Source organism: Pseudochaenichthys georgianus, chromosome 14 (assembly GCF_902827115.2).
Source record: "Pseudochaenichthys georgianus chromosome 14, fPseGeo1.2, whole genome shotgun sequence".
Taxonomy (NCBI): Eukaryota; Metazoa; Chordata; class Actinopteri; order Perciformes; family Channichthyidae; genus Pseudochaenichthys; species Pseudochaenichthys georgianus.
Window position 1 is genome coordinate 29,660,320 of NC_047516.1, and position 144,179 is coordinate 29,804,498.

At 41.3% G+C, this 144,179-nt stretch overlaps 1 protein-coding gene and 1 long non-coding RNA gene across 2 annotated transcripts; one reads left to right on the top strand and one right to left on the bottom strand.

Moving 5' to 3' along the window:
- The first annotated feature begins 40,285 nt into the window (after positions 1–40,285).
- fgf11b (fibroblast growth factor 11b) lies at positions 40,286–97,810 on the top strand. Its single transcript, XM_034099967.2, is given in 7 exon segments — positions 40,286–40,674; positions 73,406–73,516; positions 74,746–74,849; positions 97,075–97,273; positions 97,375–97,400; positions 97,402–97,446; positions 97,448–97,810. Coding segments are annotated over 7 exon segments (744 nt in total). The 5' UTR covers positions 40,286–40,481; the 3' UTR covers positions 97,514–97,810.
- A 41,882-nt stretch (positions 97,811–139,692) lies between these two features.
- On the bottom strand, positions 139,693–140,469 carry LOC139435126 (uncharacterized). Its single transcript, XR_011644400.1, has 3 exons — positions 140,308–140,469; positions 139,858–139,918; positions 139,693–139,745 (listed from the first exon to the last, which is right to left on the bottom strand). It is a non-coding gene; the product is annotated as an uncharacterized lncRNA (long non-coding RNA).
- Positions 140,470–144,179: the final 3,710 nt, after the last annotated feature.

The window sequence follows — 144,179 nt, forward strand, 5'->3', positions numbered from 1 at the left end:
CAATCAACGAATTGTTTCAGTTCTACATCTCTCTAAACACTTTGGTCAACAGCTTGGAGATACAGAGATTATCTCACATTTCAGTTGATTACATGTAAAAGGGTAACTCGTGTTTTGTCACCCTGAGGGCTCCCCAATAAGATGTGAGCATTTCCTATTGCTGGGTAATGCTGTGAGGTTTATTCTTTGACAGTATGTTCGTAGAAAAGCAGTTTGTATGTATAGTGAATCACTTTTAACAGAATACAACCAAATAACTTCCGTCTTTCATGTACTGTATGGCCGCAACTAATGACTACGCACATTATCGATGTTTATTTGAGTCAATAATCAATAGTTTGTCTATAAATTGTCAGTAAATAGTGAACATGTTCACAGTTAGTCAAATCCAAAGTATGGTCTTTAAATGTCTAGTTGTTTCAGTCTAAAACCAAGAGATGTTCAGTTAATTATAAAAGCAGGAAATAACCATATTTGAGAGGCACAACAGCATTTCCTGACAATTCATCTTTTTTTTTTTTTTTTTTTTTAAATAGATCCACTCATAGTTGCCACTAACCTACCATCTTCACATTAACTCAGTCTTAGAAGCCTTCATGAACTTACATGTATTTCTGAATGAAAGAATAAGGCTATGTCCGAACCGATGAATGCCCTTGCTGTGTTTTTGAAGGGTGCCGCAGACGGAGGTCAGTTGCTCTCCTCGTACAGCAGGAGGTGCTGGTTGACTGCGCTCCGCTCTCACACATCTTCTCTAATCCTGTAGGGCTCTGTCAGCGGGAGATAGTCACGGTCTGTGAGTAAGACTATCAAGCAGGAGAGGGAAACCAGGATCGGAGAGGAAGATGGGAGGATACACGGGGACCGGCACGGCAAATGGTGCTTTAGTAAGGTGTTAAGATGAAAAGTGGGGGTATCGGTGCCTGGAAGTGGTGTGTGTGTGCATGGACGTGTGTTTGTGTTTAAGCTGGATCCTTAAGGACATGGTTTGGTTTATAGCAGAAGCACTTTACTTCTCAGTGGCTGCCTCTCTTCTTCTTCTTTACGTCCTCTTTCTCTGTGTTCCCTGACTGGCTTCAGACCAAGCGTTGTTCTAGTGCTACATCCTCTCCCGTCCCCCCTTTGCCTCTCCTCTACCCCTCTGTTTTCTTCTTATCACTCAGTCAAATACTTCCTTATCCTATTCTCTCCCCGAGGCCTTTGTCTCTTGGAGTAGCAGGTGAAATTAAAGGATATCATTTCCTACAATCAGCAGAATCTGGTCCACAGCACCACCCACCCCCCGTCCCCTCTTGCCCTTCCTTCTACCCCCCCCCCCCCCCCCTGCTTCTCACACAAATCCCCACCGTGGCCAGGGGGCAGAGGAACACCGGCAGTGGAAGGGAGAAAAACCCCCCTTCACTCTCCACATTGGGTCACTTTCATCTTATGGTGGCGGGGAAAGAACAAACCGACATGCAAAGGGAAAAGAGGCACTAATGAGGACGAAAAAGCAGATGAGTGGACCTTGATCCGGTGTGTGAGATGAAATGGAGAGAGCGTAAGGGGGAGGGTGGAGAAGGTGAGGGTCAAACTTGTGTGGAAAAAAAACGAAGGTAGTCAGTGAAGGGCAAAGAAGAGGAGGTGGTGAGCAGGAGGACAAACAAACATATAAGCACGTGCACACGCTGCTCGTCACACATTGAACCAATCTGCCATGGATAAGGAGATTATGCCTGAGTTTCCTGGAATGTTCTCTAATGTAGCCCCTCAACTACCAGCTGCCCCTCCCCCACCCTCACAGAACACTGTCTGTCTCTGTCTCCTCTCCAGGCTGCGGTTAGTGGACTCAGGCTCCGATGCCCCGGTCTTCCACAGTTCAGGTTATATAAGCACGGCCCCGTCCTCTCCTCCCGTTTGTCCCTGAAGATCCCAGTGAGCACAGCAGCCGGCCCGTCACTCAGAGGCTGCTTCCTCATGGTCTGACGCAGCCCTGAAAGACTTTCTGTCTGCAGTCCGCTGGCCTTCGCATGCAGACATGCAAACCCATCTGGAGGGGAGAGGGTGACAAAGATGCAAACTCACAATGTTGCATTTTGGGGCATTCTGACCATGATTTGTATCCCTGGCAGAGGCTCTAGTATGCATGCTCATCCATCTGAATAGAAATATAAAACACAAATATACATGTACTTGTATTAACTGTCAAGGCAACCTGAATCTAAATCAGTCGGTTTCAGAAAAAAAAGTTGAATTGTCACTTTTCTATTTTTATACATGACAAACCATGTGTCTTATTCCAACGCACTGACAATCTAAAACACAAATACGCCGATATCACAATTGTTGAAGACAGACAGAATCCTCCTGCTATCAGTGTTGGGAAAGTTCACTTTATACATGAACTAGTTCAGTTCACAGTTCACAAATTTTAAAATGAACTAGTTCAGTTCATAGTTCATAATTCAAAATGTTGAACTAAAGTTCATGGTTTCAAAAATGAACTAATTTATAGTTTATAGTTCTTTTTTCAATACGTTGCTGCGAGCTATTATTTGTCTCCTGTACGATGTTAATGGGATTTGGGTGGTAGTGGATCTGTTTTGGCTCTCTTTTTTATTCGCCACTCACACATACCGTGAAAGGCTAGTCGTGTGCTTATTCTCAATGTGCCGTTTAAGGTTTGTTGTCGACGTCGTCGATGTACGGACTTGCTTTTTCAAACCGGGCGGACACAGTTTACAGGCAAACGTTAGATTTTTCCGTCCGAGTCAGTACTGACTTTAACGTAAAACTATTTAAAATGATCATACGCCGACGTCGTAGAGCAGGGGTCTTCAACTAAAATTCAACGAGGTCCAGTTAGAGAAAATGTCCCCATGCAAAGGTCCGGAACATCAAAATGTCTAACTTGCTTCATGAATTAGTGTGATATATATTGAAGTGACCTGTAGCTTTATCAACATCTGTATGTAATCAACAGCTGACTGCCAATCAAATAAAGAAAGTACAATTCAAAAACAACAATATATATTGTCAATTAACATTAAATACTGTGGATATGTGTAATGTTCCTCTCGGGCTGCATTTACAAATAAACTAGAGAAAATAAATAAAATAGCTTTTGAAAATATATGCATCTTAAAAGTGCTTAATTTGAGATAAATACAATAAAGTGTAGCAGCAGCTTGAGTGTCCCTTTTTCTTTGTTAACCGTTTCACATCATGACTTAACAGTTTCAGCCGATTATAGAACAATATCAGTCTTTACACATCATAACAATTGAACCGTTTCAAAGTTTCTCTTTCTGTCCCTCTTATATTGCAGTCCCCCACTCACTTTTGTTAAATTCAGTGTGAGAATTGAGCTTGAGCTTGTCCTGCCAGGAGTTTGTAAATCTGGGCTGACATGGAGTCAAGTTGTACTTTTTACAGTATTACGGCTTCTACAGATGACGTTTTTTTATGGATTTTTTGTCAAAGCACTTAAGCTATTCATTGCTATCGGGATGTTAAGAGCATTCCATGGAATATAACAAAAAGTGTATCTCGAGCCGGTTTCTGAAACTTACCTACCCCACCTTTAAGTTAAAAATCAAGGGTTTTTATTATTATTTACAGCAGGGGTGGGGAACCTTTTTCCTTTCAATTTTTACAACATCCTCCGAGGGTCGTACAAATTATTGAACTCAACCTTTGCTTAAAATATTGAAGTTAAATGCATCAATCTGGTACACTTTGAGAGCAACATTAAGAGATCTATGGATACATCTCTCAACACCCATATGAAACAGAACTGTAAGCATATTTTTCTTTTTGGATATTTTACAAATCACTCCCCTTTTAAACTCTATTCTTGTTATTTTTAACAACTTTTTTGTTACTGTCATATAGTATTTTATACCTGTTTTTCATTTAGTCTCATTAATAACTATAATGATCATATCAAGGTGTGCCTTAACCTCACTGAGCTGAGGATATTTGAGCCTCTCAGGAGAGCTCTCTTCCACCTGGCTGTAGAAAAGCTCTTTAAATCCGTTAGCATAGCTAGCTAACCAGATGCTAACAACAACAGATCGCCACTGTGTTTACAACTAAAGACACAGCCACGCAAACACTGCGGCATGTGTACGGCTCCTTGTGGATTATTATCCTTATATGCAATATTTTAAGGGCTGGAGCGGCGTTCCGGTGCTCAGCACTCCTTTCAGACGAGACATATACCACGTGAAGACAGGTTACGCTCGTGTTGTGTTCAATGAACCTGTCCTTGGCCAGGAAAAACAGGAACTCGCTTGTTTAATTATTTTTGCGGTCTAGATTTCTTCTTCTTTTGTGAAGTGAGAAGTTGTCCGTCAGTCGAAAACTCTTCGGTTCTCCACGAATTACACAAGTCACCCAAATCAGCGTTAAAAAAGCGGGAGGCGCCGAAAAATCCCCTATTAATGTATTGATTATAGCTCGGGTCCGTATAGGTCGGCGTCTGGGTCCGGATCCGGACCGCGGTCCGCCTGTTGTCGACCCCTGCCGGAGAGTCTCTGAGCAAGTGCTGCTGCAGCTGCTCTCGGCTTCGTCCATACTAATTCATTCATTCATTCAATGCACGCCGGTTCCGCGGTTCCACATTGTTTGTTGTGAGGAGTCTGATATATTTATTATATTATATTTTAGTGCGACAGCCAGGGGTGACAGGCGCGTACGCGTCACAGGCAGTTTGCTGTTGCCAGATTGGGTGGTTTTCCGCATTATTTTGAAGCCTGTTTACGGTGTGTTTTTAACTGGGTTTTCGGCTGAAAGGCATATGAAATCTGGCACACTTTTGAACGCCGTTATAATACAGTGCTGAGAATGAACGCACTTTTGAACGCCGTTATACAGCGCTGAGAATGAACGCGTTCTCAATTACGTTCATCTAGCGGAAATACAGTACGTTCAGTTCACGTTCGCCCAAAATATGAACGCGTTCATGAACGATCGTTCATTGAACGCGTTCAGGTACATCACTGCCTGCTATGCCATTATAAAAAATAACATTTCTATATTACACGGCAAAAACACTTTCCCTAAAGGCAACAGGTACTTAAGGCTATACAACTAAACAACACCTCCTATGCTACAAATCAATATGCTAAATAAGTAGATTGCTTCTGTGAATGTATCATCCTGTTCTTTTGCGTCTAAATGCACTGATCGGAGATAAGTAGTTTTTTTCTGGTTCGTTTTTTTCTTTTTGGATATGTTTCCATTCTCATGTACTAGAAATGGTGGAATAAAGTCAAAATCCGTACTTGTTTGATCATAATATCTCTTTAGTGCTGCTTTAGCCAACGTCTAACGTCGACAGTGTAACTGACTGCTAAGCCAATCTGCTTGTTGTCCTAACATAGCTTGCAGCGTACTGCTACATTTTGGTTCAATATTGCGCATAAATAAAATGATAAGATAATGTAGTACATTTGTAGAAAATAAACAGACTATTATGGGACACCATTCACTTTCTCAAAGCAACTCCCCTGTCTTCATGTAGCATCTTAGCTATTGGACACCACATCTTAACAACAGTCACAAACATCCAGCTTTTGTTCACTGTGAACAAAGGACTTCCAGGAAAGGCTTTATCTTTTGACTATTGCTTTTCTTTCTTTCATGCAAACCAAAGAGATGTTTTGTTATCCTCTTGTTTACCACTCCACCCCCCCCCCTCATGTGAAGATCACCCTCTAACAGTGAGAAGGGACTACACACTGTAATTATTGGGAGAACACCTTGCTCTGAGGGGGGAAGGTGTTTTTCACCTCAGAACTTAGAGTTTCCTTTCCCCCGCCTAATGAAATCTATCCATCTTTCACTGCGCCCTTGTTTCTGCCCACTCGCAGGGCGCCTCACCCCCCTCCGCTAACACTCATGATGGTTTTTCTTTTGCTCTTCCACGTCTGTGTGTTGCTGATTAATCTCCATTAACACAGAGAGAGTATTAATAGTTTCTGGGGAGAAAATGAAAAGAGAGCACTGCTGGGGGTTTTAGGGGCAGATTACGTTGGTCAATGAATAGTTGATTTACATGTTGTCTCGTTGTTATTATTACTGTGTGAATACAAGCTGTTTGAATAAAGACCAATGTCCTGCATCATAGATGTATCCATTCATTACATTTACTTCTGCAAAAGCAGTGTTTATTTGGAACACTGAGAAAAAAACATTTAGCAAATCCTTTCTTTGCACAACGCCAACAAGGCTATTCGTGAACTAGAGTAGAGTTTGAAAGGCGGAGACCTCCACCAAGGTTCATTTACATTCTCCACCAATGGTCGCATTTCCAAAGTTGAGCAGTCATTATTTTAACTTTGGTGTTTATTAGCTCATAATGTGGAAACAAGAATGTTGGAGAAACCGGCTCGAGTGTGCTAGAATTTGAAAATACACAACCGGAAAAAAATCTGCCACTTCCTTACAGAGCCCCTCCTCCAACACACAGGAACGCGCACATGACCAATGAGGGCACGAGATAAGTTTGTGCACAGATGGAAGGCTGACAGGCAGGTAGGCCATCCAATGTTGTGCTTTTTACAGCGCCACGGCCTCCACAGATGACATTTTTTTATGTATTTATTGTCAAAGCATTTAATATATTCATTGCTATCGGGATGTTAAGAGCATTCCATGGAATATAACAAGTGTTTCTGAAATAAATTACCTTTAAGAGAATATATCTTATATTTCATTGCTCAGAGGGTTTAAAAAACAAGTTGATATCAGTTTCAGAGTATTAAAGGAGTTGTTTTTTGTATTTTCCATTCGATAATTCTGACACTATGAATGCAGAACAAATGCTTACGATGTTAAGATAAATTAAACCTTATTCTGGTATCCTCCAGATCAATCCAATCCAGAATATATGTATTTGTATTCACTGACCCATGACTCAGCTATCAACTCCCATTCAATTCGGCTAAGCTGGTGTAATGACGAAATGTAACCTCATCAGATTTACATGAATGAACTAGAAACGAAACACAAATTGGAAAGATAGATCAATGCAGTGACTTGGCCTCATATACAGGAATGAGAAATTGGAATGTTGCAATTGATACATTCTGTGTATATGGTTCTAAGTCCTGTCAGAAGCACTAATATGCAGTATGCATGAAAGTATCAAATGAAAAATTTTACCGTCCAAATGTATGCTGTAATGTAGTCCTATTTATTTCACTGAACACACATATGCACAAATATATTAATTGTTATCTTTATTACATTTAAAGGCGAGTCATCCATCAGTCAAAAATTAAGAAATGTTGCTTCTTTTCACATGTGAATTCTTAATTGAGTAAAATACAATTATATTAATTTCTATATTGAGTAAAATACAATTCTTATATTCATTTCTATATGGAGTCAAATACAATTCTTATATTAATTTCTATATTGAGTAAAATACAATTCTATATGGAGCATAACAGCAGTAGAGTAGTTTTAACTTTACACTGCATGGCGTTATCAACATGCAGAGTTAAATATAAACACTAAATAGAGTAAAAGTAACTCAGATTTGTTTTAAAACTCTATTTAGGTTGGAGCCAAATGTTACATTTGAGTACATTTTTTCCTCAATTTTAGTAAAATGTACTCCATAGAATTAAAGGTCACATGTCGTGAAATTCTCTCTGCAGACCCATTCTCACAGCGTTTATCAACCTTTTTCTTACTCAATATCAAACCACACTTATTGTTTTTACTTCGGCTGTGACTTTGTGTGTGCTCAGGGTGAGTTTGGCTGTGTTTCGCTGTGTATCGCTAAACAAGGAAATCACACCTCCACAGAGTTCAGCGCGATTCACAACGTCCCGACTGGTCCCGACCAATCGGAGCACACTGGGCTCACAGGGAGGGGGGGGGGGGCAAGAGCTGCAACGAGCCGTTTCGTGGAGAGAGTGAATACACATACTTTACAGAGATGCTGTATGCGAAACCAATGTGAGTTTGGAAAATTGCACAGTCTAAATCTATTCTAGTAGACCTCAACAATGGAATTATGATCAGTGGAAATGGCCGTGACATGGGACCTTTAAATGTGTATTATACGCTTTGGATGGATGGAAGGATGTGTGGATGGATGGATGGAAGGATGGATGGGTGGATGGATAGATACTTTATTGATCCCAAATATGAATGTAACATTAATGTGAAAGATAGCAGTTGATAAATAATGTCAATTTGAATTCCAATCTTATTTCATATCTGCAAACGTGGAATCACACACTGTAGCTCGAGGTAAGAATACGAGTTTTCTACGATAACCTGCTCCGAAGCTGATGGATGAAGAGTTTTCGGTTTTCACATTCTCTATCAACTTCCACTCTCCTCTCTGTTTGCGTCACTCTGCTCCTACATCGATCTTTCCCTCTTTCTGCTCTCTTCTCTGTACTATTCCCATTCTCTAACAGTCTATGATCCAACAGCTGCGGTTTCTTATCAAGAAATGGGTTGCACTAAGGTGAACAATGCATCATTTCATTTGGACAGGTACTGGTTTCATGCATTTCCCTGCCATCTGTTGAGAAAATAAAAGATCAACTAATATTAAAATGTCCATTAGCTCTAAATTGTGGGATCTTTGACTTGAATATCAACACAAAAGGGTACACAATGAGACACAGTGAATGATGCACAGACAGAGGAAAAAAGAAAGAAAGTCACTGAATGCTTGAGGGAGAAGAAAACAGAGTCCTAGTGGGGCGAGACAAATTATTCCTAAAGCCATGACGCACTAGATGGGCTGCAGTCCGAACACAAGGGCAGTAATTAGAGGAAGAAGCCTTCTCACAAGAATCACCCAACATGATCCAATAAAAGCAACAAAAAAAAGAATTAATAGTAAATGAAAACTCCAAGCACGTTAAAGACGCTACATGTTTGTACTCGTTTGTAAAACACAAACCAGCCTTTAATTCACTGTCCATTTGAATGGAGCCTGGACATCATCTCTTTAAGTACATTAAGTCCACTGGACAGTCTTTTGAGCGTAATGCATTTTATGGCTCCTCTTTCCAGCAATTTGTGTCTTTTTTTTATTTATCCTTTATTTATCCAGGAATGTCCCATTGAGATACAAGATCTCTTCTTCCAGGGAGTCCTGACCAACACGGCACACAACAAGTTTCAACATAAAACAAAGGCATTAAACAAAAAAAACATACAATTCAAATATAAATACAGAAGGCCATTTGTGCAGTGGCAAGAAGCATAATCACATCAGCAATAGCATCGGGTAAAACAGTTACATGTTTCATGAAGGGCTAATCGTAGCATACCTTTAAAAGCATGTACAGTAGGAAGTGCCTCTAGACAAAGTTTTACTTGCAGCGTATTCCATAAAAAGGGAGCATAGTGGGAGAATGCAGCTTTACCAAGCTCTGACTGCATCAAAGGAACATTTAAAAGCATCCCATTTGCTGCTCGTCTAGTATTAAAAAAGCAAGTATAAAATGACAGAAGTCTGGAGATATATAAGGGCAGCTTACCTAGCAATGACTTAAGGATAAAAATCAACATGTGTGATTGTCTTCTTTGGTACAGAGAGGACCATCCTAAGGACTGATACAAAGTGCAGTGGTGGGTGCGAGAGCCTGCACCTGTTACAAAACGTATAGCAGTATGGTACGCAGAGTCCAGCTTTTTAAGCAGGGAGGAAGAAGCATGCATATAGATCACATCGCCATAGTCTAATACAGACAGAAAGGAACTCTGCACAATTCTCTTCCTGGCTTCAGACGGGAAACATTTCCTTAAACGAAAGAAAAAGCCCAGTTTAGGTCTAAGTTTTCTCAGTAGGTTCCCAATATGAACATCAAAGGCCATCTTTTCATCAATCCATATGCCCAGATATTTGTAGGATGCTACTTTGTCAAGGCATGTCCCTTCCAGTGTAAGAATCGGAGGGACAGCTGTATTAGCTCGAGAGCGAGAGAAGGTCATGTACTTGGTCTTTTTTGCATTAAGGACCAGTCTTAGCCTTAGCAAGGAGTGTTGCAGTGTATTAAAAGCATCCTGTAGAAGCTCTATAGCCTGAGTTAAAGAGGAAGCCACTGTATAAACAACTGTATCATCGGCGTATAAATGAAACCGTGCTGGGTTTATCCCATTTCCTAGTTCATTTATAAAGATGGAGAATAAGACAGGGGCCAAAATAGAGCCTTGTGGAACACCTTTGTTTATAGTAAGAGTTTATAGTCTTGAGATTAATCTTAATTTATACTGCTTACTGCCAAAAGCTATGAGGTCTACTTGAGAGGCGGATTCAGTGGGCTATTAAACCACCATATTACAAGGATGTACATTTTTAGTGCTCACTTTTAAAGCAAGAGCTACAATATTTGCTGTTTCTCAAATAAAAGCTTCCTTATCACAGAAAGTAGGAGGAAATATAGATTGACCTCCAAAGAAGTAAACATCACCAACAGCTGTTTGAGCAAATGTCTCAACATGCCACTAGTTCAAGTGTTACAAACAGGACCTCCTCCCGTGTTTTGTCCGGTTGGAAATAGATATTTATTTTACTAATCCCATCCACATTATTATTATTGTATCCATTTCATTGAAAGTCCTGAATCCAGGCTCAGCTAACTTTTTATCTCTGATGTTAAAATACAGTAGATATTGTCTTCCATAGCCGATATCGTGTCATCACTGCATCAAGATGCTGTGTTAGCAAGCATTACAGTGCATTTATTTTATTTTGTTGAACTTTCAAAACTGTTGCTTTTACCCACTTAGTCATTGTATTCAGATACTAATGCTTGCCAACACAATTCTCTTTGTGAAATGTTTTTAAGTAAAAGCATCGAATAGTGACTGTATAGACCATATATAAACAAAACCAATCCCTGTATCCTCAACTTTACTTTAGTACTACTACTGTATTAATTGCCAGCAATCAAAAGTAAGCGAACAAAGAAAACAACCATTCACCTGCTTAACATCAAAGATATCACCAGAGGTGGGAGATGTACTTAAGTACAAGTAGAAATACTCCAGTGTGTGGGGGAAACTTCTGAAGCAATTGGAGTCAGGACTCAGAGAGACACGAGGAGAGCTGGAGCTTTGATGTCAAACACTGATGGTTTATTTGGAGCTTCTGCCGGAGAATTCACAAGACAGGTGGTGTGTCACGAGTTGACACAGCGGTTGCCATACCAATTCTGAAGAACTCTTCTGTAGCTCGAGGTTTTAACTAGTTCGGAGTGTAATAATCAACTTTCTTTATCAGTGAGACTAAACAATTATGGACCCTGAATCTAACTAGAGCTCTCGTCCATAGGAAAGAATGTGCGCCAGGGAACCTACGTCCCTGAACAGTAAACTACCTCATGGCGGCTTGTGCTCTGTCATAAGCTGGCAACAACAATGCGTCCAAGCTGCCCCTCCTTAAGAGAGATAGCAGCAATACCCAAGGCCGTAGACCTATGCCATGGGAAAGAGACAGTGAAAAGAGAAAATGATGAACTGGGTCGAAGGTTGAATATCTAAGCAAATTATTCCCTAACACAGTGTGAACATACTTTGTTAAAAGTATGGATGGCCTTGGATGGAAAATCTTACTTGATTAAAACTCCAAGACTCATCATGTCCCATGATAGTATCGTATATTTTCAATAACTGGATTATTATTATAATTGTGTTCATCACAGCTGGTAAAGGTGGATCAAATGTAATTACTTTATATACTGCTGCTGGATGTCTTATATGTCCTATATGAGCGATCTACTGCAGCCCTCCATCAGCAGCAGGTCTCTGAAATCCTGTGATCAGGGTTTGTTGGTTGTTGTTGTTTTTTGCTCCGGGCTCAAAGCAAAAGGAGACTGTGCTTTTGAGATTGTGATTGAGCTTCTGAACTTTGAAACTCTCTCCGATTGGATTTAGGATCTGTTGACATTGAAGACACGTAAGAAAGCAGCTCAAAACCAATTTTTTTAGTGTTGCTTTTGCTAACTATTGAAGTATCTTTTATTTGTTTGGCTTATTTGTATTCCATGTTTAGTTTTTTTCTGCTTTTAACATGCTTTTGTCTGTTTGTTGGGAACTATTAGCATTCCCCTCTTGCAATCTTTTATATGATACGTGACGCTTATGTGATGCTCACCGTAAAATGAAATCTTGAAAAGAAGAAAGAACATATAAGAGTACATAGGACTGACGCATCAGCAGTATACACAGAGAATTCAAGTGTCAATAAGAGTGTGTCAGGGGACCCACACCCACGCGTTGGTCTCATCTGTTAAGCCGACATAAATATCCACTTAGTGCAAGTGTGTGTACGTGTGTGTACGTGTGCGTGTGTGTGCGTGTGTGTGTGTGTGTGTGTGTGTGTGTGTGTGTGTGTGTGTGTGTGTGTGTGTGTGTGTGTGTGTGTGTGTGTGTGTGTGTGTGTGTGTGTGTGTGTGTGTGTGTGTGTGTGTGTGTGTGTGTGTGTGTGTGTGTGTGTGTGTACAAGGGGACATCTGCGCTCTGTATGCACTCACCACATCTGTGTGAGGGAGCAGCATCTGTGGGGATATTTTTTGCGGATCTAATGGCGGGAGTAAAAGGTATCATATTCATATTGTAATTGCAGGCAGTGTTTGGGATTCTGTTGAGAGACGGGCTTAATATGTGGTGACAGATGAGGGTTAGGGGTAAACAAGGCTGTCCTCCAAAGGAATTGAGAGGACAGAGTTGGTGGATTAAACTGCAGTTTTGGCTCAAAGGCACCTAGCCAGTGGCGGCATTGGATGCAAATCCGAGGGCTGATTACCGGAGGGAACAAGTATTAGACACCATACACTAGTTCCCTGCATGAACTCAAAAGCCTGATGTCACATTTCAGCCTAACATATTTATAATATGTGATTATCTTCAAATCATAATGAAAGTAAGAGTTGTAGCATACTGCCTGTTATGCCATCCACACAGCACAGGTGTTAATTGAGCTGCTTTTAAAACAATTTAGAACATGGCGCTGGGTCAGGGACTTGGTCTGCTGCCTCCCAGCATGAAGGGGCTGTTTCCTCCGAGGTGAAAATGTGACCACGACCGTGTTAATCTGTGTTAGCTTTTTGAAAGCCTGCCAAACTGCCCAGTGCATGCTGGGATAAGCTCTTACCCTTTGTGAGGTAGGGCATGCCACTGTCTCGTTTTAAACTAATTTTCTTACATTACGTAAAAAAAACTGAGTAGGGCCGGTGTACAGATATTCAAAACAGGTTTGGTATTCCACTAAACATTGGAGTATACCGGTTCATTTTACCACTGGGTGTTGCACTTATTTCTCTTAGCACTCTTTTGTACTACAATATGTACACGTTTCATGTGTGTTTTAATCAACCCGGTATCATGGCAAGACGTGAACATGTGACGATTTACCATGCTGGGAGACATGAAGATGTCACGATTTCGTCCCTTCAAACGTGACAGTTACACGGTATTGTTAACCAGTGGAGAAATACCCGGAAATGCCAAGCAAATGCTACCCCAACGGTCGGTTGTTATTGTCAATATATTTTTTAAAAACATGGTAGAAGGCCTCACAAAATACTTTAATGTAAATTAAAATGTAAATGTGAAGGAATGTGTGTATAACAAAATACATCCGTCATAAACCGGAAACAGGCGTAGGCAAGATCCTCAGCTCGATGATTGGATGGTTTAGCCGCAATGCACGCTGGGATTTGGTGTTTATGCGATGTGAAATCTGAAAACATTTTTTTTAAATAAAATAATACTTTATTCCCAGTGTGCTTGCTTTTCTCTTTGAAAGTCATCAAATAACGGCATTGTAATACACGGTTCAGCTGCATTAAATATTACATATCTGCCGTAGTTCTCTATTTATAGAGCCCTGATTAGAAGACTTCTAGATAAACAGGAATAACTGCCGCCAAAACTGAAAACGTGACGTGGATCATAAATATATAAGCAATTAAACAACATCTTACATTTCTTTTCACACAATACGTCTCCTTGAAGTATCAACACTAATTCGGCTGACTTTTATATTTGATCCAATTGGTAGATCGGCTGTATTTACACCATAACGGTGCACAGCTGATAAAGGGACACCTGGTGGTTAAAGCATGTTATTGAATGTTATTATTTGTATAAGTATTATTGAGCCCAATCTTTCACGTGACTGAAGTAATTCCATCTTTTGGACACTATGAAGATTTTCTTGGACGTGCACATCCTGGGAGATTGACACGTTTGGAGATTTTTTTTTTTTTTACGTAACCCTGCCAAGTCACCCTAAAAACACATACACTGTTTACTAAACAAACACGTGTACACCCCCTCCAACACATCTTCTTTCGATGATATGTGATCTTTATTTTAAAATAATCACACAATAATATAATTTACTTTATAATGTTACTTATTACTATAGCCAGTGGCGTACTGTAACTATCGACGGTGCAGCCGGTGCAGGGGCCCATCATATTTTTATTTGGGGCCCCAATGGCATTGACCAGTTCACGCTGTCTTCAAAGTAACCAGGCAATAGGGCATAGGGCGCCAGATCTGGGGGAGCGCTGCGCTGGCAGCTCTGGAAGGAGGAAAAACATTTTTGACCGTTGGTGCTCATCCTAATTTTCTGCCTTGATGTAACAATATTCATAATTAAGTAAAGGTAACACCCTTTTCACCCCGGTTACACTTTTCATTTGCCCTGTACGATGGGCGCTGTAAGTGATGAAAGTGGGGGATGTTGGCTTATCTGGCGCCCACAGCTCACAGCCAAAGTGTGAGTGAGCGTGGAGCGAGGTACCGGCGCTGTTGTTATTAGCATCTGGTGCTAGCTGCGCTAACGGATATAAGAAGAAGATGTTTCTACAACAAAGGTGGAGGGGAGCTCTCCTGTCAGACTGAGAGGCTGATAACTACAGCTCAGTGAGGTAAAGGACTCTCTCAGTGTTTAGATAGTTCACTTTAGTCTAAGTTATCTCAGTGGGTCTCAATCGTTTTGACCACAATTTATGTAAACACATGGCACTCCTTTATAATTATTGGGATTAATAGGTTTGAAATCATTCCAATGTATACTATAGGACAGTAAACCAAAAATATCGTTTAAAACTGGAGAGATAAAAAAAATGCATTACTAAATAAATGTTAACTAGGTAAAATAAGATATGAATGAACAACACAAATAAAATAAGTTACATTTATTTGTTATTGGCTATGGTAGGTTATTGGTTATGTTCTCATAAATCAAATCTTATTTGTTTATTAAAATGTAAACCGATCTTATTCATATGGGTGTTTTAGAGTTGTACCCCCAGATCTAGTCTCTAGTAATTGTGTGCTCAAAGTGCACCAGATTGAAGCATTTTACTTTCAAATGTTCAAACATTTCTTCCCGGGGGGCATACCCCCGGACCCCCCTAGAGGAGGTGATGTCCACTCCCCAATTCAAACATGTTCATACAATACTGAATACATTTGAAGCCTTGTTGATGTATATTACCTATGTCAATAAGTTTCAGTTTTTTAAGTGTATTTGTCTTTTGTAGAGATTTTTCATTTATTCTTTATATATTCTATAGGGGGGGGGGGCGCCAGCTAGAATCTCGCCTAGGGCATCAAATTGGCTAGAACCGGCCCTGCTTTCATATTATGTGATACCTTGCGTGACAAGCAAACTGTTTAGTCAACCTGTACTGTACTATAGCAGCAGCAAGTTCGGCAACATTATAAAAAATGTAATAGCTTGCATTTATAATGTAGAGCAAACCAAAGCACAAGAGCGGCACTCAAAAGAGAAAGGACAAGAGAGAGTGTATGTCCGTGCCATGCGTGTGTGAGCGCATCAGCGTGCGCTTATGTTTGGGGCGATGGCACCGGGGCCAATCACAACCTTGTTACGCCACTGACTATAGCAATACAAGTTGGATATAGCGCTGAGATTCTGTTGGCACAGGTTGCCTCTGTAGGCTTCTTTTTAATTTGCCAGAATATTTGCATAACATCTAACTGGTTTAAGCTTGTACACCGAACCGTACCCAACTCTATCAATGACTTGTTTAATAAAAATGATTGTGGCTGTTCTTCCATGGCCTCAATGGCTTTACCTTGGCTCCTCTGCAGACTCAGGATTGATTCACACACACACACACACACACACACACACACACACACACACACACACACACACACACACACACACACACACACACACACACACACACACACACACACACACACACACACACACACACACACACACACACACACACACACACACCATACCATAATGCACCTAAAGCCGGATTTAAAGTTGGCATATGTGAGATAAACAGACTGCTCTGACCAGTATATTAAATTTCCCCCACACTAAACCCGTGCAGAGAAATTCTCTGGTGCATGGATGGTGAGCAGCTGGAAAAAATTGCAAACTAAATAAAAACATGGCACTTATTTTCTGATAAATATTTTTAACTCATCACAAAACCAGGCAGGCCTACTGTAAGACCCACAAGAAAGCCCTTAGCGACACAATCGAACATAAATATAAAGTTCTACCTGAGATTTTCCCTTTCCACAGGGCAAATTTACTTTGCTGATTTGTAATAATAATAATAATTCCTTATATTTATTATAGCGCTTTTCCAGATGCTCAAAGCGCTTCACAAATACACATTACACATACATGCAATGGTCATGTACTGTGGACAATACCCACAGGAGCAAGTTCAGGTGAAGTGTCTTGCCCAAGGACAATTAGCGGCAATTATTCAGTTTCATCGTGCATATCATTTAAACTGTGTCGACTTGTGTACGCGTGTGACAGTGCATGTGGCGTTTCTTCATATCACAGCAGGTAATGAATTATCATATGCCAGCTTGTGTCTCCAGTATCTCTTGTGTCTGTGTGTTTTTCATGCAAAGGGAGTGTTAGATTGTCCAAAGCATGACAGCAAAATCAATACAACCAACCTGGAAGACAGAAAACGGGAGATGGATTGCGTCTAGAACGGCCATGATCACATCTTGTCAAGGGAAGGACGTAATCTGGCAACAAACTGCTGTTCACTTAGAATTTACGACTGCTGTTATATCATGTTACAACTCCAGTGTTGTCCACATGGACTCGTGCAATATATACTGTCATGGAAACATGGATAACAATGTCTTCCTCTTGCCCTGAGCATGGCCTTGTCATAACAACCATTTTTTCTGAAAAACAAACATACAGTAGGAGCTGTGGCTTTGCCCCTCACTGGGCCATATGCAGGGCATGGCCTGTGGTAAATTGATGATAACAAAGATCTGCATGGTCTGCTCATAATAGCAAAAGCAAGCCCCCAGCAAGAGTCTTGAGTGCAATATCCATTAATCCACTGCAGTTTCCCACTGGTTCAAAGGCTGTCTTGCAGCAGAGCTCTATAACATCAAAGAGTCTTCTCTCATGAAGGGAAGCAGTGAAATGTGGAACTCTCAGCTCAGCTATCTGACACGCTGCAGAGGAGTCTTTGGGATTCACCAAGAGATGCAATTAAGACTGGTTTGATTGGAATGACCTCTGTATTGAGGACCTGCTAAAAGTCAGGAGAAACGGACAGCTAGCTGCTTCTGCTTCTTGTGCTCTCATGATATCACCCGTCCTTTAAAGGCTCTTCTGTTTGGGATTATTTACTGTTTGATGTTTTAGCTATGTAGCCATCATGGTTGCAACCAAGACAAAGGAATGTCATATTTATAAACACATATGATAGTTGTGCATATTTTTCTCAGACCATTTGGGTTTTCCAAATTTCAACTTTATTTTACAATTGTATATTAATAACAATAGTATACTGTCATAAGTGGGAGGATTTTCTCCATTCTTTATTCCCATTTGAAATGTTTCCAATGATGAAATCCGCCATGTTAATCAGCAGAGAGATTCTGTAAGATAATGTTACTTATAACCCAATACGTTTCTGATTTCCACCAGTGTTCCTGAGAAATTGTGTTGTGCACATTGATCTTCAGCAGCCATGAAGCAGAGCTGCAATGACTTCAAAATGCTTCGTCAATTGAATTAGTCCAAAATAGACCTACAATCCAGGGAAATACTTATTAAAACCTGCAAAAACAGATTTTTTTTTGTCCATACTTTTGAACAAAGCATATCGTCGCCTTTTAAGTTGATATAGTGATCCTGTTGGCAAAGAGGCTTATTTACACATGGGGCATTTAGCTATAAAACATATTAAATGCAATGGCACTAACTCCATTCAAGCAGGGAAGTGTGCAAATAAATAAAGACCAAAGGTGCTTCTCAAAGCAATTCCAAATGTGGCATTTTGTATTACTTCTATTCAGAAGATTTGGTACTGTTTGCATGACCGAAAGAACGAGATCGCGGATACAAGCAGCCGAGATGGGTTTTCTCCGCAGGGTGGCTGGTGTCTCCCTTAGGGATAAGGTGAGAAGTTCGGTCATCCGGGAGGGACTCGGAGTTGAACCGCTCCTCCTTCGCGTCGAAAGGAGCCAGTTGAGGTGGTTCGGGCACCTAGTTAGGATGCCACCTGGGCGCCTCCCTAGGGAGGTGTTCCAGGCACGTCCAGCTGGGAGGAGACCAAGGGGTAGACCTAGGACCAGGCGGAGGGATTATATCTCTTCTGGGAGCGCCTTGGGATCCCCCAGTCAGAGCTGGTTGATGTCGCCAGTGAAAAGAAAGTTTGGGGCTCTCTGCTGGAACTACCCGACCACGGATAAGCGGGAGAAGATGGATGGATGGATGGATGGTACTGTTTGCATTACATTTAAATGTATAACTTAAGTTCATTGTGCGGGGAGTTTTTGAGGTTTATATAAATATAAATATTTGTTTCCCATACAAGTGCCATACAAGCCACATCTTTCTTGTGTAGTATCCTACTCTTTAATTGGGTAAAATTATGATTGGCTTTATATGGAAATACACAAGGATCTTTTATTGAGAGACATAGGAGTAGGCTATGGGATGCAATTTAGACTTGGGAGGACCATTTTAGTGACTGAACCTCTTTGAATCAAGTCTCCTCTCCCATTGTCTGTGGCATATTTTGGGTAAAAACACTGCTACATAATTATTAAATATCAATCAATCAATGTTTATTTATATAGCCCAATATCACAAATGTTACATTTGTCTCACTGGACTTCACAGTTTGTACAGAATATCAGTGACAATACGACACCCTCTGTCCTTAGACCCTCACATCGTACAAGGAAAAACTTCATCATGGTTATTTAGACACCTGATAACTTAGTTGTTGTGGACCTTAATTAATAAACTGTTGGCATCCGTTCTTCCAAATGATGAACTTCTTTTTCAAAGGTCGGCCACGCCCATTTTCCTCTTTGTTTTACTGTATCTCTTCCTGTCATTGACTGACCTTTATTGCTCTCCACATCTGTAAAGGTCATCATGGAAATTCCTCATCTTTCAATCTGTTAACAGCTCTCTGTCGAACCATAATCTTGCATTGGCCGTCTCCCTGTGAACACATTATGTCTCCGACTGTGATCCAACTAAAAATGCACATTGCGCTAAGCCTCACAACCGCTAATGCTTTTAAATAAATCTCTAAAGATATATTTAATGAAAGGAGAGAATTAAAGCACATTACAGGACTGTGGTTACTGTGTTTTGAAAACATAGTCAATAAACTGACTGGTGTTTCCTTTTTAAGGGAACACATATATCCATCCATCCATCTTCTCCCGCTTATCCGTGGTCGGGTCGCGGGGGTAGCAGTTCCAGCAGAGAGCCCCAAACTTTCTTTTCCCTGGCGACATCAACCAGCTCTGACTGGGGGATCCCAAGGCGCTCCCAGGCCAGCGAAGAGATATAATCCCTCCACCTGGTCCTAGGTCTACCCCTTGGTCTCTTCCCAGCTGGACGTGCCTGGAACACCTCCCTAGGGAGGCGCCCAGGTGGCATCCTAACTAGGTGCCCGAACCACCTCAACTGGCTTCTTTCGACGCGAAGGAGGAGCGGCTCAACTCCGAGTCCCTCCCTGATGACCGAACTTCTCACCTTATCTCTAAGGGAGACACCAGCCACCCGGCGGAGGAAACCCATCTCGGCCGCTTGTATCCGCGATCTCGTTCTTTCGGTCATGACCCATCCTTCATGACCATAGGTGAGGGTAGGAACGAAAATGGCCCGGTAGACAGAGAGCTTTGCCTTCCGGCTCAGCTCCCTTTTCGTCACAACGGTGCGGTAAAGCGACTGCAATACCGCTCCCGCTGCTCCGATTCTCCGGCCCATCTCACGCTCCATTGATCCCTCACTCGAGAACAAGACCCCGAGATACTTGAACTCCTTCACTTGGGGTAAGGACTCATTCCCTACTTGGAGTGGACAGTCCATCGGTTTCCTGCTGAGAACCATGGCCTCAGATTTGGAGGTGCTGATCCTCATCCCAGCCGCTTCACACTCGGTTGCGAACCGATCCAGTGAGTGCTGAAGGTCGCAGACCGATGAAGCCATCAGAACCACATCATCTGCAAAAAGCAGTGGTGCAATCCTTAGTCCACCGAACTGCAGACCCCCCCCCCCCCACGAATACGCCTCGAAATCCGATCCATGTATATTACAAACAGGATTGGTGACAAAGCGCAGCCCTGGCGGAGGCCAACCCTCACCGGAAATGGGTCCGACTTACTGCCGAGGACCCGGACACAGCTCTCGCTTTGGGAGTACAGAGATTGGATGGCCCTGAGTAGAGACCCCCTCACCCCATACTCCCGCAGCACCTCCCACAGTAACTCCCTGGGAACCCGGTCATACGCCTTCTCCAAGTCTACAAAACACATGTAGACCGGATAAGCGTACTCCCAGGCCCCCTCCAGGATCCTTGCGAGAGTAAAAAGCTGATCCGTCGTTCCACGACCAGGACGGAATCCGCATTGTTCCTCCTCAATCTGAGGTTCGACAATCGGCCTGACCCTCCTTTCGAGTACCTTGGAGTAAACTTTCCCGGGGAGGCTGAGTAGTGTGATGCCTCTGTAATTGGCACACACCCTCTGATCCCCCTTTTTGAAAAGGGGGACCACCACTCCGGTCTGCCACTCCTTCGGTACCGTTTCCGACTTCCACGCAACGTTGATGAGACGTGTCAACCATGACAGTCCCTCAACACCCAGAGCCTTCAGCATTTCCGGGCGGATCTCATCCACCCCCGGGGCTTTGCCACTGTGGAGTTGTTTGACGACCTCAGTGACCTCCCCCCGGGAGATTGGCGTTGATCCCCCGTCATACTCCAGCTCTGCCTCTAACATAGAGGGCGGAGTTGTCGGGTTCAGGAGTTCCTCAAAGTGTTCCTTCCAACGTCCCAACACTCCATCAGTTGAGGTCAACAACGTCCCATCCTTACTGTACACAGCTTGGATGGTTCCCTGCTTCCCCCTCCTGAGGTGTCGGACAGTTTTCCAGAACAACTTTGGTGCCGCCCGAAAGTCCTTCTCCATGTCTTCTCCGAACTTCTCCCACACCCGCTGCTTTGCCTCGGCCACGGATGAGGCTGCTGCCCTTCGGGCCTGTCGGTACCTTGCAACTGCTTCGGGAGTCCCCCGGGATAACAAATCCCTGAAGGCCTCCTTCTTCAGTCGGACGGCTTCCCTGACCACCGGTGTCCACCAGGAGGTTCGAGGGTTACCGCCCCTTGAGGCACCTAAGACCTTGAGACCACAGCTCCCCACCGCGGCTTCGGCAATAGAGGCTTTGAACACCGACCACTCTGGTTCAATGTCCCCAACCTCCACAGGAATGCCCGAAAAGCTCCGCCGGAGGTGTGAGTTGAAGGCCTCCTGAACTTGGGCCTCCTCCAGACGTTCCCAGTTCACCCGAACTACACGTTTGGGCTTACCAGGTCTATCCAGAGGCTTCCCCCGCCACTCGACCCAACTCACCACCAGATGGTGATCAGTTGACAACTCCGCCCCTCTCTTTACCCGAGTGTCCAAAACATACGGCCTCAGGTCCGATGATACGATAACGAAATCGATCATGGACCTTCTGCCTAGGGTGCTCTGGTACCACGTACACTTATGAGCATCCTTATGTTCGAACATGGTGTTTGTTATGGCCAATCCATGACTAGCACAGAAGTCCAGTAACAAACCACCACTCCGGTTCAGATCAGGGGGGCCGTTCCTCCCAATCACGCCCCTCCAAGTGTCTCCATCATTGCCCACATGTGCGTTGAAGTCTCCCAGCAAGACTAAGGAGTCCCCTTCAGGAGCCCCATACAGGACTCTTTCCAGGGTCTCCAAGAAGGCCGAATACTCTGAACTGCTGTTGGGTGCATAAGCACACACAACAGTCAGAGTTTACCCCCCCATAACCCGCAGGCGTAGGGAGGCGACCCTCTCGTCCACTGGGGTAAACTCCAACAACGAAGCACCTAACCGGGGACTTGTGAGTATCCCCACACCCGCCCGGCGCCTCACACCTTGAGCAACTCCGGAGAAGAATAGAGTCCAACCCCTATCCAGAAGTAAGGTTCCAGAGTCGACGCTGTGCGTAGAGGTGAGCCCAACCAGATCCAACTGGTACCGCTCCACCTCCCGCACAAGCTCCGGCTCCTTCCCCCCCAGAGAGGTGACGTTCCACGTCCCCAAAGCCAGCTTCTGCCGCCCGGGTCTGGTCCGTCGAGACCCTCCGCTTTCACTGCCACCCGTCTGGCAGCGCACCCGACCCCATCGATGTTTCCCGTAGGTGGTGGGCCCGCGGGACAGAGAAGCGGAGGTGTTGCCCACGTTGCCTTTTCGGGCTGGGCCCGGCCGGGCTCCGTGGCAAGCCCGGCCACCAGACGCTCGCCGACGAGTCCTCCTTCTGGGCCTGGCTCCAGAAGGGGACCCCGGGCTTCCTCCGGGCCGGGTATCCTCACTTCTTGTTTTTCCTTTCATGAGGTCTTTTGAACCAATCTTAGTCTGGCCCCTTGCCTGAGACCAATTTGCCATGGGAGACCCTACCAGGAACACAAGGTTCCAGACACATATAACACACATATATATACTGTTAAAAAAAACACTTAGCTCTGCAAATTGTCATCACTTACACATGTTTATACTATAGTGCATATAACATCAGTTTATTGTATACATATCCATATACTTATATATTATTACAATATAGCAGCAACATCCCCCTTAACTGTACATTTCACAACTTCAATAATACATTGAATATGTTCTAATATAAACATTTTACATATTTATTTATTGTTGTTAGGTATGTGTAATTTATTTACTTTAAATTCTTATGTTTAAATGTGGGCTTTCACGTTGGCGTTACTGCTCACGATTAGTTTGTAAAACTTTAGTAAAAAAATATATATAATTAAGACAAATGCATCACATCACCAAGTTTGACCCCAACTTCCGCCTGCAATTCCAGCTTGAATGTTCACCATGAATGTTATGGCAGAAAAAAGGCTAATAAGTAAGCTAATAGATTGGCACATTCTACACATCAACAAATGGCAACTGTACTCGTGTTAAAAATGGAGAAAAGGGCATTTTGCTGAAGCATGCGCCAGTTTCTTAAAGTTGAACAGGAGTGGAAGATAGCAGACAAGGTGACCACTGTTGGAGCAGATGGTGCTACCAGCAAGACCACTACCATACAAGGATAAGCCCTGTGTAGCGCACATTATACAGAGGGGAATAACAGCGGCTCTCTGTGACAGTGGCTTTGTCAATCATAGGTAAGTGTATGTTTATACAAATAATTCAGAAATGAAGTCATAATGAAGTAAAAAAACCTTCTTGGAAACCTTATTTTACCAGCTTGTCATTAATTTCGATATTACATCACGACATGTATATTTGTTTAACTGTCACAAAACCCAATTTCCCCCCTGGTATGAATAAAGTATTATGACTGATTCGGATTTACTCTGCTGAACAGAATTTCCTTTTTAATTATTTTGTATCTAATTTTATTTCACATGTATATAGTTTCCTTGTTCCTTCCTGTCACTTGCACCATGTCACTTTTCCTCTTTTAATTTCTTAAGAATACTCTGTTATATGAAGATGGTCATTGTGAACCAATACACTTGTAACTGTTGTGCTAATGGAGATTACGCCTTTGAATCTTTTGATCTTGAATCTTTATCATTGAAGATTAATCAATGTCATTGACCCCGGGGTGGGAAGACTAGGAAAACAGTGCTTGCCCCTCTTGCATTACAACCACTGAGGTGCCCTTGAGGAAGGCTCTAGTTAGTAGATTCAATAATGCTGCTCATGGTCCTGCAGATCGCACTGGCTCCACTGGGCAGCCTCCAGACGTGTTTGACTGTGTGAGTGTGTTCCTGAAAAAGACAACGCTCCTCTCAGTGAAACTACCCAGGGCATATAAATGTTCAAACTAAATAAAAACATACCCGCTTTCACCTTCCCTCTGACTCAACACTAGAGACATCAAAAGCAGCACTAGAAATAATTACAGGAGTATGAGAGGCTTTAAGTGGATTTGTTCAGTGGCTGCTGTGACCACCTGATACAGTATGTGACAGATGAGAAAAACAGCTGGAAATAGACTTTAGTGACCAGAAACAGAACGCCATGCCAACAGTATCAATGACATAGATTGGCTGTACACCTTGTACAGAAGTGGAAACAGAACCCCACAGAAAGATAACACTGCCACAGAGGGTGCAGTAATAATGTGTGAGAAATAAGTGCCATCAGGTTATGACAAATGTATCTGAAGTAATTGTTGACAGGGAAATCACACGGAGATGCCTTACCTGCAGAAGCAATGTTTTCCACTGCCACTGTCCGTCCAGCCTGTGCCCCTTTCTAGCATTGCATTGCATTCTCCTGGCGTCATTTAGTCTACAGAGGAGTAGAAAAAAGAGTTCATTTTTGTAACAAATTTCATGGCATTTATCATATGAGTCATTTTGCATTTTTGGGCCTTTGTAACAAAGGCTTAGAAACACTCAGGTTTGACAAACAAGGCTTAAGAAGTAGAAAAGCAGCAAAGCAAGTACAACTTCAGAAAGCTACACCCATAGGGTCTCTGTGAGGTTGCACTGAGGCACAGCAATGCTTTGAGATAAATACTAACATCAGCATGCTCACATGCTCAGAGTGACAGCGCTAACATTTGGATGATAAACAGTTATAATATAAAGACTGTTATCCACTTTGGTTTACGATTAAGGATTACATTAGGATCCCAATTAGCTGATATATAACATCAGTGACTCTTCCTGCAGTCCACGTTAAACATGAAACATTACATACATGACATAATAATAATATAATAATAATAACATTTACAGACAACAAGGGTGTTCAAATTGGAACATTTATAACTAACAATATTTCCCCACAAATACATGACCATATTTCTCATATATGTCCACTCATATATTTCAGTATACACTAAACATATTCCTCCTACACAATGCAATAAAGGCTAACTGGTATTGCCTTCAAGGTGAAAACCATTCACAGCTGGTAAAACGTGGTAGTAGGGCTATGAAGTGTTGCAAACGTTCACATATTTTATACATATTTATTAGCAATATGACCTCGGGCTCAGTTTAGTTACCGCTGACCTCCTGATGTGCAACCAATCAGCTAACAGAGGAGCAAGCTAGCAGAGGTAACCATAGAAACGAAACATAGCTGTTTTCATCACAAAGCTATGACCTACCTCGCGTGAGCAAAGTGCAAATCGCATTTCATGTGAATGCACTTTAAGCCATAGTTTTGGACAAATTACAATAAACCTCACTATGGCACTATACGATTGAAGGCCAAGGTTATTCCCATAGTTATTGAGACCTTTCACTTAAAACCATAAAAGCCAACCTCATGGTTGGTAGCGTTAGACCAACAGTCAGAGGATAACCAAACTCATTAGGATGCATTGTTTGTGGATATCAGCACCAAATGTCATGGCAATACATCCAATCATTGTGGTTATAGAAGAAAATGATTCAGAGGATCACCAAAGAAAGTAGAATTCATCTTTTGGAAATGATTAGTGTCAGCACAAAATGTCATGTATAGTAAAATAATTCCTTTCCAGACCAAGGGGTTGACAGACCAAAACACCCAGCAATACCACCACAATAGATACAATCAAAACACGGGCCATTAAGGAGGTAGAGTAGTGCCACACACCCTACATTCCAAGCGTCAATGACTGACAACAGTTGCTTAATCAACTGATAACATTTGAAGCAGATGAACTGCATTGCTGAAAAAGCATCAGATTCAAACACTTCCATATTTGTTTGATATCATTTTGGACAAAGCTGTGAAGAAATAAATCGTCTTAATCACCATTTCCTGACTGAGCAGAGAGGAGGTGGAGTTTGTTTGTGCTCCTGACTCTGCCTGTTTGCTGTTTCACTGAGTCACTAAGCCAGCGAATCATGTCATGGATTTGCCATGTATGCATGAAAGCCTTTGTTTAAAAAGCGGTAATGCTAGGCTAATGAGTACAAAGCACTCGAGTTGACTGGTTCCCTAATTCAAGACAAACTGAGCATGAAACAAAGCTACCCTCACTTTGTAACATAACCTAGACTGTTAGACAAATTGGTAAAATAACACTTAATCCACACAAAGTGCTCAGTGTTGTGAGCAGGTGTAGTAGCTTCAGTGCCAGAAGTTAGTTGTGAGTGTTCTGAGGTGTTATGGTCCAAATCCAGCAGAACATCTGTGATGGGAGGTGTCTATCTGATATCCTCAAGGACATGCCCGCTTTTACCCACCACTTCCTTCCTCCACCATAAGCTGCATTTCTGCATAAAACTCGCACCCCAAAATGGAGTATATTAGAGTGTTTGTAATGATATACCAGAAGCATTCACATATATTAGTTTCAGTCACCAGTTAATGTATTCTGGCACGTTCAGAATTCATCAGAGAACGAAAAGATCACATTTCTGAAGCCATCAAGACATTATGCAATAATACGTTCTGAATTCTAATTGAGTTATATACTTATATTCTGCAGCATTTGTAGAAGTGAAATGCCAAAAAGACTGATTGATGAAACACAAAATCAATATTTATATTGAAAACGCTGCCAATCTCAAAACCCACTTATGTGACCTCGTTTTGATGGCACAGAACTATCTTGTTTCTGCATTAGTGCTTAGCTTTGATTCTCTGTGGAACCGCTTCACATATGGATGCATGCATCACAATAATACAAAAAAGCAATATGCACATACATTTGTGCACAATGAACACACAAACATGTAAATACGCTTTTCTCATTTCCTGCACCGTTGGTGTTTACCCAGAACCGTTTTGGAGGGATGATGAGATTCAGTTCCAGCTAGATTAGATCATAAATCAAAAGTCATTATTTAAAGCCAAACATTTCATTTCCATTCCTAATCCATGGAATGAAAGGTCATCCTAATCTGACATAGGCCTATTTCCGTTTTCATTCATTTCATCCAAATGAAGATTGCGGGAGCATGGAGAAAGAGGTTGTGGATTGAACAGCAGAGATCATCCTGGGCTTGTATTAATCACAGCAGACATTACTGTTTCATCTCACTGTGTCTTTAAACTTGTATTCAAAGTCCAACCAGTGGCTTTAAACAAAACGATTGGAAGGTCTGAGGACGTTTTTTTTCTTTAATGTAACAAGTTAAATCGTTTGAAAAAGTTATCATTAGACATAATTAAACTTGTAATCCTGAGTGAAAGACAATTTATTTTAGAAGATAAAACATCAATATACAATGTTGTTAGGTCAAGGCGGATTAACTGAGACCCCCCATTAAGCAGGTCTTCCTTTATTGAAGGCCACCTGCTATGTTCATGTTCAGGTTCATATTAGTATGTTGTGCCTCTACTGTCACATGCTTTAATTTTCAGAAAGCTCTTTATTTTTCTCATACTGCCTGTGCTGCAGCACCTCTTTTCACCCTCTGTCTGAAACCAGAGCCCAGACTGCTCTGATTGGTTAGCTGGCCAGCTGTGTTGTGATTGGTGATCCACTTAGATATGTCCCGCCCTTTAGCCTATCACATACAAAGTGTGCGAGTGTTACATAGTGATGTCACTATGTTACACAAGTAAGCACAGGGGTCCAATGGAGGCATTGGGGGGTGTATTCAAGTGTTTAGCCGAAAACAATATCCTACAAGACTGCATTTAAACATTTAATATTCATTGTCACTAGTTTGAGAATTAAAAGCAGCATCAGCAGGTTAAAATGGGTGCTTCAATAGTTGCATTATATTACATTTAATTTAGCTACATTTTTTATCCAAAGTGACTTACAATAAGTGCAATACACCATATATACAACTCAGAAGAACACCACAAGTGCAGACATATTCACTTCAAATCAGCCAATCTTTTGTAAATGCTGGTTCATTTCTTTTAAATGGGCTAAACTCTTTTTAATTACTGCAGTGCTTCTTTATTTTTATAATAGTTAAAAGCGATATGAGTGGGTTTTTAGTTTGTTTAGACTTTCTGCTTTCCTGATATACATTTTTATGATTCTTATGAAAGCAAATGTGCATTAAATGAAGCAGAGCAGGTCTTGCTGTCATCTCAGCAGGAGCTGCCAGTGGTGATGGGGATCACACAGGAGAGAGGGAGATGGGTTAGGGTGGTGATGGTTGAACCGGCTGGGATGACAGTGGGCTTTAAACAGCACTCACACCGAGTCCTTCCAAAACCTTCTTTCATCGAGCAATCTTTACTGACTCTGAGAGAGGCAAGTTTAATCCTGCAGATTTACCTGCTGAGATTTGACCTCAAGCAACAGCGAGGATGAAGGCAATGGAAAAAGATAGAACCCCCTTTGCAAATAGAATGTAAAATCAATCAATCAATGTTTATTTATAGCCCAATATCACAAATGTTACATTTGTCTCAGTGGTCTTCACAGTGTGTACAGAATATCAGTTTGACAATACGACACCCTCTGTCCTTAGACCCTCACATCGTACAAGGAAAAACTTCCGGAGAAAACCCACAGTTTAAAGGGAAAATGGGAGAAACCTCAGGGAGAGCAACAGAGGAGGGATCCCTCTCCCAGGACGGACAGATGTGCAATAGATGCCGTGTGTAAATCGAAGAGATAATACATTTGCAACATAAAAGAGTTGAGTTCATCTTCATGTTTGTTCATTCTTATGGTTTACTGATACAGACAAACATGCATGAACAACTCTCATGAATGATTTCTGTAAGTAAACAACAGATGAATGGAAGTGGCCCATGTTAAGATTAGATAAGATAAAATGGACCTTTATTTATCTTTTTCCCTGTGGGGAAATTCAGTAGTTCAAACAGCAACAGGGTAAGGATGAAAAACAGGACAGCACAGATTCACACAAAATAATTAAATCAAAGATCAAATCAAAGATAAAAATGAAAATGATGAAAAACTATGAAATAAGAAATGAATACAAAATAAAAATGGGCATATATACATATTGGGTCATATAAACTATGAAGTAAGAAATTAATTAACATATGTTGTGAATGTTGGTCTATAATGTTATCTAATGATATAACAATGAATTAGTGACAATGTAAAAACAATGTGACAATGAGGTAACTTAGCCAAAATCAGCAAAGGGACAACTTCTGCGTCTGAAAGGTATGGAAGCCTGTTTGCGCCACAGGAAAAAAAAAAAATCAAAAAATCCTGTAAGTCAATATATTGACTTAGCTATCTCAATATATTGAGTTATATATTTTTTTTTTTTATTGAAACAATGATGTCAAATACAGAATAAGGCACATAGACATCAATGTTCATCATATAGGCGGTACAACTTTATATTAAAGAGGACATATCAATATCAATATACAATTTTTTATTTTTTTTTAAATGCTAACGCACTTTAGCACAGAATTCAAAATAAAGATACCCTTATTACTTATCATAGCTGCACATACAATATATCCCATTAAAGCTGAGACTCCACAGATTATTTAAGTATAGTATCTAAGCGATCCGATCTCGCGACAGGGGAAGCAAACACAGACATCACAACACGTACCTTTTACGGAGCTTTTACGGGAGATCGTCTCACCGTAGCTGTCAATCTGATCAACAGACGTGTTCAATGGCATTAAAACGAGAAAAAACGTGGCTGAATCGGTTGATCCATAGGTTAATAATGTATCTGTGGCTTTGAAGCAATTGTTTATAATCCATAATTCCATTTTTATGTAAAAATCGGAGCACAAAAGTTAGCTGCTAATGGTAGCCACCAGAGTGTATGCAGCTTCCGGCTTTTGGCTATGCGTCACTCTCACTCCTTATTTGGTAATGTTTGTGTTAGACTGCTGCATAGCCAAGACCGGAAGCAGCAGCCACTCTGGTGGCTACTATTAGCAGCTAACTTTTGCTCTGCGATTTTTACATAAAAATGGAATTATGGATTATAAATGAAATAATTTTTTTATACAGAGACGTTAAAAACCTATGGTTTTTTCTCGTTTTAATGCCATTGAACACGTCTTTTGATCAGATTGACAGCTACGGTGAGACGATCTCCCTAGAAGCTCCGTAAAAGGTACATGTTGTGATGTCTGTGTTTGCTTCCCCTGTCGTGAGTTCGGATGACGCAGTGATGATACTATATACCTAAATAATCTGTGGAACCTCATCTTTAATCGGATATCTTGTATGTGCAGCTACGATAAGTAATAAGGGTACTTTTATCTTGAGTGTGCCAAAGTCCGTTAGCATTTTTCGCTCAGGGGTCATTTAGATGCTTCTTATGAGACTTGTGTTTTGTTTTGGTAAAAAATTTGTATCGTCAGTTAGCTGAGATTATTTCCGTTAATCTGGTATAATACATTAATAGGTTCTTAAATATTAAGATCCCCTGAGACACAGTGTCGTGGAAAAAAAAAGTAAAGTACCCGCCGGGACCTTGGGGCTTAACAGGTTAAAAAAAACGCAATATATATCGCAGGGGAACAAAAAACCGCAATGTCAGTTTTTTTCAATATTGTGCAGCCCTAATATAAATGCAACACCTTTGTTTTTGCTCCCATTTTTCATGAGATGAAAAATGGCCTTTTATTGTGGCCAGCCTAAGGCACACCTGTGCAATAATCATGCTGTCTAATCAGCATCTTGATATGCCACACCTGTGAGGTGGGATGGATTATCTCGGCAAAGGAGAAGTGCTCACTATCACAGATTTTTTCAGATTTGTGAACAATATTTGAGAGAAATGGTTATTTTGTGTATTTTGAAAATGTTTTAGATCTTTGAGTTTATCTCATGAAAAATGGGAGCAAAAACAAAAGTGTTGCATTTATATTTTTGTTCAGTGTAGAAGTAAGAAGAGAAGCAATGGGGCAGAAACCCTCCTTTTTACGCAGCGGTCCAGACATAGGCATCATACGGCGACACATATTCAGTGTGCAGTTACTTTGGCATTAGGGCAGGGATATCTAGATACTTTCCAAGGTTTGACATAATGAATTGTGCTACTTTTAAAGCAAGCAACGATGTTTTCAAATCCGTAATCAAAAAGCTCCTCAAAAACGCTATCGAAGCAGTTCCTGCCGTTGCTACGTTAGTTCAAACAGTAACAACGGACTATTTTTCTTAGCGGATGCATGTCAATTTGAATCAATACAACTATTTTTTAAATCAATAAAATCATTTTTTAAATCCATAAAAGCATTTCAATTAATATTGGGAGTCATATCGTTACTTTGTTGAGAATGTGGCCATGTAATAAGCGGGATAATGTGCAGCAACGCGGTCATTATGGGGAAATCCCATTTCCCTTACATATGATTATATAGAGTCATTATTCATTTGTTTTAAAGCAGGAGGCGCAAACGCTTGCCTTGGGGAGGGAGAAAAAGAGCCACAGCGGAGAATAAACAGAAGGGCAACCATGGCAACCATGCGCGGGAAGTCTTCTTCGCTGCTTTTGCGGCAGACTACAGCGCCACTTACAAGCCTGGCATATGTACTACAGCGTCTCCAGCACTTTCGAGCGGCAATGGCCGGCCGTGGCCCAACCTCTCATTCCCCTGATAGGTGGAGAATTGACCACTAAGCGGAGCACCCCTTTGGTAACGTAGAAAATAATTCAAATCTGGATCAGTCTGTATCAGATCCGTTACAGCCCCTTTTTTAGAGATTTGGGTATAGAGGAAAAGAGAGAGGGTTGTATTTTCTGACACTTGGTGAGTTCCCTGACACACCGGGGACACATATTCATGTGTAAAAGATGTACAAGAGTGCATTTTGCATGATAGGTCCCCTTTAAGGTACACAAATTCACCATCAATTAGTTGTTAATTAACATGCATATTAGCAGTATATTGGCTCTTTATTAGTCATTATAAAACACATAAGGCCTTATTCTACATGACCATATTCTACAAGTAATCTGTGTATGTTACACTTGCATGTATGAGATCATTAAGTGCCTTGTAACTTCTTTTTTTATAGTTTCACTCCGTTTGAATGTCAGTGGGCATAAGTCAATAAAAGGAGCATGGCTGCTCATTCCCTGGCTCTCAAAAGAGTTTGGCTGGCTGTTTAATCTATGGTCACACTGAGACAGTACAACACATAGAGAGAACAGTACACCTATTGTGTAAGTACATACAAGCAGGTCACACAGTATGATCACAAATACATAACATCTGTTCAAAATCTGTTTTTATTAAAAAGTACAGGCTGCATATGTGTTCTCAGCCTTGGAGAAACTTGACATGTTTTGGTATGTGTCTGAACCTCTCTTTAGTGGTTCATTAATAAAACAGATATTTCAAAGTGTGCCTACTTTGTTCATGTACTGTTGAGGTTAATTTCAGTAGTTGTGTGTTATAATGTATTTACAAAGTGTGAAGAGGAGGCAACTTTAGAATAGGGAACCTGTTCAGGTCAATTATGGGGCTTTCACACGCCGGTTCGGAGCTAGAGCCTGAAAAGCACCGCTTTTTCCTGTTCACACTGCAGCGGAGCCGCCTCTAAGCTCCGGAATCCGGTTTGTTTCAAGCACCAAAAATATTTCGGTCTAGAAGCAAGAACCGCATATGTCACGCTTACGTTGGAGGGGGGCGAGATTAACCTTGAGCTAACAGTTAAAGGCGAGTAGGCCTACGGCAAATACAAGTTGTAACAAGCAGTAGCGCTGACCAAAGTGACTAGAACGCAACCACACACTTATAAAAACATTTTATAAAGTTATGCAACACTAACCAGGCTTAGTGTGATTCTGTTTATTTGTACCTTACTTTGACCATCCGTTCGCTGTTATTGATCATTGTGGAGAGCAGGCAAACGTTTTGTTTTGTATTATAGCAGCTATCGGATGGAATCAATACATGGGCTACACAGGTTGTCATGTCCGACTATCACAAGTAGAATCATAATGAAAAATACGCCGGTAAAATGTGCCTGTAGAAAACGGCTTATGCCACAATAGGATAGCAACAACAAGTAGTCAGTTTACTGTAGCTTCGGTTGCTATGCTAACATCACCCATTTTATAGCAGAGAAACTTTAATAACAGCGTTGTGAAGCCAAACAGCGTCAATTCAGACTGACACACATTCACTTATGGGGAATTGGGGATATGTATCAGCTGCTTGTGTGACAGTCAGACAGTGAATACTTTACAGCGGATGCTGCCGTGTGAGCTAACCCGGAGCTAACGGGAGAATAAACTCCCATGGAAGAGCAGCACTGCAGCGGTTGGTAAATGCAGCTGAAACACATTAATAAACAATGAACCACAGCACTCGGGAGAAAAGTATAAGGTTGGATAAGTCGTTATTTAATTTAATCTGGCTTCGTATGATTAAAAGCAACACGACCCGACGCAGTCCCCCATTGTTGTTGTTGTAGTGAGCACCGTAACGCCGTTGGGGAGAAAATCAGCGAAGTAAACGGTGACGTCATGACGCAGCAGCGGCAGCACCAGTCGGGCTCTGGGCGGTGTGAACAAAACGGGGGCTGAAAAGAAAAACCGGTTCCGAACCAGAAAAGCTCTAGCACGGAGCTAGAACGGGAATCGCGTTGGTGTGAAATCCCTATTAGAGTCAAATGACTAGCTTATTGGTTATTGTGGTTAGGGGTGTGGTTAGGCTGCTGGAGTGAAGGGAGTGGCTCGGCCAGAGACCAGACAGCTGATCGGAATCAGGTAATCAGTGCCGGAATAAAAGCATGTCGTAACCTGGTTCTGGTCTGTTTTGCAGTAGGCGGGATCCTGGAAGGTCGCCAAAGGACCTGTGAAGGTTCCCACACGGGCAACGTTTGAGACCCGTGTATACTTTGTTTGGAGCTAATAAACGCCTGTGATCAACCAACCTGCTCTTTCCATCCCTATTTGAACCCTGTGTGAGCGGAGAGGCTCACAGTTATGAACAAGACTTCACTTTAAAATAGGGAACATATTCTTAGATAGAAATACCTAATTTTGTGTTATTTAGACATATTGAGGAGAGCATATTAAGACCAAAACTCATGTACAACAACTTCCTTACTTGCAATAAATAAGCACTAATTAGAGGGTTATTGAGGAAAAACTCTCAAGTAATGGCCTATTACTTGTAGAATATAGTAATATATTGAGATAGCTAAGTCAATATAATGAGATAGCTAAGTCAATATAATGAGATAGTAAGTCAATATATTGAGATAGCTAAGTCAATATATTGACTTACAGGACTTTTTTATTTGTTTTCCTGTGGCACAAACAGGCTTCCATACATTTCAGACCCAGAAGTTGTCCCTTGGCTGATCTTGGCTAAGTTGCCTCATTGTCACATTGTTACTAATTCATTGTTATATAACATTAGATAACATTATAGACCAACATTCACAACAGGATTTTTTTTCCTGTGGTGCAAACAGGCTTCCATAGAAGGGGAAGCCAATGCAAAAACCTGAATTATTTCTAATGGCCAGCAGGGGGTGACTCCTCTGGTTGCAAAAAGAAGACGGATTGTATAAAAGTCTATGAATTTAAATGAAATGACCCTTCTTCCTACCTGATATCGTCCCTCAGTAAATATTTTCGTGACACGTTTATGTTCTCAATTTCTAGTATCAAATCTTATTTATGACAGCATATTTGTAAATATGCATTTTGTAAATTATCTTAACATTTAGAGTAAAATAGACTCCAAAGCAAGCAATGCTTTAGTGTGTGGCTGCAGGCAGACATTTTAGACACAACACACTTCTGTGTTTTTTTGTAGCACAGAAACGATGATTGTAATTGGAAGTAAATAGGATTCCAAACACAAATAAAACTGGGAGTTTACCAAGCCTGGGTCTATGCCCATGTGACGTGGGTCTACAAATGGTAAACAAATAATAGATAACAGTTTTGGATTTGCTGTCCAACAAAGCTTGAATACGCGAATTGTAAAACACTGATACATGAGTACTGCATTCAATTAGAAACTCTAGCATAATTGGCATGAATTAAAAGCCAAGCATTTCAAACATGCCTTACATTTTTTATCAAATTCAAAAATCGAGTCATTCTCATGATTAAGACCTAATTACCAGAGACTGATCCGAACAGGGCTAAATAAAGAATGAGACTGAGAATGATATGTGCTGCTCAAAGTTAATGAGCAACTCACCCATGGGTCATGGACATTGGAAATATTATTTCTGCATGCAAGAAGCAGGCCTCAGATTCCACATGGTCGCATAATGGAGGGGAAATTAACAAAGAATACCTCCTGTCATCTGCGGACGGCGTGATGAGCTGAGAGGGGACTGAAGGAGAGGGCGAGTGATGAAGAGAGGAGGGAGAGAGAGAGACAGAACTAGGCCAATTGTTCCGATGTGCTTAACTCTTTCTGACTTTGTGTGTGTGTTTTTGTGTGTTTATGTAAACAGGATCACATGTCTGAACCAAGCTTGTTTAAAAAAACGACAGTTACAGTAAGTATATACTGTATTTTTCAAAGGATTGTGTTGATGAGTTAATGTAGATGGGATTTACAGTCCCCTAGGAAACAGTAAGAAACAAGCCAACAACTGTCAATATTTTTGAATGAAATGATACTAAATCCTGATTTGTGCATAGCAGTATTTGATATTGAATTTCGGTTTTTTTCAACGGGGACCCTATTTTCCAATGGCTTTGTTATTTTAAAGAGTACTTGTGAAAACAGTTTTTGATTTGCCTAGTATTGTGAGAGACTGTTGCAGCCGTAAACCAGGTTGAAATGCAATCCTTTTACACAATTCCACACCATTAATGTATGTCAAATTATGTGCTTGTTTTTTTGCCCCTGACAGGCTCAGAGAAGTAATATCATAACTGTCTGAGAACATTATGGAAAGGTGCCTGTAGAGAAATACAATGTTTTCTTGACTTTTCGCCTGATAACTTATTTTTCTTAAGCATATCTGATAAAGAATAAGTCCTGTCCTCGCTAGATTAGTAGTGGAGTAGAAGTATGAAATGGAATTAAAGTTGAAATTCCAAGTAGCAACTTTCATTTCTGAAAATATATGTGCTATTAAAATTGCATTATCTTTAATATCAAGCATTCTACCGGTTACAAAAATATTATACAGAAGTCCAAGAAAAAACGACACGATTCTTACTTAAAAGATTACCTCAGTAAACATTTTGCTTAATGAGTTAATGGTCTCAGTTACTAGTTCCAATTATTCTTGTATATAGCTCATTGTTGATTTTGTAAATGATGGTCCCATTTAAAGTGAAATGGAAGATAATGTTGAGAATGCTTTACAGGCTGGCTCTGTTGGGATTGACAGGTATTTTAGTGTTCTCGTATTTTGTCTTCAAACTTTAACCCCTTTACAATGACTTTTCAGTTCATGAAAGTTGGAAGTAATTTGTCAGCCTCCGTTTTATACAGCTCGACACTTCCTTGTCACTCTTGGTTCCAAAAAAAAAGATAGCAACGGCCAAAAAGCAACAACTCAGTGCTTCAAAACTGTAGTCCACAAGCCGATGAGTTCAATGTCACAGTGATCATGCCCACTCCTACAGTCTATGGGACAAACTCATCATGTTACTAGGTACAGTACTTTATAAAATGTACTTTGTTACTTAACACCACTATCTGCCACTTAATGTATATTTTCTTCTCATCTAATACAGATTAAAGAATTCTTTGTTAGGTAACACAGAATGCACGAACACGAGGGAACCCTTAAACAAGGGAAATCATAAAGCGCTTTCAGAGCAGATATTCTGTTAATACCCTCGGCTTCCATGTGAATTGATATGCATGCAGGGATTGTGGCATGGATTGTTTTTAGCAAAACATCTGCATGTAATCCCCTTTTGTGCATCATTCAGATGGCCATTATTCATACAGTACATGGACACGTGACAGAATGCTGATTTGCTATTTAAAATGTGTTACTTTCCATTTGATCCATGCAGATTGTTTTTTCTACACTTTGCCAAAGAGGTTTCTATAATAACACAACAGGGCTGAGGAAACACACACAGTAAATCCTGGATTAGATGTGAGTGTTTAAGAACCTAGTTAAACAGTGTGCTTACTGTGTGCACATGATATACAGTATGAGCAAGACGAAAAGGCTATCATTTATGGTAATACATTGGGAAAAACTAATGGCAGCAACAAAGAGTCCTGACATAATGGGTGTTTAGTGGTTGGTTGGGGTGTGTTCATACAGGTGATAGCTCTTGGGAAGACAGGAAAATTGGTTTCCCTCTTAATAAGTCCACTTATAATTTGGCAAGAAATGTCATCAAAATGATGAAAACACTTGTTGACCTTGAGATTGTCTAATGTCCGGAAAATCCCCCACTTAGTTTTCTTTTGGTGTAACTTGGCATGTCTTTGTGATTGGAAAAAAGCAAAAGGACAACAACCTTTGGCAATATTTGTAATATGATGTCCATTAGGAGATTGATTCTTCAGAGAAAGAAGTCGAGTGCGTGCGTGGCAGAGGATGGTTGAAATAATGCAGGGGGCTGACGAAACTTCAGGAAAGGAGGAAAAAAATGCAGTTTCCTTGTCAATACAAAATGCGTTATCTGATCTGTGGTTCCTTCTCCTCCGCCCCCGCCGTGCCCTCGTCTCTCCGTGGAGACCAAACCTCCGCTGTCACCTGTCAATCACGCTCATGACAGATGGTGACCTTGCTCGGCATAGTTGGGAACGATTTCAATTGACCTTGCATTTTCAGGTTGCTTCCGCTGCTGGTTTCCCTGGCAATTGGCTTTTAAGAGAGGCTCCAAGACAAATAAAATGGGATTGATTAGCTCTCAGATAAGTTGATTTATTGGGTTCGAGTCTGAGGGGTGGGACCCGAGATATTTACAGGGTTTGTATATTCAGTTGTATTACAGATAGTCACAGCTTGGATTTTGACATTGAAGGTTGATTTATTTCAGGCAGAAATCTATCAATGCATTCACTATCAAACCACTTACTGTACATTCCCATAACATACAAAATGAGAATGTCCTTTTATAGAAATCTATGTAAATGTTTGAATGCATTTGCTTGGCGATTCCTTACAGTGCTCACGTAATTCTTTTTTTTCTCACATAACGGCTCATATAGGCATCAGTTCATATACTTTGACATTGAAGGTTGATTTTTATAGAATTGTATAGAAGTCTGTGTAAATGTTGGAAAACAGTTGCTTAGTGTTCAATTACACCAAATACAAATCTGAAATTGGGTTGTCTTGCAGAAGGAAAATGGGAATTATGAACCTGCAAACTACTAGGTATTATCATTTAATAGAAGCTGCTATGTCCCGCAAAAGTATGTCAGCATTATTTTTGCTCCGTACTGCGACTTGTTGAAGTTGTTCTTCTGTGGTGTGTGTGTGTGTGTGTGTGTGTGTGTGTGTGTGTGTGTGTGTGTGTGTGTGTGTGTGTGTGTGTGTGTGTGTGTGTGTGTGTGTGTGTGTGTGTGTGTGTGTGTGTGTGTGTGTGTGTGTGTGTGTGTGTGTGTGTGTGTGTGTGTGCGTGCGTGCGCGTGCGTGTGTGTGCAGGGTTAGCTGTCTAACTCAATCTGTCCAAGCTCATGTTTCTGTCAGGGTTAGCGTAAGCCAGCAGTCAGATATGTCGGACACTAAATGCCAGTTTCAGTGAACCAAGTCACTTTTTTGTTTTTGTTTCTCCCATTTCATACGTAGAGCTTAACGAAACAAATCACCAACACTGTACGGGGGGTGGGGGGATGAAGAAGAATAGATAGTGAGAGAATTATACAGCAGGGAAGACTCTACTACAAAATATGCTGATGTGTGTGAGTGTACATGTGACATGGTGATGCTGTTCCTCTCGAAGACACAGAGAACTGTCACAATATGCATTCTCCCCTTTTCCCTCCCTCTCCCCCCCCCCCCAGCACTGTCTCTTTCAGTGGGGCAGTCAAAATGATTGAGGCTTCTTTTTTTTTTTCCTTTGTGGAAAAATAAAAATTGTAGCCTCTGCGAGCGGTGTCTCTCACCCATTCCCTCGCCCCGTCAAGCTCATTCTCACACATCACAGCCCCTTCCTCCCTCCCACCCTCTCTCTCCTTCCTCCCCTCCCTGGCTCTCTTTTACTCACTCTCTCTCTCATGAATGTCACCTCTACTGATGGTGGCTGCTGGAATTCACACACACATACTCTCACAACCACTCGCTGACTTTGGATGGGAGGCGGAGGAGGGGGAGGGGGAGGGGGAGGAGGAGAAGGAGGGAGGGGGGTTCGGTGAGGACTGTGGGAAAGGAGCGTGCCATCGGAGGCAGATGAGGAATCTCTTGTCTGTCTGTGTCCATGTCTCCGCTGCCTTCCAGGCAACATTCCCACCAAGACCGTCAACGTCCCGCCTGCTGTTACACCTCTGGATTTAAATCGGCTGGATTACCGCTCTGACTCTCGCCTCGTTATTTTACGCCGCCACATTTAAATATGAGGCAAAGTTGGACCTCCGTGGACTGCACAAACGGTGACAAACAGTTTGATTTTTCTCGCGCTTTTAAGAGCTTCTTAGCATCCAAAATGTTCTCACTTTTCTTCAGTAAAAGTGTTTTTATATGTAAAACGAATTAGGCTCCTTCTCTGTGGTGTTGTCAAGTCAAAGTAGTTTTTTTTGCTCTATACATTTTTTTTTAACTTGGCAATTTTAATGGGAAGATGAGTGGGGAAGAGGGGTAGCAATATGTCTCCGTCTTCCCCTTTTTTAAATTCAAACGTTGGATTTTCAGTTATTTTTAAAACTGAAAATGTGACTGTGCCACTTTTATGTGTGCTCTTGATAGTGTGATATTTTTGGGTTGACTTAACATCAGACTGCAGGTGAACTTACACATCTTCCAGTTTTTCCCTCTCTAAGGGAACCCTTAAACTAAACTCTTGCCTGTTAACCCACTTAGACGGCCGATCTCCCCTGTGGGGGCTTCTCTAAACCGTCTGTCCTACTCTAGTTTTTTTTTAGTCAAGCAAAAGCCGAACAAGCAAGAAGGGGGTACTGGGAAGGAAAACAAACCCCCCTCCCAAAGGTGAGAGGGGGGGAAGATGGCAGCTCTCGCCAGCTCTCTCATTAGACAGAAACGGGCTATCAAGGAGGACCCAACCAACCGACCGGTAGTCAACAAGCGGAAGCCCTGTCCTAAGAGCAACAAGTCCCTGTGCCAGAAGCAGATCCTGGTCTTGATATCCAAAGTACGACTATGTGGGGGTCGAAAGAGCCGAAACGAGAAAAGACCAGGTGAGTGTCAACGCTACGGTTTACATTTTTCTCTGCTTTTCTCACGTGTTGGCATATTTGGCTCGAAACGAAAACTTACATTTTTTATTTTTTTTAAGGAAAATGGAGCAAATGAGCATTACATTTTTACAATTTAATAAAAAAAGGAAAATCCCCATCTGTTTATTGTAAAGCTCAAATCATTGTCATAATGTCAGGTTTTAAATGCTACTATTTTACTTGAAAGAGCAGGTTTGTTAGGCTCAAAAACTCAAGAGCTTTCTTACATATATTATTAAGCAGACAAAAACTGTATCAAAAAACCTTTCCTCAAGGAATTATGCATGACAGCTAGTTTTATAAAAGCACAAACAATCAGTTCACCCTGGATTCACCTTTAAAGTAATTTACTTCATTTATGTTGCAGTCATAGCTCCTAAATCCTGATGGTTTCACAGCAGCACCGGTTAACAGGCCGGTCCTATTGTTGCTTCACCTGTGTGATACACTGTTGTTAAATAAATGCAAAACTCAGCTGAAATTATTTTCCATTCACCCAACGCTGCATTAGCATTCCAAAACATCCCGGCCCAAGGGAACAATAAACTGTGATGTTAGCGAATAAAAACATCACAACAGTTGTATGCAGTCTATGCACTCCTTCTTGTTTTATGCACATCTGCACATTGGGGATTTAAAGGTTCATATTTCAGTTACAAATTACCACATGGGCTACTCATGATTACAAACATTTGCACAACAAATAGTGTAATCATGAATGGGATTTAATAGAAAGTTGTAAATTCCAAAGGTTGAATTTGATTGTTTAGATGAATCACCAACTTGTTTGATTGGTCATTGTTCTGGCCATAATTTGTGGTTAAAATACTCACAAAACACTTAATTTGTATACCAAACATTACAAAGAAAGATATTTTTAGTAAACTGGACTTACATTGTCACTTATCCTACAGTTTTGACACAGAAACAATGTGTACACAAATGTTCCTGTGCTGGATAACTTTTTACTTGCTGTTTTTCTTTGGAAGCTTTGAATGATTAATTATGTGATGTGTTGCCAACTATCTTGTCAATGGAAAATGTGCCATGACTCAAATTAGCACAATTGAGGGTGTCAAATCTCATTGATGTTGTGCTTGCAGCTACTTGTGTTGCTTTGTTGTTCTATTATACTATTCAAAAAGGATTACAAAATAAAAATAGTCAACTTTTTTGTTTGATTTCTTAAAATCCAAACCTCTTTGTAATACCTTTCATAACTGACAACGAGAGAAAATAATGTAATTTATTGATTTATTTCAGCAGTTTTCTTCACTCCTTTGGTGTGACTGATAGCATGCTGAATTATTGAATTCATGGCTGAGAAATGTTTTGTCTTATTCATGCACAATTATAAGTGTAGTATGTTTAAGCTAAATTATGCATATTACAGAAATGTCACTGAACAGAAATCCTTCATCCATAGTGTGTGGCACACTTTTATGGCTGATTGGAGAAGAAACAGTGTTTTCAACCCCCGGAGCTAAAGACTGCATCTAAGCAGATTGAACGTGAGAATGATGAGGAATGAGCAGAGCTTTGTGCTTGATGATGACTTTCATTTCATTCTGCACCACAGTGTTCACATATGTCTTCCATGCTTCAAACAACATTGTAATACAACAAAAAAGAGCTGTAGAGGTGCCAGATGTACAGAAGATTGTTCGGTATTTTGTGTGAGAAAAGCAGGAACCTTCCCCTGATATTTGTTATGAAAGTTGTGCTTAAGTGCCATTTGTGTTCTTTATCCAAATCAACACATAGGCTAAATGGATTTATTTAATTCATTCATTGAAGGAAATTAGCATCCTGCTGACACCAACTCATTTCATGGCGACACAACCCACATTTCAGACTTTGCAAATGTGAAAAAACAATAACTAAATCTGATAAAATTGCTTTATTTCTTACAGAAAGGATATTGAGACCAACTGTTTCATGTTGCCTTGAAAATCCCTTTTTTTATTATGAAAATGGCTGTAAGTTGTTTATATAATAGTAGTAGACCATGGTCATTGAGGTAATTTTTTTAAATATTATATAGAATATTATAGTGAAAACTGTAAATTCAAATGTATAATTAACTTGTAGAAACCGTAAAATAAAAAAGCTCTAGTCTCTAAATATATACCATTAATATTCTCTGAAGATTCCAGGAAATTATTATCTAAAAAAAAAAAAATGTTGACCTGTTGATTTAGCTAATGCTGAAGGTCAGGGTATCACCATTGACCATGCATGTCTTTACAGTGGTCAATGACAGAGGTCAATGAGGAAGTGCCTTAAACCTGCATTCCTTATAGTGGCCAGCAGGACGAAGAGAAGTCTGAGGCCGTTTCTCAATGTCGAGTAAACCTACTGCAGAGCCACTATTTCAAGTATACTATGTCATCGAGTGGCGCCAAAGGACTGTTTAAATGCATGTTAAATGCCCAGCATTCGGCGCCACTCGATGACGTAGTATTCTTGAAATAGTGGCTCTGCAGCAGGTATACTCGACATTGAGAAACGGCCTGACTGTATAGAAGTCTATGAAAAAATGCCCCAACTCACCTTATTATTACCTAAGTAAACATGTTCCTAATGCGTTTATGGTCTCAATTGCAGGTTTTAGGTATTCTTATAAATATCGGTCCCATTTAGAGTAAAATAGATGATAAAGTAGGTTATGCTTTAGGGTGTGGCTTCTATGTGACTGACAAGTCACTACCATGGCGTGATCGGGTCCCGTTGCTGTCCCGTTGCAGTCTTTTAGTTTTAGAATATTTACACTTTCGATTGCCTATAAGTCTTATTCAGCAATTTGCTACGCTGAACTCTCTCGTGTCTCTTCTAGTTCCAAAAAACCCTGATTGTGACGGGAAAAACCAAGACAGGAAAGTAAAAAATAAAACATATGGCGACGTCCAAAATTCCAAAAGCGAGGCTTCATAAGCCTTGTCGACAGATCAATACTGTATGCCAGGTAAAAATCTCTGAGTTTGAAAAAAGCTTAGAGATTGTTTGCAACACAAGCGCATATTATACACATTTGTCATTTTAACAAGTTAATACCTAGTTACAAGGAAATACATTTATATGTTCATACAGCAATCCCAGGATTCTGTAGATTATCTACCAGTTGTGTTATTTTTAAGGAGAGTTTTTCTCAGCTGTCATATTAGCATCACATTGGATCTGGCCCTTCCTACATCCAGGACATGGTTAAACCGTACACCCCAGCACGTGCACTCCACTCTGCATCAACCAAACGGCTCGCTGCACCCTCGCTGCGAAGGGGACCCAAGTTCCCATCAGCAAAAACACGTGGGTTTGCTATCCTGGCTCCAAAATGGTGGAATGAGCTCCCCATTGACATCAGGACGGCAGAAAGCTTACACACCTTCCGGTGCAGACTGAAAACTCATCTCTTTCGACTCCACTTCGAGCGATAGAACTATTAACAAAGCACTTATACTAATAAAGGACTGGCTTATCTAAAGCCAGTTGAGTAGCACTTGAAATGTTTTTGCTCCTGTTGTACTTATATGATTCTGTTTTCTTCAAGTTTGTATTTTGTTGGTCGAACGCACTTATTGTAAGTCGCTTTGGATAAAAGCGTCAGCTAAATGCAATGTAATGTAATCACACCAGCACACAGGCTATATTTACAACCACTATAAAACAACTGGCTACTGAAATGATAGGATGGACATAAACCCTGCTGCTTATACAAGTTGTTGGCACAAAGCTTACACTGGATGAGATCCATGACAAACCACATAATCTAATTTCTTCCTGTTCATCATCCTTTTCTATAGTGTCCTGTTCTGTCCCCATACAAGTAACCCTCACTAGGGGCTGGCCTGGCCAATGAAAAACCCTCTCCGTCAGTGATCTGCACTGTTGCCCTCTTTTCAGATCAATTCAGCTCATTAATGAATAGTGGTTAATCAATAATCACCCACTTAGCTTCTTCAAGGTGGAATCGGACATGAAAGGGAAGGGATATCGAGCTGCTCGCCCCTGAGTATCACCTTTAGTACCCTTCTCTAAGTTAGCTCAATGAGCAATCTTAGCACAAACATGTGTGCATGGAAATGATAAGCAGACCTCAGAAATACAAATATGCGTTAAAAATAGTAACACTATTAGCTGATTCATTCGAAAACTAATGCATTCAGATATAGTGCAGACAGACATCCTGTAGCATTGTGGGAGCTGTTTGGCATGGAGGTGAGTTGTAGTATGTTGGCCAAGTCGACAGTTGGAGCACAAATGTATGGCTGGCGAGCGGCAGACCAAGTTACAAGGAGAGATCCAGCAGAGGATAGCATTAAGCTGACCCCAAGAGATCGAGGCCCGCAAACTCGCTTACTCGACAACACCTGATCAGACAATGCAGTGTTAGGTAGCTTCTCATCAGAACTATACTGACTGTGACAGGGGTCAGAGAGAGAGACAGAGGAAGAGACGGCGACAGAGAGGGAGGGCTAGTCTGTCGGGATAAACAGAGGTTTAAATAAAAAAATGTAAAGATATTACTGATGTCAGAGAACATTTGTATCAAAAGGTGGAGGTGGGTGGAAGTGATGGGGATGGGCACGGATAAAGAGGAAATCAAAAATTCAGCAAGAGAGGTAGGGAAAGATAGCAGTGGAGATGAAAGGGAATGTAGGTGGGACTCAAAAGAGCTTTGAATCAGAATGTCATAGAGCCAGCATGGGGAGAAGATCATGAGATGGGAAGCCATGGGGCTGGATATGAACTGTCACTGCAAGACAGAAAGTCCTTCTGTTTAATAAACTGTCGATGAAGAAGGAGGACAGCTCAGAATTTTACTTTTTATGTTTTAGGTGTTTTAGTTGGTTGGTTGTTTAAAGTTGGGTGGGTGGATCATGTCGGTACAAATTACATTTATGCGTTGCCATTTTCTCATATGAACTAATGGTTGAAGTGTTGGGTTCAGAAGAGTGATGGTGCCTGGGTAGAGCTTCCAGGAGGCATAACATAACACAGTTTACAGCACGTTCAAGAAACCAGCAGTTGGTCAAATACAACAACTCTCTTGACGTTTCCTGAATTTGCCTTGACCATCCCGTTGTCGGCTAGCAATTCCTGAACTTCAATGTCTCTAGAGTTGGATGTTTGTTTACTTTGGGGTTCAACAGCAGCCGTGATAGAGACGTTATCAACCGCCCAACGCTCTCTGTGAATGCCAAATTCTTGGGCTCAATCGGACAATACAGAGAATTCATATTAGAGAGCTGTCAGGGTAAAGTGCGCTTGACGTTCCGGTCTGAATGATTCGAACATTTGATCTCGCCCATACAACTCCTCCAGGTAATGTCTAGAAACATTGGTTGTTGCAGTGCATGTGTGATAGTGGCTCAATAGTACGGAACAGACTCCTACATTGGCACAACATGTTCTGTCATTACAGCTTTGGTCACGTCACATAACAAAATTCTATATTTTTGTTTTATCCCCATACTACTGAGTGACTTTATTTTATATTGCATTTATTTGAATTGGGCAGGGCTTATTAGGAAGGAGATTTTAACCTTACCTGAAAATTACAATTAAAAAAGTTAATGCAGGATTTGATACGTTTTACGAGATATAAGGGCAAGAATTCAGAGGGAAAGGAGCCGTTTTGAGCTTGACGCTCGTGAACTGTCAACAGGAGGGCGGGGGGAGCCTCGCTGCGGGGAAGCAGTAGGCTTGTTTGAGACAAGCGAGACCTGCGCAGACCTGCGCAGTTGCGATCAACGTCTTGCTAGTGCGTTGCATGATGGTTAGTCATTTTGTCCGACTTGCTCTGGAGGCTCGCCCACATGAGATGTTGAAATCTCGCGGGACAAAGACACCCGCAGCCTTGAGAGCGAGGCGCGGCGAGGCGCGGCGAGGCGGCGCAGTTGCTCTCCACGAGCTGCGGAAGCAAAATGCTTGATGGGAAACGGCTCGCTGGTATCTCGAGCTGAGCGCTCATTGGTGGGTTTTACCACGTGCTGCTGATGAAACTCTCCAATTGGCTCGGCAAAAGTTTGTTGTTGTTTTGTGTCAGTTTTACGTCGCCACATCCATTCCCATGTTTCATCATTGTTCCACAATGTTTATCATCATGAAATTAATATCTATATATTTTATATTATACTGCTTACCGTTTTCATACTTTATATATCTTAGCATATTCATACACACTGCTCACAGGCTGATATCTAGTGTATTCATACCCCTCACTGTTTGTTCATCATTCAATTCATTATATATTTTATTCTGTAGATTGTGTACATTACTTTCCACTTCACTGCTTGTTGCACCTGGTTAGAAGCTAAACTGCAATTCGTTGTCTCAGTACCTGTAATATGTGCAATAACAATAAAGTTGAATCTAATCTTGAGCACGAACACATGTATTTACTTAGTACATATCTGACATTAACGATTAAACACATGTGTGCATTCTTTATAAATGCAAACCGAGTCAAACCGACTCCGGAGGTGGCGGTATGCACCTTAAAGTTGTTTGCAATCCGCCAAAAAACCGAGAGAAGAAGAAGACGAAGCAGTCTAGGGCTGCAGTCGAATAGTCCATTTAGCTTAGGAACCTTCCTAACCGAGTGAAATGACCCGGAAGTCCCTCAGTGGCAGCCATGATAAGTGCCGTTCGAATTCTCTAAATGAAAGGAAAGGAGGTTTCAAACTTCCTTTATAACCTCCTTTAGCTTAGGAACCACTGGACCTCCCTTACCGAAAAGAGAGCAGAAAATGCTGCCCCACAATGCCTTGCAGCCGCAGCATTTGCCGTCACTCAACAGTCGGCCGTTCACAGAAACAACCGATTATGACAAAGAAATTATATCATGAAAGTTACGGTGCTTATTAAGCATTTTAAAACATAGGTGGTAAGTTTCCAAAGTGCTTTGTTTTGAACGTTCATCAGTATTATAATCAAAAAGAGAAATATGAACGTTAGTTTTTACTGAAATGATCAAATAAAGTCAACATTTCACTGAGCTGTGTGGGGTTTGTTCAACTCTTAAAAGATGTTTGAATGGTGATATACACAGTGATAGATGTTAAAGACTAACGTTTATAATAAATACATCTGTATTGATTTTAAGATCTTTAGTTCATACAATCATACGTATTGGGATCATTTGTATTAATGTGGACCGGAGGGAGAGGGTGACGAGCATAAGTTTCACTTTCCTTTTTTATTTCAATTCCAACTTTGGTCATGAAGAATCTGTTTCTCTGTTGTCCACGTTCATAAAGCAAAGCAGCAGCATCAGAGCACGGTGCAGAGTCTCTAGATGAGTTTACAGTAGTCCCTCGTTCTTATTAAACATCCATGTTGTAGTCCGCTGTATAGAAAACTGTGGTTTCCATAGTTCCCCCACAGCAGCAGACGCACATTCAGGACGTCCGCTGGCGCATCATAAACACGTCGGATAGTGAAAGTGCATTCGGATTCTCTAAAGCAGTGGTTCCCAAACGGTGTGCCGCGGCACACTGGTGTGCCGTGAGGCAAGTCCGGGTGTGCCGTGGGATTTTGTGACAACCATACGTTATTTTTGCAATATACAACTACACAAAAATAATTACTTTTTAATTTACTATATCAGTACTTTGTAGGTTTATATGTACGTAATCTGCGCGACTTGCGCGTCCACATCTCCACGTGCAGTGCTGCATAAACATAGCTGAGTCAGCGATAACTCTCGAGGGGTGGAGGTATGCCCATTATTTTTGAGTTCATCCGAAGAATAGACAGGAAGTGACGGTGAGGTGCAAACTGTGTCCAGGCCAGAAGCTGTTATCCTCTGCTGGAAACACCACGTCAAACCTCAACACACACCTGCAAAGAACACATGCTAAGGTGGAGCTACCGCACACGCTATTTGTTGTTTGTTTATATCACAGTCTGTTCTTCTTCTCTGTCTTCCGGTTGTTGCCTGTTTTGAATGACGAATACACACCACCGCCGCCTGCTGGTAAGGAGAGTTATTGCCACTCACGCATGCGCAGTTCGTACGTGCTCGGCTGAAGTCTTTGCGGTGTGCTCCAGTCTGGCTCCAGTGCAACACATGGCCAACACGCAGGAGAACACGCTGACGCAACAGCGTGAGCAGAGATAGACTGCGCAACATATACAGATAGCAGGAGACAGAGGACAGCCACGGTCAGATAGCAGGAGACAGAGGACAGCCACGGTCAGATAGCAGGAGACAGAGGACAGCCACGGTCAGATAGCAGGAGACAGAGGACAGCCACGGTCAGATAGGAAAACATTCAGGATCTGGATCAGTCTTATGCGACAATGGAAACTGAACTAAAGAGAATATTTGAAACTTTAGCAGTCTGCGTGATCCGCCTGCAGGGAGGGGCGGGCCGGCCCTGCGAGTAAAGTAACGAGTTACTTTATGTAGAGAGTAACGAAGTAGTGTAATATATTACTTTTTTAAAAAAGTAATATGTAATATATTACTTTTTTTTTAAAGTAATATGTAATATATTACTTTTTTTTAGTAATGACCCCATCTCTGCTGAAATGTTACATTTGTAATTTGTAGTTCAGGACCATGGACAATGCAGCTTCCTTGCATTGACAGTTCTCTGTGCTGAATTTCCTTTGTCTCATTTTTAATGTTGTGACCTGTCTGGTTTAAATGAGTGTGTTGCTGCTTTGATGAAGCCTAATTTGATAACGTTCCAAATTAATTTCTGAAATATTTCGTTAACAAATATTTCATGAGTAATATAGTTGTCTTTGTCACATTATATTTGGCATTAGTAAATAATTATGCACATTTACAGATATTTTACATGATATGAGTGATAACACGTGTTATAAGGGCTATTTTGCACAATAGGTGTGCCTTGAGATTTTTACTTGTCCTTTGGTGTGCCTTGGGCACAAAAAGTTTGGGAACCACTGCTCTAAAGTACCGCAGTCTCTTCTCCTAAGTCCTTTTGAATTCTCCTATCCACTATCCCTTAACCCCGTGACGTTTCACTCAGAGGTCAAGGAATAGACGATAGGGTTAGACGTTAGGAGCTGATTTTTGGACTATTCGACTGCAGCCTATGCTCCAAGCTGTCCGACTTCAGGCGAGCTTTTTGAGACCTGCCCCGACTGCGATCGGCTATTCTCGTCTACTTTCGAGGCGAGCCGCAACGCGTCTCAAACAAGCCTAATGTGTGGACCTGTCAGCGCAACTTACATGATGCCGAATTTAACAAACACATTTAAATAATTGGTTTAAACGGCATATTAATAAGGACGATCGTCCGTTCTGTGATTCTCCAGAACACACAGATGGCCAGTCCGCCCCTGTGTAGCATATTATTTAGATGAGAGATGAGCAGATCGCCACTGGGCTTTCAACTAAAGACACAGCCACGCAAAAACTGGGGCATTTGTACAGCTCCTTGTGGGTACTGCAATTTGTGAAGTGCTGTCCTCTGTGGTGAAACGATCAGCACCACGGAGGAAAGAAAGTCGCCTGGAGTTAAAGAGAGCGGGGCTGCGCTGCGTGCATGGCTTCCTTCTGCAGGTAACGGGGAGACGCGCTCTGGCGGCGGTCTCGTTCAGGATCCGAAAATACAATCTTAATATTTTTGCACACTTATTCCTAGTGTGCCACTGGTTACGGTGCCAATGGTGGCACGCGTGCCATTGGTTGCCGACCCCTGATCTAGTGTGTACACATTTTCCTACACATTTATTCACTGGTGTCTCTAACCTGCAAGTTGCTCTTTAAATAATTATTGAACAGCTAAACAAGTTTGAGGGGATTTAAGGCAACAAAATCACTTTGGTTACATTTCTTAAAAACGAAACATGTCATATCCTTAACCATAGCCCAGTGCTGATTGGAAATATGACCATATACGAATGTAATTGAACATTTCAGACATACTTTCACCATCAGCATTTTCAACAAAATGTCCTCCATATTGTTCTTTTAATTTATTTACAATGTTTACGAACCATCCGATTATAATGCAGAGTTTCTCCTTTGTCACTTTCTTGGCTCTAAACTTACTAACCAAAATGAGTAAAAAGTGCCGTACAGTAACTGTCAATTGAAAAATAAAGAGTTTAAAAAATAAATAATAAAAGTTCCATAACAGCGCCTAGGGCGGACAATATCCGGCCGTAATCAAGATTTGAGAGATCTCCAAGAATAGCTTTCTGTTTGTCTGCATCTAGAAGACAAACAAAAGATTAGTGGTTGATTGCTGCTGCAGGTCATCCAATTTCGGGGGATTTTCAGATTTGAACAACGCTTGTTTCATCAGAGGGAACTTAAATACAGTATCCTGTACCAATTTACAAGGATGGGAACACAGCTGGTCCTTAGTAGAAGAAGGTTATCTGGTTAATCCTTTAAACTTTCTCTAAGATGTACACATTGGATTAAACCATAATGAAATAACCTTTTATATAAAGAAAGAATCCATCAGAGATTAGTTTTTTTTGTATGTATTTCTTTTCATTTTGAAGGTTTATCTAAATTTATGTCTAGGGATTGCAAATTCTCTTCAGACAAATAAAGTCAATGGACACAAAGGGATCAGGGGGATCAGTGACTTTTTATATCAGTGTTATTGCAGTAAAGGTTTGGAGTTGCCTTGTGAAAAGATATTGAGCTATAGAGAGGCTGTTGACAATGGCCTTAAGTCTTATTCAAAGTGAGAAGGCGGAGGATGTGTGTACAAAGAGCACCCTTTTGATTCCTTTCATCCGAAGAGATAACACCTTAACCTCCCACACATACTGCTAAATTGAATCTGTGGGTGCTTTGATTAAGGCTGACAAGGACAGATTGAATTTACCTCTAACAAGAGAAAGACAGTGAGGATGGAGGACACCTATAGAGGTAATGATGTGAAGACAAGGAGAAGGAGAAGTGGAGAGGGAGTGAGAGGAGGAGGGGCATGGATGGGAGATGACCAGCAAGAGAGTCCTCAGATAAGAAACCATATGTGTCCTTGTGTACCCCATGTATGGATAGTATTAGGAAGTCACGTCAGAAATCAAATTATTTAATTTACTGATATATTAGAGATTAAAATCTCACTTGACAGTGTGGAAATTGGCAAAATCCAGTTATCATTGTTATCGCCCATACAGTAACTGGTGTCCATCATATATAACCTTAGTTAATCAGGTCATCTCCTTGAGATCAAGATCTCTCCCGAGAGGCCTGAGTACATCCTAACACATCAAATTCCCCTGATGCCAAATAATAAGTACTTTTTTTATATATAGAATGGCACTCCGAGCACAGACTACCGCCAAAGCCAAAGGTTCACTCATGTGCTCCTAGGATTGTCCCGTTTAACGAGATGGGAAGGTGTTCTTCCAAATGTGGTGTATTCGTGAGATTTAAGTCGTAATGTCATAATAACAGATGATGTGTTGTATTTCTTTCTCATAGTCGCCTAACAAAACCACCTTCATATCTTTGTTTCAGTGAACTTTCCTAGTCAGGAAGTCTTTTTCTGATATCACATAGAAGCTTCAAAATGTCCCTATCTTGATAGAAGTCAAACCTAATCTGTAAACCCTGTGATTCCAATCTGCACTAAAATGTAATGGCTTCTCTGTTGGTTCCTGCCTCTTCTACTAAGTTCAATGAAAATGGATCCAGTTGTTATCCTGCTAACAACATAGCAGTAGTTGGTTGTAACATGCTCTTTTGTATTATGAAACCTTAAAAGGTAGGGTAGATGAGAATGGAGAAACCAGCTCGAGTGCGCTAGAATTTGAAAGTACGCAGCCGAAAAAAAACATCTGCCCCTTCCTTCAGACTTCCTCACAGAGCCCCTCCTCCAACACACACAAACGCACACATGACCAATGAGGGCACGAGATATGTTTGTGCACGAGATGGAAGGCTGACAGGCAGGTAGGCCATCGAGTTACTTTAGCCCAGCGCCACGGCTTCCACAGATGAAATGTTTTAATGTATTTATTGTTAAAGCATTTCATGTATTCATTGCTATTGGGATGTTAAGAGCATTCCATGGAATATAACAAAAAGTGTTTCTGAAGTGAATTACCTACCCCACCTTCAACAACTCTTATTTTACAAACAGACACTTGGATATTTGTAATTGAAAATAGAACAATGAGAAATTGCATCTTATATAGATTCACTTGGCATAAACATGTGAGGACCTTAAGAGTTCAGAATTGTTCAGATAAAAGCAGAGCCCTTCTCACAGTGAGGTCAACAGAACTGGAGACTGGCACCAGACCAGGTTTCATACCACAGCTGCCCAGAAGGCTGACCCTGCATCTGGTAGTCTGAGGACGGGAGGTGACAGTGACTAATCTGTTGGATAACGCATTCATGTCTGAGCACTTGAGCAAGAAGCTTACTACTGCAAATAATATACGATTTTGAATATACAAATAGTGTCTGAAAAGCATTTTTAAAATGTAAACCTTTTTGAAAACCCATTGTATTGGATAAAACATCTAGTTAGTGCTTTGCTTAAAGGTCACCTGCAAAATCCACTTTTTCTGTGTAAAGAGATTCTGAAGGTTTCAGGAAAAAAGATTCTCTCTCTTTTTGTCCTGATCCATTTAAAACCTGTCTGAAAATGAGCTGATCAGATTTTGGCCACTTTATGATGTCATAACGATTTTTTGGCTTGTGTAACCATTAGCCAATCACCAACCAAGGCAACCCCCCCCCCCCACACCTTATCACCTGAATCTCCTGCTAGAGCACCATTGAGTTCTTTTAACCAAATCTCTCTCAGAGGGGCGTGGGGAGGGGCTCCTTATTTTCATCTAAAGCAACAGACAGAGAATCAGCACTTTTGAAACAGGGCTGAAACAGAGGGGATTATGGGATGCTGCAATGCACGACCTGTTTGGTATTTCGAGCTAAACACTTCAGAGACATGTTTTGTATATATCCGAGAGCTATAATATACAGTATTGATGAAAAAGAGTATAATAGGGGACCTTTAATGGCATGTATGTATTTGTATTATACTGTGTAGAGTGAGATTCCAGAGGAGTGTTTCCCAATAACTCCATAAAGTCAACAGTAATTGAATCAAGCTAGTTGTAAATATGTTCTAAATTCACAAATTATCCATCAAAATATTCTGCTTTAATCCATATCTCTTAACGTTTATCCTTTCAAAAACTGTTTGCTGCTTCCTGCATCCAAAGGGAGGCACGTCCTGACGATTTAAGTCAGTAAAGAAAGTTAATTTAATACAAAGAAGCCTAACTCTTTTAATCCGATGTGTATCTGTTTGCATGCAGCTGCGCGAGTATGCAAACTGTGTCAGCTAAACTTAATCTCAGCCGGTGTTTCCCCCTGGAATCTACAATGGATCCGCCTCCTCCCGTGCGCGCGGAGCTGCTCTTCAGCGTCTCACTCACGGGTCTCTTCTACTTCTTTTGCGTGGGAAAAGCACCGCGTAAGCACTATATCAAAGTGTTTCAGCAAGCAAATCAATGCAACTTCTGCAAATCGCTTTGTGGCCCGTTGCCGTGCTGTTTAGCTCACTTGTTTGTTTACTTGTGTGATCATCACGCGATCTGACAGAGGTCTGGACCCCTGTGGGAGTGCAGAGGAATGTTTGTGTTTGTTTGTTCTGCATATATCAAAGTGCCTATTTGTGTCCTTGCTGGAGGCTCCATGGGGGAAAGGAAAGGTGATGGGTGGTGTGCACTTAAAGAACTGAAAAGGTGACTTTAATTATGTCAACAGACTTCACATAACTGTATAAGTGTAGTTGAAAGCAATAATATTACGTTTAAATAAAACAAAATCAGTCCATTTGTTTTCAGTGTGCAGCTGGTCTTCCTTTAAGAAAAAGGGTGATTTTAACCTGTAGAATTTGACTATAATGTAAAGAAGCTTTGAGGCTGCAACACATCGTAGTGACTCTCCCTGTGCTGCGCATGTTGTTAACTGTCACTGATATGCACCTGTCATAATGCTAATGAGGCACATTTGTGAATATTGAATGTGTGTCAGGGAAGCAGCGCGGGTCCTATTTGCCTCTGCTTGTGTTTGACAAGCTCTTGTCAGCGCCATTAATAAGCAGCAATAACTCTGTCTCACTTAGGTGAACTGCTGCCTTTGTCACATGGATGATTTATGGTGCCTTGGTTTTGAATCAAGAGGCCATTGTTGGAGCTGCAGGTGATGTGATACACCTCATTCATTCAGATTCCTTCTTTAAGCTCTCCCCCAAAGGGCTATCCCTCTTCACTCTCATCTACAACATCCATGTTCAGCCTGTCTCCCCCCATCTCCTCACCCTACGACTCACGCTTGTCACACGCTGTATCTTTGTTTCCGTCATCGCCCTTTTCCCTTAGTCTTGCTGGCCTTCCCTCTTTTATTTCTAGACCAGCAATCCCCTGTCTTGCCTCTCTGTTGTTAAAGAGAGAGACTCCAGGTGAATAGGGTAAGCAGATGTACTAACAGATATGATATTACTACTGTGGATTATTTGTCTTAAGACAATTATCTTTTGATTCACAAGTATTTAAAATGTTAAGTTTCAATATGCAAATAAGGCACAATTGCATACAGTCTGAGCATTGGATAAAGGTTCAACATTTTTGTTTTATTTAGCTGACATTTTAGACCGCCATTAAAAAAAATCTATTTTCTTAGGAATCAAATCATAACCAAATCTCGTTATACATGGTTTATGAACACATATATGAAGTACAACTGAAACGATGATTTCTGAGATGAGAAAAAAACTATTTTGAGAAAGATGTGTATTCCATTAGATATATAAACTACAGGCGAATAAGGTAAAAAAAAAAGAAGATATATATTATTAGATAATGTATCACTATTAAGCTTCTCTAGTTGAGTATTTACAGTAAATTATATATTTCTTCTGTAATACAAGTTCTCTTAAATGTTGTGTATAAATATGCAATGCTAACTTTTGGAGAACGTATGAGAAATCTACAGACACATATACACAGTGTAGTAAAAATAAACACTCAAATGTGTATTAATGATGTTTTCTTTACTCTGAGAAAGAAAACCAAATAGCCCAACATCCCCAAGTCGTGCAGTGCAAGAAACACAATGTTTCCGCTAGGGTCTCGCCTTAACCAGCTTCTACGACTTCATCCCTCCCTCGCTCCTCTCCCCCTCTATCTTCCCACAAGGTTGATAATTACAGTACTAGCAGCACTGTAGCTCATGGCCCAGTTTAGAAAAGGAAAAGGAAAAAAAGGAGGAACCATGTTCTCCTTTTATTAGCAGCGGATAACACTACACAAGAGACGCACTCCCTTTTCCCTGCATATATGTTCTTCCCAAGCACATGTATATATGCAGACACACGTGTACCGTATCCATGCATGCATACTCAAAGAGCGAAAGCAGCTCAAAGTGGAAGAATGATAAGGAGGGAAGAGGGGAAAGTCAGGGAGTCCTGGAAATACAAGTGGAGGAAAACCCCTGTTGTGTGGTGCGGTCAGAGCAGAAGAAGAAGAGATGCCCTTGGCTGCTCAGTCATGCAGGCCCTCAGTAATTACCTCCACCCCTTATCAGGAGCTCCACATACCGGGCTCACATCATACCAGATAAATACATTAGTGTAATGATAACCAACACCGAGCCATACACTAGGCCGATTGGCGATAAAGCTCCACCACTGCTTACTTCTCAGGGGAATGACATGGCGGCGAAAGGTTTTAAGTGTCCTTGATGGCAGCCGTGATGCATGCAGTGATTACCTTGGGTTCTTATGTGCATTGACCTCATTTATACAGACACACACATAATTGCAATGATTTCAATGTAACACCAGGCTCCGTTCTCCCCCAGGTGATTTTCAAAATGATTATCAGTGCTGGATGTAAATTGATGAGGGGCATCCCTGTGTAGCCCGGGAACTGCTGGGACTACAGGCAATGCAATTTAATAAACAAAATGCTTTATAGTCTCTCCCGCTTTTGCATAACTCGGACCACTTATTAAATAATCTGTTTACCTCTGTCTGAAAGTTGCAGATTACATTTTTCACCCAACATAACAAAACCAGAATCTAGTTCCTGGGTGGAACAAGTATGGAGGGTAAACAGGTACATTGAGAGGTGCCAGTACACCTCTTGGGCACTACTTACTGTAGGTACCCTTGAGCAAGGCATATGGCACTCACATTGCCAACTGCTCCTAATAATAGCATGGGTTAAATTCAGAGTCTACATTCACATTTACATCTGTGACGAAAATGGTCGACTCCATTCAAATCCTCCATTTATATTTCCATAAATCATTTAAAGATAAGGGGAGACAGCAGTGAATAGAGGAACATACTAAACCAATGGATATCACCATGGAACTTGCCCAGTTGATAGCTTACATTAAGACGGTCATTTTCTGTAAAACACGTTTTCTAAAATTGAACTGCTACATCCGCGACCCGACCACGGAGAAGCGGGAGAAGATGGATGGATGGTTTGCTAAAATATTCTAATGCGGCATTATACTCTTGAATTGTGCTAAGTTGCATGCATTTCTCGGAAAATATAAATGTAAACATTGGATAAAGCAAGGTTCATTTTATTAACATATAAGAGTCAAAGGTTTTTACAGAAGGGATTGTGTATGTCTCTTTGTCGGAACATAAACAGTTTCACCATTTTGTTACAAATAAAATGTGCAAATCAAGCCTCTAATGCTTTTTAAAACAAGTCACAAAAAAACCTAATGTCTGTTATGGATTTTCTCTTTCCATTAGTCTGAAAGAAGACATGACAACTCAGCAGGATCTCAGAATTGACCAATGTTTTAAAAACGGTGTCTTGGTGTACTTCTTGTAACCTAAACAGCAACTTCTAGCTATACTACCAGTTACACATACAGTGTCCGCGTTGTGCGGAGCGGCCACTTGGAAATGGGCCTGCTGATGAGTCAACATGCTGGGGGGTGCTCTGACAACACCTTTGTGCTGATGTACATACACAGACATTGAGCTCCCTCTGACCCACACTCCACTGACCTGGATCAGCCAATGTTTTCTGTCACTCAAGCCCACATGTGTCCCAGGAGTGATGAATGCCTCCTCTCCGCGGAAAATACCCAGGACAGTGGAGGCTGCAGGTTGTGCTTCTGGCATAGCAAGTGAAAGCTTTGCAAGGCAGATGTAGGTGTGCTCACCCTGAAAGAAGGAGCAGCCCCCTGCTGTTCTTTAACTACAGCACAGGGATGCACCTCACAGTATGACTGACACAGGATAGGATGCATATATGGTTAGATTAATTATGCTTATATGCAGTCTCAACGGGCTCAAGAGAGCAGTTATGTGTGTGTCCATTTATTGTATGGACACGATCAAAATGTAATGCTCACAGGAGAAAACTTCCCTGACTCCGTCCTGAAAACAACAACTTTAATTTCCCACCACACATCTAATGTCAGCATATTCGCTGTTTAGTCATAAGTCCTTTGAATCATCTTCTACTCTTTCATTTTCATGCAACAAAAGAAGCTTGTCTTGAACCATGGCTTCATGTTCAACTCCTTGAGGGACATCATTGCCATATTGTGGTACGATACGACCAGACATGATAATATACAATACGATACGATGACATTTTTAGTGCATCACAGCAGCTACATTTTCAACATGATCGAGGACAATTATCAAGATAGAATACAAGGAAACAAACATTTTACTTACTATTACAATCACTGAAGAATATGTTGAAGACATATTTGCAAGATTTGACCAGGGATTTAACTGTATTTAATGTGCGTCTGTTATGACCTGGCTCAAAAGGCCACAACAAAAAGGAGACACCATGTTGACGGTTAACAAAATATGTTTATTTAGGACAAACAAATCAAATCAAGTTAAAACCAGTAAAGTTTGAGGTGTGGATGTCAGTGGTATCAGTAATGTAAATGCAGGGTGAGGATTGTATGGACATGTATGTGTGTGAGAGTGTTGAAGTGCACAAAGTAAAGCAACTGAAGAACCTCATAGTATACTCAACAAAACCGGAGTGCCTGCAGGGAAAAGCAGAGAGCACAGACAGGAGCAGAGAGGCTTTACAATAGCTGCAGAGCACCAGACCCAGGTGCCCTGAGTCACCTGCAATCAGTGCAATCAATGCAGCCAATGCAGCACAGACAGAACAGCCACACCCTCTCTACTGATGGACCCACAGGGGCATCACAGCCCCCCCCCTTAAGACGGGGCCCCAAAGGGGTCCACGACAACCCAACATCCTTCTTCTTAACTCCAGCCTTGCGACTTCGTACTGCTTCTTCGCCTCCACTGCCTCCATGTCCCACTCCTCCTTGGGTTGGCTGGCGTTGAGCCACAGCATGTAGGCGCTCATCGGCCTCACCGACCTCCTTCGGCCTCCTCTCCTTCGCTTTGCGGGGTTTCCTCTCTTTCTTCTCCTTCACCACTTCGACTGTCTTCTCCTTCTTCTTTGTCTCGATCTCAAAGTCAAAGGACCTTGCTGGACCACTTTTTCCAGACTCCGAAACAGGTAGGTCAGTGGACATCCTACGGCTCTGCACACGTGCAATATTATAAACTGGAGACACACTTGGAAATTGCAAACCACTCTCATCTGGCTCCCCAGATGCCACCGGCCTGGAAACCACCACAGGCGGTGGCACACCAGCCCACACAGCACTACCAGCGAGATCGTTGCCCAAAATCATATGTATCCCATCAAGTGGCAACGCGGGACGCACGCCGATAGACACAACTCCCCGTACCAGCTGACAATCCAGCACTACTGTATGCCGTCGCACAGGAATCAAGCCCATCTCCATGCCCCTCATCAGCACAAAATCCCCCGTTTCTGTCTCTGACGAAAAAGGCAACACTGACTCAACAATGAATGAGTATCTAGCCGCTGTATCACGCAACACTTTAATCGGCACATATTTGTCACTACCGACTACTGATACAACCGCTTCAGTGATGAACGGCTCAAAACCAGAACCCGCATCCGGGTCAGCACAAATCGGCTTCCTATCAGGCACCATGCCCGAGCCTACACCCAACGGGTTTTTTTGCAACACGGCAGAACAACACATGGCTGGAGCATGTGGGGCCAAACGAGGCTTCCCCTTAGTTTCCAGCAACGGACACTGCTCCTTCCAATGACCCTCTCCTCTGCAATAATGACATAGGTCCACTTTGGCCCCCTCGGGTCGCCCTGTACCTACAAATCTACGGGAGGAGCCTGGTGAAAACTTTGCACCACCACGGGCATAGCCATCGTCTTCTCCACGTTTCCAATCACCCCTAGAATACTTCTCAGTAAAACTGCCCTTATGTGTCAACACAAAATCGTCTGCTAATTCAGCAGCTCTAAACGCGGTGGAAGGTTTCTGTTCATTCACATAAGTGGCAACACGCTGAGGGAGAATGTTTTTAAAGTGTTCCAAGACAATGAGTTCACAAAGACCGTCAAAACTTGCAACATTTGCTGCCGCGCACCAACACTGAAAATGAGAAGTTAACTCACGGATAAACTCCACATGTGTCTGCTTATCTCCCTTGACCCAACTTCTGAACCTTTGACGATACGCTTCAGGAACTAGTTCGTAAGCCTTCAACACCGCTGATTTTACTCCATCATAGTCCAAAGCCTTTTCGCCACAAACAGCTGAATAGGCTTCCTGTGCTCGCCCAGTGAGTACACACTGAAGTAACAGCACTCTGTCCGAATCTGACCAGTTTCTTTCCTCTGCTATGCGTTCAAATAGAGTGAAAAAAATGTCCGGGTCACGCTCATTGAACTTTGGCACTAGTCGCAAGTAAGAAATGATATCGCCACTGCCTGATGCCGACCTATCACTAGGGATGCCAGCGATTATTCGAATATTCGTTACAGTCTCCATAATCGAATATTATTTTTAAAAATCGATTTTATTTATATATTTTTTATTATTATTTATATTTTATTTTTTTTATTATTTATGTTTTTTTTCTTTTTTCTGGCTTAGTTTCAACCAAAATATATATATAAATATATATATATATGCTAATAATAGTAATAGTATTAATAATTGTAAATGGCCATTGGTCACACCACCAGTTTGTTTTACTGTAAACTTGGAGGAAGCCTGCATGCAGAGCAGACTGCTGCTGCAGCACGCTACACACCGAGGGGGGGTTGTCGGTCGAATAATCGATTATTATTCGCCAGGGCTGCCGAATAATCGATTTTGATCATGGTCAGTTTCTGGCAACCCTACCTATCACCACCATCCTCCCCTGGAGAAAACTTGCCCTCTCCCATCAGCCGTAATCTAGCATGTTCCACCTCACATTTCATCCTTTCCACCTCCAGCGTCTTTCCACCTCTAAACGCTTCTCTACCTCCTGCTGCTGACCCCTCATCTCCAACTGTAACTTCTCCTGCTCCAACCTCAACCTCTCCTGATCAAACTGCATGGCCAAAAGCTCCTTTTGCTGCTCGAACGTCAAACCAACTGTCTGAACCACTACCGGCACGAACCCTGCCGCACCAGACTTACTCTTCTGCAACACCCCCTGCTTAAACAAAGATGACACAATGACAGTTTTAATGTCATGTTTCCGCTTGCTCCCCACCACAGCAATGTCATAGTGCTCTGCTATTTCGATCAACTGCGCCTTCTGGCAATCTAAGAAAGACACTGAGGATGCATCCACAAACGCTGACAAAGAAGTCATAATAGCCAATCAGAAAGCAAAGTATTAAACTGCCAACACGCATGGGCATAAGATTAACCCAACAGAGAATTTCCCCCTAACTGCCTAAACAAAATCTTCCTAATCTCACCTAGTCTTCATGTGGCTTGCGGTGGGTAATTACGCACTGGAACCCGGCGGAGTTATGGAGCGACCTGCACGCAGGTAACACCAAGAACTCACGTGGACGTGCCACCGAGACAGCTGTCCGAAAACAGCTGACACTAACCACGTCGCCACAACACTATGAAAACAACAAACAGACGCAACCCAAGGGGAAACGCCACTTAAGCCTAGCGGGGAAAACTCTTTACAAAAGCGTAACAAGCAGCAACATCTTACCTTCTGATTGGCACACAAAACCTGACGACATGTCAAACACTAAAGCTTCCTGAAACCCAAAAAAACGATGTGTCCCCCAGATAGCAGCGCCGAGCCAGCACACAGCTGGACCACATCAACTAATTAGCTGCTCAAATGACGCCATGTGCTCTGAGCACTACACAAACTTTTAATCAAATAACCCGTAGGACGAGCCCCCATTTGTTATGACCTGGCTCAAAAGGCCACAACAAAAAGGAGACACCATGTTGACGGTTAACAAAATATGTTTATTTAGGACAAACAAATCAAATCAAGTCAAAACCAGTAAAGTATGAGGTGTGGATGTCAGTGGTATCAGTAATGTAAATGCAGGGTGAGGATTGTATGGACATGTATGTGTGTGAGAGTGTTGAAGTGCACAAAGTAAAGCAACTGAAGAAACTCATAGTATACTCAACAAAACCGGAGTGCCTGCAGGGAGAAGCCGAGAGCACAGACAGGAGCAGAGAGGCTTTAAAATAGCTGCAGAGCACCAGACCCAGGTGCCCGGAGTTACTGCAATCAGTGCAATCAATGCAGCCAATGCAGCACAGACAGAACAGCCACACCCTCTCTACTGATGGACCCACAGGGGCATCACAGTGTCACATGAATGTCAAATCACTAGCTCTTCTTAATTTGTTTAGCATTTGATAAACCAAGACAAACACTGTTTTACACTTGTGTTATAACATTCCAAATATGGAATGATTTTGATAATCAATAAGACTTTTCAGTCATTTTTCAAGCAAGAATTCCAATCGTTCAGTGTGATAGTACTTGATGGTTGTAGCATCTTGGGGGTGAGACTGTTAGTGGGATAAACAATTTCAATGAATGACATGTTGGAGTTTTATGAGGATCTTTCACTTTTGTTTGACTTTCAATAGAAAACGGAAACATTTTAGTCTACAATGAGAATAATCATTAGCTTCAGCCTTTTAACTGCACACTTGTCAATTATAACATTGGTGGAAGAAGTATTCAAATTCTAACCAATGCATCATCGAAAAATTGCTCTTACTCTTAGTGCTCTTAAGTTTCAACATTAAAAATACACCTATACAAATATTCACGAGGAATGGACACAGTGACAAATATATTGTCATGAGACATGGTCTGTTCTTCAGCACAATTACAGAACAAATCCTTGCTTGATTTTCCTGAAATAAAGTGTAAGGGTGAAAATATGAGTCAAGTATAAGAACCTATTAAATAAAAAGAAATGTGTGATCGGAATCAATGGACGGACACATGCATTATTTTTTTATAAAAAAAAAAGTCATTCTTTCTGAATGTTGTTCTGGTTATATGTGATATTATTAGATTGTACATACTTATTCAACAATGTGTAATTTATATTTTACAGTTTAAATCAGAATGCCTTTATTTAAAAGGTGAAGATAGAGACAAAAAATAAACTGGTGAGGTGGCGTTAGTTTTGACTAGTTTTTCTACTTTATCTAAAAAAACTAAAAACGTTTTTACTTTCAGACAGAAGTAACCTAGCCACAGTTTTTTAAGGGGTCACGCGCATTTACAACTCCACCAACTTTCCACCCCTGCCTTCAAAGATGCTCAAACCTTCCATTAGTTTGGTTTATTATGGTCTTATAAAACTGCATGCTCTTGGTCCCCTGCCATCTAAAATGTGCTTGTACTGTTTGAATAAAAGTATGCCCTAACATACCCAAGTCTCTAAACCTGACCTTTGAGTCAGTATCTTTCCAAATTATCATCTCCTCTGTTTACCCCTGTGGAGCACTAGAGACTGCATGTGCACGCTACGCATCCTCGTAAACAACTCTGTGTGCTTTGCTAATCCAACCAGAGGTAGACTTCTGTCACTGTCTGTCAGTTTCATTCTCCAAGGCTTATGAATGATGGAAAAAGCTATTTTTAATTCTGCACAAATGTATGTATTTTGGTCATCGACTGTTACTTTTAAAGGGCACTCCAGTGATTTACACATGCAGTTGAGTTGAGTTGTCAAGAGGAAGACTACTAAGGCTGTGAAAAAGACTCGTATAATCTCTTCTGTTGCTCTGGAGGGGGCTTTCTGTAGTTTGAGAAAAAGACCCAGCTCGGGCTTGATACTGCAAATTGAAGTGGTGGGGTTTGAAAGATTTATAGAAGGCAGGGTAGGTTTAATGATCTCCATTTGCATTGTTAACGTGAGGAAAAGTAGGACCCAGTGTTTTTGAAGTTTAAGCAAAACTATGGATTAAAAGTCAGGAATTTCTCGGTTTGTGCTGCTTCAAATTTGACCAGCCTTGGTTTTTTGTGGGTTCCAGAATAGGCATGAGATGATAAAAGAATCACGTGACAATTATCCTGGCCAAAACAGTGGTATCCTTCTGATAGACATCAACATATAAGTCACAAAAAGAGAGATATCCCACCAAAGATAATCACAATGAACAATTGTGAGTTTTTTTTAATCGGCTCTGAGATAAACTCCTATATCATTCTATCCCTATTCCCCAAATATCCTTTTGAGTGTCACGCTCAATCTCTCCACCCGTTTCATTTATTCCCTGCAGCAGATTGAAAGATAAAAAAAAACGTGATCCAGTTCATGAAGACATCATAAACCACATTCGAGTATACAAACAGAACACAGGCTTTCTATTCTGTCTTTTTGTTTAGAAACAACATGCCCCTGGACCCCCCTAGAGGATGTTAGGTCCACATATACAGTCTATGGGTCCACCCCCAAATAAAGCAGGTTAAAATAATTGCATACATTTTCTTTTAGTAAACACTGAAAACGGGTCCCACAGACCCAAACAGGTTAAAGGTTAAACAAGGGTTAAAGGTAAGCATATAATAATGTTAAAATGTGCTAATTATATACACTGCAAAAAAAAGAGGAGTAAGAGTAGCTCACGACTTGTTTTATTTTTTAAAGTAGCTCTCATCCTAAAAAAGGTTGGAGACCCCTGTTATAGAACGATACATTTGACCATTTTAAGCTTGGCCTACCATTTGATTGGAGCGATGAGGAACAGGTGGGGCTTGAAAAGGCCCACCTGTTCAAAGTGGGGAATGACAGAAAAAGTTTGAGAACCACTGCTCTAGACCCAGGAGACAAACCTGACCTTGGCATGGTGTTACATCTTGATAACAGGAGAGGGTTACTAAGACACTGTGACATGTTTGTTGAGGCCTTGATGTATTCCATCCTAATGCTAACCTACTGCAAAATTAACAAGAACGGCAGAACGGTGTGTGTGTGTGTGTGTGTGTGGTGTGTGTGTGTGTGTGTGTGTGTGTGTGTGGTGTGTGTGTGTGTGTGTGTGTGTGTGTGTGTGTGTGTGTGTGTGTGGTGTGTGTGTGTGTGTGTGTGTGTGTGTGTGTGTGTGTGTGTGTGTGTGTGTGTGTGTGTGTGTGTGTGTGTGTGTGTGCGCACATTATGCAGACAGATGCTGTCAGGAGAACAGTGAGAGGGGAGCAGTTGGCAGGATACACATGGGGATGTAGTGCATCTCTGCTACTTGATGACACTGAGTGGAGTCAGTGATGTGATTATGCACAGTTTTGTTCATTTGCATGTTGGTAAAAGCTGTGTTGCTGCACTCAACTATTAGAGCCAAAAAAGAGCTTTGGAATTTCACAGCTAATGCAAGAGACTGGGGGAAGAAAAGCCTAAATTATTTTTAAGGTAACTTGGTGTTGTATTCACTTTGTGAGGTTAATATATTACCTGTATCCACTATATACTGTAGTGTAGATCCTTGACCCATTATGTATTGTTCTCAACAACAAAAGGTTTTTTGACTTTTTCCTAGGAGAAGCAAATAATTCTGTCTTCTAGAAATATCAGTGTAACATTTGTGACATACACCGGGACTCTTTATCCCCCAAACTACGATGTTTCATCTCTTTCATCCCCCTACCCGCCTATCGGACGGTATTAACATCTATAACTGTAATGGTCTAGACTCTAGTGTATTACTCAGAAGACGAGTCTTTTGAAGTTAAGTTGACTTCCGGAGTTGTTGACTGCTAGCTTAACATTAGCTTGGAGAGTAATTTGCAATTGACATAAAAAAAGGGTAAGGCAGGCAAGACGCAACCTCTGTCTTAAAAGTGGTTGTTCCTAAGGCCTGCATTCTTTCTAACATCTGGTTGGCACTTCAGCTGATAACAAAATGTCCAACTGTATAGATGTCTATACAAAAATGACTGTACTTCTTGATGTATTATCTCAGTAAACATTTTCCTGAAGAGTTTATAGACTCAATTGTTAGTTTCAAGTCTGCCCCAATAAAGCATGGTGTTTATTTATTAAATGATGGTCACAGGAGAAAAACATTGAAATACAAAAAGGGTATGCTTTGGGGCGAGGCTTGCTTGTAAATAATGTAGATAGCACGGCTTTGACGGTTTTGGATTTTGTTTGTGTTTTTGTCTAAGAGCTTAAAAAGTGTATTTAGACCGGGTGACGACAATACCTATTGACGCAGCAACCACTGTAAGTTATATTCTTGTTTAATTAGACTTCTCTGTTTCATTTATTCTACTCTGTATAATTGTTCTGTAGTTATTGTAGCTAAAACGGCGCTTTTGAGAGATTTTGAACCTCAGTGGGCACTCAGCCCTGCATTACAATATAGGCAGGGCCACTCTGCTGTCGCCCATCAGCTGTAGAGAGTTAACTAATTAGAGGGGCGTGGCCCCACAGCTGTGAGAACTCAGCAATCAGGCGTCCATTTTAGGTAGCTCTTTCCTGGAGCGTCGGCTTCAGCGTCAGATAGCCGAAGACCGACAAAGACATTGGAGTCCTGCGGGAGTAAGACTGACAAAGACATTGGAGTCCTGCGGGAGTCACGAGGGTGGCAAAGAGGAGGCAAATCCTACTCTGATTGAGCTAATTACCGCTGGTGTCTTATTTTATTTTCTTTAGTTTTCTAGCCCCTCATGCTATAATCATGTGTATTTTCTCCATTCCTGTGTATGTGTCTTCTCGCAATTATCACTGGCCCCGTGTATCTCCTAATCGCTATAACCGGCCTGCTCTCGTCTATCCCACATGCTCCACTGAGATCCAACATCTAGTTTCAGGTGGCCTGTGGAACTGCCAGTCAGCTGTTCCTAAGGCTGACTTCATCTCTGGCTACGCTTCCCTGCAGTCTCTGGATGTCCTTGCTCTCACTGAGACCTGGATTACTCCATCCAACACATCCACCCCAGCAGCTCTCTCCACAGCATATTCCTTCTCCCATACACCCAGACCCACTGGCAGAGGAGGTGGCACTGGTCTCCTGCTCTCTCCCAAATGGAGCTTTTCCCTCTTCAAGCTACCTAACTTCACTCCTTCCACCTTTGAATTCCATGCCGTCACAGTAACCCATCCTATACAATTAACCATTGTTGTTCTCTACCGTCCACCAGGCGCCTTGGGGGACTTCTTGGAGGAATTAGATAATCTCCTCTCACACATCCCTGAAACTGGCCCTCCCACTGTACTTCTCGGAGACTTTAACCTCCAGACGGGGAAGATAGACCAACTAACATCTCTGTTAACCGCCTTTGCTTTCTCACTGTCTCCGTCCCCACCAACTCATAAAGCTGGCAATGTCCTTGATCTCATATTCTCAAGGAACTGCACTACTTCTAACCTCTCTGTAAACCCGCTCCACACATCCGATCATTTCTTCATTTCATTCTCTCTACCCCTTTCCGAACATAACAAACTAATCTCTACTCATCCTGCACCTGTCCGCCGTAACCTTCGTTCCCTCTCCCCCTCTACCTTTGCCTCATCTGTGCTCTCAGCCCTCCCTTCCTCTGACTCGTTCCAACTCCTGCCTCCAAACTCTGCTGCAGAAACTCTCCTCTCTCATCCTCTCTGGACTCTCTCTGTCCTCTCACATCTCGGCAGGCTCGTCAGTCCCCTCCTGCTCCCTGGCTAAATGACGCACTGCGTGCTAATGGAACCGTCCTTAGGGAAGCAGAGCGGAAACGGTGGAAATCCAAACACCGTGACGACCTCCTAACCTATCAGGCTCTCCTCTCCTCTTTCTCTGCTTCGATCTCTCAGGCAAAAAGCACTTTCTTTCAAGATAAGATCCAATCTTCCTATTCCAATCCCAAAAAACTATTTTCCATCTTTTCCACCCTCTTGGACCCCCCCAAAGCCCCTTCCCCCTCCTCCCTTCTGTCAAGCGACTTTGTTAACCACTTTGAAAAAAAGGTTGATGATATTCGCTCTTCTTTTTCTGACTCACCTTTACCCACTGCTGAGTTACCAGACCCTCCTTCCACCCGCACACTAACCTCCTTTTCCCCTCTCTCTCCAAGTGAGGTTCTTACCCTCATTACCTCTGCCGCCCTACCACCTGTCCTCTGGACCCTATCCCTTCAAACCTCCTTCAGACTATCGCTCCTGATATTCTACCATTTCTCTCCCATTTCATCAACACTTCTCTAACTTCTGGTCACTTTCCAAACAGTCTCAAGGAGGCAAGAGTAAACCTTTCCTAAAGAAACCCACTCTCAACCCGTCTGATGTTATAAACTACAGGCCTGTCTCTCTCCTCCCGTTCCTGTCTAAAACACTTGAATGCGCTGTCTTTAAACAACTCTCCTGTTATCTCCATCAGAACAACCTTCTGGATCCGCACCAGTCTGGTTTCAAGGCAGGTCACTCTACAGAAACTGCTCTCATTGCTGTCACTGAGGAACTGCACACTGCCAAAGCAGCCTCCCTCTCCTCTGTCATCATCCTGTTGGACCTGTCTGCTGCATTCGACACGGTGAACCATCAGATCCTCCTTCGCACTCTCCAAGAACTTGGAGTTTCAGGCTCTGCACTTTCCCTCATCACCTCATACCTCAAAGACCGCACCTACAGGGTTACTTGGAGAGGGTCAGAGTCCAACCCTTGTCAATTAACTACAGGGGTCCCTCAGGGCTCTGTTCTTGGTCCCCTCCTCTTCTCCCTGTACACAAACTCGCTCGGATCAGTCATTAGCCCGCATGGTTTTTCATACCACTGCTACGCTGACGACACCCAATTAATTCTGTCCTTTCCCCGCTCAGAGACCCAGGTCGTCGCACGCATCTCTGCTTGTCTAGCTGACATCTCTCAGTGGATGTCTGCTCATCACCTCAAGCTCAACCTTGACAAGACTGAACTGCTTTTCCTTCCGGGAAAAGATTGTCCCACTCTTGACCTGACAATCAACATCGGCACCTCTGTTGTTTCCCCGACTCAGACTGCAAGGAATCTGGGTGTGACCCTAGATAACAACCTGTCCTTCACTGCAAACATCGCTGCAACAACCCGTTGCTGCAGATACACGCTTTACAACATCAGGAAGATACGTCCCCAGCTGACACAGAAAGCGACGCAGGTTCTGGTCCAGGCTCTCGTCATTTCACGCCGAGACTACTGCAACTCCCTCCTGGCTGGTCTACCTGCATGTGCCATCCGACCTCTGCAGCTCATCCAGAATGCAGCGGCTCGTCTGGTCTTCAACCTTCCTAAATTCTCCCACACCACACTGCTCCTCCGCTCCCTTCACTGGCTTCCGGTAACTGCTAGAATCCACTTCAAGACACTGGTACTTGCTTACCATGCAGCGAATGGATCTGGCCCTTCCTACATCCAGGACATGGTTAAACTGTACACCCCAGCGCGTGCACTACGCTCTGCATTAGCCAAACGACTCGCTGCACCCTCGCTGCGAGGGGGACTCAAGTTCCCATCAGAAAAAACACGTGGGTTTGCTATCCTGGCTCCAAAATGGTGGAATGAGCTCCCCATTGACATCAGGACAGCAGAAAGCCTGCACATCTTCCGGCGCAGACTGAAAACTCATCTCTTTCGACTCCACCTCGAGCGATAGAATTACGAACAAAGAACTGCTAACAGAGCACTTATATACTAATAAAGGACTGGCTTATCTATAGCCAGTTGAGTAGCACTTGAAATGTTTGGCTCTATGAAACCTGATGTTCTTATATGATTCTGTTTTCTTCAAGGTTGTGTCTTCCTGGTCGAATGTACTTATTGTAAGTCGCTTTGGATAAAAGCGTCAGCTAAATGCAATGTAATGTAATGTATTTCAAGTTCAATACGACTTAATTGTAACAAGTTGGTTGGCTTAAGATGTCATCGGTTTGGTTGTACTTGGCTCCAGCCTCTCGTGTCACGACAAAATCAAATTGATGGTGGCAGGGCAGTTGAACATAAACTGTTCTATACTCCACTATACAAATATTTCTTTGCTAGAAGTAGTGCTTGTATTATTTAATTTTAGTACTACTCTCGGTCTTACCTGCTATCAATGGTGCTGACAATTGTTTGCTTTATATTGTTACAGGTCGTTCAGTAAACCACATTTAGATAGTTAATATCACGCATTTTACTGGTTGTTCAGGTAAATACAGATTTGTTTATTGTGCTTCGATGAAAAAAGGTTATAAAACCTTAATATACCCCCATATTGAACCCTGGAGTTATAAATGTCCACAACATCTTCATAATTATGTCTCAGTAGCTAAACATAAGTGCACTTCCTTTTATGTCAATAACACCACAATAAAAAGATGCTTCTAGACCACGACAGTATACAATCATGACTTTGGGCCTCAATAAACCAAAGTTGCAATATTTGTATGGTAATAAGATAGCACGAGCCCACAGGGGTTGTTTTCTTCCATTTTATCATCTATGAATCTCTAATGCAGCTGCAGTAAAACACAACCGTTAAAGTTTTTGCTGGGAGCTTTCATTACACTGTATGAGAATTTATTGTGCATTGGGACGAAGATTCTGAAGTAGGAGCCAGCTCTGCTAAGTGAAACATTGGTTTACGGCCCCTGACACTAAGCATGGGAGTTTTGATTGCACCATTATTGCACAAGCTGTCAATTGAAGTTTCGTCCAAATGTTCTTTTTTCCCCCTCTCGTGCGCATACAGCCGTCGCTCCTAATGAAATGACAGTGTCATCTCTTTCACTGTGTTGCCTATGCTCACTTCTCTCCTCCCTGATCCTCCCATCTCCCTTTCTTTCTGTCTCACTCTCTCATCTCTCTGTTTTGCATCTGTGGGTGCAAAGTAATGAGCGGCGTCCATGCTCTCATTGGATGATGTATAATGTTATTAGGTGGGATGAAAGCATGTGCAGCTCAAAGGACAATGAAAAGGGAAAGGGGAGAGAGACAGAAGAAAAGTGCAGGACTAGAGACACTGAAATGCTTTTGACAAGCAGCTTTGAAAGAGAGAGGATGGAGGGGGAGTGCTGCAGATGCTTGCATGTAACAATGGGAGTAGGTCACAGTTTCACTGATGCCTCAACTCTGGCACATTTCCTGCGGGAAATAGTCCTACAGATCTCCTCCCTGCATCCTCTGTCACTCTCTCGCTTCCTGTGCCACACTGAGGAAAACAGGCGGATTGCGCAGTGCCCTGGGTCCCTCCCCGGGGGATGAGCGTGAGGACATGGATGACGTTTAGCAGAGGGGGGACTCCCTTGATTGCCCCTTAGTCCTCCAGAGACTGTCATGAACTGCACCTTCATCCATGGTTCATATCCCTTATTAAAGCTGCATGGAAGGAGACCATCAGTTCACTGCGCAGACTAAAAGACTGAGCTCTAAGTGTACAATATGTCGTTTTCCACCAATAGAGGTCTCTTAATCAGAACAATAACAAAATACAGAGCATGGTGGTGTTGTTTATAACAACGGGATCATGAGTGTTATCGTCTCAAAACTTCATTTTCCATCGTTTAGGACGTTTTTACCAGGAGCCGAATTACCTGCAGAGGTCTTCTCAAAACACCTGGACCAGCTGATTTAAACTGGTAGAAACACAAAATAAGCAATTTAACTGTAAAGATCAGTAATTCCCTAATACTGTTCTGCAAGAAAAAGACGGAGGGGCAGCAAACTAACCGCTAACGTTTGCTCAGCTTTTTTCACTGATTACTTAAGATGCATTTACCTAAGAAATCCTCACTGGGTCTAAACAAATGAACCAGGTGATTCCAATCATCTTACAACATCAAGTGTGTCTTCCGCCTACGTATGCTCAGCTTGTTTCTCTGATAACTTACGATCATACGTCCGTTGACCAAAATGAGTATCCAGTTAAACTATACAGTTAAAGCAACCAAGGTCTAAGAAGTGTGGCAAAAACTCTGACGCATGTGCAAGAGGATGCCTTGCCATTACCAGGCGACCAACTTAAACAAGCCTTGATTAAAGTGGTGGTTATCTCAGGTTGGAAAATTGCTGGATTTGGGATAGTGTAAGTACACAACTTGACAGAGAATATACAAAATAAGTTTGGTAGTTGTTAGACATTTTATTACGGAAATGTTACGTTATTAGACTTCGAAGCTCTGTCACAGGACCTACAGGGTTCTCCTTGCTGTTGGAGTAGCCACTCGGGAGAACTTAATTTCCTCGACACAGTGCGAGTGCTTCGTGTAATTGAGGAGCGCGCTAGTGATGTCTGAGAGCGGCTGCAAAGACTCAGTCTGTTTCTTAAATGAACGTAAAGTAGGCTGCAGGGACTCCGCTCATAAAACTTTCAAGCTCTCTGTTCACACGCCACCCTTCCCTCCACCACCCAGCGCCCTTGATTATATATATTTTATTTATTTAGCAGGAGACAGACGAACTCTCTCACTTGACTTCATCCCTTTGATGGCCAGAGCTCTGGCTACAAATAACACATGTAGCAGGCCAGTGTACTGATGCCTTCGCTTAAGTTATACATGCATTCTATTCATCAGTTGAATTACTACAGAATTATTGTGAGATGGAGTGTTTGGTGAATTAGTCTAACAGTGTAGCTTGGGCAATTCACTTATTATCTAAGAACTTGTTATAGGATACTCAAAGCCTAAACTCTTTCTCTAGAGAAATATCTCTAACCTACTGTATAATATCATATACTGTACACAGCCAACATAGCTGTATTCTTTTCTTTTGTAGTACTTCAAAGTGTTTAGAGGTTGGATAAGTCTTCCTTTATTATGGTAATGATGTAAGAGATCAATCATCTGTTCTTCCAGGTGTCTCATCTCCTGGCAAGACTTCCTAAAGACGTTATATTGATGCCCAATGAGGCTTTCATGCGTCTTTGATATTTAAAATGCTTTGGTTAATGATATAGGGAAAGTTAGGAGGCACAATGTTACCTTTGGCACCAATATTTCTTTGTTATTAAGACTCAACATAATTTGCGAATTTTAAATAAAAGTTTTGATATTTTGCAAAAATTGGGTCTTTGTGGATTGAATAGCAAACCTTAGTACTACATGAGTAAAAACAAGAAATACAATATACACTGTTTATAAAACATGACAATACACGGTGTGGTTGGAAATGACTAACAGTACATCATTTTCCTAATAGTACAAACCTAATGCAAATCCAATAAAATAAAAGGTATTAAACCATGTTTGAATTTCAGATATAGCAGAAATATAGTGTATAGTAAAACTCCTTTCTCTGTAGTTGGTGTCTTTAAACTCTGACATGTTTGACTTAACCTTTCTTTTTTCAGGTTCTGTTAATGACTGACATTTCTGCTTTCGACTGTTGTGTTGGCACCGCCCTAATGCCATGTTGTTCTCCTGTGCTTCCCTTGCAGAGCCAAAGCTGAAAGGCATTGTTACTCGGCTATACAGCCAACATGGATACTACCTGCAGATGCAACCTGACGGGACGATGGACAGCACGAGGGATGAAAGCAGCGTGTTTTGTGAGTGTGTGTCCCCGTGTGTGTCCCCGTGTGTGTCCGTGTGTGTCCGTCCCCGTGTGTGTGTGTGTGTGTGTGTGTGTGTGTGTGTGTGTGTGTGTGTGTGTGTGTGTGTGTGTGTGTGTGTGTGTGTGTGTGTGTGTGTGTGTGTGTGTGTGTGTGTGTGTGTGTGTGTGTGTGTGTGTGTGTGTGTGTGTGTGTGTGTGTGTGTGTGTGTGTGTGTGTGTGTGTGTGTGTGTGTGTCTATAGTCTTCATGTCTTTGCTCGTGGTCGTGTTTTGAAGGTTAAAACGAGATTGTATTGATGCATGTATTACGTGCAGGTGTATTTATTATCTTCTATGTTCTATGGAACAGCTCATATTGGGAGAACAATCCCAAAAATGGCTGCTGTGCTAAAAGCCTCTGTGGCAGAGGAGTCATGGCACAAGTTTGGATTTTGTGAGCTCATGTCAAAATGATCTCAATTTGTATTGTTATTGTTGTCTTATGATAGGAAGGAACATCTTGTCAAACTGCAAAACGTTGGTAATTGAATGCGTCCTTGCGCATATATGTGCTTTTAAGGATAAAAGCCATTCATGCTCCTTTTGAAATCCCATATACTGAGTGGATCAGCTACTGTATTTGAAGTCCATAAACCACAAAAATCCGCTGTCTGACTTTAAAGTGCTACTAAGTGACATACTGCCACCGTTGAGATGATGTGAATGTTCTCCCTGACCTTTAGCAATCTAATTGTGGGCTTCAGACCACAAACTGTGCAGTGTTCCTTCCATAGTATCATTTATTTGGGTTTTTTAAGCTGTTTGACCTTCCAGACTCAGACACAGGCCCCTTTTCACATTGTAGTTGGAATAAGACACTTTTTTTAAAATGTAAAATGTATTCTACAACGTTATTTCTTGATGGATTCACTATTTTATTGGTAATATGTTCACAATAAAGATACTGTATCTAAATATCCCATTGTCACTATAATAAAAGGTTTAAACAGTGTAAAGCATAGTGAAGGTGATATATTGTTGTTTGAATAAACATACATTCTGAGCAGTCACAGCATTTAAGCTTAAGAGAGATATAGCATGCAGCAGTGACGGTGCGGCCATTCAGCCTAATACAATAAAGACAAAAAAGCAGACTTTGATATCACAATCTTCTCTGACTTTCTCATTTTTTCCCTCTCCCTCTTTGTCGTGCCCTATCTCTCTCCTATTTTATTCCCCGATTCAGCACAGTTCAACTTAATTCCGGTGGGACTGCGGATTGTGGCAATCCAGGGGGCAAAAACGGGATTATACCTGGCCATGAATAGTGAAGGATACGTCTATACCTCGGTAAGTATGCCCTAGAGATCTGTCACAGGTACACAGAAGAAACTATTTCTATTTGATCGCAAGCCCTGTAATATAAAAATGTTTTGTTGTGACACTAAATCCCAGGGAAAACCCAATTATAAGCGGTCTGCGTTCGGCTTGTAATGTCAGGTTGGGATATATGTGTCATGTCTTACTGAGAATAGGCCGGATATCTTCACAACGAAAAAGCTATAACCTGTACACTGACATGGAATTCTCAAGGGGACATACCAATTACTGCTTTATCATCTCCTGTCATTTTGGATGTCAGGGTTTAGCTGTCTGTCAGGTGGACTTCACTAGTGGCTTTCCTATTTCAGGATAATATGGATGATGAGGATTGCTTATAGGACAGTGTTGGGTGACCCCCAATTGCCAGCTATTGGGTGATATACCCTTGTGCAATTCACCCTTTATTTTTTCTTTCAATTTATTTTTCAATCTGTAAACAGCGCTGCTACTTCTATATTATTTTATGCTAATTTATTTTAAATATACTGCTTCTTAGTTTTTTTTACCATTGTGTTCTTATCTGTTTTTCTTTTGTTGTTTTCACTTTTTTTATTATTAATAATAACCTGTACCAAGTCTACTCTTTTTAATGTATCTGCACTATACTCTTGCTGTCCCAGTTGCGGGACACATTAAGGAATTCAGATTCTTAGAAATTCTGATTCGATCAAAGGGTGATTCTAATGCCAATCTCTTAATAAAATCATCAGTGACGTAACTTAGTTTTGAAACAAAGGATCATTCCATTCCCAATTAATCATGACAAACATAGAATTGTTGCTGAATCTCCCATCCCTAACAAGTAATGCATGTATGTGCTGTACATGTCTCTGAGGCAGGCGAGACATAGGAGGGAACAAGGCTGACAACCTGAACGACTATTCCAATTCGTTTTGGAAAGACATGGAGGGAGGATTGGAGAGTGGGTGTACAAATGGGGAATCAGGTGTATGTTGAGTGGAGGAACTGTTGGCAGGTATCCGGTTCAGGGCAGGTGGGGACGTAGCAAGTATGCATCTCATGCTGTTGTCAGTTCATTTGAATACCCAAACATGTAAACATTCACAGCTTTTTCAACATCTCGCTCACTTTTAAATAGGGATGTCACAAGAACTAATACTTTGGTACAAGTCAAAGCCGAGATGCTGAAAATGTGACAGTGCCTGTTTGGTACCATAAGTACTGTGGGGGGTTCAGGACTAACGGAGCCTTGTTTACGTGTTGAAAATATACAATAAATTGTAATTCTGCTTATCGGTTCATAAAGCACACACGCTCCTCCTTAGCTTCCTCTATTGCTAACAGCTGTCTGCTGGTGCCCCTTCCTCTTTAATTCAACAAATCACCCCTCCTCACTCACATTACAAACTGTATTAAGCTCACTATCACATGTCCAGGATATGCAGCCCTTCTGCCCATGCTAATGTTACAGTGTAAACAACAAATCCATGTTGAAATCAGCAGGAGAGCTAGTTAAAGTTAGCTATTAGCTCAATATCAAAGCTGCTATTGAATTGTATTAAGGCGTATTTAGGCTTTACTCAATAAAAATGTGTACTGGGCAAGGGTAAAGTATAACGATGTTACCATAATGTTTTCATATTTAATCTAAGTTAAAGGTAGGGTAGGTAATTTACTTCAGAAACGTTTTGTTATATTCTATGGAATGCTCTTAACATCCCGATAGCAATGAATACATTAAATGCTTTGACAATAAATATATACAAATATTTCATCTGTGGAAGCCGTGGCGCTGTAAATCTCGTGCACAAACTTATCTCGTGCCCTCATTGGTCATGTGCGTGTTCGTGTGTGTTGGAGGAGGGGCTCTGTAAGGAAGTCTGAAGGAAGGGGCGGATTTTTTTCGGTTGTGTACTTTCAAATTCTAGCGCCCTCAAGCTGGTTTCTCCATTCTTACCTACCCTACCTTTAACAGTTTGAAAACAAATTCATCACAGCAAAAAACAATAGATACTGGAGGAGGAATTATGCCTTTTAAACCCCCTAAAAAAACCAGTATCCAAACATAACATAGGTTCTCATTCATAACACTCCGTTCGATGTCTCACTATGGGATGCGCCTCATCGCGGAGCAAACAGAAGCATTAATCTCATTACGCCAATCCTGATTGGCTGGTGATCTTGACGTCAGCGTCAGGGAATCCACCCCCTATAAGTAGCTTGCGCTACGTCGCATGCGTCATTCAAACACCTCTTCTCGCTTCAGAGCACATCTCTATGGTAGCCGGGCTAGTTTAACAGTCCACAGACTGAACCCAAATCTAAAATTTCGGTCGACGGGCGCTCGCCGGCTACTCTTCTGCTTCGCAAGAAGACTGTTAATTCTAACACACCAGTTAGTATTATAATCGACCTCGCCGTTTCTTCCTCTGGAATTAAGGTAAGGTTTTGATTTTTTCAAGCTAGTAACACACCTGTCGCTAGCTTGTTTTTTCTTTTCTCTTTCTCACGGAGGAGGAAAGGATTCAAAGAATATTAACACTCCAGTTAATATTCTTTGAGAAAAAAGACCTACACCGTCCTCTTTTTCTCCGGATTAAAGACAGGTTGGTAACACTTTTTTCTCAACGACGTACCTGTTACGAGCGGGTCCTCTCCACGCCACGCGGCGAACAAGATGGACGCCTCTCTCCCTCACACCAGAGGAGTCAGGGACTCGGAGGTTCGACTCTGCGGCTGCGGGTTGAAAATATCAGGCACAGACTCACACCAGGTCTGCTCGTCCTGCCTCGGGCTGGAACACGCCCAGGAGGCTATTGACAACCCCGGCTCGTGCGGGCATTGTGCCCGTTTCACCATAAAGAGCCTCCACCGACGGTTAGCACGCCAAGCTAGCTTGTCGGGACAGGACCCCCTCATGTCCGTTGATTTGCCGGCTGGCAATCAAGATGCGGGGGCGTCTGCTGCAGAGATTGAGCCCCGCACTGTGTCGGTCTGGGGCTCATCAACAGCGGCAGCTGCAGAACCGGAGTCCCGCGCCGTGTCAGGCTGGGACCCGGCGGCAGCAAGAGACGCGGGAACGGAGCCCCACGCTTTACCAAGCTGGGGCTCCCGGCTAGACCTCACCATGGTTTTTCCCGCGGAGGATGTCCTGGAATTGGATTACATGGAGGACGAAGAGGGTGCCTCTGAGTTCCTCCTGTCTGATTCGGATGAGCAAGAACACGATATCTTCATGTCATCGGCTCAGGCTGCAAAGCCGGGAGTGATGGCTGCTCTCCCGGGCGATAGCACACCAGCTTCGCCCTGTCTCAGCATGGACCTGCAGGCCGTGTGTCAGCGTGCCGCGTCCAGACTAGACATCCCGTGGCCCGAAATGGCCAAGGAGACCTCCAGGTCCCGTTACGAGGGGAAACATTTTCCCTAAGCAACAAGGACGAAGAGGCAACTCCTTCCGGTCTTCGTCGGTCTCGTGGAGAGACCGGCCCTTTAGCAACAAGGCCCCAATCCAGGGTGCCTCCTCCCTAGACTGTGACGGTATGGAGAGGCTCGGCCTGCTCCGCATACCGCCTATGGAACCGCTGGTGGCAGCCCACCTCCTACTGAGGATGGGCCCGTCACCAAGCAGGAACCCCACGCTGCCAGCGAAGGCGGACCGATTCCAGTCGACCATGACTGAACGGTCCTACAGAGCCGCAGCGTTGTCCGCCAGGGCTCTGAACGTTTCCTCGCTGCTAACCGCATACCAAGCGGAGCTCTGTGAGGATCTGTCGAGCAATCCTGGACCGGCCGTTCCGGATGAGATGGCCGCGGTCACAGACATTTGTCTCTGTGTCCAACGCTGCGCCGTCCAGGCCACGGGCAAGGCAATGGGATTATGGTGGTGCAGGAAAGAGCTAGATGGCTCAACCTCACCAACCTCCCAGACCGGGAAAAGGAGGATGTGCTTGACATGCCCATCGTTCCCGAGGGGATTTTCGGCTCCGCTCTCGCCTCCATGCAGAGGAGATGCGAGTCGAAAAAGAAGGAGGACGAGGCCCTCCACCTCTGCCTCCCTCGAAGGGTCCAGCCGCTGCCTTCACAGCGGCAGTCCTTCGACCAAGCTGCCTCCAACCCTGCTCGGTTCAAAATACCCAAACAGCAGAGGTCGCAGCCCGCCCCGAGTCCCCAGCCCAGGCAGGAGACGAGGGCGAGTTGGCCTAGAAAATCTCCGGTCCCGGCTGCAGCCCAGGCACAGCCGACCCAGAATTTCGGCCAGCAGTCGAGGAAGAAGAAGCGAGCGGCCTGACAGCCCCTCCTTCTCTCCTCTGTGACAGAGCTGGAAGTCCACGGTTCCCCAGCTCCAGATGTGTTCCCGCCGCCTCGAGAGATGCCTCAACACCATCCTCAAGTCCGCAAAAACACATGTCACAAATTTATTGTTGTTTCTAAAATAAACCATTTTCCGCTGACGCATCCAGGCTTCAAGCCAAGGGCGCAGCTCAAAAAAATGAAAAGAAAAACAATAAAAACAATAAACAGTCCGTCAACTTTTCCCCTTCTGAGAGCAGCTACGGCTTCTCTCAAAAGGCGGATTATAGACGGGTCTGTGAAGGCACTACCGTCACGCGCATGCGCAGTGCCGGCTGGGGCTGTGAAGACACCACTGTCACGCGCATGCGCAGTATCGGTGAGGATTGTCGATATGGGGCACCACCGTGCTCAGACACTGGAGGGCCCCATAACACAACTAATAGGGACTCAGAGGGTAAGAGCCGTGACATCTCTGCTGACTCTAACGGTACGTCCACACAGCAGCTTTTCAAAAATCTTGAAAATCTTGGAGCTGGGCGTGTCTGACAGCTTGGGGATTTTTTGCGAGCAATGCGACCAACAACCAATCACATGAATCTCCCGCCCCCGACATACGAAGCAAAAAACCCAGCGGATTTTATGCGAGCAATATATATATATATATAAACTCCCCAAACAGGCGAAAACCTACCAGTTTCACCCACTGTCTCTGCCACCTCCCTCCATGCCTGGTTCCTCCGGGTTTGTATCCCGTTAATAGTTCTGGTCGTACAGAACCGGGTGATTTGCTACCGTAATTTCTCGTTTGGAATATGAGGAAATGAACTGCGGTCTGGTTCTCCCTGCTTACACGCGGTTTGATTGGCTAGCGCTTCTACTGTCAGATTTGCATAAACGTGTTTGATTGGCAGGCGCTTCCAGCTCAGCTTCAAAAGTTGAACATTGCTCAACTTTTGAATCCTGGAGATCCTGGACATCCTGGAAATCTTCGCTTGGCTCCCCCACAATGCAGTTCGGGGAAAAGCGAGGCAAAGTGACGTCATCCCCTTTCAAAGTCAATGGGCAGAGAAGCCTTGGAAGGGGTGGAAGTTGCTTCTGAAGCTGCTGTGTGGACGTACCGTAAGGAGCATATAGTGGAAGATGCTCACAACATCTGCTTGGGGTTCTCAAGACAGTAACACGGAGCTACAGACTCCAATTCGCTGTCACCCCCCCTCGCTTCTCGGGCATTCTGTAAGGTATTTACAGAGGTCGTCCGGTGAGGGGTCTCTGGAACAGAGACCTCCAGCGGGCGCACATATATTACCTGGAGCTTTTAGCGGTGTTCCTCACTCCTCACGCTTTCTGCCTTTTCTCAGAGGACATCATGTCCTCGTGAGGACAGACAACACGACCACAATATCGTGTATAAACCGCCAAGGAGGTTTGCGTTCTCTCCAGTTACACATGCTGGCACGCAAACTGATCTTATGGAGCAGCAGACGTCTCCTCTCTCTGAGAGCGACGCACGTACCAGGAGTGATGTACCTCGGGGAAGTGATACTGTCCAGAGGTGCACCACTATATGCAGACTGAACTCTACATCCAAGGATTGTGAGTCAGCTGTGGGTGCGTTACGGCCGGGCCGCGGTGGATCTGTTCGCATCAAAAGAAAATTCTCAATGTCAGCTGTTCTTTTCAATGTCAGCTGTTCTTTTCAATGCGCGATTTAAACGCACTGTTAGGCTTGGACGCGCTCGTGCACGGGCCTTCTGTACGCGTTCCCACCCCTGGCTCTGATACCCCCAACTCTGGCCAGAGTGAGAGTACAACGCCACACTCTTATCCTGATAGCTCCGCCCTGGCCCGCAATGTACGGGCTGGTGGAGATATATCAGCTGCTGTGAGGGCAGCCATGGCAGCCCCCACTACGCGGGGACATACTGTCTCAGGCGGGGGGGCGATCTTTCACCCACGAGTGGTACAATCTGAATACAGTGGGACTCCCTCAGAAGGTGATAAACACTATTCAGAGTGCGAGAGCTTCCTCCACCAGGTCTCTTTATGACTGTAAGTGGAGGTTGTTTGAGGAGTGGTGCCTTCAAGAAGGACACATCTCTTTTCAATGTCCTGTCGGGGTGATTTTATCATTTCTACAGGACTTGATCGATAAACACAGAGCTTTCTCTACGATCAAAGTGTACCTGGCTGCTATTGCTGCATGCCATGTGGGCTTTGAGGGAAAGACGGCTAGCCAACATCCTTTGGTCTGCCGTTTTATGAAAGGGGGTCGCAGGCTCCTCCCTGTCTCCAGGTCGCTGGTGCCCTTATGAGACTTGGCAGTGGTTTTAGATGGGCTCAACCTGACCCCATTTGAACCCCTGGAAGGAGCTGACATGAAGCACTTGTCACCAGGGTGGGAATTTCACGACGGCCACGACGGCCATGGCCGTCGTTGCCCCGCACTTTGGCCGTGATGCCCTCTTAAAAAAAATGCAATTCACGGCCAAGGTAAAAAAAAATATCCTGTGGTATTGGTATTTTGACTAGCAATTTAGTTAAATTGTGTCGTTTATCAACGCTACAACATAGCGTTTCGTGAGTCGGTTGTCGTTGTTGGGGGGAAAAGTAAACAGCTGTTTGCTGCTCGCGATGTGCCCCGCAGAAAACAGCTGTTTGCTGCGGAGCACATCGCGAGCAGGCTCCCGTGAGTGGGAGGGCGCTCCTTCTTCACCACAGACTATCGCGCCACCTAACCATTCGCCAAAATGTTTTTAATACGAGCGGTAACCGGCCAAGCGCCGTGCAAAAAACAATCTTCAAATAAAAGAAAGTCACCGGAGGAGTTAAAGGAGTGACAGGGAGTTGGCTGCAGTGCCGCGTCCTAAAACCCTTTTATAATCTATCGATTAGATTTATGATTCGAAAATTATAAAAGTAGGGTAGACATGTGAAGATTATCCGGCTGAACAAAACGTGCATTTATCAAACAGGTTTGTTTTCCACAGACCTTATTTCCATCTATTTTCCAAAACCCTGTGGAGAAATCCCATGGCTTTTTGTCGAGGGAACCAGCAGCTACTCCCTGGTTTCAGGACGCGTCACTGCACCTCTCAATATGATGCCAGTATAAACAAGGTCTTCTGTCGGCTCTGTACATCATTGCCGACCTATGCTGACAAGTAAGTGAAGAGTAGACAATATAAAGGTATTGGCGAAATGTCCCAGCAGTTTAGGATAATGAAGGTTCTAATCAAATCAATTACATATAGCCATTACATGTCGAACTCCTAATGACAGGAAGGCATTATACAAATAATAATACTCATAATAATAGCAGAAATTTTTTAACAATGACCACAATATCATTATTTTAATAAACCAAATATGAACAATTGAGGAAAATGAGGAAGAACTGATGATTAAAATGTTGTAGTACAAGTAGTAATGTAGTTAGTGCATAAATTATTGCAACAAATGTGTTAATTTTCTTCATTATTAGTCGATTCTTTTTTGGTGGACGAATGCTCCGGGCCAGTGGTTACAATGGTGGGGCCAGTGACAATACAATGTTACCCTTACTGTCTACCCCTGACTGACTTATGTGGTTTATGGCTGAACTTAACGTATACGTTTAAGAAACACTATTGCTATTCAAGCCGTTTGTAAAACGACTGGTGTTGACGGTTAGTGCTACACTTTCAGTCATGTTGATTGACCAGCGTAATTTAAACCAAACAGCCTTTGTGCCCTGTCATGTGGCCTTTGTGCCCTGTCATGTGGCCTTTGTGCCCTTAAAAAAAATGTGAACGGGAAGGCCAAATGGCCTTGCCCCTAAAAATGACGAAATTCCAAGCCTGCTTGTCACTCAAGACAGTGCTGTTACTGGCCCACTGGCATCCGCCAAGCGGGTCAGTGACATTCATTGCGCTACTGTACATCCCTCATGCACTCAGTTCGCCCCAGGGCAAACAAGAGTGTTGTTGAAGCCCAACCCTGGCCTTTATACCAAAGGTGGTTGGTTCGTGTACCCCAATTTACATTGAGGCATTTCCTCCGCCGCTGTAGTCCCTCCGGGGAACAGCAGCCGGATTTGCTGTGTCCAGTCCGTGCTTTACGCACATATATGGACAGATCAAAGAGTTTCGTCATAATGACCAACTCTTTGTGTCCTGGGCTAACCCTCACAAGGGCAAGCCCGTTACTAAGCAACGGCTCTCCCAATGGATTGTGGAGGCTATTGCTTTGGGGCCTATACGAGTCAGGGGCTGCAGGCACCTTCGGGTCTGCGGGCTCATTCGACTCGTGGTCTGGGTACATCCTGGGCTTGTTCAAGGGTGTTTCCATCCAGGATATCTGTGCAGCGGCGAGCTGGTCCTCGCCGCTCACTTTTGTCCGCTTTTACAGGCTAGACGTCTCCGCTCCAAGTGTGGCCCGAGCAGTGCTGGGCACCTTGTTGAGTCAGAGCTCTACCTGTTGTAGACCTGCCTGCTGTTCTGGTTGGTTTGGTGATTTTCAAGATAAGCTCGTCTGGCAATACGGGAGCTACAATTTCCCATAGTGAGACAAATCGAACGGAGAGTTATGAATGAGAACTATTGGTTACTTACGTAACCCCAGGACTCAGAGTAACATGTAGTGAGATGTCTCACCAGACGGCCCTCCTTGCTATGGTGAAGCGAGAAGAAGGTGCTTATTTTTAATGACGCATGCGTCGTAGAGCAAGCTACTTATAGGGGGTGGATTCCCTGACGCTGACGTCAAGATCACCAGCCAATCAGGATTGGCGTAATGAGATTGATGCTTCTGTTTGCTCCGCGATGAGGCGCATCCCATAGTGAGACATCTCACTACATGTTACTCTTAGTGTTGGGGTTACGTAAGTAACCTATAGATTTATGTTAAAGAACGTGGGATTTATTGTCTTGTCTGCCTACTGTGGTACTGAACCTGCTTCCCGAATTTGAATTTGAATGGTATTTGTATCGCTCACCAATTTTCTGGTATGGTGACATCCCTACTTTTAATATATATTATACACCTCACTAATGTGACAGGTGTTTTTAAGACTGGCATGTTGACAGGATAAGTGTTCTCAACTTGCACTTGGACTCTGAATCTCTCGTAAAATGAGTCTCTGAGATTGCAGAGAAAAGAGACACATGCAATCAGTTGGCTGTAAAAAGAATCTAACTGTTTGATTTATTTGAAACATTAACATACAATTCACCTGTTCCAGTGACCAGGAAACACAAATGTGTGAGCAGCAGGAGGGTAAAAAGAGATAACATCAAAGTGCAACACCCGTGACAGAGTTACAGTATAAAAACATGTTGTGTCTAATTAAGTCAATGCTGTGAAGCACTTTACTAGCTCTTAAGTATATCATTTCAATTCTGTGTCACAGAGTATCGGTGAACAACAAATGTATGTTTTAAGTATTTACTTACACAATATTTACCTTACAATCGAGAGAAAGGCTGCTCTATTAGCAACAGGCACCCTCTTTTAGCAATCAGGTCTGGATTAAGCTGCAAGCTTTAATATTAGAAAGGACATTCATGTACTTACAGGATAGTGCTTGTCCCAAGCTGCAGTCGAAAACGTCATGTCAAAGAAAAGATGTAAAGGAGAATTTATCAGGACTCAAGAAAATTAAATGTAAATCTCTTGGCGGACAGTTGACGGACAGTTGTAGTTTTTTAAAAGTTTTATAACACTCAGAAATTAAGTGTACAGTGACTAACATACTGTACATGTAAAGTGAGGATTTCGGTCCAACTGCAATAACACCTCCTAAGATTATGTTTTAATGTATTCATAGGGTACAATTAAACAGCAATGGTGTATGTAATTTATGCCTGCAAGGTGTTGCTGCCACAATGAATTGTGGGAAATAATAATCTACTTTCTTTTGGAAAAGGATGGACCACTGTACCATATGCTAGAAGTGATAAAAACGGTATAATTGAAGCACCTTTCCTTAGTATTTTGAGAATTCGAACATCCCTTATTCATGTCACTTAGATATTTCTGGGTCATTATGGTTAGGATGCTTTCTAGGCAAAAAAGACTGCAGCCCCAGTGTGCTGTGTATTCAGTCCCTTTGGCAGGCTGATCAGCACCTTGGACAGAGCTTTTAACATTCCCTTAGCACAGGGGTAGCCAACACGGTGCCCGCGGGCACTTAGTCGCCCGCAGGGGCAACGTTAGTCGCCCGCAGGGGCAACGTGAGTCATTGGGCGTGGGCATGTTCTAAAAATAGCTCGCCAAGCAAATCCAAAATGTATAAAATACACAAAACAAAAAAGGAAATGTAATTAAAAAAATCTACCCTATGCATAAACGAAACTTCAATCATAGCGAACTCTATCTACTTACTACAACTCTATATCTATCTAACACCACTCCTCCCCCCACCCCCACAATGAATATCGACCAATCACATTCTTCCTTGATTTGCGGGACCAGCGTTGCAGTCGGGAAGAAAAGCAATGTGGCACCCATACATCCATGGTGGCACCTCCCCGCTGATTTTCCTTCTTGCAGAATCTACACACACATCAGCCCCATTGAACAGCCTATCATGCCAGCCTATACACATTCTTTAAATGTTTTTGATAACATTGTTAGAACATTATGCCCTTACAATGTTTTCACTGCAAGTTAGATTTGTTTATGTTCCCAGAATGTTATTATTTTAGAGAAGGATACATGCTTTATGTTTAAAACATTATGCAAATGTTCTGTGGTAACAATTTACTAAAATATGTTTACATTATTAGAACATAAAGACATAATATTCCTGTAATTGTTCAACTCAAAATTCCTGGTAAGTGGACTGACCACTGTGGTCATTAGGATGATTATGATAGTTTACTTAACTATTGGAATTTGACTATTAACACATGTAAAAGGATGACTCGGAATCAGCTGGTGAAAGTAACATTTGTTTATTAGAAAAGGGGAGCTGGGAGTGGAGGTTGGTTATGGCGCAGTGGGAAACAGTTGTTCCAGGGTGGGAGAGGCCTGGCTGGTCTTGGGAGTGTGGAAGGCCTTGGATTCCTCCTGGGAGAGACACAAAAATGAGTGTGAGGCAAAAGCAGGCAAAGTTGTCAAAGAATATGCTGGCAAAAAGCTAGAGCGGCACGCAACAAACCGTTCACGGCAACAATCCGGCAGGGAATGAGTGCAGGCTGCAGGCTTTCATAGTGTGGCTGATGAGCAGGTTGCAGGTGTGGTTGATTGGAGATTGCTCCCAGCCGTGTAGAGCAGACCAGCAGGCAGGTGGGGGGGAGAGACACACACAGTAGAAACAAACACTAACAGGGGTTTCAGGGACGGGCAGTGATAGTCGGTCTGTCTGTCTTGGTTTTCTAAGTGTTATTTCGATCCATAGAATACAACAAAAACACTTGGGGTATAATGTTCGAACAATGTTATCACCAAACATTTTAAGAATGTTTTTAGAGAACGTTATCTTACCTTTCAGAAGTACATTCTAGGAACCAAAATAAAACTTCTCAATGAAACCATTCCTAGAACAATGAATGGTAACATTCTCAGAATGTTTTTAGAACCAACAATGTCTAGCTGGGTACTCAGACATGCCTACACAAATGTGCAATATCATGACTTACGTGCTTGTTTGTTTTTATCAGATTTTTTTTAAAAACATCCTTTTCAAACAAATGCAACAAGTTTGTTTTTTAAAGCGCACTACAAATAAATCTGACGTTGACCATGACCGTGTTAATATTTCGCATCACAGGAACATTTTATAAAAAAAGAATAACCTCCTGAAAACATTATCCAAATGTTGCTTTCAAAATGTTCTTCTTTGGTTATCATGTAACATTGAGGGAACGTTTTATAAAAGAACATCTTTAATGTGTTACCCAACAACGTCAAAAACACATCCTTAGAATGTTGCAGGCAAAACGTTCCACCTTTGTTAACACATCACATTAAAGGAACGTTTTATAAAAGACTTTCTGTCATCTCAGGCCTTGATAACATCCTCAGAACGTCCTCTGAATGTTGCAGTTAAACGTGATGTATTAGTTAACCTTAAACCTTATAGGAACATTATTTGAAAAAATAAACATCCTAAAAAGGTTCTTTGAAAATCAGATTAAAAACGTTTCTTTAAAAGGCTGATGTACTGATATGATTCCGTTTTCTTCAAGGTTGTATCTTTCTGGTCGAATGTACTTATTGTAAGTCGCTTTGGATAAAAGCGTCAGCTAAATGCAATGTAATGTAAAATAACAAAGTGAAAAATACACACAAACACAACATAAAACATGCTTTTTTAAAGTGCAAGTCTAAAATAAGTTGTGATGAAAAACTATTTGGTAAAAGGTACCTAATCAGACACTTAGGAGACCATCGAAGTGTCACATTTTAAGAAGCTGGCAAAGCTATCTTTAATCAGGAGTGGATTTAGGTTTTCCATTAAATAAATGTTACACACATTTTAAAGTATGCTGTTGATTCTAGGTAGTTCTCAGACAAATCAATCAATTGTAAACATTTGTGTCGGCAGGTTAAACTGAAATCGTAATCGTTGTTGAGCCTCTATCAAATATGAAATCTATGAAACCAGAGACCTGGCAGCGAGAACTTGACCTGAGAGGCTGTCAAAGTATCAGAGAAATAGGGACTGTAAGAAAGTATTGATACACTTGAGTCTTACAATATTATGTTCTGTGATACTATATTGATTCTGAACATTTTGTATTGATTTTCTATCAATAGTTTACATACAAAGATTGTTGTCAGATTGCACAAAAAGCAGTGTAGGGAATAGGGACTAAGATCATTTAAAAAGCAGACCCCACTGTAATATGTTGCTTTTAATACTGGCATGTATGTTCTCAATGCTTTGAACATTTACTTGTGATTACTTTGTAGCGCCCTGCTTTCAAAAATGGTGTCATGTACTGTATGTATTTTTGCCTTACAAAGTATTTCAGAGAATCTTATCTGGGGAATGATTACTAGACTCTATTTTTATATCCGTATCAGCCATCTCCTGTTGTCACCTACAGGTATTGAGGCGGAGATTTATGTGTAAGAAAAGGCAGCAGTTGACTTTGTCTGCTTGTTATTGAGCCTGGCCCTACAACCTGTGTGTGCAGGAGAGTGGGATTCAAGGAATAGTTGCGGGGTTATCCACGATAAAACGACATAATTAGCACCGTAATGCAGCAGCAGAAGTATCAGCATATGCAAGAAGATGATCAAATGCGAGGAAGCGAGTCGTCACTCCGTCAGTCACCTCGGCTCCTCATTGAGTGACAGTGATGAACTTATTTATCGGCAATGAAAACATTCCTCCTCTGTGTCACACACTCTCTTGGCAACTTTTAAATGTTAAAGCAAATATGAACATGCTGTTAGAGCACACAGATATGTTTAAAGGGGCCATATTGTGGCACCTGCACTCCCTCCTACCGCAGTACATTAGCACATCAAATGCGATATGCGGCCATTAAACAAACATGCAGGATATTAAACAGGAAGACAGCTGTTCTGCTGAGCAGCACCATAGCATTGATGTAGCTGCACTATGTGTGTATTTGTGTGTGTGTGTGTGTTAGAGAGAAGAAATTCTCTTGAAGAGTTCATGGGGGGATGCAGTACAGATATTGACTGGTGCTGATGAAATCCCCTCTCCTCTCTGTTCACAGAGAGCACGGAACTGGAGTGTAATGCATGCTAATCAGGCGCTCTTTTTGAACTACAAACGGGACGATATAGAACTCAATCTTGGATAAATAAAAAAATAAACTCACAATAAGTTCACTGTAGTGTTATATGCTATAATGGTAGAGAAGTAAGGGGAAAAAACACTTACACATTGTTTTTTTACATGAATCTTTCTGCTTAATTCATGCAGGAGCACCTTATGATGATTTCTTTATTTAAGATTGCTTGAAGGATTAGCAATAATCATAACAATTAGTGTGTGTGTGTGTGTGTGTGTGTGTGTGTGTGGTTGTGTGTGTGTGTGTGTGTGTGTGTGTGTGTGTGGTGTGTGTGTGTGTGTGTGTGTGTGTGTGGTGTGTGGTGTGTGTGTGTGTGTGTGTGTGTGTGTGTGTGTGTGTGTGTGTGTGTGTGTGGGTGTGTGTGTGTGTGTGTGGTGTGTGGTGTGTGTGTGTGTGTGTGTGTGTGGTGTTATAGAGACCCGCAGATGAAAAGCTTCGTCCTTTCTATTCTTTCCATGAGAGGCTTGCATTGAGATGCAGGACAGCACCAGCAGAGAGATAGCATCTCTTTATCACAGGACAGGATAAAATGTGGACATTCGAAAAAGTAGGGGAGAGGATAATTGGCCAGAGGGAGAGGGCAGAGATGAAGTGCAGAAGTGCAATGATAAGGACAGACTTCTTTTGCCAGGCGGCCAATTAATAGCACTTAGGGAAGGCAAAACCTATTCTTTCTGATTGTCTTATGATACACCTTGTGCCGGTAGCTCTCCTTCCAAAAATTGTCTCGGGGATATATTAGAATGTAATCCTTGTGATCTGCCAAGATATGAACAATCTTTATCAAAGCTTTGCATTTGCTAAAATCTGGCTATTACATTTATACAGTTGTACTCTTTTATGCATCAGATCAGTGGGATCATACTTCCTCGTATATTGTACGTAATCTGAGCAAAATGAATAATAATTTGCCTAGATATCAGTGAACCAGAATAGAAGATGAGTAAACTATAGGTGGGTTTCCAGTTTGATATGCAAGCTTGAACCAGTTTGATTTATGTGCAAACCTGCTGAATTCCCATTTGAGATAATAACTCATCCTGTTCGAATAAAATAAAACTTACATGCCAACGGAGAGTTCAGTTGTTAGAGCTGGCGGTCCAGTGTCTTCTGCCAAGTACAAGCCTGTGAAAAGAAATGCAAGCAATGTCATGGCTGTGATGGCTGTGATGGCTGTGATGCCTGGCATGGCGCTGAAACCAGCTTGAATTGCATTAGTTATAAGCAATAAGACAACATATTTAAAGTATTTTGTGTTTTTCAGGCAATATTTAGATCACTTATGCTGTAGACTCACAAGTATAACAGGGAGGGGGTGGGGAGGTGCTGAACAGTGAATCATCAGTTTGTTTACTAGGAGGTTGAGGTGTCTTTGGGGTAATAAGAAAACGAAAGCCCCGGACTGATGCATTTGTGCCTGCTACGTTCTTGGATCATCACGTCAAAAACAGACAAGCCATCGAGTAAACTGCAGGAAGAAAGTCATGGACGACACTTAGTGGTACATTTGGGTATACCGGTCCGATATTTGGCTAAAGGCCTTTTCATACTATTTGCATCCGAGTGTCCATGAGGGTCTGCTATAGTCCTTGTGACACACATTATTCACCACATCAGTGTGGGGGTGGGGATGGTAATGTGCATGTTTAAAACACCATACCCTCGCAGAGGCAAAACTGCAGTATGCACGTGACTTTGGCTTTAAGCGACAGTGTAATACAGAACATTTATATTGCCTTTCATTGCAAACGGGCAAATACAGACTGTATAGAATGAATTGAGAATATATACTAAATCACAAAAAAAATGATACGACAATAATCAAGTGTATCAATATTTACACTGAACAAAAATATAAATGCAACACTTTTGTTTTTGCTCCCATTTTTCATGAGATGAACTCAAAGATCTAAAACATTTTCTATAAACACAAAATAACCATTTCTCTCAAATATTGTTCACAAATCTGAAAAAGATCTGTGACAGTGAGCACTTCTCCTTTGCCGAGATAATCCATCCCACCTCACAGGTGGCATATCAAGATGCTGATTAGACAGCATGATTATTGCACAGGTGTGCCTTAGGCTGGCCACAATAAAAGGCCACTCTGAAATGTGCAGTTTTATCACACAGCACAATGCCACAAAGCAAAAATAAAAGTGTTGCATTTATATTTTTGTTCAGTGTACTTACTCCATGTGATGGTGACAATGCTGATACACAATCACCGCTTTATATGTCCTATCTTTTTCTGACAATTAAAAGAAAGGGTGTTTACTGATAAAGGTGGCGGGTCACCTCTGTGACTGAGGGGCGAAGAGGTAAAGTCATCTGCCACATCATATTGACAGGGCCCTTTCAGCTGTCAGTCAACTGCAGAGGCATGAATGCCTGCACATTATTATCCACTCTGCTGTTGCCCTGTGTGCCTCTATGGGGCTATCGTAAAGCACAATGTGTTTTCACGAGACAGTATTAACTGCAAGTCTCATCCCCTGTAAAGCCCTCTTGATAAGCACGTCTACGCCCTATTGACTTACGTAACTTTGCATTGTGCATCTACGTCTGGTGTGGCAGCAACATCAACAACAAGGGCCTGGTGGCCTTCTGCAATTCACACACACACACACACACACACAACCACACACACACACACACACACACACACACACACACCACACACACACACACACACACACACACACACAACACAACACACACACACACACACACACACCACACACACACACACAACCCACCACACACACACACACACACACACACACACACACACACACACACACCCCACACACACACACACACCACACACACACACACCACACACACACACACACACACACACACACACCAGGGATTGTTGTGAATGAGCTTCCGTGTGACATGTGGGGGGTAGCTGCAGGAGTAAGGGAATACTATGGGGAAATGGTGGGATTACTGCAGCTGGGCAGATTTTAGAGCTTCATATAGATTACCCTGGGACTGAAGGGACAGTCAGAAGATGCAGGAGGCGTGCATCACACTGTGACCCCTGCTGACTAAATGAGGGACTGCAAATAATTGCATGTCAGAAATGCTTAAACATTGCACAAGTAGAGCTACATTTACAGAGGCGTTAGTTCTGATTTCACGCCCGAGTGTGCACGATGAGATGAGAGTAAACAAGATACTCCAGGATCTTTATAGGCATAACTTTCATTCCTGTTGTTAAACCACGATTAAATGTGGGGAAAGACGATTTAAGGAACTCTGCCCTTTGAGTGTGTATTCTTAGTACTTCACTGTCCTTGTTTGGTGTGGAGTGCAATCCCAGTGTATGGTGGCATGGAGAGTTAAGCTTCCTGGAGCAGCTAGAATAGATGTAATCAGACACGGAGGGGGATGAGGGAGGAGGTGGTGTGTGTGGGGGGGGGGGGGGGGGGTTGGGGGTGTCAGGACGCTGCTCTGCATCATAAAAAGGTTCTTCCCATCTTGGGGATTCTCAGCACGGACGCAACATATTACCTTTCTCATCTGCTTTCATTTAAAATTCATTTTTGGCTCGAGACGTGTGGAAGGGAAGCGACCCAAGTCTCTCAATGACTCACAGCTGAAGAAAGAGGTTTTTATTTAATTTCTTGTCCGAGCACCCCACCATTAAGATGGAAATATTCCCCCGTCGCTCTTAAAAATTGTGCAGCCCTCAACACATTCTCAACAATAATTCACTTGCGCAGGTACATCTGGTGCTTTGAGTGATATCTGCGGTCAGTACACGCGGGGTGGTCTCTGTACTTCTGCTGAGGTCACCTCAAGGGGAGTTCCAGAGATGGGGATTATTACAGCAACATATTTGTATCCTTTATGGACAGGTGTATTGGCCCTTATGACAGATTATGATGACAAATCACTTACTACTCGTACTACTACTACTAGAGATGCACGATATAAACCGGGTTAAATCGATAATAAATTCAGGCTGATAAATGAGGGTCCAAGAATCCAAAGCCAAATTGTTACACACTACAATACAGTACAGTTTCCACTTCCAAAGTTGTTTTGTGATCTACCAATATACAGAGTAACAGAAGAGAAGAAGAAGAAAATCATAAATAATAATGCAATAATACATTTATAAAATCTTTATTTTTGTTGTTTTAACAATTGGTTTAGTCAGAGCTAAAGAGATATTGAAGCTTTGCTCACTTACAATTTAGCCTTTCTAACCGTCAAGTTTACATAAACAAAAAGAGTTATGAATAATAGTTTGGAATTAGGTGAAATTATCTTATTAACTGCATTGGACATAAGAAGCAGGAAAAATTCCAAATTATGCACCTATTTTAAAAAGGCTTTTTTTAGTTCAGCCCATTTGATCAGTATCTTGTTATCCCAGTGTATTTTCAGACAACTTGAATGAAACACAAGAACATGTGGGTTCTATCATTAGGCTAATTTAAGTTAATTTAATTAATTATAAGGAAATTATAGGATGACTTGGGAGAGGGGTTATCAGTGGAGTCATGCCGGAGGTTGAGCTGAAGGATATTTTATTGCGAGTGATGGCTTCTCCTTCCAGAGGACATGAGAGTCAGAGGGTCGGGGGCTGGCCACTAAAGCTCTCGTCAGCCCCGGCGTTTCTGCTCCGGTCCCCGGGGAGATTCAAAGGAGCAGGTCTTAATCTCCTCTATTACCCAGCAACCCCTCTGTCCTCTCCGATCTTCTGCTCTCTTTCCTGTTTCTCTCTCCCTTGGCCTGATTAATAATGAATGAAGCAGATCATCTATCGATCCCATCCTCGTTGTGTTAGCACAGCAGAAGATATCAAACCTGTCAGAGGATCTTAATATAGCTCCGTGATTGTGATGGTAGTGGGAGAGGTTGTTGAGTAAAAAGTAGGGGCTTGTTTTTCAATGTGGGAAAACAGGAGTTAAAAACAGAGGTGGAAGAAGTATTCAGATGATGTAGAAATACCACAGTGAAGAAATACTCTGTTACAAGTATATGTCCTGTATTCAAAATGAATCTTAACTAAAGTACAGAAGTGGAAGGCATCATATTATAATTTGTATTTGAATTGATGCATCAATTTGTTGCAGCTGATAAATGTAAAGCTAATTGAATTACTTTATACTAGGGATGCCCCGATCGATCGGTCACCGATCAAGATCGGCCCGATACTCACTCTCTTCCGATCGATCGGTGCTCTCTATAAAGGCCGATCGCGAGAGCCGATCGCATGACGTAAAATACATGACACTTTTCTCTGTGCGCGGCAAAACAAGCTCGCCAAAATGGCTTCACCGGTCTGGCAGTTTTTTAAGGTGTCCGAAAAAGACAGTAAATAGCGGTATGCAACGAGTGTGAAGCAGAAATCCTGCAGCTCCACCCGCTGTGACGGACCGGTGAGCGCAGCGAAACACACAAGAGTTAGACCTAACACACTTTTATCTACCTCTGGAACAAGCTAAACTACTTATTAATATATTTATTCTTCACTGTCGGATCAGTCATTACTGGATCAGCGAGCTGCATGAGATACTGACAGGCTGTCAGGAGAGAGAGAGAGAGAGAGCGAGGGATAGAGTGGGAGAGAGGAAAAGAGAGCGCTTCCGCTCATTTCTCCCGTGTTATTCTCCAAAGTGAATGTAAACTTGAATAATGTACATCATTTGAATGTAATAATTGTTGTTGATTGTTGTTTGTGGAAGCTCCAGTGAATGAGCCCAATTAACTGAGTTTTAAACATCACTTTAAATGGAAGATTTAAAGTGATGTTTAAATCTTCCATTTAGGCTCCGCCCACTCGATCGGAATCGGCCGATACTGATTCCGGCGATCGGCCCCAAAATTGGCGATCGGAGCATCCCTACTTTATAGACTACTTGGCTTATTACTCAAGGTATAACCAAATACTTATGTATGTGTTAATTGTTTCATCATTAATGCAAAGTAACCAATGTGGTCAGATAAATGGAGTGCACAAAAATACAATATTTCCCTCTTCAAATTCAAAGGTGTTATTGTCATATGCACAAGCTACAGTGTAGAAATTCGCAATGAAATTCTTCCTGACCTGAGCTCCTCCAACAATGCAACATGTATAATAAAGTACAAAAAATACAAAATAGTGGCAAAAAGTCTATATACATGTCATTAATGTCTTACATTGTGGCAAAATAGAAATATTAAGTGTCAGGAAATGGAAAAAACTCAGTAAAGTACCTGAAATTGTATTTCAGTACTTAAGTTAACGACTTAGTTACTGTTCACCACTAGTTAAAAGTGTATAAAGTGTGATGGAGCAGCAGGAGCAGTAGTGGACTGAGAAAGGGCATAAAGTCCTGAGTTCTCTGCAGCTAAAGTGCCGCCTCCCTGTGAAGGTGATGATCTGTGATAAGTGTGAAACTGAAGGTCTCTTATACCTTCCCAATCTACCTTTGGCTCTTCCCGAGTCTCTGAGAATTCTTCCACTCAGCCATTTCTGCCCTGCTGCTCTCACTAAATCAATCCCACAGATTGGCTTTTGCTCTCTGACAGGGGAGACCCTGACGGAAGCTAAGAGAGATGTATATCTGTCGCTATTGGTTAATATCACCAGTCAACATTATGCAGGGTTCAGTAGTCCTTGTGTTGAAGACAGAGAATGAGGGGGAAGTGCTGCTGGAACATGATCATTTACTGGCTTAACTGCTGGAATTCATCCAACTTCTGCTCATTTGATTGTGTAATGTCTATTCAGATCTAGCCAGTCTCGGACAAGTGACAGTATATTGGAGGGATAATTCTCTTTTGGCGGAATGAAGATTAGTCTTTCAACTATTTCTGCATACTCATTACCAAGACTCTGAAAAACCAGCTCAAGTGGGTTTTTTTATATTTTTGGTTTGTAACCAATTAAAATAGTCTGTTTTCTTAGTTGATATGACCTCAAATCCTCTATGAGTTGGAGCAGTTCCACCAGACTGAAGACACGTAACCCTATAGCAACTACTGTAAATAATGAATTTCCTGCTTAACAATTGGTTGAATGTCCCATTCATTTATGGAATTATAGGCAACAACTTTGAAAATGTAAAGATCATTTAAGAACCGTCTATAATTTTAGAAAATCATGTTATTGTAAATCCCCTCTTTTACTGTAAATTGTTTTTGCTTTTATATGTATTTATTTAATTATAATTGTTTTGGGTCCTTGGATTTGTAATATCAGTAATTGTATCTGTTTAAATGTACTATATATGTTTCATTACTATTTGTATTACAAGTGGTATCTATTGTTCCCATACATGTGGATATAATGTATAGTGCAGAAACACGGATCCAAATATAAATCTTTGTGGAGGATTGTGTTCATAAACACCATCCTACAAATATTCTAAAGACTGATCCATTATCTAGAAACTTGTTTATTATATTATACTGTAGCGTTGGAGTTTCTTTTCTGAACTAAGGATGCCTCTGATGCAGTTAGATGTCAGAATAATTCATTATTTGTACACAATGTAATGTATGTGTAGAGACAGCAAATCTGTATTTGATTTATGTAGGTGTCAGTGTTTTATATTCCTTTTCATCTTTGCTCTTCCCTTTTGGGGATGTGTTTTGTTTACATGAGATGTTAGTGCTATTCCTACATCGTACAGTAAGCAAATGGCAATCCTTTTCTTCCCAAAGGACAAGGATGTTCAAAGAAACACAAGTCCAGATTGAATTCTACTCATCCTTTCCCCAGGAAACAGTCACCAATTAGTGCTTTTTTCTACTTATATCCACGGTCGTTGTTCTTTCAAGTGTGTTCTTACGTGAACTAAAGGTTATGTTCAAGGGTTGGGGAGAGTTGTATAGATAATTAATATATCAAATCTAATTGTAATGATGTCATCGGTATTGGCAGGAGGTTGGTCAAAAACAAAGATAGACATTGCAAAAATTAATAAGAAATGGGCCTAATCCTGACAAATAATACATATATATTGCAAAATATGATGAAATGTTTAATATGCCAATAATATTGTTATTAGAGAAGTATTGCATCGTATTCTATTGTAAAATATCGTATTGTGTGGCCTTATTTCAAAAGATTGCACCAATGTTGTTCTTATGGCTGTTTGCCCTTTAGTTTTCTTCCCTTTCTTTATTTGCTAATATAAATCCACCTCTCCTCCCTTTTCCATGTATCTTTTCAGGAGCACTTCACTCCTGAGTGCAAGTTCAAGGAGAGTGTGTTCGAGAACTACTACGTCACATACTCCTCCATGCTCTATCGCCAAACCCAGTCTGGCCGCTCCTGGTATATCGGTATCAACCGCGACGGACAGGTCATGAAGGGCAACCGGGTGAAGAAGAACAAAGGAGCTGCACACTTCCTGCCAAAAGTTATAGAGGGTTTGTGTCCTTGTGTCACTTCAGCACAATTCAAACCAGTTCCTCACTTATTAATCACCTCCTTTATTATTAAACCGACAGATTCTATCTTTGTCTCACAGTTGCGATGTATAAGGAGCAATCGCTACAACCAGCTCGCCCCTGAACCGGTGAGTCCTCCGCGGAAGACAGTTGAAGACGTCAGATTTGCCGTCCCTGAAGAATGGACGGAAAGAAGCTCCCAAGGCTGATGCTTCATAGCACAGGAGACTGAGGGTGGGACAAAGGGCAGCAGTGACACTGGGAATACAGCCGCCCATTATGCACTGAGGGTGGCTGGGGTAATGGGCCCCCAAGGGCCACCTTATTCCAGAAGTGAGCTACGAGATTCAGAAAGATACAGGTCAGCGGTCCATCAGCAGCCGAGAACACCTGAGAGAGGAGTCCCCCCCTCACCTGTCACCGCAGAAAGGAAGCCAAGGGCCTGAGCCAGAACTACTACCACCTCCCCCTCCCACTGTTTGTCTCTTTCTCCACCCCAGTGACTTCCTAATGCACAGTCTCTTCATGTCTGTCATGCTCGGGCTTCTTTGTCCCACTCACAATTCCATCTTTTCTCACATGCCAACCCTACCGTTCGGTCTATTGTAGTATATTGACCACTCACGCATTCCCAGCGCTTGACTTGGCACCATAATCCTCACCCATGGGCCCCCTCTTGAGCCCTAAGTTGGTGACAGTGCGGTTCAGCCTGGCTTTCCACCCACCAGCTGCCTACCAGCTAAGCTAATCACCAAGGTCAACTAAAGCTCAAGTGAGAATGAAACAGCTCACAGAGGAGATATATCTGCAGGGATCCTGGGTCGGGTCAGGTCGACCGAAGCAACATGAGGGTGTGAGAAAGTAAAGAGAAAAAAAACCAGCTACATTTAAAGTAGCTTAAAGTTTTATGACATTAAAACTGATAACATTTTTCTTGTTTTTGAAAACTTAAAGCATCCTGTGAAAAAAAATAATGAATGAATGACAGCCCAAACACAAATAATGACTTGGATAGGAGCTGAAAGACGATAGCAATTAAATGTAAGATAAAAACAAAAGCAATGCCAACAAAAAAGACACTGCTTGCATCAGGGTCATATTAAAAAATAATAACAGCCACAGTTCTTCCTGGGAAGATGAGCCATATAATAGAGCATACATAACTAGAGTTTTCCAGACTACTTAAACAAATGAGCATATTTGTACCAACAATCCAGAAGATACATCTCAGTGATGAAAAAAGAGCGAGTGTGTGAATGAGTGAGATGTGACCACTTATTATTGCACTAGCTTGTTTGAGGCTAAAATGTAACAACTGGGTCATGTTTTAAATCCATGGAAGACCTGAACTCAGTCACCTGGAAAAAAGCAGCCGTAGTGTGTACTTCACTCGGCATCTGCTGTCAGCATAAAGCCAGGTTTGAAGCCGAACATCAAAGCCAGAGAGCCTCAGAGCTGGAGCACTTGTTATTCTGAGAACGTCTGGCAGCTTATCCACTCACTAGGCTTATCAAATCACCTTGGAAGAATCGCCCTCGAAAATGTAGTGAATGTCTTGGTGTGATTGTGTTTTAACCCCCCGTGTGTGGACGACTTCTACACCATGGATGCACTGTGTGTAAATGAGCGCCAGTACAGAGGATGTAGATAGAGATACTGTGGGTAACCTTAACCATGTCCTTCAGACGTGGCACGGCATTGTGTCTTTGATTTGTCTGGTCTTTGAATAGGTGACACTTACGGTAATATCCAGCTTGCCTACCATTATCACTTACAATTGAGAGTTAAATAAAAAAGAATAAAAATAGCAGGAAAGTGGGATCTTTGGTCACCCCAATAGCGAACCCACAAAAGGCACCTCATTCATTTAAGATTTCAACAAGGTGCAATCAACTAGTGTTTTGTTTTTCTCTTTCATTTATATAGAATATTTAAAAATATACGACGAGCTGATTCGATCAGTCAGGCTGTTGGTTGTTGTTGGAAATGTTGCCTGCTCTGGCATGCAGTTCTCATATACAGTTTGTAGCAATACCTACGGAAGTAACGTTACTTAAGTCAGAAGTTGTGACAAATAAGCCAATGTTTGGTTTTCAAGTGCCGTTACCTATTTGTCACGTTACTTCCATACTAACGTAACGCCAAGTCTATGGTTATTGTGACCTAATTCCCAATCTTTTCCCCAACCTAACCAATAACTTTGTTGCCCAAACATAGCCGGGGTGTTTTCTGTGAAGACCAATGTTTATTTTGAAGACTGTATGCATGTGATGAGCAAATTTGGACATATGTCGTGGGAGATTCTTTGAAGAATACACATGTAATCAGAAATAACCTTTCGTAAAATAACATATGAACCAGTGTATGAGGATAGGATGGCTCTGGTAACTGACATCACAATGATTAGTCAAAGTCAATCATCCTGGATACCACCAACAAACATAGACAAGAATACGTTGCAAGAGAAACGCTGGGAGATGTGGAAGGCAAGAAAAGAAAAAAAGCTCATTATATGGTCGCTAACAATCACAGATAATCTCTAGGAGGTTCAAAGCAGCGGGATGGGTTCTAATTTGAATGGTAACGAAATGAGAAGAGCGGGTACAGAATGTGAAACGGAGGCTTTCCGAATGTGCTGCATTGAGGGCTACAGCAAGTCTGAAATAGTGTGTTGAATTGTAAAGAGGTCAATGCACAGAGGCAGTTATTTAAAAAGATTAGCAGGTGTATTCTTGAGGAATGTTGATAAGGAATTTCTGCAGTAAAGTGAGCAAGGTTCTTGGCAGGGTTTGGTGCGGCATGTGGATATGATAATGAATGTAAAACAAAGAGGCACGTAAGGCACTGTGCGCTATTTATGAGAGGGGGTCTATGGAGGAAATTAGTTGGAGAGCTTTGCATTTTTTTCAGTCAGTTTGTCATTTTCTAGGCTTTTCAAGGGGGAATATGGTTTAGTACAAGTTTGGATATTTTGTCTTTGTAGCAGATTTTGTATTATAGACCTACACATCTGTATTGTTGACAGCCTCCCCGGTAAATTTGGTCCAGCATAGAATGGCTTCCAACTGTGCATTACCAACTAACTGTTTGATATCAAAGTGTGTGCACAGCAGGTAGCATACTATGCTATATAGGCTTATAGTTTTCCATTTTTCATCTGGGAGCTTCTTCATGGCAGTTTACATTTACAAGTTGGGGATACGTTGGTTCTATAAAAAGGAAAGTATTAGCAGTGACAGCAAGGGAATTTGGCATGGCAAAATGAGACATTGGCCATTATTTTTCTCTTAGCCTACTGTATACAAAATGCCTGCAAATCACTCTTATTATCAATTCATCCACTGGAAATGTTCTTGATTAATTGTTTTGTCTATGAAATGCCCCAAATTCCTCTAATAGTCTCCCAAATTAATGTTGTCCAACTAAGAGTACAAAGCACATGAATATACAGTTTTAAAGAAAAAGTAGAAAATAATAAGAAAGAAAGTAAGTTAACGTACAGGCTTAACATGATTTAAATGCCACTTTATATTGTGTAAAACATTAGAGACTCTCTTAATCCTCCATAGATTTCCTTTTTTACAAAATGCAACCAGTCCTTCCAATCGTAATAGAAAAGGATGCCAGAGTAAGTTGTCTGACGGTGATACTGCAGGTAGACAGACAGGAACAGAATGTTAACAAGTCCGATGTCGAATGTTAAGTGAAGAACGAAGAAGAATGTAAGACAGGAAGGACTAAAGAGAGACCAGTAGGTTTTTACAATGAATGTGAAGTTAAGGATGTCGCAAAGTTCTGAGACAAGTAAGTGCAATGTAGAAAGTAGGATTTTGGTAGCAACACTAGTTCTGCAAGATCTGCTCTTGAATGTTAAAGTCATGGTAGAAAATGGTCATGTTGATGGAAAGCTAGCAATAGAGAAGCAAAGTCATATTAAGAGTTATTGTACTGTATGTTGATGAAAGTCGGAATGTGTTATGTGAATATATTTATCTTCAAAATCCAACAGAGGTGGTAAAACAGAAAAATAAAAATACAGATATAGCCTAGTTTGTGTGCCCACGCATGAGAGATTTAAAGTCCTAATCCCTTTCCTACACACCTCTTTTTAACCATAGCCTACAGTATCTGCGGCCCATTAACTTTCTTTTCAACACTGTGTTGCCTGTGTAGGTGTATACTTACAGTGTGTTTATAAAGTGTGTGTGTGTGTGGTGTGTGTGTGTGTGTGTGTGTGTGTGTGTGTGTGTGTGTGTGTGTGTGTGTGTGTGTGTGTGTGTGTGTGTGTGTGTGTGTGTGTGTGTGTGTGTGTGTGTGTATGTGTGTGTGTGTGTGGTGTGTGTGTGTGTGTGTGTGTGTGTGTGTGTGTGTGTGTGTGTGTGTGTGTGTGTGTGTGTGTGTGTGTGTGTGTGTGTGTGTGTGCATCTGGGAATAAGTGTCAGATGAGACAAGACAGAGAGGCAAGGAGAAAAAGAAAGGGCATGAGATTCAAACAATGATCGATAGACTCAATAAACCACAGCCACCCTGCGATGGGTTTGAAAAAATGTCCCCAAGGTCTTCCAGATACAGCGAAATCCATTAGTTCATAATGAACTCAGAGGGCTGGTGTTTGATTACTGCCTGTAAACTCGACAAAGAAGCCCGTTGGACGACAACAGAAATGTTTTTTACACTAGGCCTGACAAACTGTTTCCTGAGCATCAGCAGACACTCACTCTCCTTTGAGACACACATCTGCTAAAGGCAGTACCGGTATATATTGACATAAATACAAAAATGATGTCCCTAAACTTCCAAAAGGCAATGGAGAACTGGAGGAACATTAAAGCATTTAAATGTTGACACACTGTCTTTGGATGTTCTGAATAGAATACAACAAACAAGGAGCCCCAGTTATTTATTACATGTAGTTGGAATAAAGGCAATAATTGATATTAAACTGCAGCCAATCTTTAGCAATGCAGTAGAGATTAAATATTTGTATTATACCGTACAACAACTACCAACATCCAGGAAAACATTCCGTCCATAATCCTAGGTGACATTTGATTTGAACAGTAATATAAACCCCAAACAAGGGATTTGAAATCACATTAAATGCAGTATAATAACGTTTTACGGGAGCATAAAATCATGTGTACAACATTCAGGATTTTTAAATGTTCTCTTTAACCAAAGAGGGAAAAAAAGAAATGTTAAATTAAATTGATATGGTCCTTTGGTAATTACCCAAACAATCGAATTTATAAAACGGGCAGTGCAGTTAACTGAAGCTCATCACTGTCCAACTTCACTCCAATGTTATATTTGCATATGGTATGATTACAGTTATTTGCAGTTAGTACATCTGTTCTATCCAATATGCAGACCGAAGTGTGTCCGATGCAGTTTGTCAATCTTTAGGGGAAATCTGTGTACAACTGGCTCCCTCTAATGGAGGCAGTTGGATGTAAAGGTAACACTGGTATTGAGGGGCACAAAGAAACACTGCTGGGTTTGTTTGCCAAATTTCAAAACATCAAAGCAATTAAAATGTATGAAGAGGCTCCGTTTTTAATATCATGCTTTAATGTGTAAACACACGCATAATGGATTCCTAATGTGGTTATGATGCCTTGTTAGGCTTTATGTGCACACTTCCAAATACAACAGCTCCTTGCACTTTATAGACTCTTCTATTGAATCTTTTATTTTATATCAAAATGTCAAAGGTATCGAGGATATTGATGGCACCAAAAGTATTTGATACTAATGAATTTAATACAGTAAATAAGTAACAATACATTTGTTTAAAAAGAAAACCCCAAATGGGGTTACTAACCATGGATGTCATTTGGACATAATTTGTAGCGACTGAGTTCCCATCAAAAATAAAGATAAATCGGTTGTTAAATTAAAGTACAAAATAGAAGTATGTCATATTGCTAACCGTTCATGTTAAATATTGAAAGAATGAAAAATGGACCAAGTTGATGCTTGGATTTGAAAATTGTTATTAAATAAATATTAAAAGTAATTAAAAAAACTTGAAATTATAGAGTATTGATCCTGCTGCAGCATAATATTAATCCTTTTTAAGGAATGCTAAAAATGTGAAGGATGTCAAATATTCCCATTGATCTCTATACAATTTGAAGCAGGCATCCAGACAACGAAACATGTCGGGGAGACCTAAATGTATGGATTGCTGCCAGTTTACATGTATCTTATTTCAATAATACAAATAGTGTATATCTGATATGTCAAGTATTTTATTTTCACAAACAAATAATCAATGTTGATGATTTGTTTTATTGTCTTTCAGTTTTACCTTGTCATGTTTTTAACTCCTCAAAAAAAGGAGGGATTGTTGTTGCTGTCCAATGTTCCTTGGTGTGTTTTTGTGTTTGGTCGGCATTGTTGTATCCACACTGATGTGACCCCCGAGTGGACTTAACCCAAACTGAATCCCAACTGTGCGACTGTGGGCTTTACGTTAAAATGCAATGTGTACACAGAAGGTTAAGCCAACACATGTCCTGTCACACACAGCCGCAATGACCTTGGTGGTCTCGGAGTAACGGTCACGCAAGTCTTCCAGGAAGTTCCCACAACCTCCCTCTCTCTACTGTTAAGGACTCTTGGTTTAACTCCAATCTTCTTGTCTTCCGGAGAAAAAAAAAATGACAATGAATAAAAATATCTATATAAAAAGAACAAAAAAAAAAGCCATAAATAAAAAATGGGCCACAGAGAGAAGGTCTGAATCCTCAGGCAGCTCCCGAGTGTCACCAGGGATAAAGACACACGTTGGACTCCTTACAGTAAGAGCCAAAGCGAGCAGCAGGAACATACTGGCTTTTTTACCATTTCAGGACACAGACAGGAATGAAGACCAGCAATATGCAATGAGAACTACCAGCCTGCACTCAAGGAAGGGAAACAATGTCCACAGGCTACAACAAACTACAATCAGGATTTGCGAGCTCCAAAGGTGTTCAGTGGTCTGCAATAATAACTGCTAATTGTCTAGACTGACATGGGAATCGTTTTTTGCAAAGCATGCATTCTTCACTGTTCTTCTGCTCCTTAGGGATGACTCCCTCTCAGTATCTACAGACACAAGCCCATTCACCCTCTCTTCATGTTTGCCATCAGACCTGTGTACATTTCTACAATAACTCCTACATGAATTGAAAGGAGATGTCTTACCATGGAATATTATTCAATAAAATAACATATATTTGTATGATTGTAAGCAGTTCCCTTTGATGTTTTTGTCTTCTTTTCCCTCATTTCCTTACAGTCCCTCTCAAATGCTGCTTTAATCTACACTTTGATCAATGCGCTTTTGGCAGTCTGCATATTTGCACTCTATTGAGATATGTATGCTTTTATAAATGAATAGTCAAGACCACTTGTTCCCAAACTGATCCCCAGCAGAAGTCGGCAAAGCTTTACACAGGTTAGTCTTCTGGGTAATATTAGTGTAAGGCAACCTTTGGAAAATATATGCAGTGTGTTCATATCTCAGCATTTAAGAGTTACTCTCAAGAAAGCTAAATACAAACGTTTTTTAAGTTGGATTATAATTTAAGATATAAACACGGAAAGGGAACGGTAGGGGTCTTACACAAGCTACTATACACAGATCATGTGTCTGCTAACAGCCTATTTCTGTATTGCAAAAAAGTACTGAGTTAAAACAACCAAAACTGAATAGAAGAATGCCTCATGGAGAATAAAACCACATACTCAGGGGCGTGGGAAGGGGGGTGCTGAGGGCGCTGCAGCACCCCCTAGCGGCAGGCAGGCGGAGCTCCTCTGCCTGCACTTTTTTTTATAAATATATATATTTTATTATTTCATTGTGCCTGAGATATATTTTATATTATATATTATTATTCCAATGATAATTTTATATATAATAAATTATTTAGCTTCAGGGAAGAAAAATAAATAAATGTTGTTAGTTTTTAGTCGGCTCCTTTAAACGTGACGCACAACACAAGTGACAAGTAACTGGCATGGCGCAAAAACGTATCTCGAAATTCTTTCTCACTAAAAACGCTAAATCTGCTAAAAAGATTGAAATAGAAGAAACAGGGGCCAGCATGTGCACACATATGGCGCAATTTTACCGCAGGCCAATCTTACCGCAGGCCTCGCTCGACTTAGTACGGTTTTGTTAGGCCTTGTTAGGTCCGGCTCACTTTAATGCTGCGCTTCCATTACAGTTTAGGAACTGGGGTAGTTACTATAGTAATGCAGTGTAGGCGGGGCGATCGGCTTTTTGGCGGGCAGAGCGGCGCTGCATAAAACTGCCGTGACGTCAACTTCAATGCGACACAAAACACACAACAATGGAGGATGTGTGGCGCAGTGGATAGGGCCTTGGTGTTGGGATAAGGGGGTCACAGGTTCAAACCCCACTACAGTCAGCATGTCGTTGTGTCCCTGAGACACTTCACCCCAAATTGCTCCTGTGTGGATTGTCTACAGTATTGAGTATGTAAGTCGCTTTGGATAAAAGCGTCTAACATGTAATGTAATGATGTGGAAGCCATCGTTTCCTTGTTTCTTGGTATGTGGTTTTTTATCACAGCAAGAAGGCAAACTTTGTTTCGGAAAAGGCTGCTTATAGCAAGACGTAATACAGAAGAAGCTGACGAGAGACTTATGGCAATCGTACAACGCGGCAGAGACTACTCCAGGACGACTCTAATCAATACTCAACGCTACTCGGTAAGCTAACGTTCGCTAACTAGCCATGTGTTTCACGCTCACTATACGACCAAAGTGTTTCAAGTATTTAATTAATTGTAGCTACTACTTTTACGTATTAAAATATGTATGCTTTTGATTGTGTATTTCAGAAGTTAGGTCGCCGCCGCAGACCATGTGTTTGGGGTGGTGATTGTTCCATCTTTCACAGACACTCAGTGGGTGGAGAACTTCAGGATGTCTGAGGAAACCTACGTCTACCTGTGCAACAAACTGCGGCCAGCGATGGAGAGACAGGACACAGCATTCCGCGAGTGTATACCTCTAAAGAAGAGAGTGGCCATCACACTGTGTTAGCTTGGGACCGGCTCAGAGTACAGAAGCATTGGACATCTTTTCGGAGTGAGCAACACAACTGTGTGCCGGTGTGTGCAAGACTTCTGTGCTGCTGCAGAGAGGTTGTTAGTACCGGAACTAATTTGTTCACCAGACCGGGAGAAGTTTGCAGAAAACGCCGACTACACTGAGAACAGGTGGGGGCTCCCACAGTGTGTAGGTGCTATTGATGGATCACACATACCCATCTTGGCACCACAGGAATACCACTGCGACTATTTCAACCGTAAAGGCTGGCACTCCATCATCCTTCAAGGAGTTGTAGATGGAAAGGGACATTTCTGGAATGTGTTTGCAGGAATGCCTGGGAGCTTGCATGACGCTCGGGTTTTGAGGCTGTCCTCATTGTGGGAGTTGGCCAGTCGTGGCAACTACTTTCCAACTTGCACCAGGAACATTGGTGGGGTGAATGCTGGCTATTACATCCTGGGAGACAATGCCTATCCCTTGCAAAACTGGCTCATAAAAACGTTCCCTGACAATGGATGGCTGACCGCAGAACATGTGATCTACAACAAGAAAATGTGCAGAGCACGGGTAGTGGTCGAAAACGCTTTTGAAGGGAAGGTGGCGTTGCCTCATGAAAAGAAATGACTGATGTGAAACTTGTCAAATCTATGGTGGTGACATGCTGTGCTCTGCATAACCTCTGCGAGAGTCATGGAGAGGCCTATGATGATGAATGGGATGCACCAGCAGTAGCAGAGCCTGGGGTAGCAGTGGCACAAGGTGCAGAGGAGGAGGGCACTGAAATACGAGAGGGTTTGATGCGCTACCTGAATAGCTAAATATTCATTGTATACAGGAAACTTGAATGTTTTGGTTCATAACATCATGGTTCAGTAAGTTGATATACATTTCTTGTGTTTGTAATTATAAACATGAAATTGAAAGATTGTGGGCCATTAAGGCTAGTGACATTTTGTTTTGTTTTTATTGTTTTTATTATTACTACATTGTATTGAACATAAATAAATCTCTTTTTTCTCTTTCACATACATGGGTTTGTCAAATGATTTAAATAAAAAAATGTTATCAGAATTGACTTTGAATTTCAAGCACCAGTAAGTACTGCCCCATAATAAGAACATTTGAGAAAATATCCTATCATGAAAAGAAAATCTCTCTAATATCAAACTAAACTATAAACATAAATACAAATGATCTCTTGTCCTCCTTCTCTTTCTGTTTTTTTTCTAAATACCCCCTTCCAGTTTATTTATAAAAGGAAATCTTTGACTTTAAGTAATTATTTGTGTCAGTTACCAAATAATGTCTTAGAGGAGGACTTCAAGCTAGCAAACTCAATTTCTTGCTTTAAATCTCTTCTTAAAATTAACTTTGATCTTATGGGCTTTTTCCTAACTGATGGTGTTTCTTATTGCTTTATAAATTCATGTATAATGTTTATATCTTCAGTTCTAGATCTTAATTGGGCTATTTTTACAATTGTTTTTGAGAATTATATTGTAGGCTTCCTTTGTTTTTTAAAGATCCACATAAATGTTATTAGTAGTAGTAATGGTTGTAGTAGTTGTAGTAGCCTATTTTCATTATTATTTAGAAAAAAATATAGGCCTATAACTTCTGCCTCAAAATTATGTGAATCTGAATTTTTTTTAAACGTTGGACTACGACACAATTCTCAGTGTTTTTGTTCTGCTGATTTTAAGCCCTTTAATTAAAACGTGTACATTTCATTTCAGTTTATGATTGGATTCTAAAACGGTGTGTTTGTGTGTGAGTGGCAAACCAGTGACTTTGTTAACATGCTCACGAAAATCAGTTTGTTAATCAGATTATGGCAGGAAATCAGATGATGCATTTGTCAACAAGAGATAAAATGATAAGTACTTTATTGAATCCCAATTTGGGAAGTGTTTTTGTTGCAGCATAAAAAGGCATGGCATTGTACAATACAAATAAAAAAATAAAAAAATGTTTGTATTGCAGCAGCATAAAAAAACATGGCATTATAAAAAATAAAAAAAGGAAAGATAAGAAATAAACAAGAAAGTACAAATGTTGCATTTACAAATTAACAAAAACAAGAGAGATGAAACTGAATAATATTAATGGTGGTTCGTCTTCCTGAGGAGAACCTGGCCAATAGTGTGCAGGAAGGCTCGGTTAAATGCCTGAGTTTGAGCATTCTCCTCCCTTCTCAAGGCCATTTCCTCCTCCCTCGCCCGGGCAGCAGCCTCCATGGTCAGCTGCCAATGCCGATCCACCTGGGCCAGGTTCCGTTCCAGGTGCCATTCTTGCTGTGCTAGGTGCTCGTCTCCTCCTCGTTTCCTCTTGCCTGTATGACGATAAGATAATTATAGCAATAAGAATTAGCAATAAGAATGAAAAACACAGGACAGGTACAGGTCACACAAGGATATAAGAATACAAATGTATAAGCAGAACAACAGTAGGATGAACTAAAGACAGTTCTGCCCTAGATGTTTACAATGATAAATGTCCGCCGTAACCTCCGTTCCCTCTCCCCCTCTACCTTTGCCTCATCGGTGCTCTCAGCCCTCCCTTCCTCTGACTCGTTCCAACTCCTGCCTCCAAACTCTGCTGCAGAAACTCTCCTCTCTACGCTCTCATCCTCTCTGGACTCTCTCTGTCCTCTCACATCTTGGCAGGCTCGTCAGTCCCCTCCTGCTCCCTGGCTAAATGACGCACTGCGTGCTAATAGAACCGTCCTTAGGGCAGCAGAGCGGAAACGGTGGAAATCCGAACACCGCGACGACGACCTCCTAACCTATCAGTCTCTCCTCTCCTTTCTCTTCTTCGATCTCTCAGGCAAAAAGCACTTTCTTTCAAGATAAGATCCAATCTTCCTATTCCAATCCTAAAAAACTATTTTCCATCTTCTCCACCCTCTTGGATCCTCCCAAAGCCCCTCCCCTCTCCTCACTTCTGTCAAGCGACTTTGTTAACCACTTTGAAAAAAAGGTTGATGATATTCGCTCTTCTTTTTCTGACTCACCTTTACTCACTGCTGGGTCACCAGACCCTCCTTCCACCCGCACACTAACCTCCTTTTCCCCTCTCTCGCCAAGTGAGGTTCTTACCCTCATTACTTCTGCCCGCCCTACCACCTGTCCTCTGGACCCTATCCCTTCAAACCTCCTTCAGACTATCGCTCCTGATATTCTACCGTTTCTCACCCATTTCATCAACACTTCTCTAACTTCTGGTCACTTTCCAAACAGTCTCAAGGAGGCAAGAGTAAACCCTCTCCTAAAGAAACCCACTCTCAACCCGTCTGATGTTATAAACTACAGGCCTGTCTCTCTCCTCCCGTTCCTGTCTAAAACACTTGAACGCGCTGTCTTTAAACAACTCTCTTGTTATCTCAATCAGAACAACCTTCTGGATCTGCACCAGTCTGGTTTCAAGGCAGGTCACTCCACAGCCTCCCTCTCCTCTGTCATCATCCTGTTGGACCTGTCTGCTGCATTCGACATGGTGAACCATCAGATCCTCCTTCGCACTCTCCAAGAACTTGGAATTTCAGGCTCTGCACTTTCCCTCCTCACCTCATACCTCAAAGATCGTACCTACAGGGTAACTTGGAGAGGATCCGAGTCCGACCCTTGTCAATTAACTACAGGGGTCCCTCAGGGCTCTGTTCTTGGTCCCCTCCTCTTCTCCCTGTACACAAACTCGCTCAGATCTGTCATTAGCCCGCATGGTTTTTCATACCACTGCTACGCTGACGACACCCAATTAATTCTGTCCTTTCCCCGCTCAGAGACCCAGGTCGTCGCACACATCTGCTTGTTTAGCTGACATCTCTCAGTGGATGTCCGCTCATCATCTCAAGCTCAACCTTGACAAAACTGAACTGCTTTTCCTTCCGGGAAAAGATTGTCCCACTCTTGACCTGACTATCAACATCGGCACCTCTGTTGTTTTCCCGACCCAGACTGCAAGGAATCTGGGTGTGATCCTAGATAACAACCTGTCCTTCACTGCAAACATCGCTGCTACAACCCGTTGCTGCAGATACACGCTTTACAACATCAGGAAGATACGTCCCCAGCTGACCCAGAAAGCGACGCAGCTTCTGGTCCAGGCTTTCGTCACCTCACGCCTAGACTACTGCAACTCCCTCCTGGCTGGTCTACCTGCATGTGCCATCCGACCTCTGCAGCTCATCCAGAATGCAGCGGCTCGTCTGGTCTTCAACCTTCCTAAATGTTCCCACACCACGCCGCTCCTCCGCTCCCTTCATTGGCTTCCGGTAACTGCTAGAATTCACTTCAAGACACTGGTACTTGCATACCATGCTGCAAATGGATCTGGCCCTTCCTACATCCAGGACATGGTTAAACTGTACACCCCAGCGCGTGCTCTACGCTCTGCATCAGCCAAACGACTCGCTGCACCCTCGCTGCGAGGGGGACCCAAGTTCCCATCAGCAAAAACAGGTGGGTTTGCTATCCTGGCTCCAAAATGGTGGAATGAGCTCCCCATTGACATCAGGACGGCAGAAAGCTTACACACCTTCCGGCGCAGACTGAAAACTCATCTCTTTCGACTCCACCTCGAGCGATAGAATTACTAACAAAGAACTGCTAACAGAGCACTTATATACTAATAAAGGACTGGCTTATCTTTAGCCAGTTGAGTAGCACTTGAAATACTTGGCTATATGAAACCTGATGTACTTATGATTCTGTTTTCTTCAAGGATGTGTCTTCCAGGTCGAATGTACTTATTGTAAGTCGCTTTGGATAAAAGCGTCAGCGAAATGCAATGTAATGTAATGTAATGATTGTGAAAGTGAATTACATTATGTCCAGCCTGTTGATAATGAATATAAATATATGTATATAATAAGATTTCACACACAATTGTACTAGCTGCTTACTAGCTTGTTACTTACTTGTAACAGAGCATTTCCACACAGTGGTATAGCTTATTTTACTTACTGACGATGGATGATATAAAGTTTTAAAAAAGTCACAATTCCAGTCATTTTGCCATGCCTATTTCTTACCTAGAACCACACGCTGCGGTGTCGTGATGGCACTTGGCGTTGGTGGTTGAGTTGGTGTTCTTCGGCTGGAGTCTGGTCGAGTTGGGGTCCGTTCTGGATTTGATGACGATGTTGTGGACGGAATACTGCCATCACCCGTTGTTCGGGACTGTTCCTCCTCACTAGTCCCAATGGCATCATCTAGAACAGCAACATGACTTGTTAATTCCACAAACTACTGCAGCACAATACTAAATAGCAACAACAACTCTAGAAATATAAACACTAAACGTAAACAATGGCACATGTGGTGTTAGCAAACAATAGCTCTAGCTAATGCTATCTGCCTTAGCTAGCTATGTAGCTCTTCGGGGCTCCATAAAAGCATGGGTTGCCGAACATAAATGTAAGGATAAAATAGACTTGTTTGTTAGAAGTGAGCTTTAGAATAGATAGGGACACAACGCTTTCAAGCAAATAACAGAGCGTTAGCAAATACTTACCATGCAGGGACTCCAGTAATGCAGTCGCAGAGTCCAGGTCTCCCTCCCTCCCAACGTTGGCCGGTCTATGGCCGTAAATGGCGTCCAACAGATCAAACCACTTACAGCTTTTCCTATCTGAACCACTCCGGCCTTTGTGGTCCTTGACGGCTCTATACTCACTCTTAAGCTTTTTCAGTTTTTCCCTACACTGCTGGAAAGTCCTTGAGAATCCGCATTCGGACAACAGTGCAGAGACCTCCTGAAAAACGTTTAGGTTGCGAGTTGCGGCGTCGAGCTCCCACTGGATTTTATCATCTGCAATCAGATGGAGGAACGTCGTAACTTCATCAATCGACCACGGTGTGCTTTTCTTTGCCACTTCTTCTTTTCGCTTCTCAGTTTTCAAAAATGCTGCAAGCGTCCCTTAATATATGCAATGCTAGGGATTAACTCGCGCGAGAATTGTGACGATTCTCTCTGACCAATCAACAGTCGTCACTAGTTTAGCATATTCAGCCTGGTTGTTGGCCTGCTTGTTGGCCCCGATAGAACCACGATTTAGTCGGGCCAGAAAAAGGTGAAAAAGTAGCCCCGGGCCGGAATAAGGCCTAGTGGAAACGCAACCAAAAACGGGACCGGCACAACACAGCACACTTAAACCGCGCCATGGTGGAAATGAGCCAATAGACATCAAGGTGCATTTCCACTACAGGGCCTCGCTCGGTATGGCTAGGCCTTGTTAGGACTGGCTCACTTTATGCTGCGTTTCCATTACAGTTTAGTAGCTGGGGCATTAACTATAGCATAGTCGAAAGCCCAGTGGCATCTGTTCATCATGTCATGTTATTAGCTAGCTATGCTAACAAATATAAGAAGCTTTTTCTACAACCAGTGAGATAGAGGCACATCTTTATATGATCATTATAGTTATACAAAAATAAGAGAATAAAGTAAACAGGTATACAATACTATATGACAGTAAAATAAAGTTGTTATTAATAAACAAGAACACAGTTTGAAAGAGGAGTGATTTGTAAAATATCCATAAAGAAAAATAAATCTGCTTACAGTTCTGTTTCATCTGCGTGTTGTATCCATAGATCTCTTAATGTTGCTCACAAAATGCACCAGATTGATGCTTTTAACTTCAACATTTAAAAAAAAAATCAGAATCATGGTAAAATATCTGGATTAAGAGGTTGCTTTTTCTTTGCATAGCATGAAAGAAAGGCCAAATGAATCTGTGATTTTAGTATTTTTAAGCAGAGGTCAATAACTTGTATACGGCACTGTAAAAATTGAAATGGCCCTTGAGAGGAAAAAGGTTCCCCACCCCTGAACTATAGTAACGCAGTGTAGGCGCAGCCGTGACGTCACCTTCAATGAGAACCACAGAAAAACAACATCAGCCGTTAGCTGTTAGCACTCAAGCTCACAGCTCCTTGTATCTGTTCAGAAACTAGACAAAAGTTAAACAAGTACAAACCACAGACTGTCTGTGTCATGGCGAATACAGTCGCTGGTTTATTTATGTCTGTATAGGCCGTTGTAGTGAGTGTGGACGGTCGGAGCATATACTGCGTTAGCTTAGCTGATCTCCATTTAGAAAACACGAATTTTAAAAGGTTTTTTGCCTGCCGTCTGTCTGCAGACTTGTCAAAGCATTAATTCATGGTTTTTACTAACCGGTATCAGTATGTTGTTACTTCGGCATCATTTTGAAACGTGTATTACAATTAAATCACGGTCAAATATGTTCATTTTGTTGTAGTTGTAGCCCCCTTTCCAGCAATTCTCTCTCTAGTTTAGCATACTCAGCCCGACTCAGCCCGGTTGTTGACCTCGATTTTATGGGGCCAGAAAAACTGTGAAATAGTACCCGCTAGCCGGAACTACGCAAAGTGGAAACGCAACCAAAAACGGGCCGGGCACGGCACGGCACGCTTAAAGCGAGCTCCGCACTGTAAGGCAAGGCAAGGCAAGTTTATTCATATAGCACCTTTCAACACAAGGCAATTCAAGGTGCTTTATAAAAATGAAAGACATTCAGACAAAGGCATTTAAAAACAGTCATTAAAAAGAAAAGATAATAAAAGAAACATTAAAAGAAAAAGTACATGAATAAAAAGTTACAGTGCAGTTTAAGATATGAATAGTTCACACAAGTTCCACTTTAATGATGAACACAACGGCTCAGTTTCAATTAAAAGCAGCGACAAAAAGAAAAGTCTTCAGCCTGGATTTAAAAGTAGTAAGAGTTGCAGCGGACCTGCAGGTTTCTGGGAGTTTGTTCCAGATATTTGGAGCATAATAACTGAACGCTGCTTTACCATGTTTAGTTCTGACTCTGGGGACAGGAAGCTGACCAGTCCCTGAAGACCTGAGAGATTTGGATGGTTCATAATTTAGCAGTAAGGCAAGGCAAGCTTATTTATATAGCACCTTTCAACAAAAGGCAATTCAAAGTGCTTTACAAAAAATGAAAGACATTAAGAAAATGGCATTTAAAAACAGTCATTAAAAAGCAAAGATAATAAAATAAACATTAAAACAAAAAATACAAGGATAAAAGTTACAGTGCAGTTTAAGATGTGAATAGTTCAATTAAAAGCAGCGACAAAAAGAAAAGTCTTCAGCCTGGATTTAAAAGTAGTAAGAGTTGCAGCGGACCTGCAGGTTTCTGGGAGTTTGTTCCAGATGTTTGGAGCATAATAACGAAACGCTGCTTTACCATGTATAGTTCTGACTCTGGGGACAGAAAGCTGACCAGTTCCTGAATACCTGAGAGATCTGGATGGTTCATAATTTAGCAGGAGATCATAAATGTATTTTGGGCATACAAAATAAAATGATAAATATTCTAAAGACATTTTAATTCTCCAAGGTCTCAGCATATCCCATGTATGCAGTTTGTGTTTCTGCTGGTTTATACATCTCTTCTTCTTATGTTCGCCATCAAATCCTGGGTGAGAGTACACATCGTGATTGGTTGCCATGCATGAATAATACAAATACTGATAGAAGGGGGCACACACAACAATTACAATCTCCTGCAAAACCTACTGTTTTATGAGGATTGGGATATTGTTTGTCTGCAGTTCATCCTCATGCAGTTAGAAGTGTGTTTAGGAAGAGAGTGTTCTTTCAATGAGGATTAATTGTGTATGCCAAGGCAGTCATTTAATTCCTTTCCAGTATTTCTAAAAAATGCCCTAGTTTTCAAGCCTTATTATATCTTTAATATGGAAACCCTCCCTGGAACCATGATGGCAAGGCAAGTTTATTTATATAGCACTTTTCTGTACGCGACAATTCAAAGTGCTTTACAAAACAAATTAAAAGACTTTTTAGAAATAAATACATTAAAAATACATTATACAATTTTACAACAGACATTACAAAGCAAAGATAATAAAATAATAAAAATAAACACCACAGGTATACAATACATGTTTAAAAGGCATACTGTAGTTCGAATATGAGAATCTCAATTAAAAGCAGCGGCAAAGAGATATGTTTTTAGTCTCGATTTAAAAATAGTAAGCCTTTCTGCGGACGTGCATGATTTGAGTAGTTTATTCCAGAGTGTCGGGGCATAATAGCTAAATGCTGCCTCTCCATGTTTTGTTTTTACTCTCGGAACCGATAGCAGACCCGTCCCAGAAGACCTGAGGCACCTTGATGGCTCGTAATTATGCAGGAGTTCAACAATATACTTTGGTCCTAAACCATGTAATGATTTAAAAACTAACAATAGTACTTTAAAATCAATTCTTTGGCCGACTGGAAGCCAATGTAGAGATTTCAGAACCGGACTGATGTGATCCACTCTTTTAGTATCAGTGAGGACACGTGCAGCAGCGTTCTGGATCAGCTGCAGTTTTCTGATGGATTTTTTTGTCAGCCCTGTGAATACACTATTGCAGTAGTCGAGTCTACTGAACATAAAAGCATGGACAAGCTTTTCTAAGTCCTGTTGTGACATTAGTTTTTTAACCCTCGATATATTCTTCAGGTGATAATAAGCAGACCTAATGACTGTTGTAATGTGGCTGTTGAAATTCAGGTCTGAGTCCATCACTACACCTAGATTTCTGGCTTTATTAGTGGTTTTGTAGTCTGCTGACTGAAGCTCTGCGATTACTTTTAATCGGTCCTTCTTTGCCCCAAAAACAATGATCTCAGTTTTTTGTTTGTTCAGTTGGAGAAAGTTCTGAGTCATCCAGTCAGTGATGTGCTCAATGCATTTGCTCAGTGTTCTAATCGGAGAACAGTCTCCTGGTGTGATTTTAAAATAAATCTGGGTGTCGTCTGCATAGATGTGATAACTTAGATCGCTCTTTTTAATAATTTCAGCCAGAGGTAGCATATAAATATTGAAAAGCAAAGATCCTAAGATGGAGCCTTGAGGAACCCCGCATGACATATTTGTAAGGTTGGGTACCGAGAGCCAATATTTCGATTCCAACGGCATCATTTAGAAATGTGAATTTCGGTTCCGCTTTTCGATGCCTGAGGAAATGTTTCTCGCCGCTCTCCGTAGCCTACTGTATGACTGCGGCGGGGCGGGAAATGTAGCGTTGTACCTACACTTCCTACAGCGTAACCTGAGACCAGGGCCGGCCCGTCTCACTGGCGTTATAGATGTTCGCCTAGGGCGCCAGATCTGTGGAGGCGCTGCGCTGGCAGCTCTGGGAGAAAAAAATATGTTTTGACCGTTGGTGCTCATCCTAATTTTTGGCCTTGATGTAACAATATTTGTTATTTGATTTGAACATTCAAATAAAATAAAATCAAGTTTTATTTATATAGCACATTTATAACCGATTTTTGGTCGAGCCAAAGTGCTGTACATATACAGTAGAGACACTTTACAGCAAATACAACAGCACAGATTGTTCAGAATATCATTATGAGAAAAACGACACCCTCTATCCTTAGACATTCATAATTAAGTAAATGTAACACCCTTTTCAATCCGGTTACACTTTTCATTTGCCCTCTACGATGGGCGCTGTAAGTGATGAAAATGGGGGATGTTGGCTTATCTGGCACCCGCAGCTGGCCAAAGTGCGAGTGAGCGTGGGAGCGAGCGAGGGAGAAAGGGAGGGTGCACCGGTACCAGCGCTGTTGTTCTTAACATGTTGCTAGCTGCTCTAACAGATAAGAAGTAGATGTTTCTACAATGATGTGGAGGGAGAGAGTCCTCTCCAGTCAGACTGAGAGGCTGATAACTACAGCTCAGTGAGGTAAAGGACTCTGAGGGTTTAGATAGTTCACTTTAGTCCAAGTTATCTCAGTGGGTCTCAAACGTTTTGATCACAATTTATGTAAACACATATTTCCAAGGCACTCCTTTATAATTATTGGGATAAAACAGGTTTTAAATCATTCCAATGTATACTATAGGACAGTAAACCAGACATATAGTTTTAAAAACTGGAGAGATAAAAAAATATGCATAAATAAAGTAGTAAAATAAGGTATTCTGAACAACAAAAAATTAAATACATTACATGTATTTGTTATTGGCTATGGTAGGTTATTGGTTATGTTGACATACTTGTTTAATTATTAAAATGTAAACCGATCTTTTTCATATGGGTGTTTAGAGTTGTACCCCCTCGATCTAGTCTCCAGTAATTCTGCTTAAAGTGCACCAGATTGAAGCATTTTATTTTATGTTCAAACATTTCTTCCCGGTATCCCTGAGAAGGCAGATAACTGTTTTTAAATGGGGCGGGGTTTCCTTTCAAAGTTGGACTGTTGCACTGTTGTGGCTTCAGTGGTTCTCAGGTTACAGTTACATAGCAGTGAATATAAACAGACTGATTAATGTGAATATTACTGTAAACTAACCTGTGTAAAAGTTTCTCGAATAAATGTAATTGTTTTGGTGGAAGAAGCATGTATAATTGTTTTACCCTGCCCCTCAAAGAATCGGAATTGAGAACCTTTAAGAACCGGAATCAAAAAGTAGAATCGGAATCGGAATCAGAATCGTGGAAATTCAAACGATACCCAACCCTACATATTTGTCAAAGTTGATGTGTCGTTGCCTATTGAGACAAAGTTTTTTCTGTCCTTTAAGTAGGTACTAAACCAATTTAGAGCTGTTCCTGAAACTCCCACCCAGTTTTCTAGACGGTCTAGCAATATGTTGTAGTCAACAGTGTCAAAGGCAGCGCTGAGATCTAATAATACTAAAACTGATATTCTGCCACTGTCTGTGTTTAAATGAATGTTATTTAAGACCTTAACAAGAGCAGTTTCAGTGCTGTGGTTAGGTCTAAAGCCTGACTGAAACACATCAAAACCAGGCCCTGGTGGATAGAAATTCTGAAGCTACTGACACTGGGGGGTTAGTTAGTCTGTCGACGGTAGCAAATAAAGCACGCGAGTTGTTTTTATTTTTGGTAATGATGTCAGAAAAGAAAGACTGTCGTGCCTTTTTTATTTCCTGATTATAGACGCAGAGTTTCTCTTATATATTTCGAAGTAAACTTGGAGATTTGTTTTTCTCCACCTGCGTTCAGCTTTTCTGCACTCAGTTTTTGCTGTTCTCCCAGTCATGGCTTTTCTCCATGGAGATTTTTTCTTGCTAGATACTTCCTTTTTTTTTTTTTTTTTTTAATGGGAGCAATGGCATCCATGACATTTGTTATTTAGAATTAAAATGATCAACTAGCTCATTTACTGAGAAGTTAGCATGGGCAATTGAGGGAGTAAAAATCTAGAAAGTAGATCAGAAATGTATTTTGGGCCTAAACCATTCAGTGCTTTATAAACCAGCAGCATTATTTTGAAATCTATTCTTTGACACACAGGAAGCAAGTGTAAGAATGTCAGAACAGGAGTGATGTGATCCACTTTCTTAGTGTTAGTGAGGACTCGAACAGCGGCGTTCTGAATCAGCTGCAGCTTTCTAATAGATTTTTTAGTGAGACCTGTAAAGACACTGTAGTGGAAATGCGCTTTATGTGGGCTTGAGCCCCTTCCCTTTTCTTCCTCCAGACAAATAGCCCTTTTTTCCCCCTTATTTTTCTTTAAATAAATGAATATATATCTAATGCTGTTTGCACACAGTTTCCCTTTCCAAAAATATATTGATTGAATACAAAATAAAAACATCAGGTCGAGAGATCAGACTGTGAAGTTCCGATGCTCTCTCTACCCTCCGTCCCCGTCTCCTGCACAGCGTGCGGACAGTCATCGGCAGTCCCTTCAGACAGACAGGTGCGCACCTCCCACTTTACAGTCCCATGTTATGCCGGCTTCTCTTGGCTTATTTTGAAGGTGAGTGGAGATGAACAAATTACTAAACTGCCAGTGCCTCGAGTTTACAGCTAATTAGCCAAAAGACAATAACAATTATAGTTAACTAAGGCTACTAGCTAATGGATACATTAGCTCAAGGTTTAGCTAAGGTAATTTATCATAGGCTAATGTACTGTACTTAAGGGGAAACACTTAAAGTGAATACAGTAAAATGTGTATCTAATAACGTCATCACAATCGCCACATTGATATGCAAATTAGGAGTTAACTATAGGCCTAATTAAAATGCGCTAATTTGCATGCAGTTACCAAGGCATTGCAGGTGAAAAGGATAAAACAAAAACAAAAAACATATCACCTCACAACTTCCCCAGATAGTTACTTACATCAAATCAGTATTTTCCCCTGAAATGTTATGTTTAAATGCAGATTAGCTTTAAATCTATAGATGAATTCAGACATGGTAGTAAAACGAACACCATTTATATGTGTTTCTTGGAAGTTTTATTTCCATTAGAGTGAAAGAAAACATGAAGCAAAATAGACCAAAATAACAAGTACATGAAAAAACTATATTTTTGCCTGTAATGTCCTGCCTTAAAAAGTAACTTCATAATTTAGATTGTTGGCTGCTCATTTAATAACTATTAATTGTACTAGTTTGTTGTCTCTTGTGCTTAGTGAATACTAAAGAAGACCATTGTCTTTGTGTTAGCTGATTATGTTTGTAGAATTCTGTTGAGTATTAAACAATTGCGTGAGTGTGAGGGTATTAAAATAAATTGGTCAGAGTAAGTCAGTAGGGGTGTAACGGTACACGTACCGAAATTATTCGGTACGGGCCCTTCGGTTCGGTACACGTGTGTACCGAACGAATATAACGTTAAACGTAAAAAATTGAGAACGTGAATGTGATGACTCCTCCACACCACGTGGGGAGCTGTTTGTGTGTTCTTTGTTTGTGTGCTTAGGTTCGCAGGTTCAGGGGTTGATGAGCTACACCTGGAATTGAACAGGATATAGGAGGAGCCCAGCCGGTTCTTAGGGGGACTCCTCTGGTCACTCTCTCCATGCCAGCTTCGGGGATCTGAGGATGGTCCTGCGTCTTCATTTGTTTATATCATTTGTTTATAAGAAAATAAACAAATTGTTATTTTCTTACCTTTCGTCTCGCCTCCCTGCTTTTTGTTTGCAGCCCAGGAGCGGGTTGTAACAGTGAACAACTTCTTGGAAGTAATCTCAGGTGCTGCGTCGCAGCATTCAGAGTAATTTGCTCCCATTGTGTTCAACGCGTCATAGAGCGAGCAAGTCATTTCATTGGACGAGCTGGTCAGAGGGATGCGTTCAAATGTAGTCAGTAATTTGAGGAACTGTCGAAATGGCGAACGCAGATAGAGTTGAGCTCGAAAATCCTCCAGCATCATTGAAGTCTCCGGTTTGGGAACATTTTGGTTTCGCAGTTACGTACAAGGATGACGGACAAAGACAGGTGGACCGAACCAAAGCTGTTTGTCGGCATTGTTCAACTAACATTGGTTACGCGGCTGGCAATACATCACACTTGCACACTCATTTGAAAAGGCATCACCCGAACGTGAATATCACCGGTACCAAAAGACTGAAGTGCAAACCCAACTCCCACTAGCATGTAAGCCTCCACCACTCGCAAAAACTTCAGACCGAGCCAAAGCTATTACAAACGGCAAATATCCTTACGGCCCGTCCACACAGCGGCGTGCGCTGACGCTTGCCGCGGGCGTGTCTGAAACTCGACCAACAACCAATCACATGAATCTCCCGCCCCTGACACACAAGCAGCGGTTTGATTGGCTAGAGCTTGTACTGGCATATGATTCGATTGGCTGACGCCTCTGCCGAGGCGTCAAAAGTTGAACATTGCTCAACTTTTGCAGCGAGCCACGCCAGCTACGCTCCACGTCGCTTCCCACGATGCATTTCGGCTAAAAGTGACGTCACCCCATTCAAAGTGAATGGGGAAGCGTCAACGCACGCCGCTGTGTGGACGGGCCGTTATGTTGCCATGTTAGCAAAGCGCTACCTGGCTGTATCTGCTACTACCTCTGTCCCTAGCGAGAGGGTGTTCTCCACAGCAGAAGACATTGCTAGTGCCAGCAGATCTGCCCTGTCGGCAAGCAATGTGGACAAGTACATTGAAAATACAATGACAAGCAAGTCCTAATGTCAAACTGGCTGCTTAGGTACAGTACAGTTCAAATACAGATTATTTCAGTTCATCGAAAAGCTGCACCTTAAATGTTCATTTTATTTTATATTTATTTGAGTGAATATTCATAGTTTAATAATAATTAAAAACCCAAAACTAATAGTTTATGTTTTGTGAGTACTAGTACAGTAAAGTTCAAATACAGATTATTTCAGTTCATCGAAATGCTGCACCTTAATGTTTATTTTATTATATTTTGTATTTATTTGAGTGAATACATTATTCACAGTTTAATAATAATTTTTAAAAAATATGTTATGTTTTGTGATAATTTTTTCTGCTGTACCGAAAACGTACCGAACCGAACCGTGACCTAAAAACCGAGGTACGTACCGAACCGAAATGTTTGTGAACCGTGACACCCCTATAAGTCAGAGATGTGCAACTATATTTAACTTTTTGTTTTAAAACATTTTTTGTTAAATGATTATGGGAAGTGCCCTTTTTACCATTCTTTCTCTATCTTTAAAAAGGACAATTTGGAACAAATACACTACTTGAATTGTAAGTTAAGCAGCACTGGTCCCAGGAAGTTCTGGCTGCAGTAGATATAAGAGGTCATGGTTATTTGGAGATGTTATAATGCCTCCAGTGTGCTCACTTGTACTTCTTTATTCAGTCAGTTCAGGTGCATGTACTCACTGCTTAAAAAACATTGTATACAACTTAAATATATAATATTCCCCTATCTTTCAGTGAACACCCTAATTTCCACACAGCTCAATCAAACAGATAGCAAAATTGATAATCGGTCTTATTCATATTCATTAGTAGAGCTGGCAGATAACTCAAAATGATCATTTATCATCTTTCAATGTTGTCATTTATTGATATCATGTATCGGCTCAATTGATATTAACAGGCACAATCAAACTCAAATTACCTATATCAGGATAGAACATGTTGGCCAAGTAATACTCAACAGTAAAACTATAAGTAATTCCATAAAGCTGATACTACACAACAAAACCAAGTCAGTGAGAGAGCCCACTCACAGTAATACATACATAATCTATAACTTTGAACACATAAATAAGTGATAAACAATAGAAAAGCAAGAAAATGGGAATTATCTGTTTTCGAGCAATGTAAACCACTATAGTAAAAACACAAAACTTAACATGTCATTTAATGTCAAAGTTGGATATGAGATGAGGCTGTGATCTACCACAGTTATGACTACAGATGCCTGTGCACACACTCAGTGGATGTCCTCCACACTATAGGTGGTGAAAAGTAACCAAGTACGTTTACTCAAGTACTTAGGATAAAAAAAATTAGGTACCCGTAATTTGCTTAAGTATTTTCACATCATGCTACTTTGTACTTTTACTCTACTGGATTTTGTAGGCTTATGTTGCTATTTTTTCTTTTATTGTACAGATTTAGTTACTTTGCTTTATTATTACTAAATATAAATCAACTACATTATCATATAGGCTATTATTATAGGTAAAGCTACCCAGTAGTATATAAAGTCATTCAAATAAACCCCACTTTTGTGAGGACATTGAAGTGATGAACACAAAAGCATCAATCATTTATAATCATTTTTTTTAAAAGATGGTGTTTAAATGGGCCATTCTGCCTAAGGAGTACTTTAACTTGCTACTTTAAGGTATAGTTTGATGCTTACTATAACTTAATTAACGTTTTTAAATGCATTACTTTTACTTGTAACTGAGTTTTTTTACACTGTAGTATTGATGCTGTCGTACTTCTTCCATCTCTGTGCCGCATTTCCACATACTTATATGTGGATGTCTTATCCAAAAGCACATAGAATCAAAGCCTTTTAGATAACTGCATTCTGTATGCAGCTGTTCACTCATCTATATATCCGTGCGTCACGTTTAATCCGGAAATACAAAAACCCTCAGCTGGAGATGAGCATCAAAGGAGAGGAACATGTTCAAAGCACATAACTGAACTAACAATCTTTTGTCGAGTTTATCAGGCAACTTATGATAAATGCTATTTACCAACCCAACCACCAAACCTTAATTACAGTAACTGGCACCTGCACTTAGTTCATACACTTGAAGTCAAATGTGTGCAAACTGTCAGAAATTAGCATAGCCATACAACAAGCTGTCACGCAGCTAATAAAACACGCAATTTGTAAACATGAGCATTCAGTATTGTAGCAGAGAAAGCGGTCTTACCTTAAACCAGGTGTTTGTCCTCTGCATTCTTCTGTGCAGAAAAACCACCCGTCATTCATCCCATAAAAGCGCCCACATTGAAGTAACTTGCTGGATAGCTATATTTTTACTTTATATTCCTTCTTCTGGGTCACCGTCAATTCCAGGGCTAAAGTAACTAGTAGTTTGAGCTGCTAGTAGCAGCTCAAACCCGTGTTTCTGTGCAAGCCAAGGTGTTTTACTAACAGCAACTCTCGGGCAGTTGTCCTCAGAACGTGTGCTTTCACCACTGTTCTCAGCCGTGGGCTTTTATTATATATTTTTGTTTATTAAAGTACTTATTTCTAACAAAACGTTTCTCAGTTGGGTAGACTCTTTCCTCAAACGTGGGTGAGTTTGATTAGCCCGCCGTTATCTGTTTCCAAGAAACAACTACGCGTCAGTGCGCCCCTAGTGGCAGAGAAAGGTACAAAAAACACGTATAGGCCTACTCGTAAAAAAAAACTCATTATGTATTTACTTATTTTGGTTTCGTAAAATATAGTTTTTGTGTAAAGGGAGGTCTAAACATAAAAAAGGGATTTTATCAGGCTTTGACAAAATAGGGTTTGGTCCCAAACACATGAGTAAGGTGGGTTCTAGTAGCAAATTTGCCTCACCCCATTGGCAGATTTAAGCAAAAAATATTCTTGAATCAAGTCAGATTTTCCTGTATCAAGCAAAGAAAATTGCCAATGGGGTAAGCCAGAGCTATTTAATAGAAGAGTTACGACACCGGAAGTCCAAAAACGGTTATCGTCACGTGGTTCATGTAGACGAGGGATCGTTCCCCGGAAGTTCATGGCGGGCAATGTGAATGCATTGATAACAGGAGATAGAACTACGATTTTTGTTAATTATTAGTGAATAAAGGTTTTGATTTGCAATATTTATACAACAAATCGATATGTGTATGTATTTACATCAATATGTTTTCAAAAATAAAATCGAATTTGCTAATATTAAGTGATAATATTAGGATTAGTGTGAACAACTAGTTTACATGTTACTAACAGTGCCTTGGTTAAAGAGCCTGTTGCTGTTTATTTATAGCTTTGAATTCTTTCAAACCAATATTATCTTCTTAAACTTGTATGGTAGTCAGGAGCATCACTTTCTAATGTTTATTGATACATTTAGAGGGAGGGGATCTAAAGTAATGCTTTAAAATTCAGATTAGATTAATTTCTACCATTTTCTTAAATTCATGGTAGTTTCAGTAATCCCCTGGTAATTGAGGACACAAGTTATCTAAATGACTAATGTCGTCTTTATGGCTTTCAGAAAGGACAGGAGACCGACAGATGATGATGATGATGATGATGATGATGATGATGATGATGATGATGATGATGATGATGATGATGATGATGATGTTAAATGTGTTGCTTTAGGAACTTCCATTGCAAATACATGGAATTCAATAAACATAGAAGAGCATATCATGCAGTTTGTCGGTGCCTTTTCCTCCGTGTTGTCCTGGTTTGCTGTGCTGCCTCCTAGTCGCCACCATGGTTTTGCTGTGCTGCCTCCTAGTCGCCACCATGGTTTGATGTGCTGCCTGGGATGCTCAAATCTCTCAGAGAAAGGAGTACGAATGTACGGCTTCCCCGCTGACACAGAGCGGAGGAAAAAATGGCTGGCTCAAGTCAGCAGGAGCAATTTCACGACCAACAGCAACAAAATATGTGATTTATATACAAACACTGCATTTGCACTTTTTCACAAAACGAAAACCACACCATTGGGAAAGCTTAATGTTTTGTTGTAATACAAAAAACAGGGAAGGCTTGAAAACACTGAGAGTTGAGACTCAGGGTGCAGGGTGAGGGCTCAGTGCAGGCATTCAGGCTCCATTGAACCCCCCTCTGGTTCTTGTCTGAGAGAGGGAGCAACAGACAGGAGAAAGGGTTATACACACCTATATAGCACACCTATGCCTTGGGGAGATAAGGTGTTTACTTACTATAAAACAGTAGTATTAAACGTACCTTGTGTTTCACTCTCACTTAGTCCCTCTCCCTTTTGCCATCAATCCAGATCAGCTGGGCTGCAACATTATACAGACGGGTAATAATCAACAGAATCACAAGGACACAATATGGCTCTGCTAAAAACACTCACTCTTAACACGCACCAAAGTTATATTTACTAATATTTACCCCTCCCGCCCCGCATACAATCCCGTTTAGGAAGCCCCCTCTTCTCTAATTCAACATGTTGGACGAAATGACATAGAGAGAAAGGACGGAATTTACAATTTAAAAGGCTGTTCACGTGTGTTGCTAACTTGCTTCGGTATGCTAGCTTAATCTGTTATCTGTAAACGTTCCCTAAATCTACTAATTTAGGGATAATCCACTGACATCCTTTAATACACATGTTCATTTGAATCAGATGTACTGATAATATCCGCAATATACATCTTTAAACTTCTTCTTACCTTTAAAAGTCCGTCACGGACGGTCTATTATGCTGCAACTCCACAGCTCTGCCAGCCTTGGCGCTAACTTCCGGGGAACGATTGACAGGATCCACGATCCGCCATTGCTGTAAAAAAGTGGTCCATTGGAGTGAACGGAGATGTCGTAACTCTTCTATTAAATGGCTCTGGGGTAAGCCAAATTTGCTTGGCTAGAATTCTTAAAACTACAAAAAGTAAGATATATTTTCTCAAAGTAAGAATACTTTTCTTAAGCAAAACATTCTTAACAAGATTATTTGACTTTTTACACAGAAAAATGTAAGGAATGTCAGTGAGAGAAACTATAAGGAACCCTCTCATTACTGAAAAATCTGCGATAAATGTGTGTGTGCAGGATAACCAAAATATTCAAATAAACTTTCATTCTACTTTAATTGCAAGACGGCCAGAGAACAAACACAGCTGTGAGTGCACCTCAAAAGATGTCCTATCATGTCAGTGGATTATCCACGAGGAGAAATTCCATCATCCCTTTGAACTGATTGAACAACAATTTATACGTGGAAGTGGCACAAAGTGATGACTGCGTGAGGAGTAGAAATGGCTTGGAGATGGGTAAAAAGTACTGGAGAAATGTTCAAATGTCACCACCTGAACACTGTTAGGGAATATCCTGTGCCACAAATCACCATTTCTGATGCTCTCCTACAGTCATTAAGTGTCATGGTGGATGATGATCTGGCATATTGGATAGTATTAATACCACACGGTGATATAGTTAGATTTGGGAGAAGGCAACAGAGACACCATCAGAAGGACGAGCTCTTCCCAGAGTGTCTTTCTCTGTGTACATTTCTTTACTGCACACATTGAAATTATGAGTAGGTGACAGATGTTTGAGTCTGCAATCTTGTCTTGGTCCAACAGGCTTGAGCTGAAGAACTCGATGGCTCTCTGCAGACACCACTTCCCTGTTGCATGGACAGTGCAGCGCTCCACACATTTCAACCTCCAGTTAAATGTAACTACTACAGTGTATTGCCTTAACACATATCCATAATCCGTTATCTCATCCCTCACAGTAGTCTCTGGTATGTTGGCCAAGTGATCAAAAAGCTCCACATGGTAAGCTGATTTTAGCAGCTCTCAACTTTAAAGGGGTTGCCTTCTAAGCTCTTTTAGTCATGGTGGACGGAAAAATCTGTCCGGGTGGGGGGTATAGTAGCCGACCTGGCCCGACCATCTTGGACTTGGGCGGCCACCATGGGCTCCAGGTGACTGGCATGCCATAGACCGGTGTTCAAAATCCATGGAAAATGTGCTTTAAAGTGGGGTTTTGCTGGAATATACGATATCTGTCCATGTCTGGATGGAGGTGGCGGAAGTTATTTCAAGTACAAACATTTACTTACATTTACAAAAGTTCATTGCTTCCTCAGTTTTCAAAAAAAATTGGAATGTTATTTGTCTGTATCACTGAATAATTTAAGGCAGAGTAGATCGTATTATAATTGATGGAGCCTTTAGTAAGTGCCGAAAAAGCAAAGAGATGCATTAGAACAAAACATTTAAGAAAGAACCACAGAAAAACAACATCAGCCGTTAGCTGTTAGCACTCAAGCTCACAGCTCCTTGTATCTGTTCAGAAACTAGACAAAAGTTAAACAAGTACAAACCACAGACTGTCTGTGTCATGGCGAATACAGTCGCTGGTTTATTTATGTCTGTATAGGCCGTTGTAGTGAGTGTGGACGGTCGGAGCATATACTGCGTTAGCTTAGCTGATCTCCATTTAGAAAACACGAATTTTAAAAGGTTTTTTGCCTGCCGTCTGTCTGCAGACTTGTCAAAGCATTAATTCATGGTTTTACTAACCGGTATCAGTATGTTGTTACTTCGGCATCATTTTGAAACGTGTATTACAATTAAATCACGGTCAAATATGTTCATTTTGTTGTAGTTGTAGCCCCCTTTCCAGCAATTCTCTCTCTAGTTTAGCATACTCAGCCCGACTCAGCCTGGTTGTTGACCTCGATTTTATGGGGCCAGAAAAACTGTGAAATAGTACCCGCTAGCCGGAACTACGCAAAGTGGAAACGCAACCAAAAACGGGCCGGGCACGGCACGGCACGCTTAAAGCGAGCTCCGCACTGTAAGGCAAGGCAAGGCAAGTTTATTCATATAGCACCTTTCAACACAAGGCAATTCAAGGTGCTTTATAAAAATGAAAGACATTCAGACAAAGGCATTTAAAAACAGTCATTAAAAAGAAAAGATAATAAAAGAAACATTAAAAGAAAAAGTACATGAATAAAAAGTTACAGTGCAGTTTAAGATATGAATAGTTCACACAAGTTCCACTTTAATGATGAACACAACGGCTCAGTTTCAATTAAAAGCAGCGACAAAAAGAAAAGTCTTCAGCCTGGATTTAAAAGTAGTAAGAGTTGCAGCGGACCTGCAGGTTTCTGGGAGTTTGTTCCAGATATTTGGAGCATAATAACTGAACGCTGCTTTACCATGTTTAGTTCTGACTCTGGGGACAGGAAGCTGACCAGTCCCTGAAGACCTGAGAGATTTGGATGGTTCATAATTTAGCAGTAAGGCAAGGCAAGCTTATTTATATAGCACCTTTCAACAAAAGGCAATTCAAAGTGCTTTACAAAAAATGAAAGACATTAAGAAAATGGCATTTAAAAACAGTCATTAAAAAGCAAATAATAAAATAAACATTAAAACAAAAAATACAAGGATAAAAGTTACAGTGCAGTTTAAGATGTGAATAGTTCAATTAAAAGCAGCGACAAAAAGAAAAGTCTTCAGCCTGGATTTAAAAGTAGTAAGAGTTGCAGCGGACCTGCAGGTTTCTGGGAGTTTGTTCCAGATGTTTGGAGCATAATAACGAAACGCTGCTTTACCATGTATAGTTCTGACTCTGGGGACAGAAAGCTGACCAGTTCCTGAATACCTGAGAGATCTGGATGGTTCATAATTTAGCAGGAGATCATAAATGTATTTTGGGCATACAAAATAAAATGATAAATATTCTAAAGACATTTTAATTCTCCAAGGTCTCAGCATATCCCATGTATGCAGTTTGTGTTTCTGCTGGTTTATACATCTCTTCTTCTTATGTTCGCCATCAAATCCTGGGTGAGAGTACACATCGTGATTGGTTGCCATGCATGAATAATACAAATACTGATAGAAGGGGGCACACACAACAATTACAATCTCCTGCAAAACCTACTGTTTTATGAGGATTGGGATATTGTTTGTCTGCAGTTCATCCTCATGCAGTTAGAAGTGTGTTTAGGAAGAGAGTGTTCTTTCAATGAGGATTAATTGTGTATGCCAAGGCAGTCATTTAATTCCTTTCCAGTATTTCTAAAAAATGCCCTAGTTTTCAAGCCTTATTATATCTTTAATATGGAAACCCTCCCTGGAACCATGATGGCAAGGCAAGCTTATTTATAGCACTTTTCTGTACGTGACAATTCAAAGTGCTTTACAAAACAAATTAAAAGACTTTTTAGGATAAATACATTAAAAATACATTATACAATTTTACAACAGACATTACAAAGCAAAGATAATAAAATAATAAAAATAAACACCACAGGTATACAATACATGTTTAAAAGGCATACTGTAGTTCGAATATGAGAATCTCAATTAAAAGCAGCGGCAAAGAGATATGTTTTTAGTCTCGATTTAAAAATAGTAAGCTTTCTGCGGACGTGCATGATTTGGTAGTTTATTCCAGAGTGTCGGGGCATAATAGCTAAATGCTGCCTCTCCATGTTTTGTTTTTACTCTCGGAACCGATAGCAGACCCGTCCCAGAAGACCTGAGGCACCTTGATGGCTCGTAATTATGCAGGAGTTCAACAATATACTTTGGTCCTAAACCATGTAATGATTTAAAAACTACAATAGTACTTTAAAATCAATTCTTTGGCCGACTGGAAGCCAATGTAGAGATTTCAGAACCGGACTGATGTGATCCACTCTTTTAGTATAGTGAGGACACGTGCAGCAGCGTTCTGGATCAGCTGCAGTTTTCTGATGGATTTTTTTGTCAGCCCTGTGAATACACTATTGCAGTAGTCGAGTCTACTGAAATAAAAGCATGGACAAGCTTTTCTAAGTCCTGTTGTGACATTAGTTTTTTAATCCTCGATATATTCTTCAGGTGATAATAAGCAGACCTAATGACTGTTGTAATGTGGCTGTTGAAATTCAGGTCTGAGTCCATCACTACACCTAGATTTCTGGCTTTATTAGTGGTTTTGTAGTCTGCTGACTGAAGCTCTGCGATTACTTTTAATCGGTCCTTCTTTGCCCAAAAACAATGATCTCAGTTTTTTTTGTGTTCAGTTGGAGAAAGTTCTGAGTCATCCAGTCAGTGATGTGCTCAATGCATTTGCTCAGTGTTCTAATCGGAGAACAGTCTCCTGGTGTGATTTTAAAAAAATCTGGGTGTCGTCTGCATAGATGTGATAACTTAGATCGCTCTTTTTAATAATTTCAGCCAGAGGTAGCATATAAATATTGAAAAGCAAAGATCCTAAGATGGAGCCTTGAGGAACCCCGCATGACATATTTGTAAGGTTGGGTACCGAGAGCCAATATTTCGATTCCAACGGCATCATTTAGAAATGTGAATTTCGGTTCCGCTTTTCGATGCCTGAGGAAATGTTTCTCGCCGCTCTCCGTAGCCTACTGTATGACTGCGGCGGGGCGGGAAATGTAGCGTTGTACCTACACTTCCTACAGCGTAACCTGAGACCAGGGCCGGCCCGTCTCACTGGCGTTATAGATGTTCGCCTAGGGCGCCAGATCTGTGGAGGCGCTGCGCTGGCAGCTCTGGGAAAAAAAATATGTTTTGACCGTTGGTGCTCATCCTAATTTTTGGCCTTGATGTAACAATATTTGTTATTTGATTTGAACATTCAAATAAAATAAAATCAAGTTTTATTTATATAGCACATTTATAACCGATTTTTGGTCGAGCCAAAGTGCTGTACATATACAGTAGAGACACTTTACAGCAAATACAACAGCACAGATTGTTCAGAATATCATTATGAGAAAAACGACACCCTCTATCCTTAGACATTCATAATTAAGTAAATGTAACACCCTTTTCAATCCGGTTACACTTTTCATTTGCCCTCTACGATGGGCGCTGTAAGTGATGAAAATGGGGGATGTTGGCTTATCTGGCACCCGCAGCTGGCCAAAGTGCGAGTGAGCGTGGGAGCGAGCGAGGGAGAAAGGGAGGGTGCACCGGTACCAGCGCTGTTGTTCTTAACATGTTGCTAGCTGCTCTAACAGATAAGAAGTAGATGTTTCTACAATGATGTGGAGGGAGAGAGTCCTCTCCAGTCAGACTGAGAGGCTGATAACTACAGCTCAGTGAGGTAAAGGACTGAGGGTTTAGATAGTTCACTTTAGTCCAAGTTATCTCAGTGGGTCTCAAACGTTTTGATCACAATTTATGTAAACACATATTTCCAAGGCACTCCTTTATAATTATTGGGATAAAACAGGTTTTAAATCATTCCAATGTATACTATAGGACAGTAAACCAGACATATAGTTTTAAAAACTGGAGAGATAAAAAAATATGCATAAATAAAGTAGTAAAATAAGGTATTCTGAACAACAAAAAATTAAATACATTACATGTATTTGTTATTGGCTATGGTAGGTTATTGGTTATGTTGACATACTTGTTTAATTATTCAAATGTAAACCGATCTTTTTCATATGGGTGTTTAGAGTTGTACCCCCTCGATCTAGTCTCCAGTAATTCTGCTTAAAGTGCACCAGATTGAAGCATTTTATTTTATGTTCAAACATTTCTTCCCGGTATCCCTGAGAAGGCAGATAACTGTTTTTAAATGGGGCGGGGTTTCCTTTCAAAGTTGGACTGTTGCACTGTTGTGGCTTCAGTGGTTCTCAGGTTACAGTTACATAGCAGTGAATATAAACAGACTGATTAATGTGAATATTACTGTAAACTAACCTGTGTAAAAGTTTCTCGAATAAATGTAATTGTTTTGGTGGAAGAAGCATGTATAATTGTTTTACCCTGCCCCTCAAAGAATCGGAATTGAGAACCTTTAAGAACCGGAATCAAAAAGTAGAATCGGAATCGGAATCAGAATCGTGGAAATTCAAACGATACCCAACCCTACATATTTGTCAAAGTTGATGTGTCGTTGCCTATTGAGACAAAGTTTTTTCTGTCCTTTAAGTAGGTACTAAACCAATTTAGAGCTGTTCCTGAAACTCCCACCCAGTTTTCTAGACGGTCTAGCAATATGTTGTAGTCAACAGTGTCAAAGGCAGCGCTGAGATCTAATAATACTAAAACTGATATTCTGCCACTGTCTGTGTTTAAATGAATGTCATTTAAGACCTTAACAAGAGCAGTTTCAGTGCTGTGGTTAGGTCTAAAGCCTGACTGAAACACATCAAAACCAGGCCCTGGTGGATAGAAATTCTGAAGCTACTGACACTGGGGGGTTAGTTAGTCTGTCGACGGTAGCAAATAAAGCACGCGAGTTGTTTTTATTTTTGGTAATGATGTCAGAAAAGAAAGACTGTCGTGCCTTTTTTATTTCCTGATTATAGACGCAGAGTTTCTCTTATATATTTCGAAGTAAACTTGGAGATTTGTTTTTCTCCACCTGCGTTCAGCTTTTCTGCACTCAGTTTTTGCTGTTCTCCCAGTCATGGCTTTTCTCCATGGAGATTTTTTCTTGCTAGATACTTCCTTTTTTTTTTTTTTTTTAATGGGAGCAATGGCATCCATGACATTTGTTATTTAGAATTAAAATGATCAACTAGCTCATTTACTGAGAAGTTAGCATGGGCAATTGAGGGAGTAAAAATCTAGAAAGTAGATCAGAAATGTATTTTGGGCCTAAACCATTCAGTGCTTTATAAACCAGCAGCATTATTTTGAAATCTATTCTTTGACACACAGGAAGCAAGTGTAAGAATGTCAGAACAGGAGTGATGTGATCCACTTTCTTAGTGTTAGTGAGGACTCGAACAGCGGCGTTCTGAATCAGCTGCAGCTTTCTAATAGATTTTTTAGTGAGACCTGTAAAGACACTGTAGTGGAAATGCGCTTTATGTGGGCTTGAGCCCCTTCCCTTTTCTTCCTCCAGACAAATAGCCCTTTTTTCCCCCTTATTTTTCTTTAAATAAATGAATATATATCTAATGCTGTTTGCACACAGTTTCCCTTTCCAAAAATATATTGATTGAATACAAAATAAAAACATCAGGTCGAGAGATCAGACTGTGAAGTTCCGATGCTCTCTCTACCCTCCGTCCCCGTCTCCTGCACAGCGTGCGGACAGTCATCGGCAGTCCCTTCAGACAGACAGGTGCGCACCTCCCACTTTACAGTCCCATGTTATGCCGGCTTCTCTTGGCTTATTTTGAAGGTGAGTGGAGATGAACAAATTACTAAACTGCCAGTGCCTCGAGTTTACAGCTAATTAGCCAAAAGACAATAACAATTATAGTTAACTAAGGCTACTAGCTAATGGATACATTAGCTCAAGGTTTAGCTAAGGTAATTTATCATAGGCTAATGTACTGTACTTAAGGGGAAACACTTAAAGTGAATACAGTAAAATGTGTATCTAATAACGTCATCACAATCGCCACATTGATATGCAAATTAGGAGTTAACTATAGGCCTAATTAAAATGCGCTAATTTGCATGCAGTTACCAAGGCATTGCAGGTGAAAAGGATAAAACAAAAACAAAAAACATATCACCTCACAACTTCCCCAGATAGTTACTTACATCAAATCAGTATTTTCCCCTGAAATGTTATGTTTAAATGCAGATTAGCTTTAAATCTATAGATGAATTCAGACATGGTAGTAAAACGAACACCATTTATATGTGTTTCTTGGAAGTTTTATTTCCATTAGAGTGAAAGAAAACATGAAGCAAAATAGACCAAAATAACAAGTACATGAAAAAACTATATTTTTGCCTGTAATGTCCTGCCTTAAAAAGTAACTTCATAATTTAGATTGTTGGCTGCTCATTTAATAACTATTAATTGTACTAGTTTGTTGTCTCTTGTGCTTAGTGAATACTAAAGAAGACCATTGTCTTTGTGTTAGCTGATTATGTTTGTAGAATTCTGTTGAGTATTAAACAATTGCGTGAGTGTGAGGGTATTAAAATAAATTGGTCAGAGTAAGTCAGTAGGGGTGTAACGGTACACGTACCGAAATTATTCGGTACGGGCCCTTCGGTTCGGTACACGTGTGTACCGAACGAATATAACGTTAAACGTAAAAAATTGAGAACGTGAATGTGATGACTCCTCCACACCACGTGGGGAGCTGTTTCTGTGTGTTCTTTGTTTGTGTGCTTAGGTTCGCAGGTTCAGGGGTTGATGAGCTACACCTGGAATTGAACAGGATATAGGAGGAGCCCAGCCGGTTCTTAGGGGGACTCCTCTGGTCACTCTCTCCATGCCAGCTTCGGGGATCTGAGGATGGTCCTGCGTCTTCATTTGTTTATATCATTTGTTTATAAGAAAATAAACAAATTGTTTTTTCTTACCTTTCGTCTCGCCTCCCTGCTTTTTGTTTGCAGCCCAGGAGCGGGTTGTAACAGTGAACAACTTCTTGGAAGTAATCTCAGGTGCTGCGTCGCAGCATTCAGAGTAATTTGCTCCCATTGTGTTCAACGCGTCATAGAGCGAGCAAGTCATTTCATTGGACGAGCTGGTCAGAGGGATGCGTTCAAATGTAGTCAGTAATTTGAGGAACTGTCGAAATGGCGAACGCAGATAGAGGTTGAGCTCGAAAATCCTCCAGCATCATTGAAGTCTCCGGTTTGGGAACATTTTGGTTTCGCAGTTACGTACCAGGATGACGGACAAAGACAGGTGGACCTAACCAAAGCTGTTTGTCGGCATTGTTCAACTAACATTGGTTACGCGGCTGGCAATACATCCACTTGCACACTCATTTGAAAAGGCATCACCCGAACGTGAATATCACCGGTACCAAAGACTGAAGTGCAAACCCAACTCCACTAGCATGTAAGCCTCCACCACTCGCAAAAACTTCAGACCGAGCCAAAGCTATTACAAACGGCAAATATCCTTACGGCCCGTCCACACAGCGGCGTGCGCTGACGCTTGCCGCGGGCGTGTCTGAAACTCGACCAACAACCAATCACATGAATCTCCCGCCCCTGACACACAAGCAGCGGTTTGATTGGCTAGAGCTTGTACTGGCATATGATTCGATTGGCTGACGCCTCTGCCGAGGCGTCAAAAGTTGAACATTGCTCAACTTTTGCAGCGAGCCACGCCAGCTACGCTCCACGTCGCTTCCCCACGATGCATTTCGGCTAAAAGTGACGTCACCCCCCCATTCAAAGTGAATGGGGAAGCGTCAACGCACGCCGCTGTGTGGACGGGCCGTTATGTTGCCATGTTAGCAAAGCGCTACCTGGCTGTATCTGCTACTACCTCTGTCCCTAGCGAGAGGGTGTTCTCCACAGCAGAAGACATTGCTAGTGCCAGCAGATCTGCCCTGTCGGCAAGCAATGTGGACAAGTACATTGAAAATACAATGACAAGCAAGTCCTAATGTCAAACTGGCTGCTTAGGTACAGTACAGTTCAAATACAGATTATTTCAGTTCATCGAAAAGCTGCACCTTAAATGTTCATTTTATTTTATATTTATTTGAGTGAATATTCATAGTTTAATAATAATTAAAAACCCAAAACTAATAGTTTATGTTTTGTGAGTACTAGTACAGTAAAGTTCAAATACAGATTATTTCAGTTCATCGAAATGCTGCACCTTAATGTTTATTTTATTATATTTTGTATTTATTTGAGTGAATACATTATTCACAGTTTAATAATAATTTTTAAAAATATGTTATGTTTTGTGATAATTTTTTCTGCTGTACCGAAAACGTACCGAACCGAACCGTGACCTAAAAACCGAGGTACGTACCGAACCGAAATGTTTGTGAACCGTGACACCCCTATAAGTCAGAGATGTGCAACTATATTTAACTTTTTGTTTTAAAACATTTTTTGTTAAATGATTATGGGAAGTGCCCTTTTTACCATTCTTTCTCTATCTTTAAAAAGGACAATTTGGAACAATACACTACTTGAATTGTAAGTTAAGCAGCACTGGTCCCAGGAAGTTCTGGCTGCAGTAGATATAAGAGGTCATGGTTATTTGGAGATGTTATAATGCCTCCAGTGTGCTCACTTGTACTTCTTTATTCAGTCAGTTCAGGTGCATGTACTCACTGCTTAAAAAACATTGTATACAACTTAAATATATAATATTCCCCTATCTTTCAGTGAACACCCTAATTTCCACACAGCTCAATCAAACAGATAGCAAATTGATAATCGGTCTTATTCATATTCATTAGTAGAGCTGGCAGATAACTCAAAATGATCATTTATCATCTTTCAATGTTGTCATTTATTGATATCATGTATCGGCTCAATTGATATTAACAGGCACAATCAAACTCCAATTACCTATATCAGGATTGAACATGTGGCCAAGTAATACTCAACAGTAAAACTATAAGTAATTCCATAAAGCTGATACTACACAACAAAACCAAGTCAGTGAGAGAGCCCACTCACAGTAATACATACATAATCTATAACTTTGAACACATAAATAAGTGATAAACAATAGAAAAGCAAGAAAATGGGAATTATCTGTTTTCGAGCAATGTAAACCACTATAGTAAAAACACAAAACTTAACATGTCATTTAATGTCAAAGTTGGATATGAGATGAGGCTGTGATCTACCACAGTTATGACTACAGATGCCTGTGCACACACTCAGTGGAGGTCCTCCACACTATAGGTGGTGAAAAGTACCAAGTACGTTTACTCAAGTACTTAGGATAAAAAAAATTAGGTACCCGGAATTGCTTAAGTATTTTCACATCATGCTACTTTGTACTTTTACTCTACTGGATTTTGTAGGCTTATGTTGCTATTTTTTCTTTTATTGTACAGATTTAGTTACTTTGCTTTATTATTACTAAATATAAATCAACTACATTATCATATAGGCTATTATTATAGGTAAAGCTACCCAGTAGTATATAAAGTCATTCAAATAAACCCCACTTTTGTGAGGACATTGAAGTGATGAACACAAAAGCATCAATCATTTATAATCATTTTTTTTAAAAGATGGTGTTTAAATGGGCCATTCTGCCTAAGGAGTACTTTAACTTGCTACTTTAAGGTATAGTTTGATGCTTACTATAACTTAATTAACGTTTTTAAATGCATTACTTTTACTTGTAACTGAGTTTTTTTACACTGTAGTATTGATGCTGTCGTACTTCTTCCATCTCTGTGCCGCATTTCCACATACTTATATGTGGATGTCTTATCCAAAAGCACATAGAATCAAAGCCTTTTAGATAACTGCATTCTGTATGCAGCTGTTCACTCATCTATATATCCGTGCGTCACGTTTAATCCGGAAATACAAAAACCCTCAGCTGGAGATGAGCATCAAAGGAGAGGAACATGTTCAAAGCACATAACTGAACTAACAATCTTTTGTCGAGTTTATCAGGCAACTTATGATAAATGCTATTTACCAACCCAACCACCAAACCTTAATTACAGTAACTGGCACCTGCACTTAGTTCATACACTTGAAGTCAAATGTGTGCAAACTGTCAGAAATTAGCATAGCCATACAACAAGCTGTCACGCAGCTAATAAAACACGCAATTTGTAAACATGAGCATTCAGTATTGTAGCAGAGAAAGCGGTCTTACCTTAAACCAGGTGTTTGTCCTCTGCATTCTTCTGTGCAGAAAAACCACCCGTCATTCATCCCATAAAAGCGCCCACATTGAAGTAACTTGCTGGATAGCTATATTTTTACTTTATATTCCTTCTTCTGGGTCACCGTCAATTCCAGGGCTAAAGTAACTAGTAGTTTGAGCTGCTAGTAGCAGCTCAAACCCGTGTTTCTGTGCAAGCCAAGGTGTTTTACTAACAGCAACTCTCGGGCAGTTGTCCTCAGAACGTGTGCTTTCACCACTGTTCTCAGCCGTGGGCTTTTATTATATATTTTTGTTTATTAAAGTACTTATTTCTAACAAAACGTTTCTCAGTTGGGTAGACTCTTTCCTCAAACGTGGGTGAGTTTGATTAGCCCGCCGTTATCTGTTTCCAAGAAACAACTACGCGTCAGTGCGCCCCTAGTGGCAGAGAAAGGTACAAAAAACACGTATAGGCCTACTCGTAAAAAAAAACTCATTATGTATTTACTTATTTTGGTTTCGTAAAATATAGTTTTTGTGTAAAGGGAGGTCTAAACATAAAAAAGGGATTTTATCAGGCTTTGACAAAATAGGGTTTGGTCCCAAACACATGAGTAAGGTGGGTTCTAGTAGCAAATTTGCCTCACCCCATTGGCAGATTTAAGCAAAAAATATTCTTGAATCAAGTCAGATTTTCCTGTATCAAGCAAAGAAAATTGCCAATGGGGTAAGCCAGAGCTATTTAATAGAAGAGTTACGACACCGGAAGTCCAAAAACGGTTATCGTCACGTGGTTCATGTAGACGAGGGATCGTTCCCCGGAAGTTCATGGCGGGCAATGTGAATGCATTGATAACAGGAGATAGAACTACGATTTTTGTTAATTATTAGTGAATAAAGGTTTTGATTTGCAATATTTATACAACAAATCGATATGTGTATGTATTTACATCAATATGTTTTCAAAAATAAAATCGAATTTGCTAATATTAAGTGATAATATTAGGATTAGTGTGAACAACTAGTTTACATGTTACTAACAGTGCCTTGGTTAAAGAGCCTGTTGCTGTTTATTTATAGCTTTGAATTCTTTCAAACCAATATTATCTTCTTAAACTTGTATGGTAGTCAGGAGCATCACTTTCTAATGTTTATTGATACATTTAGAGGGAGGGGATCTAAAGTAATGCTTTAAAATTCAGATTAGATTAATTTCTACCATTTTCTTAAATTCATGGTAGTTTCAGTAATCCCCTGGTAATTGAGGACACAAGTTATCTAAATGACTAATGTCGTCTTTATGGCTTTCAGAAAGGACAGGAGACCGACAGATGATGATGATGATGATGATGATGATGATGATGATGATGATGATGATGATGATGATGATGATGATGTTAAATGTGTTGCTTTAGGAACTTCCATTGCAAATACATGGAATTCAATAAACATAGAAGAGCATATCATGCAGTTTGTCGGTGCCTTTTCCTCCGTGTTGTCCTGGTTTGCTGTGCTGCCTCCTAGTCGCCACCATGGTTTGCTGTGCTGCCTCCTAGTCGCCACCATGGTTTGATGTGCTGCCTGGGGATGCTCAAATCTCTCAGAGAAAGGAGTACGAATGTACGGCTTCCCCGCTGACACAGAGCGGAGGAAAAAATGGCTGGCTCAAGTCAGCAGGAGCAATTTCACGACCAACAGCAACAAAATATGTGATTTATATACAAACACTGCATTTGCACTTTTTCACAAAACGAAAACCACACCATTGGGAAAGCTTAATGTTTTGTTTAATACAAAAAAACAGGGAAAGGCTTGAAAAACACTGAGAGTTGAGACTCAGGGTGCAGGGTGAGGGTCTCAGTGCAGGCATTCAGGCTCCATTGAACCCCCCTCTGGTTCTTGTGCTGAGAGAGGGAGCAACAGACAGGAGAAAGGGTTATACACACCTATATAGCACACCTATTGCCTTGGGGAGATAAGGTGTTTACTTATATAAAACAGTAGTATTAAACGTACCTTGTGTTTTCACTCTCACTTAAGTCCCTCTCCCTTTGCCATCAATCCAGAATCAGCTGGGCTGCAACATTATACAGACGGGTAATAATCAACAGAATCACAAGGACACAATATGGCTCTGCTAAAAACACTCACTCTTACACGCACCAAAGTTATATTTATCTAATATTTAACTCCCTCCACCCCCGCATACAATCCCGTTTAGAAGCCCCTCTTCTCTAATTCAACATGTTGGACGAAATGACATAGAGAGAACGGAATTTACAATTAAAAGGCTGTTCAACGTGTGTTGCTAACTTGCTTCGGTATGCTAGCTTAATCTGTTATCTGTAAACGTTCCCTAAATCTACTAATTTAGGGATAATCCACTGACATCCTTTAATACACATGTTCATTTGAATCAGATGTACTGATAATATCCGCAATATACATCTTTAAACTTCTTCTTACCTTTAAAAGTCCGTCACGGACGGTCTATTATGCTGCAACTCCACAGCTCTGCCAGCCTTGGCGCTAACTTCCGGGGAACGATTGACAGGATCCACGATCCGCCATTGCTGTAAAAAAGTGGTCCATTGGAGTGAACGGAGATGTCGTAACTCTTCTATTAAATGGCTCTGGGGTAAGCCAAATTTGCTTGGCTAGAATTCTTAAAACTACAAAAAGTAAGATATATTTTCTCAAAGTAAGAATACTTTTCTTAAGCAAAACATTCTTAACAAGATTATTTGACTTTTTACACAGAAAAATGTAAGGAATGTCAGTGAGAGAAACTATAAGGAACCCTCTCATTACTGAAAAATCTGCGATAAATGTGTGTGTGCAGGATAACCAAAATATTCAAATAAACTTTCATTCTACTTTAATTGCAAGACGGCCAGAGAACAAACACAGCTGTGAGTGCACCTCAAAAGATGTCCTATCATGTCAGTGGATTATCCACGAGGAGAAATTCCATCATCCCTTTGAACTGATTGAACAACAATTTATACGTGGAAGTGGCACAAAGTGATGACTGCTGAGGAGTAGAAATGGCTTGGAGATGGGTAAAAAGTACTGGAGAAATGTTCAAATGTCACCACCTGAACACTGTTAGGGAATATCCTGTGCCACAAATCACCATTTCTGATGCTCTCCTACAGTCATTAAGTGTCATGGTGGATGATGATCTGGCATATTGGATAGTATTAATACCACACGGTGATATAGTTAGATTTGGGAGAAGGCAACAGAGACACCATCAGAAGGACGAGCTCTTCCCAGAGTGTCTTTCTCTGTGTACATTTCTTTACTGCACACATTGAAATTATGAGTAGGTGACAGATGTTTGAGTCTGCAATCTTGTCTTGGTCCAACAGGCTTGAGCTGAAGAACTCGATGGCCTCTCTGCAGACACACACTTCCCTGTTGCATGGACAGTGCAGCGCTCCACACATTTCAACCTCCAGTTAAATGTAACTACTACAGTGTATTGCCTTAACACATATCCATAATCCGTTATCTCATCCCTCACAGTAGTCTCTGGTATGTTGGCCAAGTGATCAAAAAGCTCCACATGGTAAGCTGATTTTAGCAGCTCTCAACTTTAAAGGGGTTGCCTTCTAAGCTCTTTTAGTCATGGTGGACGGAAAAATCTGTCCGGGTGGGGGGTATAGTATAGCCGACCTGGCCCGACCATCTTGGACTTGGGCGGCCACCATGGGCTCCAGGTGACTGGCATGCCATAGACCGGTGTTCAAAATCCATGGAAAATGTGCTTTAAAGTGGGGTTTTGCTGGAATATACGATATCTGTCCATGTCTGGATGGAGGTGGCGGAAGTTATTTCCAAGTACAAAACATTTACTTACATTTACAAAAGTTCATTGCTTCCTCAGTTTTCAAAAAAAATTGGAATGTTATTTGTCTGTATACACTGAATAATTTAAGGCAGAGTAGATCGTATTATAATTGATGGAGCACCTTTAGTAAGTGCCGAAAAAGCAAAGAGATGCATTAGAACAAAACATTTAAGAAAAAGGAATAAAGGATAATATGTAGATCAGAACAATTACAAAACAATAATGAACTGCCCAAAAACTAAAGAGGACCAATATTGTACCCATAACATAACATGTATTAGGGACAATGTGACAATGTAAAAGGGTTCCTCGTAGTAACATACACTAATTATCACCCAAAACGGCCCTGGGATAAAAGAGACAGGCTTTTTGAATTGTATTGGTGTTCATGTGATCAGAACCACAACTCCAGCTAACTACTCTACAACTGCTGGATTTTTAAATGAACTACTCCTATGATTTAAGCAAAGTCATATAAATCCCTGATGATAAATAAATCATCTGTAAGAAGTTTATTCCACGTTTCGCATGACAAGGTCACAATGACAAGGTCAAATTGAATGTCTTGTGCTTTGCAACACATACATGCGCTTATATGAAAAATTGGCAAGACGTGTGAAATTGTTGACATACCCAGACAATATACGCTGTTTATCTGGTCTGAGATTACCACACTAACATCTCTCTGATCTACCAAAGACTAATTTATCTTCTCAAAAGGACCTGGATTTTTTAATGGAAACATATCAGGCGGATGAATTGCACCAATTACTTCTAGTTCACAGCCCAGCAGTCAATTAGACATGACAATCCGGCAGTGATAACCGTGGTAAATGGATGATGGCTCATCACCCACAGACTGGGATAATTAAGATACCAGTCATACTCTATAGAGGCTGAAGTTGAGCAGCATTTGATCGGGCAGATTATTGTGCGCTCTGGGATGTCATGACTTTAACAACGTGTTCCCCGTTGAGACGTGACCTCGGCCAGGGTCAGACCGCCCTCTTCAGCCTCTGATCCTCCTGTGCTGTACTGGGACATCTTAAATCTCATGGAGGCATGACTTGTGCATTCATAGCAGATTATTCTCAGTAAACCCACACAGAGAGGAGCCGTCAGCGCTCAGACTGAATGGAGCATTATATTTCTTAATGCGGCAAATAAGGATTAAGGCATTAAACCAAATATAGTTCTCATGATAGCTGGAGGAAGCAATTATCCTCAGCATGCGCATGTTTCCTTTATAGGCACCCACATGCTACATTTGAACAAACGTGGGAATATCACAACCTTGGAGGTTTAATGTGTTGGATTTAATGATGTTCTTCAAAGCACTGAATGTTTTCTCACCAAACAAAATCAACCGCTGTTATATTGCTATATATGTCAATAAAACCGCATCGGATTGATGGAAGACAATTATGAAACGATTAAGAAGTCACCAGAAGTGCATTTGTTGAAGATAACACATATGAAAGTTATATCTTATAATGAATAATGCTTCAAAATATACAAATATCAATAAATAACAGGCAGTTGAGATAATGACCAAAAAATTTGGTTTTTAATCATACATTTTAATGGCTAAAAGAAACCAAAGAAACACATGTTCACATGAAAATGTTTTAACCCTTAGATGCACGAGTGACTGGACCCTACACTCTTCCATAAGTGGGTCAAAAAGGACCCGTATTAGAATAATATGGGTTTTTATGCCATTTTGGTAAAGAAAAATCACTTGTATAATATTTAGTATTATATTTTGGTTCACACTAGAAATATTTTATATTTAATTTTTCACTATTTACATTTTTTGAAATTGTTTTTACATTTTGAAAGAAAAACGAAATTCCATAGGAAATGCATGCGGGTAATTTTTGACCCACTTATGGAAGCTTGGGGTAGTAATACAAAAACTACAATTTCTTAAAATTTCAATTTCAATGGCATGATATCCAAAACATGTTTTTTGAGGAATAGCTGGAATATGAAATGATAAAAAAATGTAATTACAAAGATACTCTAAGAAAACCACCTCACCGGGTCAAAAACGGTGAGGTCTGCATCTAAGGCTAATCCATTAATTTGGTGATTTAATTATAAAATAAAGAGAGAAATGGAAAGAGGATTGATCAAATAGATGGAGTAATAAAAAAAAATTATGTAATGACCTCTTGTGTTTTTTGTATTACTAAATTGCCCTTTAACATGGTCACCTCGTTCTCTCTGACAGAATGAGTCATCATATGTTGCTTTAGTTAGAGCAGCTGAGTAAGAGCTAAAATGGCTGTGTTTTATTTTATATTCACAGCAACCACCAGATGGCGGCAATATATTTGAGATTTATTTCGTTTCACCTCTCCTCATGTGACCTTCAGTGTGCTCCCAGGAATCCTGGTACAACATGCATACTCAGGGTAAAAGGATTACATTGAGTCATTACACTAACATCAACACACAAGTGTCAGGAGGCGAGGTT